General features: G+C 38.9%; 7 protein-coding genes across 9 annotated transcripts in view; 4 read left to right on the top strand and 3 right to left on the bottom strand.

Moving 5' to 3' along the window:
• The window catches only part of rab3ab (RAB3A, member RAS oncogene family, b), a 21,654-nt gene extending 10,663 nt beyond the window's left edge, over positions 1 to 10,991 (top strand). The window contains exons 2-5 of the mRNA XM_039812058.1: positions 1,409 to 1,633; positions 5,266 to 5,384; positions 6,195 to 6,319; positions 7,538 to 10,991. Of these exons, the coding sequence (XP_039667992.1) occupies positions 1,409 to 1,633; positions 5,266 to 5,384; positions 6,195 to 6,319; positions 7,538 to 7,728 (660 nt within the window). The 3' untranslated portion in view covers positions 7,729 to 10,991. The remainder of the gene's footprint in view (positions 1 to 1,408; positions 1,634 to 5,265; positions 5,385 to 6,194; positions 6,320 to 7,537) is intronic.
• Positions 10,992 to 12,932: 1,941 nt separating this feature from the next.
• Positions 12,933 to 15,049, bottom strand: LOC120566177 (transcription factor jun-D-like). Its single transcript, XM_039812466.1, has one exon. It carries the CDS (start codon positions 14,838 to 14,840, stop codon positions 14,022 to 14,024), a length of 819 nt encoding a protein of 272 aa, XP_039668400.1. The 5' UTR covers positions 14,841 to 15,049; the 3' UTR covers positions 12,933 to 14,021.
• A 12,745-nt stretch (positions 15,050 to 27,794) lies between these two features.
• Positions 27,795 to 97,808, top strand: LOC120565484 (E3 ubiquitin-protein ligase rnf213-alpha-like). Its single transcript, XM_039811308.1, is given in 68 exon segments — positions 27,795 to 27,876; positions 28,432 to 28,538; positions 28,944 to 29,059; positions 30,184 to 31,320; positions 32,531 to 32,727; positions 32,960 to 33,109; positions 33,371 to 33,567; positions 34,250 to 34,521; positions 34,620 to 34,876; positions 35,443 to 35,649; positions 36,945 to 37,125; positions 37,702 to 37,757; positions 37,881 to 38,040; positions 38,453 to 38,587; positions 38,795 to 38,893; positions 39,008 to 39,130; positions 40,032 to 40,221; positions 40,459 to 40,632; positions 45,581 to 45,733; positions 47,233 to 47,579; positions 47,581 to 47,769; positions 48,199 to 48,358; positions 49,128 to 49,345; positions 50,879 to 51,016; positions 51,283 to 51,438; positions 51,570 to 52,836; positions 53,257 to 53,441; positions 53,593 to 53,748; positions 54,123 to 57,683; positions 58,163 to 58,296; positions 59,253 to 59,348; positions 59,461 to 59,582; positions 62,049 to 62,162; positions 62,250 to 62,299; positions 63,891 to 64,041; positions 64,167 to 64,302; positions 64,556 to 64,741; positions 66,975 to 67,099; positions 67,238 to 67,398; positions 70,357 to 70,560; positions 71,649 to 71,836; positions 74,819 to 74,939; positions 75,142 to 75,242; positions 75,352 to 75,561; positions 75,769 to 75,914; positions 76,204 to 76,306; positions 76,516 to 76,630; positions 77,451 to 77,658; positions 77,740 to 77,930; positions 79,227 to 79,349; positions 79,832 to 79,942; positions 80,267 to 80,509; positions 80,781 to 80,868; positions 81,083 to 81,117; positions 81,237 to 81,340; positions 81,876 to 82,029; positions 82,275 to 82,449; positions 82,960 to 83,048; positions 83,369 to 83,620; positions 86,329 to 86,458; positions 87,109 to 87,186; positions 87,675 to 87,855; positions 88,738 to 88,942; positions 89,380 to 89,457; positions 90,126 to 90,323; positions 90,869 to 90,958; positions 91,153 to 91,331; positions 96,614 to 97,808. Coding segments are annotated over 67 exon segments (15,813 nt in total). The 5' UTR covers positions 27,795 to 27,876; positions 28,432 to 28,438; the 3' UTR covers positions 96,771 to 97,808.
• Positions 97,809 to 102,916: 5,108 nt separating this feature from the next.
• On the bottom strand, positions 102,917 to 106,181 carry lsm4 (LSM4 homolog, U6 small nuclear RNA and mRNA degradation associated). The gene is made up of 5 exons (XM_039812446.1): positions 106,034 to 106,181; positions 105,281 to 105,322; positions 104,637 to 104,735; positions 103,958 to 104,141; positions 102,917 to 103,747 (listed from the first exon to the last, which is right to left on the bottom strand). The coding sequence occupies exons 1-5, from the start codon at positions 106,034 to 106,036 to the stop codon at positions 103,617 to 103,619; spliced, it is 459 nt and encodes a 152-aa protein (XP_039668380.1). The 5' UTR covers positions 106,037 to 106,181; the 3' UTR covers positions 102,917 to 103,616.
• A 536-nt stretch (positions 106,182 to 106,717) lies between these two features.
• On the top strand, positions 106,718 to 113,777 carry LOC120565918 (pyroglutamyl-peptidase 1-like). Of its 2 annotated transcripts, XM_039812036.1 has the most exons (6): positions 106,718 to 106,892; positions 107,556 to 107,628; positions 108,772 to 108,824; positions 110,075 to 110,191; positions 110,688 to 110,920; positions 111,463 to 113,777. In XM_039812036.1, the coding sequence occupies exons 1-6, from the start codon at positions 106,749 to 106,751 to the stop codon at positions 111,656 to 111,658; spliced, it is 816 nt and encodes a 271-aa protein (XP_039667970.1). In that variant the 5' UTR covers positions 106,718 to 106,748; the 3' UTR covers positions 111,659 to 113,777. The 2 variants fall into 2 exon arrangements, with proteins under 2 accessions (XP_039667970.1, XP_039667971.1); XM_039812037.1 differs by lacking the exon at positions 107,556 to 107,628 and having other exon boundaries at positions 106,749 to 106,892.
• Positions 113,778 to 114,283: 506 nt separating this feature from the next.
• Positions 114,284 to 135,097, top strand: LOC120565516 (regulator of nonsense transcripts 1). Of its 2 annotated transcripts, none has more exons than XM_039811368.1 (24): positions 114,284 to 114,684; positions 115,055 to 115,197; positions 116,020 to 116,109; positions 116,515 to 116,682; positions 117,592 to 117,772; positions 118,019 to 118,180; positions 118,578 to 118,662; positions 118,941 to 119,039; positions 119,216 to 119,324; positions 119,819 to 119,978; positions 120,365 to 120,483; positions 120,612 to 120,776; positions 121,708 to 121,822; positions 122,153 to 122,296; positions 123,153 to 123,366; positions 123,509 to 123,626; positions 126,423 to 126,579; positions 126,759 to 126,901; positions 127,267 to 127,441; positions 127,552 to 127,630; positions 127,788 to 127,949; positions 130,349 to 130,569; positions 130,819 to 130,941; positions 132,227 to 135,097. In XM_039811368.1, exons 1-23 carry the CDS (start codon positions 114,514 to 114,516, stop codon positions 130,936 to 130,938), a joined length of 3,300 nt encoding a protein of 1,099 aa, XP_039667302.1. In that variant the 5' UTR covers positions 114,284 to 114,513; the 3' UTR covers positions 130,939 to 130,941; positions 132,227 to 135,097. The 2 variants fall into 2 exon arrangements, with proteins under 2 accessions (XP_039667302.1, XP_039667301.1); XM_039811367.1 differs by having other exon boundaries at positions 118,578 to 118,665.
• A 5-nt stretch (positions 135,098 to 135,102) lies between these two features.
• ddx49 (DEAD (Asp-Glu-Ala-Asp) box polypeptide 49) lies at positions 135,103 to 142,030 on the bottom strand. Its single transcript, XM_039811369.1, has 13 exons — positions 141,753 to 142,030; positions 141,048 to 141,171; positions 140,057 to 140,142; positions 139,780 to 139,901; positions 139,513 to 139,700; positions 138,697 to 138,837; positions 138,222 to 138,297; positions 137,726 to 137,802; positions 137,513 to 137,610; positions 137,280 to 137,354; positions 135,817 to 135,905; positions 135,479 to 135,550; positions 135,103 to 135,394 (listed from the first exon to the last, which is right to left on the bottom strand). Exons 1-13 carry the CDS (start codon positions 141,865 to 141,867, stop codon positions 135,218 to 135,220), a joined length of 1,440 nt encoding a protein of 479 aa, XP_039667303.1. The 5' UTR covers positions 141,868 to 142,030; the 3' UTR covers positions 135,103 to 135,217.
• Positions 142,031 to 144,179: the final 2,149 nt, after the last annotated feature.

Genomic DNA, 144,179 nt, shown 5'->3' with positions numbered 1-144,179 from the left:
CAGTGTGTTGCTTTGATTAATTACCATGAAGCAAATGTGCAATGTCTAAGCCTGAGTAGTTAATCACCATCATCTGTTACGCAGAGTCTCAGAGATGCTGACAGAATCTCGTCTTTTGTCTAAACACTCATTAAATGTATGACATTTTTCTCTATATGAAAAATCCCCTCTGCTGTTCTTTTAAGGGTTTCTTGGGTTTAATTGTATTAAAGCCCTAGAGATCTGTCCATGCCTACATCAGAAAGTGCAGATGTGCCTGGATGAAGGAGCACTCTGCTGCATATGTCTGGCCCCAGTTTGTGGGTCCATTTTCCATCACCAAGCAAGTCAAACTATCCATCACATATCTGCATCTAATTCAGCAAGCGTCTCCTATCATCTTGCCTATCATTTTCTCAACTAATAGATTAATCATTTTGTCTATATCATTTTATGGAAAATCTTCGTTTCCCACAATTTCCCACAGCACCCTGTATTCAATATGTATTCGACCAACAGTCCAGAACCCAGATACAGTATATTCAGTTTACTATCATTTATGGCACAGAGAAGAGCAGATGTTTTGGAGAAGCCCAAGACAAATTTCTTCTAAGGTGGACAATAAAGTCTAATCTAACTCCAATCTAAATGAAGCAGCAAATCTGCTGAAAGCTGAAATCTTTTGTAATTTTTGCTTGAAAAATAATTACAAAACGATTAATTAATGATCAAACTTGTTGATTAATCAAGGCTAATCAACTAAATTTTTTGGGAGGAAAATGACACTGTGCATGCAGACTTGTCATGGGAGGCCTTGATCATCACTTAAATGCACATACTGTAGCCATTCTGGTTAGTTAACGTAGTAGTAGTTAAGTTAAATTATGTAGCACAATTTTGTAGAAATGCATTTCATTTGTGTTTTATATAAGTGATTTACATGGAGATTAAACATTACAATAATCATGTATAAGCAAATGTTTTTTGTATTTTTGTTGGCAAGGTGCACATTACGCACAGCTAAAACATTGTTATGCTCACCTTAAACAGGATTAAACACATTGAACGGCATTATACACAACTTTGACTGCACTAAATTCAACCCACTAAATGGGATGAATTACATGAAAGTCCCTTTTTTTGCTTTCTTGGCAGCAAACTCAGCAGTAAGATCTGTGTAATTCATCTTGGATGCAACATCCTGTTCATGTTAATTTTTTAGTCTGTTATACCTGGGACCTCTACCTAGGAAGGAATAATACTTTTTTTTTTTAACTGGATGGAAATTAGCTTCGAACTATGTTGGGTTAAAAGAAAAAACCTGCATTGTGAGGCCCATAAGTGGCATGAGTCCCTGTGCAGCTACAATTAGAGGTCACGGCGGCCATTTGATTAAAGTTTTGTGTGTCACCTTTGTCTCTGTCCACAGATGGCCTCAGCAACAGCGACATATGGGCAGAAGGAGTCTTCGGACCAAAACTTTGACTATATGTTCAAGATCCTCATCATTGGCAACAGCAGTGTGGGCAAAACCTCCTTTTTGTTCCGCTACGCCGACGACTCCTTCACACCAGCCTTTGTCAGTACAGTGGGCATCGACTTCAAGGTGAAGACCATCTACAGGAATGACAAGAGGATCAAATTACAGATCTGGGTAAGATATCTGGACATGTGTTGAGTTTCCTGGAGGGAAGTAAATCAAACTAAGATCCATAATTTCTTGTATGTATCCGGTGAATTGAAGGTGAATGAGTGAGTGCCATTAATTGTTTTTTTTCACTGTCACAAGCTTGTTGGCCAAACTTTCTTCACTTACCAAACCCGCTTATCAAACCATCACCTGCAGCTGGTCAACAGTGTCCCATGACTAGCTGCATTTTTACATATGACCATTGAGCCACGTTTCCAACATTTTTCCTGTGCTTCCAACATGTTCCAGGTGCATTTGTCTGCATTTCTAATATGAATCAGTTTGAGAATAGATTTGCTGAAGTTGTTTTCTGCAGTGTTATAGCTGCACAGTCAGAGCCTATACAGACACAAAGTGACTTATTTAGTCCTCAGGCATCAGTATGCTTCAACTGAAGTGCATGTTGGATGGTTGAATGTCTGAAACTCCCTCTACCTCACACATTTACACAACTGTCTCTTTTCATGTGAACAACCAAGTGCAACACTATGAATGACTTCCAGGAAGGATTGTATGGCATTATAGAGCAGCTATAAAAACATTTGCATTTGGTAGTCGGACGACGTGTTGTACAAATTAGTCTGATTCGAGACTGATTCCACATCTGAAGGTTGTTTCAAAAAAGCAGGATTGGAAGGTGAGCTCATCTATTGTGAGAAAGATCTATTGTGATGTTCCTTTTTTCTCCTAACCTAAATGTTACGTTTTTTAATGATGTCTAATAATACAGCAAATAACATTTCATAAGATATTTCATAACATGTTCAACAGAGCAGCAGGATCTGTGAAACACTGCCCTGTAGTGCAGTTTTTATCATGCAAACTATCCTCAGATCGCAGTAAACACACAAATCTGTACGCCGCCCGTACTCTGCAGCCTGCTCATCCAGCTGACCCTTGGAGGACTAGAATACAATAGAATACAATAGAAGTAATGACACAGTTTGTAACATTGATGTGCCTTCAGGAAAAAACAGGGCAGTGTTTTTTGCATCAGAAATGTGTTGTCTCTTAAGGGTTAAGCAGTAAACGCAATCAAAGAGCGGCGTAAAGACAGGTTCTCTGAGGAACTGGTGTACATCATAACATAATTTATGACAGAGCTGTGATGGTGAGCAGAGCAGTGTGTGTGTGTGTGTGTGTGTGTGTTTGTGTGTGTGTGTGTGTGTGTGTGTGTGTGTGTGTGTTATGTGTGTAGAGCTGTCTCTGTTGTCAGCCTTTGCCAGGTCTTGCCTCTGGTAAGGGAGACAGAATCGGCCAATCAGAGCACGAGAAATAGATGACTGGGTGCTGCTCTCCCCTCCCCCACTACAACACACATCTCACCCTAGTAGATATCCCCTCCCTTTCCTACACACACACACACACACACACACACACACACACACACACACACACACACACACACACACACACACACACACATATTACCCCCACATCTCTCAGCAATTATCTCAGCTGAGAATCAATTCAAGTAAATATTTAAACGGTTTGAGTCATGAGCTCAGATGTCTACCTACAGTATATATAGATACACTGTATACTTAGGTTGTCTTGTTTTAGACAACGTGGGTCCACGTAGTGGCCGATTTACCATGTTTTCCTTGTAGTCTGCAATGTATCTTTGTTTTGACTCGTGTTCTATTAAATAAAATTAATTTACCCACGAGTCCAGGAGGCAGGGACAACAGGGAAAACATTGAATTTGGGTTTATCTGAAGAGTTAAGATCACACAACATCACGGCAGGTGATCCTTATCCAAAGTCTCAGCCCGATTAGTCATTATTGACTTAATGTTCGCTCATCTAAAATTTTCACAGCTTTATCTTTGTATCAGGGCTCGTGGTGAACTCAGAGTACTCCAACGTGTTCATTATGTAACACCACTCAGTGCTACCTACACTGACATTTTAGGTATAGAGCTTGATGCTCTCATCCTGAGCAGCCGGCAGCACATAGAGTGGATGAGCAGCACATAAACTGCGGAACATAATAACCAACAGTATGGAAATGTCAGAGCTGCAGCTCTCTAACAATACATATATACAAATCTTGTGCCTTGAGAATGATTGTGTGTGATTACACATCAATGAGTACAAGAAAAGAAAAGCTAAAAAGTGTATCTGTGTACAGTATGTTATTTTTGTGTGTTCTTGTGTGCACACTTCTAAGGACTGGATGGTTTGTCGGAGACTGCACGCTGCAGTCCATGTTACTGTATGTGTGCATTGTTTAGATGCTTCAACGTAACTAATCTAATTCCCTAGAGAGATATTTTTGATAACAGTACGTAGAACCTAGGTATTCGCTGTATATGTGGTGTGATGTGCCTATGATAGTAATTGTAAATTAATTCAATTAATCATTTATAACACACTATAATGTAGTTGTAAGCAGTGTGTAAATAATATAATAGCTGCCTCCTTCCAGTAGAGCCAGTGATTGGTTTCTTTTTTTGCTCTGTTTATCTCCACACTGACAGCAGAGTGATGCCGTTGGACCAGAAGCTGCTCGGTTGGGTATCAGAAACACACCAGGCTTTAATTCCCTGAGCATTCATTAGGAATTAGGACTGACATTTAATCTCACCTGGGTTGTGGCCAAGCAGAGAGAGAAAGAGAGAGAGCAAGGGAAGAGGAGACAGGATCTCTGTTTGGCAAAGCTCGCAAGCAAAAATAAAGACAATAGGAGGAGATGATGAAGATTATAAAAACCACAAAAGGCCTTTTAATACGCTGGCTGTACTGGTGCACATGGAAACAATGTGTCAGTCTGACATGTTAAATGTTTAGGCTTTCTTTAGGCTCAAGTAATTGTGAAACCACATCAGAGAACCCAAGTCGTTCGTGTGGGGGCATCTGCAGGTCTTAAACATTTGAATCATTCTAAAATAAGTAACTGAATCCACTCTCGAATCTGCAAAATACCTGCTCTGATAAAAACACTTTAACATCACGCTATTTTGTTTGTCATTTCCTGTTGTCATGGGATTCTTTTGTTTTGTTTTTGTGTCAGGATGATACATCTTTAATGCAGGATACAAGATCGGTGTACATGACTCTACCTACTAAGGAGTAGTGAGCCGTAAACCAATCAAGGATTGTGTCTTTAAAAACAAGATCGCGTAGTATGAAAAAGGATTAGACAACTCCTGAATTTGACTTGAATTTCTGCACCCTGCAAATTCTACATGATTTATCATTTTACCAGCCAAATTCATTAAGTTAAACAATGAGTAAATGGTGTCACCTGTTGTGGCTGTGGTTATACCCTCAGTGAGGAATATGATTTTTGTAAGTTTTTAGTTTTTTCTTGGTGCTCGTTTTGTCTTTTTGTTGTCTTTAAATTTAGAAACAAAACCTGAGGTTTTGACTAATAGAATAAGTTGTAATATTGTTAGTGTTGGCAGAGTGTTTGCAGGCCTTGTGCCAAAATCTCTGTCATGTGAGAAATAAGGAAAAGGTACCAAATAGACAGTTTGAAGACATAAAGGTTTATCCTCAACCGAATCTGTCAGAAGTCACTGTGAAATAGATTCTGTGACATTTTAAGAAATAGTCAACTAACTGCAGCTGTTTTTGTTGTTTTTATCCAGGATACAGCGGGTCAGGAGCGTTACCGCACCATCACCACTGCCTACTACCGAGGAGCCATGGGCTTCATCCTCATGTATGACATCACTAACGAGGAGTCCTTTAACGCCGTCCAGGACTGGTACGTGATGAGAGTGTAAACTGACACCATGGAGCTTTACCTGTGAGAGGGAGCGCTGTGTGGAGGATGGATCAAGTGGTAGATAACCAGTCTGGAAATAGATGTAGCCTACTGTAAAGTTACTGATGATGGATGCACACAGCATTCGGTTCAAGTTTCTGTATGTATTAGTTTTGTCTCCTGCCTGGGTTTTGGCTCTGTGTGTTATTTCATTTGTCCTTATAGAAAAAGTCCAGAGTTTATAAAGTTGAACCTTGATTACATTTAGACATATACTCTACTACACTAGGTCAACATCTAGCGTTTATTTTCACTGCTATCTCATTGTTTTCATCATACTGGACACAGCTCTTCCTTTCCATCTACATCCATCTCCATCTACTTCAAGTTTAAGAGGAAAGTGAAACTGCATTTTCACCAATGAGATCTGGTGCTATGGCTGAGCAGGAACACGCAGGAGGAGAGGATGAAGGTGTTACAGATGGGGTTCTTTGTGCAATATTTTAACAAAAACTCTTTTTTTGAGACCATATCTGGTAATTGTGACAAAATAGTCAGGCAGTGAGGTCAAATTATCTTGCTGTCCAATTCTGATTTTAGATGTGAAATAATAGTCACATCTAGGTTTCATTTATCAGGATGGGATTTCGTAACTGTGCTCAATCACTTGGTTTAAAGCTTTTTTACTGGATACACTGATTTAGAAAACGTGTGAGAGGAATAATTAAGACTTCAGGCTACATTCAGCCTGCAGTGTGATCACAGTCTTTCAGAGTTTCCTCTCTGACTGCTGGGTGTGTTGGCTTCCAGGTCGACTCAGATTAAAACGTACTCGTGGGACAACGCCCAGGTGCTGCTGGTAGGGAACAAGTGTGACATGGAGGACGAGCGAGTGGTGGGCGGAGATAGAGGCCGACAGCTGTCTGATCACCTCGGTGAGTTCATGGTGTACACGCACGCACGCACACACACACACACACACACACACACACACACACACACACACACACACACACACACACACAAATACACACTTTGTACGACTCTTTGTTACTGTATGTACACTGACCTGAAGTGAATAGATGGACAGGCAGAAGGTTGGTATGGTATTTGTTAGGGGTGGTACGGTTCACAAAACCCACGGTTCGGTTCGTATCACGGTTTTAGGGTCACAGTTTTCGGTTCTGTACGGTTCTTGTTATTTTTTCTTTTAATCTTCAACACTCCAGAATATACTTCAGCATATGATATATATAGCTAAAATTAGCATATTGAATGCATGTTGCATAAAACATGCACACAGTGGCAGTTCTATATATTGTTTTATTTCATCATCATTTGAAATCCAAAATGTTCCCACACACCAGACTATAAACGACGCTGGCGCATCCTACAGCTCTGGGCAGCCTCTCTCCCACCTGACATTTCTGCACGTGACGTGACCTGCAGCGGCACCCCACTCCACTTGAGGAGCGGTCGGCTCGGTGTCTCTCAAAAGCTGACGAAAATCTTTTAAACTGACCTTTGTCGATCTGAAATGAAGACAGATTCAGCAACTGCATGGCCTATTTCTCGCTTAAAATGTTTTCAGAAACACGTTTCGGTGAACTATTTTAGTACAATATGAGATCGTACTCTGAACGAGCCGCCATGACAGTCTGTTTTGAAATTAGGGACCAGCCAGACCCATGTGACGCTATCGTCCAATCAGCTGCCATGGGTTGCGTTTGTCACGCCCATCCCGCTCGTCATTTCCAGTTAGTGTTTTAACATAAGTGTATAAAGTGGGCACTACGGCAGTAAGAGGTTAGTGCAGCTTAACAGTGTACTGACGAACCGTGCGGTACACACATGCTCCGAACCGAGACTAGCGAACCGAGCGGTTCGGGTGTTTTTTCATGAACCGTACCATCCCTAGTATGTGTTAAACTATGCAGATGCACAGATGACCACGTCCACATTAGTCTATATCCACGACATTCCACTTCCCGCATTACTCTGTTGCCGCTGGAAACTCTTTTCGGCCGGATGTCCGTTACCTTCCGCTTTCTTTGTGTTGGAGTTTTAAACTCCGGTCAATTTATTCTGGCAAAGCTAGAATACATCCCCATTAAACCTCTCTGACCGTCTTTCACACCCTGTTTCCTCTCCAGGTTTTGAGTTCTTCGAGGCCAGCGCCAAGGACAACATCAATGTGAAGCAGACCTTTGAGCGCCTGGTCGACGTCATCTGTGAAAAGATGTCCGAGAGCCTGGACGCCGGAGATCCCGCCGTCACAGGGGCCAAACAGGGACCCCAGCTGACAGAGCAGCCTGCTCCTCCTCACCAGGACTGTGCATGTTAAAGCTGACTACTTCCCCTAAACCTTTTTCCTCTCCCTTTCCTCCTTGTCCTCCTTCAGCTGGACCCTTGAACCTCGGGTCAAATACTCCCAACACCCTTTTCACTCACTTTCCTGCTTCTTTCTGTAACCTAGTAAGGATCATTGGCTGAGGGGCTCAAGAACCAGGTTAAAAAGTGTCTGATATGCTCTGAGATGCTAGTAGGCCAGTGCTAGAGGCATGGTTGCTCCTCATAAAATAGCTAAAAGGTGATTTTTTTTATCAGTGCGGGTGTTTATCTGATACCAAAGCAAGTTTAATCAAAATACAGTGTTTCAGACTCTTTGCAAACCAGGTTCTTGAAGGTTCCCGACCCATCTTTCATAGTCTTGCTGTTCCTCATTGTGGTTTTACAAGAAGGATTTGACGGCATCCGTCCTCAGAGTGCCATTTAAATCCTTCCAATGTTTACGGTACATTGTTTCATGTCTTGAAAAGATTTCAGCCTTGGATGAGGTGACGGAGAAAGCCGTGGTGGAGTTGATGATGATGCAGCTGAAATCTGCTCCATACTGATGTGTTCATTTCTTTTATGATTCTGAATGCACACAGAATCAAACATACATGTACCGGTATCTGTGCTTCATTTGTTGGCTCACCTGGTATCTACACATGGATATTGCAGGTATAAACAAGTGTTTTGTTTTCATTATTCATCTGAGCCTTTTCATTTGGCCTTTTTTATGTTTTTGTATTCTGGAGCCCCATTTATTCTTTCAACACTGGGTGAGGAAAATATGAACAAGATAGAGCTACGTAAAAAATAGCAAAAAATTTAGAGACACGTTTTATTTAATTATTTAATTTCTTTTAATGTACATATAAATGTTGTGCAATATATATATATATAATATCTACAGGTATGCATTTCTTGAAATGAATTTAAAAAGGTATAAAGTTCTATGAGGATAGTATCAAATATAAGAGGTCTATGTTGTTGGGTTTGTTTGGATGATGTGTGGAATTGTTTGCACCCTCGGCAGCTCCTCCGTGAGTCGTTTCATTTCCCTGTCGGTTTTGTCTCATGCTGCCTTCCAGGGACGTCAGAAATTCAAACTTCCTGCTTAGAAAAATACAGTGGAATGACCCTTTGATTCTGAATTACCAATCAGAAAATTACTAATATGTTGGTCATTCTCCAAACCACATTTCCAGCACTGCTACTAATAAAGGGAAGCATTTTAAAATGTCTCTTATATAAGAAGAAGGCGCTTGCTGGAGAAACTTTTTGCTGCATCATAAATCCTTTAAGCCAGACAGCAACTGCAGTACAGCTGACATCAAGTAATAAATAAAATAAAGATGTGAGCTTTCAGAAGGCTCAAAACTTTATTTTATTTTACTCCTGATGAGCAATAACATTGATGCTTTTTGTCCCAACAGCCTCAACATGTTATTGTTCCTGCTGTCACTAACAGAAAATATAAAGATGTAAGAATATCTGCAATAGCATTTTGTGTAACACAGTTGAGCAGTTGTGCTTGCTAACAATGCTACGCGTTGATATTCCAGTATTTTATATCAGGCAGAGACAATCCTGCTGGGGATACAAAGCATTGAGGATGGAATTATGTGATTATTACAGCAGACCATTTATGACTCAGACTCAAATTCAGCAAACTTAGTTTTCATCTTCCTGATAGCTGTTTGGATAGTCACAGCTACTTTATCAAATTCCCTGTAACAATAATCATTCAAACATTTCATCGTTCTCTAAAATATGATGGAATGGGTTTGGAGGATGCAAACAGTGTTGTTTTGTTAGATATTTGTATGGTATTTTGCCTTTATCTAATAGTTTGACCCATAGAGGGAGTGAACGGAAACATCAGGAGAGAATAGGATGACATGTGTGACATACAGCCAACACTGTGACATAAGCATCTTCTTCTGAATCAGTATTACAGTCTATTTTGTGTCTTCAGGAGAAGTACATACAGCACTGTTTAACAAGCATCAAACAGCTGGAGGCTGATATGTTCACAGACCAGGTAGCTGCTGAGTTTCTACCACTAGTTTTGAATCAATGCAGGAATTACATATTTTGTTCTGACGTTTTCTTGGCTCCAACCACTCCACATTTCTGCTAACAGCTGTTTTTACAGTATGTCCATTACAGGGTGTGCATTACTACACCAAACACTCAGAACATGTTTGTACCCTTGTTTTAATACAGTTTCCACAGTTAAAACTGGTTTGCCGGGTATTCACTCTTTTCACTTCACCAAAGATTGCTGTAGAAGCAGCTCACTGTTTTTGCTGTAGGATGCCATAATGAGCAGTGTGACCAAATTACAAACTGTAATAAAACAAATGCTGCTTGGAGTACTGAAGGGAATTTTGGTAATTTAGAAATCATATGCCAGGCTTGCTGGTGGGCAATGCATACCTTTTGAATGCTGTTGTTTCCAGTAAAAACAGAGATGAAAAGGATGGATTGAGAGGGCAAAGCACTACACAAATCATTGTGGTGGTCAACTTCATCAACTTCATAAAGAAAGTGATTTTGACTATGTGATTGAAGCAAATATAATTCAGAAAAGCATTTATTTTGAGAGTAATTGTTGTGTTAATTAACTGTCAGCATACCAACCTGAAATCACAGATGTGCCACTGACTTTCAAAGTTTGAGAAAATGAGGCCCCAGTCAAAGTGCCCCACCAAAGTATTGATTATTATAAGGGAGTGATGATTACGACAAACCTGGGAGACAATTTTGATCCTGCATACATTTAACTTCTTACTGGTTGTGACTGTTTCTTTTCCGGTAAAATCCAAACTTTTCAACTGTTCTCCTTTCTAATGCGTCTTCCTCTCTATATAAACCAGATCTGTAAATACGGTTCTTTGAGTCATATGTGTGGATTGTGTTGTATCGACTAATGCTTGCAACAAAGAAAAAAAGACAGTAAAAACCTAAAAAACAAACAAAAAAAACAGCCATGTTGTACTGTATCTGCATTCATTACTAGGCTTGCTTGTGAATGAATGTGTTACTCTGTTACATAAGCAATACACATTACAGTATCTACACAAAAAAATGCCATCAAGCTTGGTAGAAGTTGCCGACTTTAGATCTTCTACTAGCACGAAGAAACATACTTTAAATGGTCTTGTACTGCCTCTTCACATCCTCCTCAGTTTGGGCCATGAAGGTGAGAGAATATGCTGTGGATGTTTTTATCTGTACTTTGTGGTAAAACAATAAAAAAGTTACTAACAATTAGTTGATTCTTGTTTTTGAAGATTTACAATATTTTGTACCTTTTGTTGGTGAGATGGATACTCTTACCTGCTACTTCTAATGAACTTAAGATCACAAAATGAACTGATATCAGATATGCATACTAACTGAAAAAACTTGTGCTGTGTCATAAATATTGTTTTAACCCCAGAAAGTAGGGTTGAGATTCAGATATTCTTTTGACTAATCACATTTTTTGGTGTCATGAAAGCTCTGTCTTCCAGCAGTAAAATTGTCATGTTGATCGTCCCAACTGCCTCAAGATGTCAATGTTCCACTTTTTGCTGTCAGATGATGTAGAAATAAACTGTACAGCAACAAGCTCTTCAGAGTGGTTGCTTATGAAGGGAAAATGCAGGCAGATATGTAATCGGCCAGTAAGTGTACAAAATATTTGTGCACGGTGATCCTATCGTCAAGAAGACTAACCAGGTGAATGCATGCGAAAACTATGATCCAAAGTAGCTCCTTTGTTACATTAGATTTTCCAAACAAATAAACATCATATCAGCAAAGGATATAATATCACGAGTGACAGGGCCAGGCATAAAGGGAGACAATAGTGTGCTATTAGTTTCTGCTTTTGCTGTTAGCTAAGCTGTGTTTTGTCAAAATCCCATCTATTCCTGCCTCAGAGTGACTGACGGCATGCGACCTTCCTACCTTCGAGGTCAACATGCCCAAAGCAACATTTGTGTTTCTATATTTCAACTCAGCTGAAACATTAAATGTTTTTTTCTCTCTGTTACATGGCTTTTTAAATTATACACAGTTATTGTCTGTGAGGGAGGCCTCCATTCCCCCATTAGGGCTATACTGTATATGCCTTTCGGCCAAAGTCAAAAACGATATGCACTATATATATTATAATACGTATTATTCAATTCACAAAAACCATACCTTACAATAATCGAAAATAGCTTTATGAAAATTACATTTTGCAGGTTTTGCAGTTCTAATTTTCTTGAACTGTGGTCAGACAAGAGCCTCTTCCTTATCATACTGTAGGTGGACGACACTGACTGGCTAACATCAAAAGGCTACACAGTGTTTACTGAAAAGGCTGATATAATTAGTATTTTGGTCTAACCCTGATTTAAAGGACTCCTAGATGTGGATAATAAATAACATAATTTGATAACATAATGTTGTAAGGAACCCCATCTAATCAGATTTATTCTGCCTTGCTGAGGAGTCATATACACAAAATAAATCAGCCATACAGTATCCATATTCACATTATTATGGGCTGACATCTGTTCAATGGCATGTGAAATCAATCTTATCCTCTTCAAGATCCTTCAATACGTCAGAACTATCCCAACATATTCACTAAAATGTCATTTTAACCAATTCCTCAATTAACCAGCAGAGGGAGAAAGACACCATGGTGATGATGTGATGCAGATGTCCACACACACACTTCCAGAATCCATTCTATTACACAACACTGACTTCACTAATTCAGTCTCCATTAGAGGAGCAGCTGTAAATGTACTCCTTATCAAAATAATGTACATTAAGTGATCCAGGAAAAAGAATCACTATTATTTATAATGATATAGTGTTGACTTTTAGTTCAGTTATAGTTTTAATTTTCTGTTGGCACTGCCAAATAACCCAAACATAATTTCTTACTGTCTTTATATTTAATATACTTAATAAAAATAATTTTCCATGTTATTCTTTGGACTAGAAAACTGATTCTTCAGTCAACCCAGTTAGTTGAATACCTGTATGAAACTGAACATAGTTTTAAAATGAATGATTATAGTAGGCTATGTCTTGATTTTGACCAACTTCTTTGGAGAAACACATAAGGGTCGCACCCGACCTCCACTAACAGCTCCTTCACTGTTGCACACACTGACTTAGACCTATGATTTTCACAACATGCATGTAAATATGAGAATTTTGTCAAAATGGAGGAAACAGCGTTTATTGCCGAGCAGCATTTAATTCAGAACAAAGCAGCATACAGCCAAACAACTGTAGGCTTGAGTTGGCAGCAACAGTCAGTGCAACAAAAAGGTTACGCCTCTTCACATTAAAATAAGAACACAATGAAATAGGGACACAGTAGAGTAAAAAATAGATAAAACATGTGTTTGTAAAGAGTAAAGATTATAAACACTGATGAATTGCACCCTTTGACAACCAGCTGTGGGCAACATTCGAGTATGTAAACATCATGCAAATTGTTTCTTACATAAATAAATGGTAAATAGTCTAGGCTAGGTCATCTTTTACATATTAAATGTGGGTGTATGTGCATTTTTTCTTACAGCCACTTCCTAATATATTAATGGTATCTGTGTCATAAATATTATATTAATATTAGGCTACGTTTGTAGAAATATTGTAAATCTGTTTGGTCCATGTTTGAAACTTTATATAGACACTGCAAGTCTATAAACATTTTTACAGGGAAAAAAACCAATTTTTTGCTTTCTGTCATTAAAGTTGAGCACATAGAACCAATAAGTGCCTCTTTCTCTCATCAGGAAAGCCCAAAGCCAAAGTCCATTAAAAGAAACAGCCTTGTTCATCAGTAAAATATACGAGGTAGAACAGGATTTCAAACATCGACCATATTAAAAGGCAAACGCTCTTCATTTCGGCATAAATCAAAAAAAAAAAAAAAAAACATTTAAAATCCCTTGATTAATAGGACTATATTTGTGCTCTCCATTGGGTGGAGGCGAATGTGGATCCTGGAAATTACTTTACGAATTAAAATGTCTAATTTGTTGACCGATTACAACTGAAGAGTCTCATTATCACACTTTATCTCGAATTGTGTTCTACCCTATTGTTTACATCTTGCCGATGCTCAAATCAATCAACCAATTATTAATAGGCCTACATTTGGCCTATAGGCCTATGGCCTGCATTATTTCCACTGGGAACAGCACACATCTGGGCTACGCTACATACAGAAAAACCAACATTAAGAAAGTCCATGAAGCTTATATGCTGGTCAGTAGCCCAAATGCAGGTCTGTCCTTCCGACTAGTGCACCTGCACTTCGTGTGGCAGAAGCTGGCAGCCGCTGTTGACATGGTTGAGGACTCTCTGTTTCAGCTGGGCCACTTGATCCCTTAGCAGGCTAGCCGTTGAGGCCAGATCGGTGTTGTGGCTTTTCAGCGATTTGACCTTGTCCTCCAGCCTCGAGATCCGCTCCAGTTTGCGCATCCGACACTTGGAGGCTGCAATCCGGTTCCTGAGCCTCTTCCTCTCGGCTTTCATGTGCTCCTGTGAGTCGTTGTCGATGGGAGACAGCGGCGGGCTCTCCCTGAAGCTCTGAACGTCGGGGACCGTCTGAGGCTCCTCCTTCGGCGGCTGGACCCGAGACAGCTCCGGCGGGGCTGTCCCCAAAAGATGCGAAGGAGGAGGCGGGAAAGGGACTGTGTCCGTGGAGTAGTTGACAGTGGTTTCCATTGGCCCGATACCGTAACTGTTCAAGTTCGTATACACCGGCAGATCCGGCTGGATGGCGACCGGGGCGATGTTAGTGCCCAGATCCAGGCTGCTGTTCGTCTGCCCGGCTCCGTTCAGCTGGTTCTGCTTGTGCAAGTCCTCCAACGCCTTCACAAAGCCCTCAGCGAACTCCTGCTCGTCCGTTATCGTCTTCGGGTAGAGGAACTGGGGGCTTGTCGGTGTCGTAGTAACCATACCGTTGGACTGGATGATAAGCCTCTCCAGCTCCGGGGATGCCAGTTTGAGCAGCCCCAGGTCCGGAGAGCTGAGGATGCTCTCGGCGTCGCGGAGATGAGATTTGAGGTCTGCCTCGTCCGCCAGGCTCGAGTTAATAATATCCTTCTTCATCATTATTTCCGTGGATAATAAAACGACAAGTCCTAACGTTACTGCTCGACACTCCCTCACAGTGGTGCCTTACCCATAACCTCACAGAAATAAACAGCAGTAGTGTAAAATATCTCTTTAATTGATATGTCTAATAGCCTACTAATAGCCTACTTTACTGAAACCGTTGCCAGACGTATGTTCTCGAGCAGGATCTGAGTAGGCTACTGCACCCCCGCGCGCACCGCCTCGAGCTTTTCTAGGCTGGCACGTTCCATTATGTCACATCGGCGCGCGCGCATTGGCCAAAAAGTACGTTTTCCAGTATTTTATTTCAATAATTGGAGGAACCAAGCAGAGAGGAGGAGACACGAGGAAATTCACACTCTTCACTGCATTCTGGATACAGACGTTTCAACTGTATTAGGTCCACTTATATAGTTTTATAGGTTACAGTCTATGCTTCTTAAATAAGCTGGAACAGTGGTCGTTTGATCAGTCTTTCTGAAAACATTATGTTTGCATATAATTTAGGCTATGGTATCTTGTTATTATGGTAATTCCTGGGAATAAAGTTTATCTCGAGAGCAGGTCAATCTGACGAATGTGGTCACTTACCAATTTAGCTTTTATTCTGCTTTTGTAGCTGCAACTTTAGAAACGCAAAACACTATCAGGAAGATATATATAGGCTCACCCACAAAGGTGTTTTCTCCCATTACAGCTATAGATCTCTTTTCAGGTTGAAGAGGGGATGAGCTATGCTGGTAATTAGCAGACCTTAGCTCATAAAAGAGTCACTTAATGTGTAATATTTTAAGTTAAATATTTACCTTGAAAATCAACAAATATGAATGTTTGTTATGACTCAATGTGTTAAAGTTACTGTCAGATGACACAATCTGGTGTTTAACAGAGAATACAATATTCAATCATGCTCAGTTAGGGTGTAGGCTAATTATATTTCTCTATATTTATATTAACAACTGAGCATCTTTTGAGGAAGCCTATGAGACGTGCTTAAAAGTCCTGGGGGAGATGTAGGCTAAATGGACCTGCGTTAAGATCTTTTAATGACTGAGTTATTCGTATTCTTAATAGATGATCGTTGACACCAGTTCTATTGCCATGAAGAGGAGAGAAAACATATGATAATTGCTTAACTGCCAGATAAAATGAAAATATCAGCTTGCATAATTCTGGACATGGACAGTTGTTGATGTCTCCTCAAAAAAGGCTGCTCACTTCTGTTTTAGGGCCTCAGCCAAGACACTTGTATTCCTGCACAACACAATTTGGAGAAGTTGAATCTGAAACTGCTCTGATTTCAACACTTGTTCTGGTCAGTTTACAGTTTCAAGTTGTTTTTGAGTTGGATCTGCGTGCAGCCCGCATCCTAGTCACATGATAATTTCAGTTAAGAGTTTCCATTTTCCATCATAGATTTTCCAATTTCACTTTCCACTTTTTGAATGTATATCAAGTTGGCATTACATTTAGTAATTGCATTTTGTTTTTTAACATTTAATGTCCTGAATATCAAGAAGAGTTTAAAGAATATTACCACTTCATTTTCAGTGGATTTCTTTAAAAATGAAAATGAGGTGGAAATCTTAAGTGCAAGTTTGGTGAGCACTAGTGGAAGCTCTGTTTGTGCAAGGTTAGTACATTTTGTCAGGATTATTCAGACTATGCCCTGCCACATTCAAAAGGCAAATTTTGTTTCACCTTGTAATCTTACTATGTTTGCTAACTCCTATGAGTTTACAATACTTTTATACACTACCTGTCTATACCTTCTGTGTGTATACCTTATGTTTATATCTGATGTTCATACATGATTGTATTAACCACTTACACTCAACTACTTTGGTTGTAATGTTTTCAATGTTTTTTCAATGTTTTCATTAATGAATGTATGTGCTTTGTGTTTTTTGTATTTCTATTTTTATTTATTTTGTCACTCCTTTGTTGTTATGTAGTGATTGTGATATCCTAAATGTTTGGACCCCCTCCACAAGATGATACATTTAAAGGAGTTTTATCTTAATAAGTTTAAACACTTGTTTAAAATCATTATGTACAAAGAATAAATTAACTGAATGGTTCCTTTAATATGACAAGTCTTAGTTTGGTTTCCCATCTTTTAATGATTTTGGTTTGTTCATAAATACAGAGATGGGACCAAATTGTTTCTTTCATTAGCAAACAGTGCTCTGGCTTGTAAAGGGTTACACAGAGGAGGTATGTGCGTCACAGGTAGGCCCAGTTTATCACTGCAAAGCTTTGTGTGGGTGGATCACATGATGGACCCTGTGATGTCAGATCTCTCAAAACTGTGGCGGAAATGGAGGTGGGGGGTATTTTTGTTCTAAAAGCTGAGAATTAGTGTGTGTGGGGGGGTATTTTTGTCTAAAAGCTGAGAATTAGTGTTGAGAGAGTGAAAGAGTGGGGGTGCTGAGCCTGCAGTCAAGAAAAAAGGCAGGCAGTAGCTGGTAAAGGATGTAGCACACACACACATCACAATAAGGCACGAAAGCAGTGAATTTAGTCTTATGATTGTTGAAACACACAGAGCAGAAGATTTTGTTGCAGGAGTATTTTGAGTATCAGCATCAGGGACATTTTAATTGACTTTAACCATGGAAAAATAACAGGTGAACATAAGACAACACCTTCCGTGAAAAATGAGTAATGACAGAGAAACATTTTGAAATTTAGATATAGATTTTTCTTTTGCGTGTGCATGGCGAAATTTAAATTCAAAATGTAAAAATCTAATTTAGATTTCATGCTTGTGAATGCACATTTTGTTGAAGTCGAACGTAATAATAGAAATGAGCATTCATCTTCTTCTGTCAGAAAGAAACTTTAAAGCTTACTTTCACCTTAATTTCCATGAAGTTCTTGTGAACTTGAGGTTTCTAAACTAAAAAAGTGTTGTGTGGTGTCGCTGCCAGCTGGTTTGGCAATGAACATGCGTTGAACATGGATGTAATTTGATATTGTAAAAGCTTGCAAGGCATTCTTTCAAAGTAGTTGATAAAAGATAAATGCCAGGCCAACAATGATACAGTGCCTAAATGGCAGGTATGTGACGTTGTGTGTGCATGTGTGCTCAAAAATAAAACACATCAAATAAAACCTTATCTTAGATCTCATTTCCATTTGCAGCACTTATCTTTCATACATGATTATCGTGGGTTTATAGGAATATATTGCTCTTTCTGCAGATGTGGTGATGTGATCTTTGGTGGTAATGTTGATGAGGAATGACACGTTATTATATGTATTTGTAGAACAAGATTAAGCCTTAAAGTCATCAACATGCTGCAACCAGTAACCTCCCCCTACACCGACATCAAAATCAGAACTTTTTTTGTAACTTTTAGGAACTGTCATATGACGTTCACCTTCACTTCTCACTCGACTGGCCAGGTGTGTGGTGGAAAAACTTAGGTTTTATTGCACTCAAGCTCTCCATTTTCTTTCTTCACACAACTATGTGTTACTTTTCATGTTTACAACTCAGTGCAACACTATGAATGCCTTCCAGGAAAGACTGAAAGAACCTATATCTTGCCTCTATGACGACCAGCTTTTTAACCCTAATTTCAAGTGTGTCTGTTTGGAACAGCTAATACACAAAACAGACTTAACCTTCAGTCACCATAAATATGTAAAAATAAAGATCAGATCATGAAATACCTAAAACGTTAAAATGTAAAAGGGTTCTGTGGTTCAATGTGTACATATGGAGGAAGGACTGTGCTGTGTCCTCAGAGCATGGACTTTTTGCTACTCCTCCTTTCTTTAAAGGGACGAGAATGGGATTTGGGTTAAAGATATTTTTAGGATTCAATAATCTGAGGGATACTTTGAGATTAAGATTTGGGTTTTTTTGTTCAGCACCATATGTTCAGTAGTAATTAAAGTAAAGAACAAGCGTAGGTACAACATGTATTTGTCCCACTAACGTGCTCCACTGGGCCTGCTGACGTAGTTTCAAAGTGTAGGAAGTTCCACATTCATGGAGGACGTAGGAACCCCATGCACAATGTGAGCGTGTGAGTGTATCAGTGCGTGCATACTGTTGGTTTTAACAAAACCCATCTGTGCCCACACACACACATACACACACACACACACACACACACACACACACACACACACACACACACACACACACACACACACACAACCACACACACACACACACACACACACACACACACACACTGACAGTTTCACACACTTAACCACAAAACCTCACCAGGCCTACACCATTTCATGGTTAAACATAAGCTGTTGTAGAAAAACAAGACAAAAGCATACAATATTTGATAATTTTTTTCCAGAACATGTTACTATACCGTATACACATGGAAAAAACTGAAACATCATATTAGAACCATACATACATATTAGGACTTAATAACACGTTTACACTAAGTTTTTATTTTATGTATGTACACTGTAAATAATTGCTGTTAATTTACAGAAGGATTATAATAGTTTTAACCTGTTATTGTTAAACAGCGCTTTATTGTTGATACAAAAGAGAATCTGTTAAATAACGTTCTATTGACAGTTTTTTTTACATAATTATAATGTATTCATAAAATACAGCCTTTTACTGCTAGTCAACCGTCCAAAGTATTTAAGTAAACAGTATCATGCAGTATTTTTTGCATTTTGGTAAGAGCAACTTTAACTGCACATGTGAAGCTGGATTTGTTCTTTTCTTCATCCATCACCATCTTACTAATTATTTGGTGAGTAGCAATTTAATTTAATTCATAAATCAATGCAAAGTCTATCAGTGATGTTTCCAGTTTGTTTGCATACTGAATACATATGTGCATGTCATAATAGACGGATTCAGCAGGTAGCTAGAATTTCAGAGCTGATTGCCTAATCAGACAACACAAGGAGGTCATTTTTTATTTTTAGATTTCTATGTTAATGTGTGGACACATATATTTTAACTATGGCTAATTTGGCTGTCTGAGGGGTTAGTTTAGGGCTTGGGATACATTTTCTTTTGTATTTTTATGCGCCACATTCATTGTGATAAGAGGAAATAAGGGGAATGCTGATTTTGTATTTGAGAAGTTGCAATCTATTTTGGAACTCGGATCTTTCTCTGTCTGTCTCACATGCAGTCCGAAGGCTACCGATGCTGGATTGAGAGAACATGGTGTCTTCCAGTGGGCCATCAGTCATCCACTAACCCACTCCCTTGCCATCTTCCAATACTTGGACTTCTGTACTTTTTTGCATTTTGAGAGAGAAGTCTCTGTCAATTGTTTAACATACAATTGTTCTACATGTGAAGTTTCCAACTTTATATCAAAATAAAAAGTCAAGTGCAATAAAAAGCTCTCACATTGTAATTACTGTATATGATTGAAAAATCAGTAATAGCTCTGTTCCTCACTCACAAAATGTTGTCATGGTTTGCGTTATGTGCTTGTAGCCAGCTTTGGACAGAGAATTTGGGCAGAGTAACAACCAGTAAAGTCTTTTATAGCCTTTTTCTTAACAAAAGTTTCTTTAATTGTATGTTGTGTGACTAATTATATGTGTATAATCTGCTAAATCAGTATTAATTTAGGTTAAAATAGGTTTATTAGGCCAAAAAATAAAAACAAATATTGAGATCAATCAACTGTAAGATACTGTAAAAAAAAAGAAAAAAGCAGCTATAATGTAGTTTTAACTTTAGTTAACTGTAGAATACTGTGAAAGTAATAAAAAAACAGTTCCCACTGTATTTTGCATTAACAGTATAAAACCGTAAATTTTAGTGACAGTAAGAGAATGTTAATTTTACAGTAACATAATGACAACCCTGCTTCCAGTTCTTTACTGTTTGTTTACAGGAATATTCTTTACAGTGATCAGTTTCCTTGCTTATTTAAAAGGTTTAACATGGTACTGAGAGTGTGTACAGTGCTACAGTCTGCTTAACTGTTATTGTTTGTAACATGAAATTATTATTTTTTTGTATTTATTATTTTGCAGCTGCAGCAAACTTAGTTCCACAGAATTAATGGTATTTAATCGTATTGTCCAAGTAGAAAATAAGAGTGATAGACCGAAGTGTTGAGCAATATGCTTCATTAACCTCAAATGGAGGTTTCTATCCATTTTCCATCTAGAGTGTGAAACAGAAAAATGTAAATTACATTTTGTGGAAAGATTTTGTAACTGTCTCATGCCATTGCACACTTGATGCTGATTTAATTTTTTATAATAATTGACAGGTACAGGTTAAGCCTTTAGATATATAAATATATACAGTATGTCCAGAATGTATTAAACCTCTGCAGTGAGAGGACAACAGGTTGATCTGTCACATCCGATCAGTGGCTCAGTGGACACTCCCACTCCCACCACACAACCAAAAAAGTGGGTTAGAATATCCGTCCTGATTCTTTGTGTGTTTTCCTGCTCTTCTCCATGCCGGTGTGGATTGCAGCTGGGTGCCCATGTTTCCTCTCACAGTCCAAAGACATGCAAGTCCCTTGATTTGGTATAAGCTCAAAGCATCAATTTCCTGCAATATAACAATGTGCCCCAGAGATCGACCTCTGACCACTATTACGGTCGGTCAATTCTTTAAAAAAGCTATTAACCTTTCAGCAATGGGCAAAGTTAATGTTTTTATATTATATGTTTTATGTGTTATCATGTGTTTCTTTATAAATATTTTTTACAATTGTTTTCTTGTTTTACCATCTGTAAAAAAAAAGAAAGCTGAAATGGACCTTTGAATGTCCCCTTTTTCTTCCCTTATGTGCCTGGATAATTTTTTCTTAGAAAGATGTTCTAGGGATTAATGCTGTGGGCCTGTAAAGCCCACTAAGGTATTTTGTGATATTAAAACTAAATTTGAGTTTGACTACTTTAAACTGAAGCATTACTGTAGACGACTCATAAACAATAAGGCTAAAGACTTTGAATTGTTTGTTTTGCCCAACTAGTTCAAAACCATAGTTCTAACATTTGTTCAATTTATAATTATATAAAACAGAAAAGCAGCAAATTTCAGAAGTTGGAACCAAAAAATATTTGACATTTTTGCTTGATAAATGAATAATAAAAAAACAAAAAATATGCTTATCAAAAATTTCGCTGCTATTTTAGAACGTGTACGTGAACTGCTGCTGCTGCTGCTGCAGTGCACTAGCTAGTTGTGGTTTCCGAAAAAGGCCATTTAATTTTACAGGTATTTATTGTTTTTACTTAGCACTTATAATAGTTTCTAACTAGCTTGCTAACTACCTAACTGTAGCCCTTAAAGTAGGTAACGTTAGCTAGCTAGCTATAGCTACGTGATCCAGGCTAACATGAAATGGGTAATAATAAATATGCTTTATGTCTGTCTGTTTGAACTAGGAAATGCTAACAGTTAGAATACTGACCAGCAAATGCAACTGTGGACATAAATGGATGAAAAGAAAGGAGAAGAGAGAAGGAGACAGACGATTATTTGTAGATTATTTAGCCTATAATATATACATCATAAAATATTCTGTAGACACTCAAAATCATGTTATTAATATCTTTCTCAGTGTAAATTATACTGTAAACTGCAGTCTGCGTTTCCTGTTGTCACGGGGTGAATAGCCTACAGGCAAACTAATACATCAAGGGGCATCCAGGTTCAGGCAGGTAACAATTTACAGAATCCAAAGTTTCAGGTAACAGACAACAGGGGTAAGTGAGCAGAGGCTGGAGACAGGGACAGAGAAAACAAGCCAGGCAAAACAACCAACAGTCTTCTATCCTTATGACATCTTCCACATCCAGACAACAGGTGCTATTACTATTATATAATAAATTAACCTTTCCATTTATGATGCCCTAGCACAACCCATTTATTTGAAAGTAGGCCTACTGTTCACAAAAGCTTGACTAGCCATTTCATTAGGTAGCCTGGGTGTGCCCTTCCTAGTGGTAAATACCTCTACCTGCCTTTTTAGCATGGCCTCCCTGCCTTTTTAGCAATACTACTACACGAAAACAATTGAACATTAAACAGTCGTTGTCAACATTAGCTTAGTTGTAGAATTTCCCTTTACCATGTTTTGCAGGAAATTACATCAATAACATCACCATGTTAATGTTAATGGGAAAATAAGAAACTAAAAGTGAAATGTGATATGATGGAGCTGAGCTCTTGCTTTGTTGCCACATTAGTACGCATTAGATAACACAGTGAATTTTGGTCCACCTAAGAAAGAATGCAAAACGTTAGCACACTTATTCTATTGCAAACACCCAGTGTCCAATGTGTTGACTCGTACAATTCACTTTATTTTTTACATCCAGCACATTCCTGATTTGTGGTAGTGTGCGGTAGCTTTGTAAATGCTTATTAGTTCACTTGGCTTTCTTTTTTCCTTGCCTCACTATAATAGTTCTGCCTCCAAAAATGACAAAATAGTTCAAACAGTAAACATAATTTCCTAGTTTCAAAATGACCTGTCAGAAACCTGTGAGAAATGTCATGCTGACTTCCTTCACTGTTATCTGTCCCTGACACAACAGGCAAGTCCTCACCTTTAGTGCACTCTAGCAAAACACAGAAACTCTACCTGCTGTGGGGCTATTGCTCCTTGGGTGGCTGTGACCTCTGACCTCTGATCTCCCTGTGGAAGGCGAGTATGTGTATAGAAAATCACTTTAGTGACAAATACAGTATCACAGATAAAACAGTGCAGATACTAAAACAAGATTATGTAAAACCTTCATTAGTGCTGTCATCTCAATTTAAGGAATACAAATATGCCTTCTGTTAGATGAATGGAGAGGGAGAGAGAGAGATGCAGAGTGTGGGGGCAGAGATGTTTTTCCAGGCATGCTGGGATAGATGCGGTTCCATAAATATGTTGGGCAGCTTGGTATACTATGTGCCCAGTGGTAAAAATAGGCCTTCTTCCTGAGGGAAGTGATGACGTGTGCAGCCTGCCTGTATCCTCATCCACAAGTCGGCTTCATCCTCATACTGAAAGAGGCAGAGAAACAAAGTGTGGGGGAACATCAGTAATCACTATGGCAACACATGCAGAGTGACGCAGGTAAAAGCAATAGAAAGAAAAAGAGGTAGTGATTGGCTGGCACCTGCTATATGCCTAGTGTGTCTGTGGAACAGATGTGTGGATGGTAAAGAAGAGGAGTACTCAATATCCCAGCACTGAGATTAGCCCCCACATCCCCCACCACACACACACACACACACACACACACACACACACACACGCTCCTTGAGCACTGACTTCAGAGGCAGTGGAAAATGGTTCCTCTCACAAATGCCATCTTAGATATTATGCATGCCTGCATTTTGGGAGGAAGTATTCCACACATTCCCTCCACATGAACTCAACGCATCCCACTGTTTCATTTCAGTGCCATTAAAATAGACATTTTGGCAATTCAGCTGCTTTTGCAAAGCCTTAGTTTTGAATTAAATTCAATTTCAAAGGTTGCTCTGCGCCGTAGTGTTCTTATTTACTGCGGTTTTTCTTTCAGTTCTGTTCTATCTCTCCCAGTTAGAACAGTCGCCCCCCCCTCCCCAAAAAAAAAAAATGAACCGTACATATCCAGGATAGGTTTTTAAAGATACCTGACAACACATTCAAACTACATATTGGATTAAGTTTTTTTCATCTTGTCATTGTTGGTGCACAGTGAAAATGTCATCCTGCAATCTGGTATTGTAAATACAAATCCAGGATCAAGTTGGATGGAAAAAATCGATAGAGCATAGTATTATGATATTTTCCGTGGCAATACTGTATCGATACACGGATTCAAGTATCGATCTTTTATTATATAAATTGAACATGAAACATAAATATAAAAAGCTGGTAGTAGAGCATGAGATGCAAACAATAGAGACCCGCTCATCAAAACACTGTGCTGTAGAGCTAACTGTTCCACAGGGTATCTTTAAAGGAACATGCTGACTTATTGAGACTTTAGCTTATTCACCGTATCTCCCAGAGTTAGATAAGTCCATGCATACCCTTCTCATCTCTGTGCGCGGTGTAACTCTGTCTGACACACCCACCGCTAGCCTAGCTTAGCACAGATCCTGGAGGTAACCGGCTCCATCTAGCCTACTGCTCCCAATAAGTGACAAAATAACGCCTCGCAGTACCTGAGAAGCCCTGTGGTGAGGAGCAGAGAGTAACAACGGTGCTTTTCAGGTGTTGCGCTAATCACTCCGCCCAAGTAGCAGTGCTTTGCCTTCTGTGGAGAATAGTTCCCAGTATGTATACGGTTAGAAGATGGCTGTGTCTCATGTGACCTTGTTATTTGTACACGCTGTGACTATAGAGAGCCGAAGTCCCGCCCTTCTACTTCCGGCCAATGGGACCTATCTTTCAAAAAAGTATGAACTAGAGTCAATGGAGAGATAATAATTACTTTTTGATCCCGTTTGAATTGAGCCATGGATTACAAATATGATGTTCGTCAATTTAAAACATTATTTTTCAACCGAAGAAAGTCTCAGTTTAGTGTTAAACTGTTGAAGTATAAGACTGTGAAAATACGTAATTAGAAAGACTACACACTTCATGGATGACGTCTGGCTGAAGCTACGATGTCTCTGTGTATCGTACCAGGGATGTAATGTTACTCAAATGAACAGAGGGTCTTGCTTGTTCTTTTGCTTATCTGCTGAGAACACTTGACTGGATAAAACACAGCAGTTAAGATAACGTTACATGTGTTGTGGACAGGAGCTAAGCTAGCTAGCTAGCGAGCAAGCCGAGCACCAAGCTAGGTGAGGTAGGTTGTGTGAGACGGGAGCTGTAGTCCACTGAGCGGTTTCACACAAAACTAAGTGGTACTATGACAAACCTACGGCTAACTGAGACTTTCTTCGGTTGAAAAGTTATCTTTTAAATAGACGAACATCATATTTGTAATCCATGGCTCAATTCAAACAGGATCAAAAAATGATTTGCTTCTCCCCGTTCACTACCGTTCATATTTATTTTACAATGAAGCCTCATCTAGGCCAAAGGTAGTGTGTTGTAAAACAACAGTAAATAAATTCCAGTTTGACATGAGATGAAACTTTGATCCGAGCTGGGAAAGTGGCTCAATAAAGGAAGCCTCACATGCCATTTATGTACTAATTAAACTATAAAGTAATTGATTTAAATTAATCAATATTGCCACCTAGTGGTTACTAATGAGGATGTGTGTGTGTATTAGAGCTGTATCTGAAAGTTGTACGTAGAAGATATAGTTATATAATTTTTTAATACTTCCTAAAAATACTACTACTGATATAATAATAACCACTTAGTGCATCATACATTATATGTTTTTTGTGACCTTGATTGCACTTTATGCTTTTTCTTCTTTGTAAAGGTGGACAATATTAACTAATGATTGCATGAATTATATTAAAAAGGTGCCAGTGACCTACAGTATAGGGCTGCAACAATTATTCAATCAAAAGAAAAATATTCAGCAATTATTTTGATAATTATTTAAGGAATAAGGTCCTAAGACCAGACATGTATAAAGTACTAGAGACCCAGACTTGAGTAAAAGTACAAGTTGAAGTGCTCTTTAAGCACAACACTTAAGTGGAAGTACTAAAGTATTTAACATTTTTTTGTATTTTATTTTCAAGTAGTTTATTTTAAAATGTAGGTACTACTCAAGTACTGAAAGTAAAAGTACAAGTATTGTGTTATGTAGTTATTAAAGAAAGCAGTCAACAGTTTGAATATCAAATTGTTTATAGGCTATTATTTAAATTCTGTTTGTATAGTTCTTTAAAAATAAAAAGGAAACTTGTTTTTGGGAAAATAAAATTACTCTGGGCTTAGTTTTCCTAGTAACCAAAAGGCTCAGGATGCTGCACATGTTGGTATAATATGAAAATGGCTGGTGGATTTAAGACAAAAATAATGTATTGAATGAATCAAATTTGAACATATGTGTCAGTAGCTTGTTGATTTTGACATGGTTAGTTAATTTCCTATCCTGGCCTGGGACACACATTCATACGGTTTGATAAAGTAGCTACTTATTGGACTTTAACTTATCATTGCACTTAACGAGCGTAGCTGTCCTCAGTTTAGGTCATCCTTTAGGCTACATCTCATCTCCGGTTTTTCCTGTATCCACCGTGTGTGTGTGTGTGTGTGTGTGTGTCAGTCGCGGGGGGAACTGAGCAACAGTCCCATCCGCTGCAGAGAGCCAACAGGATTGAAACAGAAGCAGCTTTCAGCGACTTTAGAGTGAAATCGTTACAGCGTACATTAATGTTGAAATGTATACAGGTTGGCAGGACGGTCTGAATGTTTTGGACGGTCTTTCGCTGTATGTTTTGTTGGTAAATGTGAGATTTTGGAGTCACACACGTCTCGTCTTCATATCAGAAACAAGGAAATTAATTTGCCGAGTCCGTGTGTTATGTCATCCCGTTCTCACTCCCGCTTGATCAGTGGCTCTCAGAGTCACATACTGATACAAAGTCTGGCACATGGGACTCACGAGAAACTCCGGTTATTGGTCAAAACTGCGAGTCGCACCAAATTCACGGTGATTGGTTGTAACGAGTATCGATGCAGCACATAAAAAATGTATCGGAGTAAAAGTATTAAACTCATCGAAAAATATTTGCTGAAGTAAAAGTGGAAGTAGGAGAAAAAAATAACACTCCAGTAGAGTACAGATCTACTGCCTTTTAGAAGTAGCCTACAGTAGTGAAGTAGTTCTACTTCGTTACTATACATCTCTGCCTAAGACTAATACCTAGTTCCAGTTTCTCCATTGTAAAGATTTGCCATTATATGAAAGTACATGTCAGACAAAACAAGCAATTCAAGAAAAAGAGTTTCACTTTGGATTCTCAGACATTGGGATATTGCTCAGTAAGTGGCAGAAAAAGCCTAAGCAGCCACACCTCTTACTGTAAATCAAAAACGAAAGTAAATGCATGACCCGCAGTAAGCTATATAATGTCTGTTATCAGCTCAGATTTTCAGTGTCAACCATGTAAGGAAGAAGAGGATACAAGGTAGGTTATCTGAACAAATTAATCCATTGTACTGACCCAAGAACAATCCATTAAATTACGATGATAGAATATTCAAGTACTGTGTTTGAAATAGTAAATCCGAGGTTAGTCATACTGACAGCTATTTTTATTTTATTTCTCTTTGTATTACATATTAAGCTATAAATTGTCTTTACTAATTCGTTATAAGATTAGGCTTAACTGTATACTTCCATTTAGAATTTTAAGAGTGTTAGAGATTGTGTTGCACTGTTCTAGTTTAAAGGAAGTGGAAAAAGGAAGTGAGACAAAATGAGTTATGGCTACTACACACACAACCCAGGAAGACCTAAATCCTTTAGTAGTTTTATATTGGGCTAAATTACCATTAAGTTATAGAAACCTGTTACATTGGTCTCCATTCATACCAATATTGGCTTTTATTTTGGGAAATAATTAGATTCAATTGGTAAAATACTTAACTGAACTGAAAGAAGCATGAATTCTTCTTGCTTCTAATGCCAAAAACTAAATCAACATGTTTTCGGTAAATCTTAATGTTGTCATTTTGAACAGGTAAATAATGTTTTGCACTAATTGTGGAAATCAAGTGGAAAGTTCATTCCAATTCTGTCCTCACTGTGGCTTCAAGTTGTGTGTCTTGACCCCAAATGTGACCCAAGGTAAGCTTACTAGCACACTGTTTTTGTGTGCATTTTTATTGTTTTTGTTTTGTTTGTTATATATTGACTTAGTTAAAAAAAGTTGTCTCATGTCCAAGCATGAACAATGCTGGGCCTGTAACCAGAATAAGAATGAGAATTAACAGTACTCGACACCTAATAGTCATCTGTAACAAACTGTGGTTGTTTTTATTTGTAGCCAATAACAATGTTTTTGTGTTTGACACAGACTTTAATAAAGTATGATTTGTCTATATGGTAGTTAAAAGTCCAGTTTGATTACCTTAAAGCTGAACTTTGTAATGTATCATTCTATATGGAGGTGTGCCTAAAAGACTGAAACTGACACATTTACTACGGTTAGATATATCTAATTAATATGTCACATCACATTATGTTACCTAGATGTGGCCACGTCAACATATCAACCCTCAGTCACTGCTGAGAAGAACCAAAAGGAGGATCAAGACCAGGTTCCAAAAGGTGTTAAAGAAGAACAAGAAAATACTACACAGATAAAGGTGAAAAGGCTAAGTAACAGTTGTTTTGTCATAGCTTTCTTGCTCATCAAAAATGTATTAAGCCATGAATTCCCTGACACAATCAACCTTTATTTCCTTTTGCTTAGACTATAACATTGTTCTGTTTGCTAGTTTACAGCAACATTTGTAGGGCAGTAAACAAGCTCATCAACATGGGGAACAGGTTTCTGCTATGGCAGGAATGTGTTTATACAGTAATCACATGGAACGCACCTTTCAATATGATGCAGTCTAGTACAACACCACATATCAACTACAATCTCAGTCACAAAAACTATAGCACACCTTTCTGAGGTATGTATTGTAATCATACATTTTGCAAAGGTGTGTGGCCCTGCTACTAAGCAGGACCACAAAAGGGCCAGTCAGCATAGTGAACCACTGGTGTGAAGTTAACAGTTTAACAATTTTTTAGACAGTGTTTTAACTTCGCATTTTCACATAGTTATGGAAATATGGCATTGCTTTTGTATTTTTATTAATATTTTTTAACATGTTTTTTCCTGACATGGATGTTTTCCATTTTATAGTGCTTGTATCATGGTGTTTTTTTAAGATTCCGGCAGTTTCACTGTATTTTCTTTCTTTTGCTTGACTGGGCCATTATATCGGTTTGTAATGGCTTATTCTACAGGAGTACATAGAATATCACAAAAACATTTTTATGTCATCATGTTACTAAAATAATAATAATAAATTGAATTTATATAGCGCTTTTCACAAACTCAAAGTCGCTTTGATTACTAAAGGGTTTGCTTGGCTCCACAACATTATACAATAACGTTAATATGAAGGAGAATGCATGAAACATTTACAGAATCTAAACTATTTTTATTGTGCAAATTGAAAATTAGTAAAATAAACTTAAATCAACTGAATACACGTACAAACAACTTTAACATTGTTTGCCTTTCAAAACAAAATAGTTGTAAGATAGTTGTATGAACACTACCTTGGCCACAGGTAAGTTAGGTTGTTGTAAAAAAGTGGCTTGGCTTCACACATTAACCACTCGACTTATGAGGTAACTTCTGCCTCCAGAGGAAAAAGTTTATTAATCTAAAACTGATATCTGCTAAGCTAACTATTGAGATTCTTTTCAGGGGCAATCGGCTAGTGATGACTCAGAGGCAGCCAGAGATGGGGCTACACCACAGCGCCCATCAAATGACAAAACCAGCCCAGCCCCACTGGAAAAAGGAGCCACACCCTCATGCCCTAACCAGACAGTTTCAGTTAATGAATCATTGACTACCAAGAACACACATGTCACAGAGACTTGTAATGGGAAAGAGAGGCTTTCTGTGGCAGCTCATGAAAGTAATTCTCAATCATTCAGTAATGCAGCCCCTGGATCAAACCTGTCTGTTTCCACGGCACTGCACTCTCCTACCCCTGCCAGTGACAAAAAATCCCTGTTAGGTATTAGTAGAGAATACAGCCCTGAAGCAGTGCCGACTGCTGCTGGGCTGTTGTCTAATCCTGCATCATCTCTAACATCAACAAAAGAAATTGACTCCACTGCACCTGAATCGCCTGGGCAAACACCTCAAGAATGGGATTCGGTGGAAAAGCAGTCTGCCTCTAACAATGATATAGACAAGACAATCTCTAATGAAAGACAAAATCTCTTTGGGAGGCCAGATGATAAAGCTACCTATTTAGACTCTTTTCAGGGGAAGCCGGCTAGTGATGACTCTGAGCCAGCCAGAAATGGCGTGACAACACAGGACCCATCAGATTACACTGCCAGCTCAGCCCCACTGGAACAAGGAACCACACTCTCATTCCCCAACCAGACAGAGCAACAAACAGAGGCCCCATCAGATATTAATACAGAGGACAGCCATACACCAGTGCAAATTACTGCTGACAAAAAAAGTGGCATTCATTCTGGGCTATCGTCTAACTCTGCATCATCTCCAACACCAACTAAAGAAACAGGCTCCACTGCACCTGTATCATCTGAGCAAACATCTCAAGCATTGGATTCAGTGGCAAAGCAGCCTCTCAATGAACAAGATAAGGATAAGACAATCTCTCTTGAGACAGAAAATCTCTCTGGGAAACCAGATGATAATAAAAAGCACACCAACACTGAACAGCATACATTCACTAAACAAAATGACAAGAAAGAAGACCAAGCAGCCATAGATGAGAGAGAAGCCCCAAATGCAAGACAACCAGAGTATTCTCATGATCCATGTCCAGTTACTGAAGAAACCAGCCAAAACACTGAGGTAGTTATCAGTCAAATGCATAGAGTTTAACCTTCAAACTGACTTATAACCTGAACATTCTTTCAATCATTGTTTTCTTAATTTTCTACAAAAATACTTAATGATAATAATGGTAGTAATAACATTTAAAATTTCATATTGACACTGATTGAGTAATGATTTTCATTAGTCTGACATAACCATAGTGTTTTGGCAACAATCATGCATACAGGTTACTATAACTGTGCATTATTAATCAACTGTCTATTTACCAACCATGTGCAGCTTTAAAGCTACAGTTCGTAACATTTATAAAAAATAACTTTTTGTCACTATATCCTGACAGTACTGCATGAATCAGATAATCTGTAAACAAATCACACTCCTCTGCCTCTTTCTGGTGCTCCTAATGGCATAAGGAAAACAACCAATCAGAGCCAAGGAGTCTGTAATGCAGTGACTGCTTGTGAACGCCGATCAAACTATCAAACTAGGCAGCGCTGTTCAAATATGAATCAAGATTTTGTTAATGCATTGCCTATCTCTCGCATCATATGTTTTCAGAAACATATTTTAGTGTATTGTTTATCTGTGAAATGAAAAATTTTGCTATGGACGGTCGGCCAGTGGGCGGTGCTTGAATTTTGGCTTGAACAGTACACTAATATCTGAAATTTCTGAAATTCTGAAAACATTTGAGTCTAGAAATAGGCAATAACATAATCTTGATTCACATCACAAACAGTCATTGACACTGTATTAGAGACTCCTTGGCTCTTATTGGTTGTTTATCCACGGGTGCGGTGGGAACATGGCTAAGTCTTTGGAAGTGAAAGCATGGAAGTACACAGGCATATAGCCGCTGCTTACTAACAAAAAAAGGGAGGTAAAAGTTAACTTCATATTTTCTTTATAAAATCAACAATACAATATCACAATATTCTGTATAATCTTTCTTACTGTCAGGATATAGTGACAGTTTCAGCAAATATGACAAAAAGCCTTTAAAGTGGGTAATATTTCTGTGTCCAACACAATTTAAAATAACACAAAAAAATTGTAGAATTGAGATATGATAAGTCTACATTATGGAGGTGATTCTTTATGTCTGGCAATCAGATTCCTAGAGTATAGGACTTCAGGAAGTTGATGTTTTTGCTATATGTTGTACAATAGATTTGGTAATATCTTGATCATTTATTTACTCTTCAACCTTTTATTTTTCTCACAGGCTGTTGACACCAAATCAAATAAGAAAACAAACACATGCCTTGCAGAGAGACAGGAACAGCAGCCAAGCAACGGAACAGTCAATGTCTCCAGGTCACCAATAACCTCCTGCTCTCTTGGTCAGAGTGATGAGAAGGCGGGTCTTCTAGTGGCAGTAAATATCTCAGGAACATCCCCTGAACACCAGGCACAACAAACGTAAGTTTTGGGTTATAGGAAGTAGGTAAGTATTAATAGGTATTCATGTGATGTTCTGAACAAAGCATCTTAAATTAAAAAAAAAATGTAATCTAATCACTGTTGTTTAGTCTGGTATTTCATAATATTTTTAAACCAGTAATGCTATCTGCTACAAAATATTGTATTGTTGATTTTATAAAGAAAATATGAAGTTACTGTAACTTGTATCTACTTGTTTCTCTTTTTTTAGTTTACCAAGCAGCGGATCTATGCATGTGTACTTCCATGCTGTCACTTCGAAAGACTTTCATTTGGATCCAGAAAAGGATAAGATTTTCTTAATGTCTGGAAAATTGTTTGGAGATTGGGATAAAAATGGCCAGCAAATGTCCTTCTCTAGGTGTGGCTTCTTTATCTCCGCTATCTATTTTGCACCGTCGCTGCATCCGGGGCTTAGCACCGCCCGTGGGATTTCATCCCCCTTAACCAGAATGTTAACTTGTGCAGCCAGACCATACTTTACTATGCTGTGTCAGCTTTTAATTTTCTTCACCAATTAGAGACATAGTGACTATTATATAGTGGAATATTTGCTTTGAAATTATGGGTTTGTCACATATTTGCCTGTCCCATCACTAATAATAATTTCTGTGTTTCACAGGCATCTAGGGGACAAGAGATATCTTGTTGAAGGGCGAGTTATGATTCCCAAGAACATAATTCATGAGAGCATACCCTACAAATACAGAATTTGGAAGCACAATGAAAAGGCCATTTTTGAGGCCATCTACCAGAAAGATGGAAATCAATATGTGAACAGGTGCCTGACAATCAAAGAAGATTTTCTAACATTTGAAGGTAATCTGCATTTACTTCCCTAGGCTCAATAGCAACTTATATTTGTGTTTACAGACAAGAGCTTAACTGATAAACCAGCTGGGAAGATATTTGCCATTATTAGCTTTTTGTACACATAATGATATTGGTATTGGTTTTGACTCATAATTAACAAGAAGTTGCAGTATACACATGCCTCAAACAGTTAGAAACAATGTTTTCATAGATTGTCCACCAGAGAACACTGGTAAGTTTGTTTTAGGACAACTTATGCCTAGATCTAGGACAGCTGCTGACCTCCAAAGAATAATAGAAACATATTATCTTTTGCTTTTGGTGTCCCTGCCAGCATTTGCAAAAAAAATTGGAACCAAGACACACTTGTGAGTCACTGATGGTGAAGCACGAATAAAGCACCTGGTGCCTATTAGCTGATGCAAGTGACTTAAGTACTCTGCCTGAACAAATGCAAAGCTCCATTTCTCCTTACAGTATATGGTTTAGCATACCATTTTGAAGCCTCTTGTTGATTTGTTAATCTGTACTCAGATATGCACACAGTTCTCTTAGCAGAGTCTTAAGTGTGTGATTGTTTTAAATGGTCCAACAAATTCAATTAAGGAGAAAGCAAAATAGAAACATGCAAAGAAGCACAAAGTTTCACAATTCATTTTGTTGGAATTCATTCTGTTGGACATTCAAGGGGAGTGGCACCAGTATGATGATATGATCCATCCTAAGCTGAAGAAGAGTGCCTGGCCTTGGAGTTCTTCAACCAAAGACATCGTAATAAAAGGCAGAGACCTAGCTGGCAGGGTGATGCTGAGTAACATATTTGACCTTCTTACAACTTGGAATGAACCAAATGTGGACAACTTCTTTTCACTGCTACGACAGTTTGTATATACATACAGCTCTCCTGTACTTCATGATGGCAAGGAAAGGCAATGGGGATTACCATATGATATTAAACAGGTAAATGTTGAGGGTTTTATTCTAGAAGAGCACATGGTCCACACAATACATGTACATATTAGACCTTGGTTGTTACCTTCTTCCTTTACTTTTTTTAGGTGGAAATCCTGCTTAAACTTGTTCTGGAGGAAAACATCAATCACAAGCCCAGAATGCAGCAAGAAACAACAAAATGCCTCTTACCTTTTCATGCAGGAGTTGTTAGTTTGCTCATTTACAACAAGTATCTGAAAAACGGCATGACAGATCGAGAACTATCTAGTCTTTGTGATATTCTTTGCCTGCCTAAGAAGCCACAACACCATTTCTCCTCTTTCTGGGAAGACTTTGTAAGCCCTTTAGCAGATAAAAAGAGGTAACTAATGTGTGATTAAATTGGCATAAAATAACAATAATTACCAATAAAATATATATTCATAATGACAAACATAATTCAGAAATAAATAATAGAAAAGGAGACAACAAAAAACTATTAAAAGCTAAATGTTTTCAAACACCATCAGATTTAAATTTAATTGAAGACAATAGTGGTTCTCAGTTATAAAGAAGTACTTGGTCACAAACAATACTTTACATTGAAACTAACAAATGATACAGGAATAGAAGCCAAGGAATTCAGACAAACAATAACAGCACAAAGCTACCTGACAGGCCCATCTAGTCACCACACATTGCACCTGTCATGTTCACACTCACAATACATATTTTTTCTTCTTGCTGAATGTTGCATCCAATATGACTCTAAAATTCAGATCTGAACATCTTTGACCTCATCTTCCAACAATTACAGAGTAGCAACTAAACCTAAGGATGTTTATTATGATATAATTTGAAAAACAACATCATCGGTTTTCAAATATTTAAAACTTTTTACCCACTGTAAATATAATGAAACTAAACACTGACTTTTCACTGCTGTAGTGTTGCAGATGCTGTTGAGATGTTTTGCAACAAGGCGAGACAACACAATATTGACAAGTGGGTCTTGGTCATCCCTCTGATTCACCTACTAAGAGGAGAAAGCAAACCTTTTGAGCCAGTTCCACCTGTCTTGAATCCACAGTTTGACTCCTGGACAGTCTTGAGGGGGAGCAAAGGAACACATTTCAACAGAGGCGATTATGCTAGGTATGTAAATGTTTTTCTCCTGCAAATACTTTAGCACACGCACAGAACTTTTTGACTCTTTGGTCACACTTTATTTTATTCACCATAATTACAGTAGACACCATACACCCCTGATGCTGCCTCCTGACCATTTGTATGGAAAACATGACCCTTTCATGATAGGGCAGTTTTGATCTTCTGTCTCTCAGCTAAAATCCCTCAGACTAATGTAACTACAATCTTCAATGTAAAATATGTATTTCTCACAAAGTAACATTAGTAATGTTACAAACAGTACAGCATAGAGGTGAATATTGTTACAGTTTCTGAAATAAATCACAAATAATACAAATACATGAATATCTGTGAGTTGTCACAGCATTACAGAATTAATAAAAGCAGACATCTGCATTCCCTCTGGATGAAATGTTCACAGTAGAAATAAAATACAGTGCAAGCTATCTAGGCTAGCCAGGTACCATTACTGTTTGCTTAGTACCCAGCAAGGCAAGTTTCCAAACAGGCTAATTACTGAAATAAGTCTTTACCATTAATACCGAGGCACAAATGAATACGCTTACCATCGACTAAACATTACAAAGTCATGAAATACAGAGAATCTAGTTATTGTGCTGCATGAACGTTATAGCAGTAGTATTACTTACCATCAGCGATTGCTGCACAGAAAAACAGGATGAGTGGAAACCACATTAACTCACGTGAAATTTCTAAATAACAGTCTAAGAACATAATGTTGTAAATTCTTCATAGTTAATAATTAGTCTCTAAGTATAGCATATTTTACAGCATGACATGCAGTTTCCAATTACAGCATAATTTAGGAATATGGTGTCCAATTAGGGTATAACTGTTTACTGTCTAATAAAGACCACATTATATATATTTTGGTCTAATTTCACACAAAGTATGGTGTATTACATCTTATTAGTGTACCCTAAAATAAAGTTAAACCGAAACTTTTAGAATATTTAGAACAGAAACTATTTTGCTTATCACTTTAATACCCAGAAATTCCAAACCAGGGGCGTTTTATCCTCGTTTTTTCCATAATACCAAACTCTATAATATATATTGCAAGGCAACCAGCAGAGACCCAACAAAATCAGTGCTCCGGGTCAAGAAATAGGCATTTGTAGTTATATTTTTGACGACATCGTGTCTTTGTTGGTTTTTTAGAAAAAATGTTTTTAGGACACCCCAGGGGTAAGGAGGGGGGCCCTTACCCTCGGGGTGTCCTACATTTTTTTTTTACCCTCATCACATAGTCACCATTATCAACTCTGACTTTAATTTAGGATCATGAAAGACCATGCGTACCTGGTGGACATTGATCGTCTTCTTGTGTACACTTGGATGCCTCTGCTGCATGTGGATGATCTAAGAAGCTTCATATCATGTGTGCAAGTGGAGCTTCTAGACATTCTTCATTGCATACAGTTCAGTGTCAAATCTGGAATAACTCACTCAAACTGCATGGTATGTATCCACAAAAGTTACTATAATACTATATATTTTTTTATAACAACCCATCAAATGAAAATTATCACAGCTCCTATTGGCTTCACTGAATTAATTAAGCTCATAGTTAGCTGTCTGGCCTGCATTTTTACTGCTTTGGTTTAATCTCATTGCTTTGTTTTTGGCGTGCAGCCTACTGTACACTACAGTAGCTGCTCAACACCAAACTTCAGACAAACGTGGAACGTGGAGCATTTAGTTCCACTACTTTTAAAAAGACAAATATTTCCCCTTGAGGACTTGGTAGATACCCCAAAATAGAGCTAAATGCAAAGGTTAATATTCATCAGGTGTCAGAAACATGATTCCAGATGAATGATAATGTTGCTCTGTAACTGCTTGATGTGTAAATAAGCAAATATGCTACATCAACCTGAACGGTAATAATATATCAGTGTTGTGTTCACAACCTGTTTCTGCTGCCTCCAAGTTGCCATAACAAATCAGTTTTTGCAGATTTATATAAAAGCTACCACTTGCTTGAATTACTTTATCACTGTCTTCAAATTCTGTGTTCTGTTAACTGATTTACAGGCTTTGGAAAATTTGGCATCTCATCTCATCGACAGAGAAAGCCATCGCAACAAACGGTAAAATAAAAACCTTTTTCTATCACTGTAATACAGTATATCTGTAGTAATGACTATGGATTTCAGTATCTATATTGCTAGCAATTTTTATGCACAACAATAATTAAAAAAATTTTCCCACAGCTTTGATGACAAATATGGAGAGTGTTGCCTGAAAACTGCAGTAAGGCTTCTCTATTCTATCTGCCGCCACACAACAGATCCAGGCCTCAGTGATGTTCCTATTTACTTCCTTGATCTGGTCTGTCTGATTGCCAAGGCATACGACCACACAGATTCCCAGGTGAGACTCAACTGTCAATCTGTTGGACATGCCACACTTTTATGTCTCCATACCAAGCCATAGTCTTGCCTTGAAATGCCTGGAGCAGTTTACAGCAACAGCTTTATTCTTTTATTTTTCTATCTTGTATAGAGTAAAAGATTCAACTCAATGTGGAATATTAAATCTTGTGAATAAGTTAATTATTGTTTTTCCTCTATCAAACATTTGACCTGTTTTTGACACTCGTGTTCCATGTGTTTGAAAAAAGTCTTATTTTTTTGTTTCTCATAAAGCAAGATACACAGCAAAGCAAAAAAAATAACCCAGACTAGCTAAGTTTGTATGCTTAAATGCAAGCAGAGTTTTTGTATTAGGCAGAATAAAATGAAAACATATAGATATCCATAGTAACTTCTAACTGCTATTCCAGGCAAGAGAGAGAATTCATGAAGAGTCAATCGGGGAGACATTAGAAACAATGAGGGAATGGCGGAGAAATACCTTCAGAAACAAATTGCTTAATGACTGGGATCGTACGCAGTTTTCTGTACCCCATGAAATTAAGGTAAGCAGAAATATGTGATAATGTATATTTTGTTCTCTATTATGGTTTTACATTTAAATAGTATAAAGGCTGCCATGTATACCTGTGTGGATATGATGGGAATAGTAATATAAAAAACTTTTTTCAGTGCGATAGAAATTTGATGTTTTACAGTACTTATAATACTATAAGTATTAATAACTATAATCCATATTTCTCTCTTTCTAGGTATGGGACAAGTTACTCTCACTATCCTTCAGTCATAAGGAACATACTTTATTCTGGAGAACCACCTTCATGGAGGATTTTGAAGGAAAACTAAAACGAGTAAGACTGGATTTGTGTTTGTGTTTACATTCTTACAGATCTTGGATTCTGGTATTTACATGCTTTACTTGTTCAATTGAGAAACAAAGCTGAAGATGTGTGCTTGTGTGCTAGGAACACTCAGTGGATCAAATTGGAATATACTCTAACAAGATGGAAGAACTGAGCAAGACAAGTCCATTGTTATGCAGCACGATGGAGAAATGTGCATTGGAGGCAGTTGCGGCTATTTGTCAGGTATGATTTGAATAAGTGGTGAATAAGCAGTTCATCAATGCTTTGTTTGATATAATATAATGTAAATGTAATGTATTTATAAACATTTGTAACTTGTATGAAGCAGCAAGGATGGTGTAAACCAGGGGTCACCAACCTTTTCTAAACTGAGAGCTACTTCATGGGTATTGAGTCATACGAAGGGCTACCAGTTTGATACACTCTTCTGAAATAACAAATGTGCTCAGTTTGCCTTTAGTTATATATAATGATTAATGATACTCATACTATGTGAAGACACTGATCATGTTAATGATTTCTCACAATAATGATCAACAATGACTTAACAAGGTGGGAAACAGATAATATCAATATTCAATTTTCATTTTTAGAACAGGCCTGAGGGCTACTCATGTGGTCCTTGGGGGCTACCTGGTGCCTGCGGGCACTGTGTTGGTGACCCCTGGTGTAAAATTCTTTAACAGCTTATAACTACTATTAAACAGTGTAATTATAAATACCTGTAATAAACGACTCCCACAGACACTTAATCTTATAGAGGAAGAAAAAAATATGGTCTCACACACTGCTCTTGCAGTTAAAACATAAATTAAAATTAAAAAAATTTAAATCCCCCTCTTTCTCTCCTATTTTCTATATCTCTCCAGATGTTCTAAATAAAGGGAAAAGCCATAAAACAAACAAAAAAACAATAAAATTAGTACATCCCTTTTTTTCTTTGAGATTTTTAGCTTTTCTCCAATGCACCTGCATGACAAATCCTGGTTGTGCATGCTTTTTTCTCAATCTTCTTACCAAAACATGCAAGGACAACCAGTTTCACTGGCTTAAATTTACCAGTGTGTGATGCCACTTGGAGTACGAAATGATTGAATTTTTTCCTGTAATTTATTTCTTTTAGGATCACTCTGGCAGAGCTGTTTCAGCTCTATTTAAGAAACATGATATCACAAAGTTTGGGAAGCTGATGTCTGTTGTTGTGCTGAAAACATGGCCCACAGATGTGAATGGAGATTACACTGAGGGCGAGGACTTGATATTTGAGTACCTTGTAAATTGGCCCATGGCCAAAACTCTTTTCCAAATGACAGGTAAATGCCTAAATGTAACATGATGTTAAGATAATGACTTGGAGTCTGCTCTTTACTAATGTCTAGCATATGGTGGTCACTCTCTTGCATAAATTGTGTGCGAGAAAGAAAATAGTAATGCCTAATTTATAAAGAAAAAGTAAAGGCTGACTTGCATTGTGTTGTTAATTATTGTCTCATAGCAAAATGTTTTTGTAATTAAATGTTGTAGTTTATGTTTGCATGCTTGTTTTACAGGTGTAGGCAGTAATCTGATCAACAACTTGTCAGATGAAGTGCAAATCAGGATGACATTGGCGAGTTCAGCCTTCAAATCTGTGTCAGAGAAGTTCCTAAGTGGAGAGATCCGAATGAATACTTTAAACCAAATCCTCCAGAAAGAACATGAATTTCTTGACTTGCTGAAGATAGGTAAGTAGGATCTGTCTTTTTCTGCTTAAATTCCTCTTCTTTTGTCTTCTCTTTCTTCTCCTGTTTGCTTTTACTTCTACTTTTTACTCCAAGTTGTACATGTGTACACCCCTTGGCTTTCATGGAGGATATATTTATTCATAATCCAAATTGAAAGTCCAAAGAGAAAACGAAGCAAGATCAAATTAAAAATATTATTATTTTACTACGCTACTAAGAAAAATCATGCCATAATTAAATTTAAAAAAGAAACTGAAAAAGCAAAGTTGAAATGTAAAATGATAATTTAAAATGCAAAGCTTAAATATAAATGCTTAAACTGAAATCTTTGAAATCTTTAATTGAATGACAGAAACATCAAATATGAAACTCAAAATGTGAAATGGAAAAGCTTAAATAGAAATACTTAAATTAAAATCTCAAATAGAAAAAAATCTTTGCACTTAATAATTTTCAATTTGAAGTTTTATCTTTTGAATTTTACATTTGGTAATTGCCTTTTGACATTTTAAGATTCACCTTTTCTATTTCTATTTAACATTAAGGCTTTTCATTTTGAAGTGACACTTGTCAATTCAAATGAGGAGGCGTCGTGCAATGGCTGGTGGGAGGGATGAGAGACAAGTGTCACTTCAAAATGAAAAGCCTTAATGTTAAATAGAAATAGCAATGGTGAAACTTAAAATGTCAAAAGGCAATTACCAAATATAAAATTCAAAAGATAAAACTTCAAATTGAAAAGTGCAAATTAAGTGCAAATGCTAAAATAAAATATATTTTTTTTCTATTTGAGATTTTAATTTAAGTATTTCTATTTAAGCTTTTCCATTTCACATTTTGAGTTTCATATTTGATGTTTCTGTCATTCAATAAAATATTTCAAAGATTTCAGTTTAAGCATTTATATTTAAGCTTTGCATTTTAAATTATCATTTTACATTTCAACTTTTGCTTTTTCAGTTTCCTTTTTCTTTTGTGAATTTAATTATGGCATGATTTTTCCTAATAGCGTAGTAAAATAATAATATTTTTAATTTGATCTCGCTTCATTTTCTCTTTGGACTTTCAATTTGGATTATGAATAAATATATCCTCCATGTTGACTAAGCCTGAGATTGTATTGGAAATTCAAATTTCAGAACACATTTATCCCAAAATGTTTATATGCTTATGAATTTCTAGGCTGTGGGAGGTATACTATGCAGCAGTCCTGACCATAAAGTTTGGTTGTTTGTTTGTTTGTTTGTTTTATTTGGATCCCCATTAGCTTCAGCATAAACTAAAAGCTATTCTGAGGTCCTACAATCTGTCGTGTGGCAATACAATTTACGACATCACATTACACACCATACACACAGACATTACTTTACATTACACAACATTTGAAAATACAAATCATATTAAAATTTTACAGTTAATGCAATTAATCAAAAATAAAAGACATTATTCTACTCTGAATAAATCTATTTTAAGAGATAAGATAAAACAAACAGCCCTATAACAGACTCTCTCCAAATTGGTATTAGATATTGAAATTTCTTTTTTACTTGCATTTTTTGAAATATGTTAGGTCCATATGTGTTTGTGTTATGTTGTGAATGTGAAAATGAACTGCTACCTCCTTTGTCAGATCTAGCCACTGAAAAGAAATAAGCATCAGGCCAGTTACAAAAGCTGGTCAGTCTGACATCCAGAGCTGTATAGTAACGAAGTAGAACTACTTAAGTACTAAAAAGCTGTATCTGTACTCTACTGGAGCATTATTTTTTTCTTCTACTTCCACTTTTACTTGAGTACATATTTTCGATGAATGAAATACTTTTACTCCGATAAATTTTTTATGTGCTGCATCGTTACTCGTTACTGTTGTGAATTCCTCACGCTACGGAGACTGTGTAGGTTACAGTGTGTGTAGTTACGGCTACGTTAGTTACGGCTACGATAATTACGTAAAAAATCCCAGAGATCGCGTCGTGTTTCTTTTCATTAAGGTTGCCTGTTCAGAAGTTAGAGACGATGTAAGTTTGTACTCTTTCTATTTAGCTGTTGTTTCAGTAGATTAAGCTATTCCTGAGTTGTTTCAGTCTGCAATGAGTAGGCTACTGAATGTTAACCGTTTGACCCAGTGATGTGAAGCTGCTAGTTTATCTGTATTTTGCTAGCTTGCTAACTTTCCACTACATCACACATTTTATTTCAGTATTTGTTAATAAGTGATTAATAACCCACTGTTTTAGCAGATAATAGTAGTATCAAGCTCACAAACATATAGACCCACAATACACAACTCAGGTACGTAATTGCAAATGTTTATTGCAAAAAGTCAGTATAAACTCACAGGCAAAAGTGTCCAAAAGTGGCAGGCAAAGGGAAAATCCAAACACAGGCAGAAGTCAAAACCAAGGAATAAACAATCAGATAACGGACTCAGAACACTAGGAAATAACGCTCGAAGGCTGTACACAGGGGAAGCAGACGATCTCGCACTGGGGTAAGGGGAAGACCGAACTTAAATACACTAAACAGAAAAGACAATGAGACACAGGTGCAAAACATTAGGGCGGGGATACACAATTGCTAACAGCAGGAAGTAAACAGACAACACAAGAAACAACAGGGAACCTTCACAATAAAACAGGAATTGTGTACATACTCTGAAACAAATATGAATCCTAACAAAACAAAAACTTGACACAGGAGCGGAACGTGACAAGTAGTTATAACAGTAACATAACATTTCAGAAACTTCCTTCATATATCCAGCAATACAGCTTGTAAGCCTGTAATGCACCGTCTTAATACCAAGTAAAAAGTTCAACTCCAACAATATGATATTCAAAATTTGACTGCTTTCTTTAATAACTACATAACACAATATTTGTACTTTTAGTATTTGAGTAATACATTTTAAAATAAACTACTTGCAATACTTAAGTACAAAAAATGTTGAATACTTTAGTACTTCTACCTAAGTGTTGTGCTTAAAGAGCACTTCAACTTCTACTCAAGTCACTTTTTTGATAGAGCACTTGTACTTTTACTAAAGTATGAGTCTCTAGTACTTTATACGCCTCTGCTGACATCATATTGCCTGAGCTCATTACTATTCATCAGCTCGCCCAGTTGGGCTGGGTAAAGGATTCTGACAGCCAGGCTCTCATTGGCTAGCTGTTAGCCAATCAGATTCAAACAGCTTAGCTTGTTGAATATTAATGAGAACTGGCAGAAATCAAGCTGAGTCTTCCTGTAGGCTTTCTATACCACACTAGAATGGCTTGAAACAATGTAACCAAGGCATTCTTTCCACAAAAAATGTTACAGAGTCCATGGTAGAACTTCTGACATTACCACAAAGTAATGAAATATGTGTGGCAGGGCACCTTTAATAACAAGGTGTTGCCCATTATAGTTACCAGTTTCTGAACATGTTTGTCCCAACACAATCTATTGTCAATCATCACTCCCAAACGTTTAGCCTCTTCTCCTTGCTCTACAGAAGTTTGCTCTACACTGAGTTCAAGTTTCGGTTTGGAACATAAAGAAAAATGAGTTCCAACCGCTAAACTGGTAGTTTTAGATATATTGAGATTGTTTGTTACTACTGATCCAGTCCACCACTGACTGTAACTATCTCTCTAGTTTTGTATTTAGAGCACCAATATCAGTTCCTGATAAATATATTGTGGAATCATCAGCAAACATTGAAATGCTTGCTTTATCTAAAACAGATGGTAGATCATTGGTAAAGATTGTGTAGAGGAGCGGCCCAAGACAACTTCCTTGAGGCATGCCATGTTCCATAAGCCTTACCTTTGAAAATCTTCCATTAAAGTAAACTAATTGTCTTCTGTCAGTCAAATAACTTTTCGGTAAACATTCCATTTTTTTAACAGTAAGTCATGATCAGTTACATCAAATTCTGCAGTAGAATCAATCATTACAACACCTATTATTTCCCTCTCCTCCATATCCTTGAACCAGTCATCAACCATCTGAGTAAGGGCTGTGGCTGTTGAGTGTTTTACTCTGTATGCATGCTGAAAATCTGTAATTAAATCATTATTTAAAAAATAAGACTGAATCTGTTCATAAACAATTCTTTCATTTATTTTACCGAGAATTGGTAATAAACTTATTGGTCTACTGTTTGATCCAGAGAAAGGCATTTTCTTATTTTTAGGTATTGGCACAACTTTACTTTTTTTCCATGCTTGCAAACATATATTTTCCATAAAACACATATTAATTATATGAGCAATATTAGGTGCAATGACTGAAACTATTGGCTTAAGCAATTTATATCCGACATAGTCAATACGAGGTGTTTTGTTTTTACAATTCATCAAAAGTACTTCTTGAAAGCAGGTAATAATGATTAAAAACTCCCTACAATGACAGACTAACTGCTTTAAACCATGCGTGTCTGCACAACCCCCAGATTGGGAACTATTGCTTCTTAATCCTGCTCCTGGTAAATTTCTGACCACTCCCACAGTTTATGTACTGCTCCTGCCTGTTCTCGTGTGTGTCAGGCCCCGCCCGCACAGCAAACATTAGATTGACAGTCAATAGATTGACCATTGATTTTGTGTCTTCTCCCCTCCCACAGGAAAACTAGTTATTTTACTGTGTAGTGTTAATAAATATATGCATAACTGTCAGTAATAAGTAGCAAAATTACATTTTAGTGCATAATTACATTAATAAAAGTGCAATAATTACAGATATTCTAGTGCATTAAGGGCAATGTGTCATTGTATTAATTTTTTTTATTTAACTTATTTTAAAACGTGTTGGCTGTGGTTTGTTTTCCTCAGGTTGTTTTATTTTGTTTCGTTTCCCTGTATTTTAACACACTGTAACAGATTTCATGTTAGTCCCTGTTGATTGGATTGATTGTATTGAACTTCACAGTTGTAAGTCTACTTTTGTGTTTATGTTCCTCTAGATGGGCTTTGCGATGATCGTCGTTGTAAAGATGACAGAAAAATGAGAACATTACTGAGACAAAGAAAAGAGGAAGCAGAAGCTGTCCATAGTGACAAGGAGCTGGTCAGGTGTCTTTTACAAATCTGCCAAGAACTTCCACAACATGTCAAAGGTAAGAAGCGCTGGCACACAGCAAAAATATTGTTTAAAGTTTCAGTTAAGTCAAGTTAAGTTATGCATGTTTGTAATCCAAAAGGGGTTTGGTTGAAAAAGGTCAATGAGTGCGAACCCCAGTGCCGGGGCCTGTTCTTGGACGCTCACACCTCCCGCCAGATCAGCAAAGTTTTTGTTTGCTGTCGTTACACAGATTAAACCCAGCGCTGGCTGAATTTGAGTTTCTATAGCCATTAACTGAAGGTCCATCTCTGGAGTTGCCGTCTGTTCTCCTCCCAGTGAAGTAGTCTCCTAACGGCTTGACGCAGGGGGACCGAAGGGTGTGCTAGCTTGCTAGCTCTTGTTGCATTTGTGTTCTGATAAACAGAGAAAGTGAGAGTGGGAAAAGGAGGGGCTGAGCTAATCAATGGGTTGCCCTCAGCTCTACTATGGAATAAGATTTTAAATAGTAAAAAAACTAAAAATCAATATGAATCAATGTATGGGAAATACTGCGCATGCATTTTTTGTGACATAACAGCTTGAGACATTTTTTTCTTATCAAAAAATGTATATATCCGAACCTACCCAATAAACGAATAGTCAAATATCCGGGTCCAGACCTATTAATGATTTTTTACCGTTACCGTGGTGCTAAAAAGACCAAGGCCAGTTCTAAGCTGATGCCACAGCCATGTTATGTTGTTGCTGATTTGGACTAGAGAGATGTATTTTGCTGATGCAGGAAGAATCAAAGGATCTAGGGAAACCCATAGCTTAACTAGGCAAAGCAATAATGAACATGTCAAAAGATACCAGCTAATTCACGTCAGGTCGAGTTGTTCATATTGAACTTTGTGTTAAAGCACAAGGTGTGTTTTCTTTCGGTATTCGGTATTGGTTCTGGTGCTTGTGGGCCTTCTATCATTTTTGTTGTTTATTAGCCATGAAAATGATTGGTTTGCTTGTTTTGATTTTTATTATAGTTTTTGTGGATTAGGAATACAGATGCATACAATTGACTTGTTATTGCTTCTCATGCAGGTGGGCAATTTACATGCATGTTAGCATATGTTTGTGATGTGAACATGTGAGGCAATGTGAGGCGACATGAGGTGATGCATCAGTCAGTTTTGTCAGTGCTTTGCTCTTTGAGGTTAGAAGAAAATTGTTTGTTTCTCAACAGCGGTGTGGAAACATTGACCAAAGCTACCAATAGACTCACCTCACTTGACAGTAAGGTGGTTCTTTGAGCCACATGGCACTTTTTATCCTGTAAAATAGAATCATACTGTACAGGTGCCCAACTCCAGGTCTGTGGTTCCTTTGCAGGGTCTGCTGGCCCTTATTTTCTATTCTGTGATTCAGTTGATCTGACAGGGCTTTATTATCAAGTTGTTACTCCTTTCCATTGAAAGGGTTCAGATCTTGGATTATGATATTGAGGATTTAGGACTGAAAGGACATTTGAAAGACCTGTATATCATACATTCTTAATAATATATTTTGAATTCACAGTTGACTTCAAGGGGTTGGACAAAAAACTTCATCAGAACATTGAGATGATGAATTTGAATACATTTATGAAGGTTCACACTCTTGATGAACAGACCTCTCCTACAATTGGACAAGTCACTTATTTCAACCTTTGTGATATCACCCGTCAAATGGCTACAGAATTGCATGCCATTAAAGACAGCGCACTCTTTAAAATGTGCTGGATGAACCAAGTGGAAGAGCTGTCAAGAGACCAACCTAATACAGATGACACTGAACATCTCGATGGAAATGAAGAAATCTACACTCTTGAATAAAAAGGAAAAAAAAAAAAATTAAAAAAAAAAAATAAAAAAAACTTACAGATGAAGATTTGTAGACATCATGTGCAGAACAAATCCATCTGATGACGGAAAATGGATCAGAGGAAGGATTCAGCAAATTCGACAGTACCATGAGCTTCATCTTGCAATGGAATCAGCCAAAATCATCATGGATATCAGGAACACAATATGTCCAGAAGGAGACTTCAAAGTACTGGAGAAATTGCTGCAAATGGTACATTTTTCAACAATTTAAAGTCCGGAAGTCATTAAAAAATGTCTTTTAAATAAACACCAGACCTACTAATATGGCTTCATTCATAAAGGAGAATCTGTTAGGGATACTTTTGGTGGATATAGAAGAATATGTAGTTGTATTCAGCTGTGGAAAATGTATTTTCCAGATGCACATGATTATAGACATATTAGAGTATATTTCTGTCAATAAGTAATTAGCTTTTCCATTGTACACATTTATTGGTGTGTAGACATGGACATTTAAATAATTAACTTTATTTTACATTCACCCACTGTCCTAGATCATTTAGATTAGTTTGAGAAAATGAACTTCCTGTAGTTATAAACTTGTATGTCAAATAGCACTCTAAACTGGAATCAGAAATCATACACTCAACAATTTGATACTGTGAATTTATTTTTTCAGAGTCAAGCTGACTTCAAGAAAAACAGCCTGAATTACATAGATGACACTTTCATGAAGACCAAAAAGATCCTGATGGACATTACAAATGATCGTAGGGAGTGTCTTCAGAAACTCAGTCAGAGCCAAGAGTTTGTCCTGTGGGTTAAAGAAGCACTCGAAGGTACAGTAGATACCATTTTTTGTTACTAAGGGCCCTATCTTGCACCCGGCGCAGCGCAAAGCCCGACGCAAGTGTCTTTGCTAGTTTAAGACAGACGCAGTTGTCAATTTCCCGTCCAGCGCTCGTGTCGTTTAAATAGCAAATGCACCTGCGCCCATCTGTGCGCCCATGTGCGTGCTGGTCTTACAGGAAGGTGTGTTCAGGTGCATCTTGGCGTATTGCTATCTTGAGGCAGCGGAAAGTGATCGCGCCATTGACCAACAAAACCTGGACTGAAGTCAATAACGCAGCATTTCATTGTTATTTTAACAGCGCATTAGTAAAATGCGCCTAGGCTCGTGCACAGCATGCGCACACTATGCGGATACTAGAATTATGATATGATCTTCTAGCGCGCTTTCACTTCACGCACAAGCAGATCAGTTTCTTCTCCTAAAATATCTCCTTACTGCTTAGCAAATAATAGCAATGTGCCAAGGTACAAACGCGCATGGCTTTTAAAGGGAATGGGAGATGACACTCTGATTGTTTTTTTGCATGTTACACCCAAAACACATCTAAGATTAATGAAGACACTAAGTACAACCCTTTTGAAACATGTGCCTGGTGCACGGACCCTTTTTTCTGCCGTTAAACTAGCAAAAGTGGATTTGTACACACCGTAAACGCACCTGTGCTAGGCGCTTCACGCCGTGCGCTTAGATTGTTAAAATAGGGCCCCAAGTGTTAAACACATTTTGCATCTGCTTAAGGAAATTTGTAATTGCAGATATCAATGAGTTGAAAGTTTTTGTTGACCTGGCGTCCATCTCTGCTGGAGAAAATGACCTGGATGTGGATCGAGTGGCCTGTTTTCATGATGCTGTCCTTGGTTACTCTTCAATATTGTATGGACTGAAGCAGGACTCTGATTTTGAGGCCTTCAAAGAGTCTTTGTCAAAATTGTGGAAGGCACTTGAAAATGACAGAAATATACCAACAAAGCTGGTGAGATTCCATCCTTTATGTTACCACCATTCTCTAACTAATTTCAATATTATAACTAAGTTTTCATATTGTCTAAACAAATTATTTGAAAGTGAAAATGAAAATTAATCAATTAGCTATATCCAATGTGACTCAGTACATGCACAGCTACGGAAAGATTGGTAGGTTAAAGGCCCAAACGCATTGAATGCGATAATTGACGCGCCTCATTTGACGCGACTCAACTGATGCTTCTATGGCACACTGCAGGCATCAGATTTGAAGCGCAAATACCAAAGAACCAGCAGTATTTTAGAAAAGGTCGCTATTTAGGCAAATGTTTTGTATGTTACAGATACCCCTATCAGTGGGGGCATTAGTCTTGACGTACAGGGTTGTAAAACTGTGTCAACCCTGGAGTCACTTTTCAACACGAAACAGATGATTGATTGATTTTTATTTTTGCAGTGACAGCGAAGGTCACTAAAACATTATACATATGTAGTTATAGTGCTTGATCTTCATCCTCCACCGCATTAATCGCTCATTATTTTAACTCATTTATTAACGTCATCACAATTATTAGCCTATTGGGCTTTTTAAAGAAACTTTCACACTCAGTTGCTGTGACAGTTTGCGGTGGTGTTGGCGCAACGAATTATGAGCGTGATTCACATGATCATTAGTCTTTGCTCTCGTGCTACTGTAAAAAATATATGAATATAAGGCAGTTTGTAGAGCGAATCTCCACCACTATTGCGCCGCTCTCACGCCTGGTGTGGACAGTTTCACTTATTAACAATGAACACCGACGTCAGTCAGTCAGTGAGACAGCGAGGAGAGAGAGAGAGAAACGGACGTGTAGTGAGAGTGCACAGCAGTTTTGGGCCGTAAGGGGCCTGAATATACATGAATTAATAAAAATGTTGATTTGGATCACATCATTTCATACATTACAGTAACTCCAAACATGTAGTGGGCTGCAGAAAAAAAGCTTTGGTCGCGCTGGGTCCTCACTTTAATGCTCCAAAATCAAAACAAGGTCGGAGTAGACGCGTCAAAGCAGTTTGACGCACGTCAAAACGCTTTTGGTGCGTGTACGGTCATTTAAAACAATGGGTGTACTTCACACGCGTCAGACGCTTTCAGTGCGTTTGAGCCTTTACACTTGGGACCTGTAGGATCAGTGTGGTGCATGCTATAATGGACTCCATTGTTAAGTAGTTTCTAGCAGTGTGTCCTCTCTTCAGCAATTAGGTTGGCCAGTACAATTTTGTCTTAACCAATAGGAATGATGGTCAAATTAAATATAAAATAAACCCTAAAAAATAAATACATCTTTAATTAGTGCATCTCCACAATACTTTTGAAAAGGTTATCATCTGAGGGGAGCTATCTATCTATCTAGTTGCATGCAAGTCCTATTTTATCAAATTCCATAAAATAAATACATGGCTAATATTTTAATAACCATTTATAGAATTTTTTTTATTATTTTAGTTTAATTTAGAATTACATATGGAAATATTCTTTTTTGTGTGTGTTTGATTTCAGCGGGATACAGCACGTCATCTGGAATGGTTAAAGACTGTAAAGGAAAGCCATGGATCTGTTGAATTTTCATCCCTGTCCCTGGCTACATCCATCAATGAGAAAGGGGTATACACCATCAAGGCCCAAAACCAGAAAAAAGTATGCTGCTAGTATAATGGACTACATGACATTAATGCTTACATTTACAGGACTATTTGGAAAAAATAAATAACATGACTGATAATTTTTACGTAATGAATACTTACTGCTCAGATAATTACCTTTTGTGTATATTTTTTTACAGACACATACACATTTTAACAGTTGTAATGTATATATGAACCATGACAATTAGCTCTAGTGCAATGTCATGCAAAATAAACACACTAATCTAGTCCATATCATATTGGTGTTTCCCTTTATAGCTCACTTTAGAGACTTCCCTGATGCTGCAAATTCAGGACGGACATGAGAAAAACATGGCATGCACCTATGATGACCTGAAAGAGTTGCAGAATAAGCTTATGCTCATGTCTGGAAGAGGGGAACAAAAACAGAGTGAAGTGGAACACTTTGTTGAGGTGTTATATATTTTTGTGATAAGATATTTGCTTTTCTGTAAATTAATGGAATGTTTAAAATAATTGATGTATATTTTTTTCACATTATAACTGTGTTCACTGTAATCTCACTTTATCTTCTTCATATTTAGGTGTTTGACAATGTCCAAAGACTTGCCAAAGCCTTTGTAGACCTTTATTCTGCAGGGAACCCACTCTTCAGGTGTTGGGAAGCTAAGATTAATTGCAAAACTCAGAGTGACCCATGTATCATTATGGAAATCAACTTCTGCAAGACCCTGCATCAAATCCAAGTATGTGGAAGTCTAGTTGAACAACTAACAGCACTGTCCAAGAAGATGGAGGTGTTTCTTGATGACTGGCAAAACTTCATGGACAAACAGAGATCGGATTACTACTACTTAAACTACTTCACAGCAGAACAAATATTCTACCTGTGCAGTGTTGTGACTCCGTCAAATGTGAATGCAAAAATAGAGGACAAAGCTTTGATGATGCTCTCTTTTATCACACCAAACTGCACAACATCAGATGTCTGGAGCACATGGGGAAGGTTTCACAACCATTTTGAGCCTGGAAAAAGGATGAATGAAGATACTCACTTTCAAAGTCACTTTCTTCACCAGGAAGACAGCAATATGTCTTTCGACAATGTAAGTCATTTTACAGCCGATAATCCAGCAGACCAGACTGTTGATTTGAAAGAAATGGAAGAGTTGTGGAATGGCTACATGAAGAATGAGGGGATATTTTTCCATGACCTTTTGGACATAAGGAGTTTAGGGGGTCTGTTGAAAATGATGACTATCACAGAAAACCAAAGTGAAAATGAATGGGAAGAACCAGTGCTATCAGAGTTAAGAGACAGTTCACTCAGAAGGATTCTCCCAAAAGGCCTCTTCTCAAACCAACCTAATCTCATAATTTGCTCACACGATGAGGTCCTGACTTCAAGTATCTGCTTGTACATGACCAGTGAGTATGAGCCACTGCCAAGTTATGATGAGGTTCTCTTGTGTACCCCTGCAACATCTTATGAGCAAGTAGAGCTTTTCCTGAGGAGATGTCTCACACCAGGTGACATTGGCCAGAAGATTTACACAATGCTTTGGGCAGACCAACTAACCTATGATGTTAGCTGTGCAATGGAGAAGTGTTTTCAAAAACTGCCTTCCCTACATGATTACACTCTAGTGATCTTTTGCAGCTCTGACAGGGAGCACACTTACATTCCTACTGCATTCAGTCAGTTCAAAAGAGACTTTGTCCCACAAGAGCCATTGGAAAGGATTCAGAAGTACTTATCTAGGCATTACACGGTCCCCTCCAATCACAAGCACGCTGTGTTCAAAGGTGGCCATTCTGTTGGCATTGTTGCTTCCCAACGTGCAGGAGTAGGTGAGTCCTACATGTACAGTAGTTTTTCTTCTCATATCACTAATTTACTCTCTGTGCCAGTGTTATGTAAGGGAATTATGTAGATAGATCATCAACAAAACCAAGCAAAGAAATAATGCCTTATCTTGTGCATTATACAATACATATTGAGAATCTGAACATGAGAGAGATCACCCATGGGGATATTTTTTGGTGTGCCCCTTAAAAAATGGGTTATGTATGAGTAAGTTTATCCTTTGACTGAAACCTGCTATATGGTGTTTATTATAGAAAACAAGGTGCAGAATCAAACTGATCAGGTTTTGTTTTCTGGGAATAATATTTCTTCCTAGACATACATCTGTAACATATTCCACTCAATTATTATTGATGACATGATTTCAGTCAGCCAAATGATATATGGTTATTCCACCATTTTAGGGAAGTCATTGTATGTCCAAAGATTGTACGAAAAGCTGGAGGGAAGTGTTGCTCAAGAAACTGCATTTAAGAAGTGCATCCGACTAACTGAACATGAGGTTGATGACCACAAGGTTCTCCAGTCATTGTATAACGCACCAAAACAAACAGATGTCAAGGTGTTTCACTTTGATGTCACATCATCGGTAAGCAATATTTATATTACCATGATAATGAAACTGTTATATGTTAAAACATAATTTTAACAGTGTGGTTCTCAGAGAATCCTTAAGATGGTCAAATTGTAATGTATCCAATAACAGGACATTTTCTAATTATGCAAATGTTTATATCCAGGTACAAAAAGGCTTGAATGAATTCCTATTCAAGCTTTTCTTCTTGCGGTACCTGATGGATTCAGATGGACTGATGTGGCGCTGCAGCCACAAACACTTGTACATCATCGAGTTACTGGAAACCACAAATCATCAGGCCAGATATGCGCCTGGATCTGTAAGTTGAGATCTACTGTTTGTGCATTGTTCATCTTATGAAATCATGCCACACTATTCTCTTGGTTTCCTTTCATTATTGTTCAGTGACATTTTTTGATAACAGATTCTCAAATAACTAAAGTTGTCCTGTGTGCTACGCAATGTAGATACATACAATCACATCCTGTCAGAATCCTAGCATGTTGTTTCAGTTGACTGCAGGACAAGGATGATTGTCTAGATAGGGTACAGAGGTAATTGCAGTAACTGAAATTAGTAGTTAGGAGAGTTAGTTATATCATTTTAGGGACATTTTCTGAGGATCTTTGAATGCAAGGATAGGCTTGATTGATTGATTATAAACTTGAATATATTTATTTGTCTATTTTTTAGGGTCGAAAGGAAAACTTTGCATTCTTGGATGTTTTCCCGAAGGTGTTTTGTCGTCCACCAAAGGAGGTTATGGCTTTAGAAATGAGGAGAGAGGAAAACACTGACATGGAGAGTGATGACCCCCTAATGGATGACGAATGTTTCAGGAGTGAAGCTTATCAAAGACCATACCAGTACCTCGCACGTTTTTACAACAATAACAATCTTGACAACTTCACTTACATGGGCATTGAAGGGACTCACGCAAAATGTCTTCAGATACTCTTAATCTACTGTGGCATAATAGATCCATCATGGGCAGAGCTACGTAACTTTGTCTGGTTTCTTAATCTTCAGTTGAAAGACTGTGAGAATTCAGACTTCTGCAAATTTGAGTTTGTTGGAGACACTCTTCAAGGGTTTAAAAACTTTGTGGTTGAGTTCATGATCTTGATGTCCAAAGACTTTGCAACCCCATCACTATGCATCACTGACCAGAGCCCAGGGAGACAACAAATTGACATCAGTGGGCTTAATGAAAGAGACTTAGCTCCATTCCTCATTAGAAAAAGGTGGGAGTCTGAGCCACATCCATACATCTTTTTTAATGATGACCACATGTCCATGACTTTTATTGGGTTTCACCTGGAGCTCAATGACCAGAATGGGGTTGATGCCATAAATCCCTTGACAGGAGAAGTGATAAAGAGAAACATCATGACTCGTGAGCTGTACACTGGCTTAAGACTTCAGAGAGTCCCTTTCAATAGGGACTTTGAACAGCTTCCTCGAGCTGACAAGATTGAGCATTTGTGCAGTGTGCTTGGCATCAAGTGGCCAACAGATCCTGATGAGACATACGAACTGACCACAGATAATATTCTCAAAATGATGGCAATTCATATGAGATTTAGGTGTGGCATCCCAGTCATCATAATGGGTGAAACAGGATGTGGTAAGACGAGGCTCATAAAATTTATGTGTGAATTGAGAAGGTGTGGAGCAGCAGCAGAAAACATGAAACTGGTCAAGGTTCATGGAGGAACAACATCAGAAATGATATATGAAAAAGTGAGGGAAGCAGAAACTATTGCAAAGACCAATAAAGAGAATCATGAATTTGACTCAGTTCTCTTCTTTGATGAGGCAAACACCACAGAAGCCATCAGCAGCATCAAGGAGATAATTTGTGATAACTCTGTTCAGGGACAACAACTCAGCTCTCAGTCAGGACTACAGATTGTTGCTGCATGCAATCCTTACAGGAAGCATACAGACAAGATGATTGAAAGGCTAGAGGCTTCTGGATTGGGCTACCGGGTCAGAGCTGAGGAGACTGACGACAGACTTGGCTCCATCCCTCTTCGCCAGCTTGTGTATCGTGTTCATGCGTTACCCCCCAGCATGATTCCTCTTGTTTGGGACTTTGGGCAGCTCAATGACTCAACAGAGGAAATGTACATCGAACAAATAGTGCAAAGACAGGCTAAGGCCAACTTGATTGAGAAGCATTATATTCAAACTATAACTCAGGTGTTGTCGTCATCACAAAAGTTCATGAGGGAGAAGAAAGATGAATGCAGCTTTGTAAGTTTGAGGGATGTTGAACGTTGCATGCACGTGTTTGTGTGGTTCCACAAAAATCACCCCACTTTTGTTTTGGAACTGAAAGAATTCCTTAAAGAGGCATATCTGAGGGGAAAAGAATCATTTTCACCTGCTAGTAACAGAGTAATCTGGTCACTGATGATGGCCACTGGAGTGTGCTATCAGTCCTGCTTGGAGGACAAAAGGCAATATCAGAAAACTATCAGCCAGTTGCTTCCTGGTGAATACAACATACAGAGAGAAATCCAACTTATGCAGGACCTCCTACTCAATGGTGTACCCATGGGTAAGACAATAGCCAGAAATGAGGCTTTGAAAGAAAACTTCTTCATGATGGTGATTTGTGTTGAGCTAAGAATTCCCTTGTTTATTGTTGGGAAACCAGGGAGCTCCAAATCACTGTCCAAAACCCTAATTGCAGATGCAATGCAGGGCCCTGCATCACATTCTGAACTCTACAAGAGGCTGAAGCAGATACATCTGGTGTCTTTCCAGTGCAGCCCTCATTCAACCCCTGAAGGAATCATCAACACATTCAAACAGTGTGCCCGCTTTCAGGAAAGCAAAAACTTGGATGAATACATCTCAGTAGTTGTTCTTGACGAGATTGGATTGGCTGAAGATTCCCCTAAAATGCCACTGAAAACACTGCATCCATTACTGGAAGAGGGCTGTGTCGATGATGAGCCACAACCTTATAAAAGGGTTGGGTTCATTGGAATTTCCAACTGGGCACTTGATCCTGCCAAAATGAATCGTGGAATATTTGTGTCTCGTGGAGATCCAGACCAGGAGGAGCTTTGCAAAAGCGCTCAAGGGATATGCTCGTCTGAAGAAAGAGTTCTTAAAAAGATCAAACACCTTTTTAACCCTTTGGCAAAAGCATATATGAGAGTATGCAAAAAAGCCAGGGGTTTTTTTGGTCTGCGGGATTTCTACAGTCTGATAAAGATGATATTTTCAATTACTAAAATCAGTAATGAGAGTCCCACCACAGATCAAATCACTGAAGCAATCCTGAGAAACTTCAGCGGAAAAGATAACATGGATGTGATGAGCATATTCAGCGAAGAACTCAAAGATGACTTTGCCAAGGCCAGCGTCACCGCCATTGATTTGGTCGAGAAAAGCATCTTTCCACCTTGCCAAGTGGAAGAAAGTCGTTACCTTTTGATCCTCACAACAAACTATGCAGCTCTTCAGATTCTCCAACAGATATTCTTCTATCACAAAGTCCATCCAGAGATCATCTTTGGGTCTAGTTTCCCAAAAGATCAGGAGTACACGCAGATTTGTAGGAACATCAACCGTGTCAAGGTTTGCATGGAGACCGGACAGACAGTTGTGCTTCTGAACCTTCAGAATCTGTACGAAAGTCTGTATGATGCTCTCAACCAATACTACGTGACCCTAGGGGGTCAAAAGTATGTTGATCTTGGATTAGGAACACATCGTGTAAAATGCAGGGTTCACAAAAACTTCAGGCTCATTGTCATTGAAGAGAAAGAGGTGGTCTACGAGCAGTTTCCAATCCCACTGATCAACAGATTGGAGAAACACTACCTTGACATCAACATTGTTCTTAAAAATGAGCAGAAGGACATTGCCAAACAACTACAGAAGTGGGTCGATGATTTTCTCTCCTTGAGGTGTCAACCCTCGGAAAAGCGATACGATCCAAGTGATATCTTCATCGGCTACCACTCAGACACATGCTCCTCTGTGCTCCTGCAAGTAACAGAGAATCAAAGTCTTGAAACAGATGCTCAGACCATTCTGAAAAAAGCCAAAGACATTCTGCTCAACTGTGCCACTCCAGACTCCGTTGTCCGTTTGGACAAATCCAGACTGCCTGATGAGGAAAGAGAACATTTAATGAAAAAATATGTTCAGGAGGAGATGCACAGTTCATTGGGAGACTACATTGTCTATCACACACAGCAGTTGGAACAGTCCCATTTCATCTTCACTGAGGTAAATCTCTTTTTTACTACTCTTTCAAATGTTACAGAAAACATCCACCCCAAAACGTTGTAGCAAAGTAAAAAGCTATTGGTAATATATCTTGCATTTCTGGTCCATTTACATCATTTTCATTCTCAGTTTAACTACCCTCAACACACACTCAAAATTTCAATGTAGCTTTAGATTGTTTTAAGCTTAACTATAAATATCCTCATGTGAAGTGCAAGTAGAAAAATAAAGTTATTTCAGGTTTTACAGCACAGCATAGTTCCTGTTTCATATTGGTAAAAGGTTGTTGAAATTTCAACATGTATTACAGTAGAGCTTTAGAAACAGCTGACCCCCTAACTTGTGGTATGCATAGTAAATCACAGATTAATGTCATGTAACAGTGTTGAGTACTGTATACGTATGTGTTTGTGTTTCGGTTGTAAGTAGCGAGTTTAACGTGTTATTGTTTTATAACTTTTGTTGCGTTTTTTTTAGAGGTCAACAATTCATTTTCCAGGCTACTGACTGCAGCAGACACTCAACAACTGCAGAATGTGATAAAGCTTGACGATATCAAGCTGCTATCACTGCAACAGTTTGACACAGAGTACTCTTTCCTCAAGAAGATCAGGTGTGTAAATACAATAAAGAGCATGTCACATCTGCTTAGGTGCTCATTTTAGTCTCACTAAAGTGAGTGGTATACTCGCCATTCCCGACCTGTCGCGCGACAGTGTGACATTATGGGAGCACCTTAACTATTTATACTTGCGCGTGGTGGTTGCGACACTAGTTGCAGTCTTCTCCTGAACAGAGGTGTTGCAACTGAGAAAAGGCTACCGACTTTGCTATTTCTACGGACTAGGAGAGAAAGAAAAAGTTAAACAATGGCAGAACTGGCAGCAGCCTTGACGTCAATGTCAACAGTGGCTAAGATGATATTGGAGTCAATGGATGAAGAAGAACAGCTGATTTTGAGCCTGCTTGCAAAGAAACGAAGAAAAAGAAGGTGGAATGTTCATCTTTTGAATAACGCCAGACATAAATATGGTGAGTTCAATATCCTCGTGAAACAAATGAGGATGATAGATGAAGAGAAGCACTTTGAATACTTCAGAATGTCTGCACAACGATTCGATGACTACTTCGTCGGATCAAGCCTTTCATTCACAGAACTCATCTTTACCCAGTAAGTTTACAAAAGAGACTTGCCGTCATTCTAGTCCTGACTCCTGGCATCCGGTACCAGTCAGAATGCAGTTGCTATTGACGCACTTGCTCGGAAAGCTTGCCCTCGAACTCGTCCGTGCTTCCTGTTTCCGCTTTGTCGTGTGCCGCTGAAAGAAATAGAGTGGTGTAAGACCTCTGGTCGCGCACTTTAAATCCTGGCGCGCCAGCGAGATCTACGTCATTTTGACATCACATTGACGCACGTCAAATCGGGAACGGCGACTGTAAAGAGGCCTTAAAGAACAGGCTTTTCCCACACCCTTGTGCTTATTTTGTTGAGTAGATATATGGGCCTGCAAATGACAAGTGATCACTCTGTCTATTCAAATGTAATTCATGCCTATGTCCTGGTATTAGGGAATTTCTTGGCTCAACACTTGCAGACAAAGTGCTGATTATCCAAACAGACTATGTTGAAGACTCCCACAGGAGGAATATTCTTTCCTCAGCCAAGTGAGTCTGAAGATCATCACATATTACTTTTTTGTAGATCTTTGTCTAATATATTTGCTCACATTTGTTTACTTTTTTTCTTCTACTTATGCTTATTACATGGATTTCTCAGGTATTCATGCATCAACGAAATAAACAAGTGGGCTACTACTGACAACACAAAGACATTTGTGTACTTTGTCACCAAACTTCCTCGAATCGAGGGCGGGACCTCCTATAATGGCTTTCAAGGCGGTTAGTCCTGCTGTTACACACGCACACGCAAAATGAGTAGCAAATTGGTCTGTGTCATGTCAGCAACTCATTAGTGTCATAATATGTTTAATTAGCATAACATCAACAACAAAACCAAAAACGATAGTAATGGTATTAGAGTGCTGCAGGAATGAGTTCTACAACCCGGAAATGAGTTATCATTTTTGCACTTCCAGTTTATTGGTCTTGAAGTCAATGGGTTTTTTGAGTTGTTTTTTTTGTTGGCTAGAAGCCTGAAATAATGTATGTTGTTAACACAAGCTTAAGATATGTTCAAGCTTTGTTCTAGGACATAAAGTACATCAGTAAATACTCTAAGAGCTTTTAAGCTTGTACGTGTCTTAAAAAATGTGGTTGCTAACAAGTGGCTAAATGAGACTACAGAGGTAGTCTGGGACATTAAAGGTGCAATATGTAATACTGACAGCTAGCGTTTAAAATGGTTACTGCAGTCCTAGTCTATATCCATGATGTTCCACTTCTGGGATAGCTCCAGTGCTGCTGGAAATTCCGCCACATGCCTGTCTTTTCGTCAGATGTCGGTTTCCTTCCGCTTTCCTTGTGTAGTAGGATTTTTAAACTTCAATCCAGACTGCTGGCTAAACTATCTGTCCAATCTGAGTAAATTCTCGCATGATTAACACAACTTTTGAATGTATACTTTGCATCTAAAGTTCCCGAGGCTATTTTCCAGCGACACCGTGGCTCCGTGCGGAGCTTAGCGCCGCCCATGATGATTGTGATTCGTTTAAAGAAATACCAATAAACCAGAGCACATTTTTCTCCCATCGCGGAATGCTGTGTGGACTAGCCAGACCCTCCCCCACAGCGCTGTGAAGGGAGGTCTGGCACAGCGAGACTACTGCAGTCCTAGTCTATATCCATGGCGTTCCACTTCTGGGATTGCTCCGTTGGCACCAGAAATTCCGCCAGATGTCACTCTTTTTGGCCGGACGTCCGTTACCTTACACTTTCTTTGTGTTGGAATTTTAAACTCCGGTCGAGGACTATGGTTGACTGCTCTTCAGAGCTCTGCAGGGTAAATCCAGACAGCTAGCCAGACTATCTGTCCAATCTGAGTTTTCTGTTGCACGGCTAAAACAACTTTTCACCAAAACAAGTTCCTTCCCAAGGCTATTTTGCAGCGGCACCCTGGCTCTGTCCGGTGCTCAGCCGTGATTGGTTTAAAATACTCATTTTATGCTTTTTGGCTTTTTCCATACATACATTTCATGTATTGTTATATATGTTTTTTGTGCATGTAATATGTGTACAAAGTGAAAAAGCCCAAAGTCCACCCAAAAAGGAGTTACTATCTCTCACAAAATACAGTGTTCACGAACTGCTCGAAACATCTCTACTGTAGGCCAGCCTTTACTTCCGTGACAAACGCGCATCATTTTGCTTCACTTTGTAACAGATGTTGTTCGCCTAGCTGTTTGTGTGGCACGCCCTCAAACCAAGCTAGTTAGGGTAGAGAACTGAAGCGGAGGCCTGCCATCAATTCAATCATTTTTATTTATAGTATAAAATCATAACGACTTATCTCAAGACACTTAACAGATAGAGTGGGTCTACATATTGGAACTTTAAACATCAGCTTACTGGTGATGATGTTGAAGTCATGCAACAGTGGTGTATTTTGTTTAGCCTTTTTATTTCTGGCGATTTCATTTACGCTTAAAAAAATCATAGAAGTGGCTCATTTGTGAAGATTATCTTGCTGAATAAAAATGTGTAAGTATCATGAACTTTTGTGTGTCACAGAGCACTTTTTCTGCAATAATCCAAAATCCAATGGAAAAATCCCATTGGCTTTTTGTTGAGGAAACCAGGCCGTTGCTAACTTCCGGGTTGGCATACAAAAATACATCATTCCTGCAACACTATATAGCCTCTTTCATACACAAAAATGCAGTGCAAAGTATTACACATTAAGAGTAATAAAAATGGGGCCTTTTAAAGGGGCTGTACTGGAAATACTGAAAATACAGCAGGCTGGGATGCCACACAGCTTTCACAGACCAATCCCTAATACATGAAATATCTAAGTTTTTTCATAGTCACTGCACTAACATGCATAATGCTGCCAGACCGGCTATCAAAACAAAGAACAGAGAAGCTCAGATTATGACACACTGCTCAGGACACCATACTTAACATGGTGCTATATTAGTTTGCTGAATATGGATATACAGCCCCTTTTAAAACTTATATTGTGTCTTTATTATAGGAATACTTCACCCGTAAAATTACCATTTGTATATCAATTACTCAAAGTGTTGTGAAGAAAAGAGTTGTGTTGTTGTTAAGTGCCTCAATGATAAACAGAGAATCCCAAAACAAAGTAAATACTTAGTATGTAACTTGGTGAGTAATTGATACCAATGGTTCTTTTAAGGGTGAAGTAATCATTTTATTTCTGACTGTTTACTCCTTTTTCAGGTCCATGGAGGTCTGTTCACATTGATGATCTCAGAAGATCAACAGAGTTTGTGTCTGATGTTCATTCCTTGAAAAAGCTGTGTATAAGTGAACTTTTTGAAGATCCACCTGAAGGTACCTCATTTAAAATCTTATTTTTCTAAATAATGTTATATATTTTAAGTAAATATATAAATTCACCTATAATTCTTTATTTTCAAGCCATGGAGACAGAAGACCGCACTGGTGTGCCACAGAATGATGACTCCAATGTAAGTGTATTTACCACTTTATAATTATAAACCTGGACAATCCTGATTACCAATCAGGCAACATAACCAATATACAATTTACTAATCTCTGATTCATGGTTGACTATAAACAAAATGTAGAGTTTACTACCACATTTTTCTTTTACTTTAGTTATCTACTTGTGTATTATTTTTAATTGGTGATGCAAGATATACCCAGCATAACAAGTAATTTAACAGAGCTAGTCAGCTACAGTAAGGGAATCAAACATAGGGCCAAGGGACCGTTCGGTATTTATGGAATGGACCACCGGAGGAAAATAGGGGAGCGTCATGTCTTTTTATTCTTTATTGAGGGTAGGGTCATCCAACATTTTTCAGTCCGGGGGGTCACCCAACTTTTGTATTCATGAAACAGCAAAATTTCAAAGTGGCTTGTTTGGTGCATATGTTTCCATGTATCCCTCAGTCTCTGCACTCATTCGCTAGCAGATTGGTCTGACCCATGAATTTGCTGTGGGGCAGGGGGAGAACTGCTCCCCTGGTGGCTGAAACAGATAATTGCATTGTTTAAAAAAAAAGTATTCCCTGGCTGACGATGGGAGCCAATTGCACCTGCAAAAAAACGAAAATGAATGTTGTTAGTCTGGACATTTTACCGTGCCAAGGTTGCAATAAAGGTTAAATGCCACATTTGATGACAGCTTACTAATTGATTGCGGGTTTTGTGTAGATTTGGACTTTTATACATTTCCACTTTGTTTAAACAGCGAAGTGGAGGAAGCCTAGTGACGAGTCCATAGCAACCAGTTTGTGTGTTGAATTTTACCCAGAGTGCCTTGCTGAATGGTCCCAATATTTTATTGTTTTATTTCATGTGAATACTAGATTACTTGATGAGTAACTTAGTATTTGAAGTAATGCAGTAATGCAGGAAGTGTGCATTTAGTTTCCATGCTTATTGTGTTTCCAAAACAATGTTAGTGAGTAAATCTACTGAAATGGCCACCACACCATAACAGAGGAGTGTGATGCGTCAGATGAGAATTCAGAGGTTTAGTCAGTATGTCATGGCTGTAAAAATAGCAATGGGAATCTGAATATCTTTGCCAATTGCAAATCAGTACAGAAAATATTGATAAATTTAACATTTGAATCATACATACGTTTGTTCAAAATAGTTTTGGAGGGTTGTAGCAACTTTTATATTGGTGAGGGGAGGCTCATGTCTTTTTTGGCTAAAGGTAACAAAACTCCTCCGGTCGGGTGGCCCCTTAAATAAATAACGAGCAGTCCCCAAAGAGTGATATAGAAGATATACAGTGCAGGAATGTGAACAGTAATTTAACTCAGTACCAAACCAGGAATGGCTTTCAATTAAATTTTAAAATATTCTGAATTCTGGAAGTCGTTGTGAGGAGGCACACTGACTCAGTCTTGGAAATGGGAAGCATGTAGTCACAGAGTATTTTTTATCATTTGGCATAGAAATTGTGGCTTCACCATGATTTCACAATTTCACCTCTGCACTGTTTTGGATGATTCCCTTTTAGGACATTTTCCTTTTTCAGATCCTTGGCTGCTGTTGTTAATTTGTTTTGTTTTTTTGCAGGTTTTGGAAGATTTGTTTGATACAACAGATCTGACGAGGAGCTGTGTGCAGAGTGCAGTGAGCATGCTCAGAGATGCAGCAGACAATGGAGAACTCAGCACTGAGAGAGTTGAGAACCTGCTCACACTACTGGATGGAAGTCAGACACATGGTTAGAAAATGAGTCATTCTGGGTCATCTTTTCATATCAGGCCATTGTTATACACATCTACTCTGTGTGCAGTGGAAATGCATCACACTGAAAAAAAGTTTATGTAAATAAATTTTGTTTTTAAGGTCTGTTTGCAAGCATTGTGCGACAGCGTCTGCACTCGCTGTTAAAGGACTATGAAGCCAACATTCCCAATCCAAAAAGCTGGGTTCTAACAGAGGCGTCTAATTTCAACGCTCTTCAAGAGGGAGGAACGTTCCTGTAGGTCTCTCCTTTACATCCCTTACCTTAGCAGTCTATGTGACCATTTTCTTTGCTATATTTGCAAACAATCTTTCTATGTAATTTATTCATCACTTATTTCAAAACTGCTTGTGATGTAAAATGCACTACTGCAAACTTCAGCTGTTTATCACTGCCAGTTTATCACTTTCTCAACTATAATTTTTCAATAGAAATGCAAATGTCAGCATGATTTTAAGAAAGTCATATATATATTTTTTTTTCTTCACAGACACACACTGTGGAGGAAAATCCAAGCAGTTGTCACTCCACTTCTAGCCAACTTGGTCTCAGTCATTGACCGAGATTGCAATTTGGACCTCCTGCTGAATGAGTGTGATGACATCACAAACCTTTGGCTTGAGATATTTGGGAGCAAAGAGATGCTCCATGTACCTTATGTAAGGGTGGAAAGCGAGTGAGTATCTTTTGGTTGTTTTATCATGGTATCTATTAAGCACAATGCATCCATTTGAGATTGATTTACATCTTTGGTCTGAACGCTCAGGGTAATGTTGACAACATACTACCATGATGTTGCTTTAGTCGGTTTAGTTTGTTGTACATGTACTATAGTTAAAAAAAAAGAAGCATTTTGACTTGTAACTAGGGCTGGGTATCATTTAAGAAATTACGATACCAGTACCAATACTGTACATTTAAAGTGATGACGATCAGTGTTGGTTTAAAAAAGTAATTAGTTACAGTTACAGATTACTTCTCCCAAAAAGTAACTGAGTTAGTAACAAATTTACCATATTGTAAAAGTAATTAGTTACTCATCAAAGTAAGTGTGACGTTATTTTTTATGTAACGCTATTACGTTCTATAACATCTTTAACGTCAAATATGTTTATATTAAATGATTGAGGAATAAAAACACTATACAGTATTTTAGAACATTTGGTATTTATTTGAACTCAATAGATTGCAGCCTGCCATATGATATGCATAGAAATAAAAACATATAAAAAAAATTAAATAAAAGTCTTTTAACCTGGGCATAGCGTGCATGTTACATAAATATTCAATGCCTTTAATTTCAATGAGCGAGAAGTAGTGCCTGTACTTCCAGTTCGAGAACGCTACCTTTGAATTTCCCTGGCTCGTCGCCATTGTCGCTGTCTTGTGTTTAGTGGTAGTCAGAGCGTGCGGTGAGACAGGGTGAGCAGGGCATCCGCCCACCCAGCCAATCATCATCGCATCTGCAACGGTGTCATCATCCCCACCCCCTGCTCTTTCCAGGCAGCTGGTGTGTAGCCAAAGCCTGACACCTCGCGCTTCATTCAACCAAATTGTAGTAAGGCACCACTTTAAATTCTCAGTAACGATAACGGCGTGGCAACAATGGGAAAAGTAATTAATTAGATTACTCCGTTAGTGAAAAAATAAAACCGTTAGTAACGCTGTTATACTTAAACGCCGTTACTCCTAACACTGATGACGATACCAATAGAGTACCGTGTTTATTACCTTTTTTTCTACTTCGTTCACTACCCATCATGTGTATGGAAGCATTCAATTGCGTAAAATGCTACCACCCCTTCTCCCCATCCAAATGATACAATAATAAATGATACACAAATACAATACATGCTGAACTGCCAGCTCCGTCAAATACCCCATGCTGGACTTTACCACACCACAGACTGTATGCAGGGACTGAAGTTAACTTTTTTGGCCACCAGCCACCGTGGCAGGTGGATTTCACACAGGCTTTATACCACCAATGTTTGAAATACAGGAAATGCACATGCATCGTTCTTGAACTTGTTAAGAATACACATTTAAGTACTGTCAAGTTATAAACGAAATAAATATAATTAATGACTCTTATCAAACATATTTTTTATCTTTTTATTTAATTATTTCCCCTGTCAGAGACAGTTATCATATACTGACTGCTCAACTGAGTCCACAAAAAAGGAGCAGACACACTCCTCTTCCTCCACCTCTTTCTCTGAGCCATACACAAGACCGTCACAGCATTACATTTGTTCTGTACTGCTGTCGTAAATCAGCACCTCACGAACCTTGCAGTTGTCGCAAACTGTCCACTTGGTACTTAAACGTCTTCTTTTACTTTTCTTTGAATCATCCTCATCTTTTTGTTGGTTGCTTGTTTCAGCCGGCCTCTTCACCTTAGTAATGCACTACCACACTTGGTTGAAATGTGAAGGAACAACAATGGCAAAAAACAACAACTCAATTCTCAATGGCTGCCAAGGTGGCAGGTAGATTGACAGTTTTACCCTCCAATGGCAAAATTCATCCACATTTGGCGCGTGGTCGGGTGTTAATTTCAGGCCCTGACTGTATGGATTATAGCTGCTACGGTAATGGCCCAATGACGTCACATTAAATCGAAGAATATTAGCTGTGATTAGCTGCGAGCAAAAGTATACAAATAGTCTTTTGTCTTAGATCTGCGTACAAAAGGGATCAAATGCAGGTATTGCTTGATTGAAGAAGTTTTGACACTACTTGGTACTGGGTTATTTCGGTAGATACCTTACAGGGATCGAGTACCGAATACCCAAATTCAAGTGAATTACAACACCAGCTAGAAACTATTTTGGCTAGAACATAAATAATGTGATTCCTCTGTCTTGCAAAATGACATTCATACCATTTGCCTCCTGCCTCTCCAGCTCTACTGTCTTAATGGTACAAAGCCATAGCACAGGTGGCAACACCATGCGCTGTAACATGCCCTTCAGTTGGTGGATCAAAGACTTCCTGGATGGGCTCATGATGCAAACATCCAGACACGAAAGTAAATATACTGTAGAAGTAACATATCCAAATGCCTTCTGTCCTTGAATTGTGCTGTATATTTACAGTAAAGCACAAGCTTTGTAACTGAAATATTGAATCCTTACTTATCAGTGGCATTCTCAACTTTTCTTTGCAGCACATTCACCTGGTCATTTCCAAGAGTTGTTCTTGAACACTCCACTTGGCAGTTACATGGCTAAAAATGTGGATGAAAAAATGAAGAAAGAATTTTTTGAAAGGTACCTGCAGGATTTTGTTTCCATGACCATGAAAGGGACATCAGATGAAGAATTGCAGGTAAGGGTGAATAAAGTGCTCAATGAATGCATCCATTAGCTGCAATACCACTACTGTCACTTCCTCAAAACATTTTACTGTATATATTGTATTTGATATTGATTCAACAATTCAATCCAGTGCGGTCAAATACAGCAATCAAATTTAAGATTCCACTGCTCCAAACCCCAGTGCAATTATGGTTTTATCGAATTTGTGGTCGCAATCTGCGTGTATTTAGCTTCTGATTTACTTTATTGATTTTCCATGAAAAACAAACAGAAAAGGAAAACACACAGTACAAATACATAACAACATACCTACAAATTAGTGACCGGACAAACAAACATATGAAATACAAGGGTGGGAGGAGGTGTGGGATTACATTTTTCAATATCCAACAAGCATGTAGCTGGATCTAAGGGTACATTTATGTTTAGGACTTTGGAAAGTGTGTCTCTGACTCCATCCCAAAGGGCAGTAACTTCTGGACAGGACCATAAAGAGTGCACAATGGTACCCACCACCCTGCAACCATGCCAGCGTTATCCAGATAAGGTTGAACTTGGATCCATTTTTTTAGTCTTGAGGGGGTGATGCATGCTCTATGCAGTATTTTCAGTTGTATTACTCCAAGTCTTACACATTTGGATATTGCTGCCAAGTGCTTCGAAATTCTGTCCCACTCAAAATTGCTAATCGAGAAGGAAAGGAGTTTGGAAATGGTGTATAGTGTATGTTCTTGCAAAAGTATGTTGTTCAATGGGTTGCTGCCCGCTGAAAAAAAAACCTTCTGTGAATCAACTTAACTACATTCACTGAGAAATCAATCACTCAATCAATACTGTTTTTACACATTATAAAATATGAAATGTAAAGTGTTAATGTGCAAATAGTGCAATAAAAAAGAGAAATGATTGTCTATGCTGAGATGATTTTAGAAAGTGCCCTGGAACGGCAGTCAAACCCGTAACATACTACTCATGAACTCATACCAGATCGTTGTACTCCCAGTTACAGTTTTGACGTCACACACACATAAACAACTATGGCGACCCCTGTTGATGTTGTACATACGCCGGTGATTAACAGTGAGAAATAGAAAAAAATATACATAAATAGGCAACGTAAAGTAATTCCACACATTGTAATCAAAACAATACACATACGATTGTGTACTACTACAGGTTATGTTTTATTAAATGAAGCCCAAAATATGTTGCAGACTAGAAATCGCTAGTATGAGCTAGTGCTAGCTCACGTCAACGGTAGGTAGCCGCTAGCAAAGCCGGTCTACGGAAAGCCATTCCACTCCCTATTCAGCCCCATTGTACTGGATTTTGGTTGCAGTTCCAACACAGTTCCACTGGGGGTGATCGCGGTCCAGTGCAAAATGAATGGGACTCTATGGAGCTAGACGGCTAAATTTGTCTCTTTCGCCTGATTGTCGTTGAGAAACCTCAGATTTGATTGTAGTTTTTGCAAGTTCAACATGGGTTATAGGTCGAAAGTTGAATGAACGAGTACTTATGTCCTTTTGATTTCTTACAGGGTGAGTCGTTGTAGCCCATAACACGCTAGCATTCTGCTAATGAATGCTGATTGGTCAGTGAAGGAGTGATTACGATCGGAGATCCCGCTTGACGGCATCCGAAGCAGAGCCTGAATATCAGAGTGAATATTTCGGTGTGGTCTTTAAAACATTAGCAAACCTCTTTCTAGCACATGTATTGACAGGGAGAGCCGAACCTGTTAGCTGTGTTGTCGATGCCTCGAGAGAACAAAGGAAGCGACTCAGAGCTTGCCGTAAAGCAGTATCTCTGGCCGTATATGTGTATGACGTCATTGACATTTTAAAAGGCTTTTTAGAACAAAAAAGTGACTTTAAAAAAATCTAACACACAGCAGTGTGTATTTTTTTAGCCTCCCCTTTCGAATGCAACATTCAAATTACTAGAAAAAAAAATTATATCCTGAGGTTTTGAGGGGTATAGCTCCATAGAGCCCCATTCATTCTGCACTGGCCTGTGAGCGCCCCCTATATGGAACTCTGGTGGAACTGCAACCAGTTCAGAAGCCGGAAGTGGCACTTCTTGATATATTAGAAGTTCTTTGCCGCTAGCTAATGCTAACGCTAGCTAGAAGGGTTTGTCGTGACTTTGCCTGGAACACTACCAAGTCGTGACTTGAAGTCGTAACTTACGGGCTAAAAATTGTGTCTGGAACGCAGCATTGGCTTGTAGCGCTAGTAGTTGGGCAGAGGGTAAATCGATATTTCTACACCACTAACAAGGCTCAAAATAGCACCACACTTCAACGGTAGCATAATGAGGGTCCCTACATGTAAACCAAAGCATTGAGAACTTTGTAAGTGTACAGATAGTTTAGCACCGCTCGTCGTTAGCTAATCACCGGTTTGCGGGAGCTTGTTTCAAGCTACAAACACATTCGATTAGCATGAAAACATATCCCAGAGAACATTCGACTCAGTACACATATGTTATTAACCCCTAGGTTAATTTTGCGCCGGAATTGTCCTTTAACGTCTGCTTTTCAGAGGCAGAACATTTTTCCCCTTAAAACTGATCGAAGCAAATTGCATGGTGAAATACAAATAAACCTCTGTCAACATGTCTTCAATTATTGGTGTGGACCTCCCCTAAATGCATATGCAATTAGGAGAGAGGTGACACTTGCAACCACTCACACAAATGCCACGCAATCTGTGACTCTAACCTGGTGCTTGTTTTAAAAAATATAGCACTTTGCATTTGTGGTTTGATGCTACACTAAGGAAATTTAACTACATTTGTGCATAAACAAGCATTACTTTTTCTACACTTGGGTGTATTGGAGAAATTAGTTTGGCAAACCTTTCTAATGCTTCACTCAATCTTATGTGAATGTGTATCCTCTTTCACATTGCTGTAGTTAAAACAAATACTGTATTATTAATCTCCTTATTCATTTACTCCTCAGCTCTTGTGTCAGGCCCTGGCCAGCTGTGTTGATGAAGTACGGACACGAAAAAGAGATAAAGATGAGCTTTCTCTTCCTCACGTCCACATTGCCTATCATTTCTACCAAAGTCGTCTTCAGAACCTCTCACGGATGATATCTCTTCAGCCTGATGTTGTTTCTCCTTTGCGAAGAAACAACCACCTTAGACGTAGTCCAGAGATGGTAAATGTAAAAAAAAAAAATCTAATTGGCAGTTTCATACATCAGTGTTTCCCGTTCTTTTAAAAATAACACCAAACATCCATTCCAGTCTGTGGTCAGTTCACATCTCTGTAAAAATAAGGACAGTTTCCTACTATCTGATAAAGTCAGTTGAACAGGTGAAGATCACATTGCCGGTAGCCTAATGGTTACAAACAGGCTCAATGATCAAAACAGTAACATGCTGCAGATTCAATGTTTTTAGCTGAGGTAGACAGAGAGTATTCAATTAAAACAGATCAGTGATGCTGTTTTTCCCTCATTGTTTTCTGTGAAGTTAGCTGAATTGAATGTAGCCCGGGTGTGTTTTTATGTGAACTGATTAAGTTGGGCTCTGTTTAAAAATAGCATCATTGCAATGTTTTTACTTAGGAGGCAATTTGGCCTTGTGTGCTCTGATGAGTTTGGCATGCAGTTATCACACCAGTCATTATTTAGTTTTAAAGAAAACTCAACTCCTGGCTGTTTTGGTAGAAGTAAATAACGAGAGTGACAGGTGAACTAGCCGTAAAAGTGAGTTTGCTTCAAGTGCTGTGTAGTGGATAGAGACTTTATTAAAGTAGTAGTGTTAAATTCAAATTTGAGAATGGAATCTTAGGGTTCCCTCACCTGCCAAATCCCACTTTAAGGCATTTAATGCTTTCATTTGTCAATGAATAATTTCAAGACTAATTCATGCATTATACTACAACTGTACACCCCCAAAAAGTAAATCATGCAAAGTATGTTGTCACAGAGATAAAAAATGATTGTCTGATATGGTGGTCTGCTGGGTACAGAACACTAAAATATATGGTAAAATGTAGATTTGCTTCCAAAATTCACTAGAGTTGTAAGAATGCCACAGAAATGTATTAATAAAAAAATCCCAGACCAGAGAGGACCTTCAGTAAATGCTTTTTGTACCCAAAAATCTAATATTAACAACCCTTTAATTCTGTCATATTTGAAAGGCTTTTATTAAGATGTTTTTTACATTATTGGGCTTTTTTTCACAGGAGCTTTTCAAAATTACTGAATCATTTCCAAACTGTTTTGCTGTCCTGTAGGTTTTGGATGTCCATGCAGCTAAGGCATGTGTTGAATGCCTGGAGTCTGCTAATTTCGATACTGATGCCCTATGCCAGCAATGGCTGAAGCAGGTGAAGAGGCTTCAAGCCTCTTTGGAGTTGATTTGCTCTCAACATAACACCAAACAATATGGAGAGCGGTGCAAAGAAAGACTCCATGATGTCAGGTAAGATACTGATGCACTGAAATGTGGTCATGAATGTTGTCTGGATGCTCTTGTTCCCTCCCACAGTCTGGTCACAAGCAGATTCAGTTATTTGGGAATTTTAAATTTCCCAAATGTGTGAAAGGTTTTTTGCAGAGGTGGGACTAAGTCACACATGCAAGTCACAAGCAAGTCTCAAGTCTTAACCTTCAAATCTCAAGTCACTGTGGTGAGAATCAAGCAAGTCAAGTCAAGTCCCTGCTATAAGTTCAGCAACTCACAAGTCATAAAAAATTCTGATGATCTACCCCAGTTTCCATATTTAAATCAGTTTAAAAAGACATCTGTGATGTGTGATACAAGAAAGAAAAGTTTTTTTTCATAAGAGTCACTATTCCAAAATGTTTGTCTCCAGTGTGTGTGGCTTTCAGCGTTGGGCTTGCTTGCAGTGTCCTCCTCCGCTTCTTCAAACAATTCCTCAAATTAATCTCCTCAGTGCTCCTACCGCACTAGGCTATATCAGATCAACCAACACGCCCCCTCATATGTGCACTTCATACTGACCCTGCCTACTTCCTGAAAAACCCATCAGCTATCCAATCAAAAGGCACTAAATTAATATCAACAAACTGCTAATCAAGCAACACTTCCAGTGACTGATGCCAGCAGGCCCGGCCCCAGAACGCAAGTTGAAATGACACGGCGGCTGGGTGAGTCATTCAACACAGCACAACCCCTCTTAGGTAGGAGAGGAGACAATACAATTAATATTACCGGCTAGGCTAGCCTTTAGTAGCTCTGTGTCTTTGTTATACAAGCCAGGTTAGCTAGCTTTAACAAGACACATTTACGTACCTATCTTTGTGGGTTTTGTAAGGATGGATAAAGTTAGATGTGGTGGTCGTGTCCTGAATTTTTGAGCTGCAGACCTTGCTCACTGCTGTTGTCTTCTTACTACGGTCATCGACTACATAATATCAATAATCCTTGAATCCAGCCGGAGGTTGCTAGGGGCAGGGGAGGGCTCAGCCCACCCAAACTTGTGCCTTGCCCACCCAATCAAAAGTTAAGAAAATGTGTTCAGCCAATGAAGCAGAGCTGTCCGTCACTTGGTGTCCACTCTCTCTGTAAAAATAAAGATGACTGAACAGTCCATCGGCTGGTCTTCAGTGGCAATTTTCCTTAATCATTCAACATTGGGCCAACTGCTCAATATCTTCAAAAAAGCAAATAGTACTTTGTATTACATTAATAAAAAGGGAAGTCCTTTTGAGTAATCTGTCTCAAGTCTCAAGTCTTTAATACCAAGTCGAGTCGTTTATCAAGCAAGTCTCAAATCCTCAAATTTGCGACTTGAGTCTGAGTCAAGTCAAGTCGTGCGACTCCAGTCCCCCAGCTCTGGTTTTATATCTCTTTATCAGTGTTGGGCAAGTTACTTCCCAAATGTAATTCATTATAGATTAGTAGTTACTGTCATATGAGAGTAATTAGCCTAGTTATATTACATAGTGTATGTGAATTGTAATGCTTTACACTACTTTTGCGTTACTTTTGAGTTACTTTCGCCAAAATAACCGTGGAAGTATGACTTGGCAGATAACGTTAATTTGTGATTTTCACCACTGGATCAACAAATTCTCATCTTTATCCAGTTTAATACATCATAATTTATTCATTCATATTATTTCGTATTTGTAATCAGAATCTGCAGTAAGTAACTAAAAGTTATAGAATAAATAGGCCTAGTGAAGTAAAATGTATACTTGACTCTGAATTTTAGTGGAGTAGAAGTATAAAGTAAGAGAAAATGGAAATACTCAATTAAAGTATCTTACAATTGTACTGAAGTACAATATAGTTACTTGCAACCGGCGATAAAATGTAATGCTAATATTTACGTGTAGCAAGTGTTACAAAATGAACACACAGCTACTAAAGATTAATCCAGCTCGTAACGTTAATCCCCCTTTCCCACTTTCCCATACGTGTTGTTAATGTGTAAACAAGACTAAACTTGCCTGGATAAGTGTTTGTCTTTCCTACTTCTCGAGGGGTTTGTGCTGTGTAAACTGAATCTGCATGGTTTTCTTGTCTGAAGATGGCTGCTGCCTCGGTGATCACTCTGGTGCTTCGGGCCTGTGTCAGCCCCGCTCTTCCTTATTGTTCTAATTCAGGTTTTAAAAGGTGTATTTACAATAGTTTGTGTTGTTTTTAAAGTGCTTTATAAATAAAGGTGGATTGGATTGGATTGGATTGTGGAAAAACAAGAATGTCTTTCAACGTGTTTGTCTGCAGTAAGGTTCTGAGTAGTTAGCTTGAGTTTGTTTCCGCTGCCTCCAGCTGGAAGCAATCTCCTCAAATCACTTTGGACACTCCTGCAAATCTGGGTTATATCAGCATCACACAAACACCCCCCCTCATGTCACGTGTCAGTATTTTCACTATCAGCTCATTACTCAAAAGACACTAAACTGATATCTTAACACAAGCCTAAACATTAATTCCTGACATGTTTATATGTATCAAATTCCAGCAACAGGAAATAACTTGGCTCTTTTACTCTGATCTTTTTCCTTTGGTGCCGAAATGTTTTGCGTTGTTGGTGAATTCTTAAAGAATGAACACCACTTAATTTCAGGTATAATGCATTGTAACTCGCATTACTAAGATTGAAACGTGTATAATATTACCGAAATTATATTAGTAATGCAGGAACAGGCAGAATGGAAAAGCAGGACTTAGAAAGACTTTGTGACAGCATTTGTAGTGGATGCGGCCCACCACACCTAAAATAAAGATTTTTATGAAATACAATATTTAACTTATTAAGCTTCAGGCAAATCTAGCAGTGGTGCTCTTTCTCATTGCAAAGGCCATGTATTTCTGCTTACCAATTTCCTGGAAAAACCCAGCACTGATATAAAATACTGCCTTGGAGGATGGTAAATCTGCATATATTTCTACAACACACTAACTGTGATTATGGTCTGTAATATATTATAGTAATGGCTGGAAGCGCATCTACATCCTTTCATTGTTTGTGGATCACATGCTGCTGGGTTTCCATAATGACGAGAATCAGCTCAGAACACTGGTCCTGAATCACACTAAAACCTTAAGCAAGGTGAGTAGATGTTTAACAGACATAATCATGGCCTTCATCCAATGTGACCCAGGTTCATTTTTTAACCCATTTAATTTTGGTGTCTCATAATGGTGTTTATGCTGTTATATTTTACATAACATCAGCCAACTAAAAAAAAGTGAACAATTACCATTATGGCTTTTGTTTTATTTATGTCCACTGTTTCTCACCTATTTCAAAGGTTCTGGAGGGAAACTCTGATGTAAAATCAATGAAGGCTTTTCAAGCTGTGATTGAAGTACTGAAATCCTGTAAGCAGGGGGCAAGTGATCAGATGTTTCGGTAAGGGCTTGTTAATTTGACAGTTCAGTTATTTTAAATGAAATAGTGAAGAATGTTCTTTCGCTGCACTTCAGTGAATCTGGTTGACCTTGGTTTTATTTTCACCAAGGTTTGGACTTCAGTGTGGAGTGTGTATGAGGGAGCCTCAAGACCCTGTAGAGCTGCCATGCCATCACATCTACTGCTCAACATGCATCAAGGAGAGCCTTGATGCAAGGAGAGCCTTGATGGAGAGCCTTGATGCAGGACAGACTTCCTGTCCCAATTGCAGGCAGCAGTTACCAAATGACTTTCAACCACATGTCTCTGAAGATATCAGGTGAGTTTTTATATATATATATATTTCATGTACCATTTAACACCTGTAAAAAGGTGAAACTCTGAAAGTCCCCTGACAGAGTTTGATATTTGGGGAATCAGTAGACTTAGCTTAGCCACATTTGGAGATTTTCTTATAAACACAAATAGAACTTCCTCACCTTGACTTTTCATTTTTATGTTGCATTTGATTTTTGTGACTCTGCAGTGTTTCTATCAAGAAAAATGCAGAATTTAGGCAGCGTTGCAATGGTTTCTTCATTGATCTGCTCTCCACTGTGTGCTTCAAGGACAACACACCACCAGAAACACGTGTCATCACCCACCTGTTGTCCTACCTGATGGTTGAGACAGGTACCACTTGAATAGCTCAAAGAAACATCATGTATCATATATACTGCATGTGTCCTCTTTATTTTCTTCTTTTCTAATGAACCTTGATTTTTCTGATACTATTTGACAGCTTTGACCATTTTGTACAGTACATACAGTACATTCCTATTATGGGGTACCTTTAAATACAATTTTGTTTTTGTTTTTTGACACTAATTATTTATCTTTCTTTATATTTTATCTTTATTTCTTTTATCCCTTCAATTTTAATATGTTACTAATATTTACTCTTAATCATATTTCAAACTAGAACATAAACAGATTCACACCAAAGATCTGTCGCCTTTTGACGAGTCACTCGATAAAAACCCAGTCGTGCGATCTGTGATCCTCAAACTGCTTCTGAAGTTCAGGTAAACTAAATGCTGTCAAAACTACACATCTGAATGTAAATGATGCTGTCTGTTAGATATAAATGGCAGCTCTGTCAGCAACAGTACAAAAGAGTTTCACAGCATTGCTGCTTTAATGACATTGAAGGATTCATTTAATCTACTCTTCAGCACATTTTGAAGCTCTTCTGCATCGTATCAAGTGTATGATGAACCTAACTGTGTTTCAGCTTTGATGAAGTCCAGGAATATTTGCAGCAGCATTTGTCATCTGTTGAAGAAAGCATATTTGTGGATGAAGGTGATAAAGCAGAGCTTTATGCCTTGTACATCAACTGCTTAGAGGTAAAACCCCTTTTAAACAAATATATAACAGTACTGTTTTATTATGTTGAATAGTGTAGAAATGTACCAGATAGATACAGTAGAACGAAGAGTTCACACTCTATATGATCTCCCAAAACCAAATTATTTTTCAGGACATTAGACAGCCAAATTATTACTATTTTCTTTTTACAGAGTGTTTGAGTGTAGGTGTAAATGTTTGTTTTTTTTGTTTCTTTTGATGCATTTAAGAATAAAATGTATTGATATATTGATTGCTCTCATCATGGGTTTGCAGTTAGATGTTAAAGGTGCAATATGTAATACTGACAGCTAGTGTTTAAAATAGTTACTGCAATACAAATTCAAAATACTAGAGAGAGACATCTCCCCCGCCGGCAACAATCGCTAAACACACTGCAAACTCACGGTCCTCTCTTCCCAATTTACAGCCCTTAATATCCTTAATATCTGAAGATGCATTGGGGTCAGTTTGGGATTTATTACAAATATGACCTTTAAAAGGTCACTTGGGATTTGCATGATATGTGCAAAAGCATGCAAAAGTTTTGATGTAAGCTTTGAAAGTGAAAGGTTCTGTTTTGTCAGTGGGGCAGATACTTTTGCTAGAGAGCCGGATTTGGCCCACAGGCTGCTATTTGTCTACCACTGCCCTACAGTATCTGAATGTGAAAGGACACAAACTTCCATGAGACCGGGCTGGAAAGGAAGGGTTCAGGAGGAGTTTGGATGGCAGCTGTATCACAAACTGTTGTTTCAGTTTCTGCTTATTGCTGACACGAATCAGTTGAAATGACAGTTTAACATCTTTTCTTTGCAGGACTCCATGTGGGAGAAAATGCCTCAAGAATCTGACACGGCTGAAGAGCTGAAGCCATTTTACAATGATGAAACACAATTCCTGCACAACCTTTTGGCTGATGGTACTTCTGTTTCAGCAACAGTGTCTATTCAACATCTGCAGCACATCGCACGATTGCGCCTGTCCCTCACCATGGCTGCCCAGCTTATCAGTGACAATCTGTCTGGTAAGAGATAACTTCACTACTGTTGACAGTTTGCATTGGTTAGCAGTAACAAAAAATAAGAGTTTATTGTTGCTGTTGCAGGCAACAATGTCCCAGATGGAGCAGAAGATTTCCTGAACATGGTGATTAAGTTCTGTGAGGACAGTGGAAATGATTGGTACCGCGTTTATCTGATTCGCAAACTGAGCGAATGGGAGGGTGTTGAATCCGTCCAGACGCTGGTGAAACAACCACAGTTCAGCTGGCTTTTCCCTACAGAGATCCATCAGCAGGTACCACCCTTCAAAAAAAAAAATATGTAAACATCTCACAATCATTACATGATGCATACTGTCTATGGATGCAGCTAGTAGGGCCAATCATCAGCAAGGCACTATTATTTGATATTATTTGCAGGTTGTTACTATAGACAGTATATAAGTTGTTACTTAAACACAGAGCTGTATAGTAGCGAAGTAGAACTACTTCACTACTCTACTTAAGTACTAAAAAGGCTGTATCTGTACTCTACTGGAGTATTATTTTTTTCTCCTTCCACTTTTATTTGAGTACATATTTTCGATGAATGAAATACTTTTACTCTGATAGATTTTTTATGTGCTGCATCGTTACTCGTTACTGTTGTGAATTCCTCACACTACGGAGACTGTGTAGGTTACAGTGTGTGTAGTTATGGCTACGTTAGCTACGTACGCTAACTACGTATTTACGTAAGAAATCCCAGAGATCGCGTCGTGTTTCTTTTCATTACGGTTGCCCGTTCAGAAGTCAGAGACGATGTAAGTTTGTACTTTTTCTATTTAGCTATTGTTGCAGCAGATTAAGCTAGTCCTGAGTTGTTTCAGTCTGCAATGAGTCCTGAATGTTAACCGTTTGATACTGTGATGTGAAGCTGCTAGTTTATCTGTATTTTGCTAGCTTGCTAACTGTCCTGTACAACACACATGTTACTAGCTAGTATGTGATACGTTTTTTGGGGGCTTTAATCGTTACTGTGCTTAGAGGATGTTCATTTTACTTGCACAGTGGGATAATTGTACATTTTATTTCAGTATTTGTTAATATTTGTTATTTTTAATATAATATATTTAATATTTGTTAATTCCTTTGGCTACAGCCTTGGCTAAACATTTGACATAATATAATCAATATGATATTCAAACTTTTGACTGCATTCTTTAATAACTAAGTAACACAATACTTGTACTTTTACTTTCAGTACTTGAGTAGTACTTTTTAAAATAAACTACTTGCAATACTTAAGTACAAAAAATGTTGAATACTTTAGTACTTCTACTTAAGTGTGGTGCTTAAAGAGCACTTCTACTTCTACTCAAGTCACTTTTTTGATAGAGCACTTGTACTTTTACTCAAGTATGGGTCTCTAGTACTTTATACACCTCTGCTTAAACATGGAAACAAACCAGAGTTAAATGTATTCCAGTTATTAGACTATTTTGGGACCAGGGAGCCAACAGGACATCTCATATCTATTTAATATCCATATATTTGGATATATTACATTATTATTGTTTTTACTCCTCTAACTCATTTTATGGTGTGACCAGAATGAAGATGGAGGCCAGATGGACCAGTATATTGCCTATGGAGAGGAATACAAGGCAGTAAGGGATGCAGTTGCCAAGGCAGTAGTGGACGGTGATATCGAGCAGATAGAAGATGTCTGCGAGGTATTTAAATTTAATTTACCAAACTCTTTGCTGCTACAAGCAATACTTTTGACCCATTCCTACATGTTACATTGTTTTGACACAAGGGACAGAATATCTTTTTTTTTCAACCAGCAGTCTGTATGGGTAGTGTATGAGAAAGCTGTTTCTTTTCAGTTATACAATGTATATAATACATAACATGTCAATGAGTTTGAATCTTTTAGCCTTTTTACTACAAATCAAATCTACTTTACATCCCAGGTAATCATTTTTATCAATCAAACACTGCTGCTGTATATTAGGAAATTTACTTTACTACCTGGAATGAAGAAAATATAGATTTAAAAGTCTAAAACTATGCAGTTAAAGGGCTAAAACTTGAAAACACATTGACATGATGATCTATTTCATTACCATAGTTGTTACTGGGACCAAATACCCATTCAGTCTGAAAAGTAGCTGCTCACTCATTAATTATTGTTTGTTTTACATTGATTTAGAAATGCACTGCGCCGCCAAGAAATCGAACAATGTTCATCCTCCTGGCGCTTTTCCGAGAGGTTACTACTCTGTACAGATCTGCAAATACAAGCATTCATCCAACCCCTGAGGTACGTAGAGGGATAAGATACACCATTGTAGAAACTGAATAATATATTAAACATCTTAAGCTGAGAGTTAAACATCGGGTAATATCATTCAGAAAATAGGATTAGATTATTCATTTACAAATTGAAAATGTGACTATGAGTAAAGAACAATCAGGGGATCAATTAATCCCTCATGAAAGGTACTGCCTCATTTGCTACTTAAAGCATGTCAACCATTGTTGTTTGCGGCCTGTAAGGTAATTTAAACCCTGATGTTGAGTGAAAATTGTTCAATATTGATATAAAAAAATTGCCACTGTATGTCTTCTTATATCTTCCCTATAGCGATGCCAAGCATTTGGAGAGCTCATCCAGGGCTCAAGGTATTTACATCAAAGAGAAGTAAGGGATTTTGCCTCAGCCTTGGTTCACAACAGGTTGGGAGCCCTGGCCATGTACCCTGGTCATACTATTGTGGACAACAATATCTTCGAGCTGATCACGCATCTGGCAGCTGTGCTGCTCACTGGGACTCATGACCTGGTGATGCCACTCAAGCAACTTGGTCTGTCTCCTGAAAATATGCAGGTAAACGTGTGTCATATTGGACTTTTTAGATCTTTGCAACTCTCCTTGGTGTTACACGACAGAAGGCTGTCAATTTTACAACTTTATGGTGCCTTGCATAATCTAGTGCTAGGGATGTTTTTAAAGTCAAGCGGACAGATTGAAGAATAACAGAACAGTTGTGAGGAAAAGCTCATTAACGTACTCATAGCTTTAATAAAAACTGATGATTATTTTCATGTTAGTTTCATGAGAACTTTTGAACATTTTAAATTTTTTTTTTACCTAACAGGCGGCATTTATACCCACAATGCCTGATGACATGTTAGCTGTTGCCCAAGCAGCCATACAACAAGACTATGGGCAGCTCACTTGGTATGGTAAGTATCATTCATTCATAAATAAACCATCATTTTTATTTCATTTTTCATTTTTGCAGCTTAGTTTTCTCAAATAATTATCTTGAATAAACAATTTTCTTTAACCGATGTCTGAATTTGCGTCATCATATCAAATGCTAAAGAAGTCACATAAACTGTCTCAATAACCCAGGTGATTTAAGATTATTTTTATTGGTTGATTGTTTTTTCACAGTGTGTCCAAATAATCATCCATGCTTTGTTGATGAGGTAAGCAATTTGTTTGCAGTACCAGTTAATTTATTTGCACAGTGTTTACAGACATGAAGTTATAAATACATAGAGTAGATAAGAACTGATCTGATCTGATCTGCTGTGTTCCTCTGCAGTGCGGCCGGCCCATGCAGCGAGGCCGATGTCTGGAGTGTGGTGAGGAGGTTGGAGGAGACAATCATTTGCCCTTGCAGGGATTCAGACCAATTCAGCTTCAGCAGTGAGTATCATTAAACAGGATTTTGGATGGGACATAATATAGCGAGGGATCATTCTTATACTTATTAAGTATAGATAGTTTGTCGGTGGAAAAAAACAATGCCACAAAGACACAGTTTCGGTTTTGCTGTATAGTTTTTAAAGCATTAGCAAATATTTTAAATTTAAATAGATTTTTTTGGTGAACACAAGATAAATGACCAGGTTCAGTATTTTTATATTTATGGTGTTTAAATAGAAATAAAATCTAGTGTATTTCCAGCTTCCCATATTAATGGCGATTTATGGGAACTACATTTCCAATGTCACATGATTACTCCAGACTCCAACATTCTACTGACTTGGCTATTAGGAAAACTGTTTCATATTAAACAAAATCAAATTATCATTATTGTGAGACTAGAAAGACTAGGATGATAATTTGTGACTCCTTTTTTTAAACTGATTTTAAATGTAGTTGTAATATATATCTGGTACGGTTACATTTATACAACTCACCTGAACTACTTACTTAATGATATTGTAATCTGTTTTAGGGATAACACAAGGCCTGGCCACATCCTAGGAGACCCTGACCGGAGAAACAACCCAGATGCCCTGGACACCAAAAACATGTCTCTGAGTCCCTTCACTCTGGTCCGGCTGGTTACACATTTGGCCATGTTCCTGGGAGCCTCAGAGAAGTCCCAGGTGAGCAGATGAAGACTTGCTCTCAAAATTAGATATCAACTCCTAAGTGTTGCACTTTCTGAGCTGTAGGTAACTTTGTTGGATTGTAAGTGCCAACAATATTTCAGAGTTGACATTGTGTGTAGTTGGTGTATCAAATGATTCTATCCAGATACTAATCTGTCTGCAAAATACATATAAAGAACTATTAATTGTGGCTGTTCTTTTGAATCTATGACATTGTCCCCCAATCTCTATATCTTTAGTTTGTCCAGCACATCATCCAGCCACCTGTGGAGGATGTTTGTTTGTTTCTCAGTCTACACATAATAAAGGATCTGAATCAGCTGTCACAGACACTGGGAAGAGGAGTGGACGACACTGTTACAACTGTCCACTTGGTGCTCAGATCCCTTCAAGAGCTATTGCAGGCCAGTCCCTGTAAGTCAGTCACCAACTGTAATAATTGTTTGTTAGTTGCACAATAATTCAGGACACTTTACAGATAGAGTAGGTCTAGACTCCACTCTAATTTCTAGAGAACAAACAATACCTCCAATAGCAATTGCACCTAGTGCTGTGTGCTATAAACTGTTGTCGATAAAGCTAAAGTGTCTGCACGTTATGTCAGTCATATAATATTCATTCTTGCCAATTCACCATCTGGGGCATTTTTGCTTGTTCAGTTCCAGGATTATTGTCCTCCTGTCAATATGTAAATATTTTGTCAAGCACATTGAAAAAATATTGATTCTGTCTCCTAAACTAAAAGACGGACACACAACGATTTTGGACGATTTTTCTAAATCTGTAGGATAGGCATAGAAACCTGTATTTGTATAAAGGATCTTACCATTTCTGAATGTTTGTTTATTTTTACATACATACATACATACATACATGCATAACAGTACATTTTATAAAAAAACCTTCTGTTTGACTTTCTTTTAGCTGGTATTGATCCTTACCTAACAACCAAAGCATCCAGAAACACGTGGGAGACTACTGTGGCTGCAGATATTATGGCACCTCTGTTGAAGGTAACACCTTTTACCTTTTTACATTTTTCCTTTTTTTTGTGACGATGAAGCTTTTATGATATTTGAAAATGGGCAGTTTGACTGATAGTTACAATGTATGGCCATATACTCAGTTATCAATGTTAATATCAGAATACTTTTATTATAAGCTAATTTTATTATAATTATTGAATTATGTATATTTTAATAAATGCTTCTCTTTATATTCTCATATGTATTGCAGATGGATACTGATATTTTTATGGTTTCTTTTGCACAATACAATTTTTTCCATTGCTGCATTAAACTCTCCTACTACTACCAATATTTTGTGCCTATAGGATCTTGATCAACTCCTACAAGAAGCAAAGGGCAGCATCAGGACTGACTCCCGTGTATCCTCCAACTTCATCATGAGGACGACCTTCGGTGATGATTGTAGCTTCCTGACGTCGCTGCCGCAGGGCTCTCCGATCCACAGCTCAGCGGTGTGGAGCTGCAGGGAGAGGTTCTCATTGCTCAGCCTCACACACATTGTGGAGCAGTATGACCAAAAGGAGGAGCTGCCTCTTCTCTGGAGGTTTCTGCAGAAGGTGAATGTCTGTGAGATGTAAAGCTTTGTGACTAAATTACCTTAAATTCATCAGTTTGGTCAAGAGCAAGAAGTCTTGACAACAACTAGCCAGATGGTTATGAAATTTGTTGTAGATATTCTTTTTTTAGTAACTGCACTTTCAGAGAATGAACTTTTTGCATTTTGGACAGCTTTAGACTGGTTCACCGGCTACTGGTGTCATTTGCCAAAAAGTGGTCAGCAGGCTCAGCTGAGCTCCCTCCCTCCCTTGCCCGTAGGGTTGGGTAACGACCAAATTACGTTGGTAGCCTACTAACGATGACCGATTCATGTTAAATCAAACGGTGCCTGGGAGAACTGCCAGCATATCTGTCCTAACTGTTGACAGAGAGCGGGGCTCCGCTCTGACACATACACACACATATGCAGAGGTGCAGATGGAGCGAAGCTCAACACCTTGGCAGTTTGTTTAAAGTGGACCTATTATATAGCATTTTCAGATTCATACTTGTATTTTGTGATTCTACTAGAACATGTTTACATGCTTTAATGTTCAAAAAACACTTTATTTTTCATCATACTGCCTATGGCTGCTGATCCTGTATTCACTCTCTGTATTATTGCGCTTTTCCATTGCATGGTACCTGCTCGACTCGCCTCGACTCTACTCGCCTTTTTTGGTTTTCCATTACGAAAAAAAGTACCTGGTACCTGCTAACAGATACTTTTTTTTAGTACCTCCTCAGTCGAGGTTCCAAGCGAGCTGAGGCGAGCCGAAACGGTGACGTGAAAACCTGCAGGCTACAGATTGGTCGGAAAGAATCGTCACTGATCTCTGCATTGCTAGCGACAGACGGCATTTTTAAATTGCTTAGCCAGCTGTGTTTTTTTGCTGCCGGAGGCTCCACGCAGAGCTTTCTCCGTAGCATACAAGTGGCCTGATGTTTATACTTGTGCGCTGGTGTGTGCATGTGTGATGTGTGTGTGTCGAGTCGCCTTATGTGTGTGTGGGGAGCTGGTGAGCGAGGGAGAAGAGAGTGACGGCGATTATCTCCGCAGCGAGTAGCGACTCTAGAGTCATATATATGTGAGAGAAACAAAGTGTCTCCCCTGTTCTTTCTGACCACGGTGGGAAATCTGGAGCAGTAAACGTTAACTATCTCTTTGATATCATGTTGTTTACGGAGACGGAGAACCAGGAAATGAGTCAGGGATATGTCAATGGGAAAAGCAAGCAACTAAGCCACGCCCACAGCAGTCGCTATGACGACCAGCCATGCTGAGGCGGTACTAAAATCTGCAATGGAAAACGGACGCACAGCGCATCGAGGCGAGTAGAGTCGAGGCGAGTCGAGTAGGTACCATGTAATGGAAAAACGCCATTAGAAAGTCTGATGGAGCGCCTGTCTCTTTAAGAAGCACAGTCTGCTCTGATTGGCCAGCGCATGTTCGCGAGTCTCCTGATTCTTGAAATTGGGGAGAAATGACCAACATTGGCCGCCAAGATTACAGCTATCTAGCGTTACCACACAGCTATACTGTAGTTAGCAGTGGACACTAATACAATATAGCAGCACTTTCTACCATCAAAAATCGAAATAAAGGCTTTTAAACCAAATACTGCATAACCCGGAAATGTTTCAGGAATAATGTGACCCAGAATTGGGGAGAATTAACATCGGCAGGCATACAAGATTACATCTTTTACTGCCATAAGCAGGACAATGTTGACACCGCAGTAGCTTAAAAAAACACTACTAACAGTAGTTGCTGCCTGGAGCAGATAACCAATCATAGATGGCCGGCTTGGAGTTGCGTAACACCTAGCCGAGAGTAGAAAAAACTGTTAAAATTTGGAAATGTGAACGTTTTAGCTCATGGAGATTTCTCTGAAATACGTTTACCTCATTATTTGAAGCTCTGGCCATGTTTAACATAAAAAATCCGATATTATAACTAATAATAATATATAATTATAAAATTATATGAGAGAAAATAGGGAAAAGCATAATAGTTCCATTTTAAGTCAAAGTGAGTCACGGCAATGCCAGTAAAGTGGTTGCAAGTGTGGTTACACTTTTCAAAACTCCACACAGATAGCGTTTTCTGCAATATAATATAATTACGAGCTGAAAGCGGCCACAGCCCAGTTACACTTCCTTTGAGACAGGCAGGCACAACAGTGCTCTCTATGCCCTGGTGACTGACTGACAGGCTGGAGGTTGTAGGGAAAGGCAACTTTATTTCTATAGCAAATTTCAGCAACATGCAATTCAAAGTAGTTTACATAAAACATCTAAGAGCAATTAAAAAGAGATAGGAAATAAAAAAGGCTAAAATAGAATAAGATACAAATACAAGAATAAAAGTTCCAGTGTAAGAAATCAATAATTATCTGATTTGCCTTTATTTTATTATCTGTGTAATTGAAATGTTTGAGTAAGAGAGCGAGAGGAAGTAGTGCACAATACATTTATATTTATTTAATTATCTGTGTAATTAAAATGTTTGAGTGAAAAAAAATTCCTTATTGTCCCAGTAACCTTTCAAAAAAGAAATCAGAATAAAAACCTCTATAGTCAATAAAATGAAAAATTATTTTCATTCGTTTTGATCAGCAATATTATAAGTGGGCCAGAGATATATTATGGTCATTTATCTTAATGATATATATGTTGCATATGGTTATGAGCATACGTATGATGAATGTGTGTCTTTCTTTTTCAGGAGAGAGAATTTCGGCAGATTAAGCTCCTTCCAGAAATCCTAATCCTGCAGAAACGCTTGGTGAGAAAGTTCCAGAACGCAACTGACCAGATAGTGGGCTCCATCGGAGAGTTCATTGAGAAACAAATAGGTACAGCTGTGAAATCTTTGAGCAATAACTAGACCTAAACCTGGTTTGTTCTCAAAGTGTTAGCATTTAATTATATCGATGATGATTCATTTAGGTGATTGCTCTGGTTCCACCGGATGTCCCTCATTTTGTCTTTGTGTTGGCATTTTAAACTGCGGCCTATTTTTGATGACTATGGTTAACTGCTCCTCAGATCACTGCAGGGTAAATCGAGACAGCTAGCTAGACTATCTGTCCAATCTGAGTTTTCTGTTGCACGACTAAAACAACCTTTGAACGTACACGGTCCACCAAAACAAGTTCCTTCCTGAGGCTATTTTGCAGAGACACTGTCATTGTGTCTGGCGCTTAGCGCCGCCGGAGACGATTGTGATGCCAATCCACCAGAACATGTTTTTCTCCCATCCCAGAATGCTTTGTGAACTAGCCAGAACCTCCTCCACAGCGCTGTAAAGGAAAGTCTGGCAATGCGAGACAAACATTTAATTGACTAAAATCTGACTGACTGACTGACTGACTGACTCTTAAATTATAGGGAGGCATGGGTTATGGGACAGACAACAACAGATGTCTGACATTTTATATTTCTTTCCTTGTTCCATTTTTTGTCATAGGAACTATGTAAATATTTTTAACATTTCTTCTTTCAGAAATGAGGAAGTGGTATGAGAAACACATTGACATCTTCCTACAAACATGGAATCTGCTCAGAGTGTCTCTAACCAGCAGTAAGTAAACACCCATCCTTCCTTTGTCTTCTTAAAAAATGTATTGATAGAGACAGTCGCAATAACAACTTTCCTAGTCCTCTCCTTTATTTATATATAAATTAGGTTGAGTTTAGTTTAAATGTATCTTAATAATGGATTTGTAACTAGAGCAAAGCAATTATGCAATTGTTTCACATATCCACTAAACACTTTAACACAAGTTATGTTGTTTACATTTACACTGTAATCGGAGTACAGCTACTGTAACTCCATTATTAGAGCTTAGAATTGTTAGTGTTGTGATTCTGCCCACACTCTACAAACGTCACTGGTTTCAAAGTGATGTCTTTGGAAAAGAGCTGTAATGGCTAAACGTGGTAAAAAAAGAAAAGAAAAGTTGTTTCTTTGGTGCAACAGTGATTGAATAAAATATCACAATGAATACATGCTAACATATTGTTGTATTGGACATAATGTTTTATGTATATGTCCTTTCCAACTTACAGGTGAGTTGAAGATTCCAGATGAATTTTGCAGCGAGGATTTGGACCTGAACAGTGACCTGCAGTACCTCCTGCCCCGGCGGCAGGGTCCAGGCCTGTGTGCCACAGGGCTGGTCAGCTACTTGGTGACGCTACACAATGAGCTGGTGAACGCTGTGGATAGCCACACCGGAGAGGACAGCAGGTACAAAACATACATGGAGCTACAAAAACAAATTTGTTGACCAACAACGAGCTGGGGAGAATGTTTCAGTTTAACCCTTCGAACTCTGCAATAATGGTCCGTCAGTGCCTAAATTGGCATTTTTGCTTATTGTGATGTCATTTCTTGGAGTATCTTCAAATGCTTCATATCCCTAAAATCAGTAAAACCTAAATTAAAAAAGTATGTGTCAATAAAAACTAAATAATTAATAAAAATATTGAAATTGTAAACAAATACAAACATCGGATATCGGTTTTCAACAAATTTTACTAAATAAACACACAAAAAAATATAGATCCAAAAGAGTTCTAGATTTAGAAACATTAACAAATATTTCTTAACACTTCATAAGTATCATAGGATCATGTAAACAACAATCTCCCACGTCCACCGGCGGGAGGTCCGTTGTCTAAGGGTCCATGATGCAAAATGCTTTTTTCAGCAATGCTTTTACCGTAAAGGTAAGGTTCACAATTTTGTGTCTAAAACCAAAATGAACATTGAAAGAGCTTTTTGTTGCTGTAATAATTCCTGTTGATACTTGGCATTACACTAACCCTTTCTAATGCACTTTCAATGTAAGTGATGGGGGACAAAAGTCACAGACCACAGTCGTTGTTTAGTGTAAGTAGTATGACAGATCCTAGGCTTATGCCTATCCTTGAAAAAGGCCTAATGCGAATTTGGTAAAAGCATAATGCACATGCAGACTTTTCAACCACTGTAGTGAACAGGCTAAACATGCAAACACACACCGTTGCTGTATTCCAAAAATCTTACTTTTAAACAAAAAATGTGGAATAACAAAAGCTTATGCATTTTTGGTTAAAAACTAAAAAGTTTGCTTTGTGATGTCTGCAGCACTTACAAGGTGAGTGTGGCAGAGCTAACGGAACAGCATGTGATCCACTATGAGCTGGAGAAGGACCTGCTTCCTCTGGTTTTATCCAACTGCCAGTACAGCTTGGAACATGGCCATGAGACGATATCACAATATGACCTACCCAGGATCCAGCAGCAGATCCTCACCCGTTTCCTACAGGGAAAACCCCTCATCACACGCACAGTGAGTCCACACAGCCTGGTTTGGTTAAAGAAAAATGACAAGACATTAAATGGACTCACACAAGCTTAACCAGCCCTTTACAGTCTATTGTTGCCTGGATTCTGCACCCCCGTGGCAAGAAACCTCCATTATGCCTTGCACTACATGTAGCGATACCAGTCCTCTTAAAACAGTGGCTACAGCCAACTAAAACCATATGGAACAGACACATTTTGTTTGACTTGGTTTGTTTTGGGCTGACATATCGTTTTGTACTAGCAAACCAGATGATTTTCATTGTGTTAGTTAACAACACAGTAAGACATTTTCACCAAGCAAATTGTAACATCGTATTTGACTTTTATTTGTCAGTATTTTATCTGCTCTGATGTCTTACTTATTTAACAGTAATATTTCCGTGTTTTACTAAACTCACTTTCTTTTATGCTTTATTTTAGGGAATTCCCACTCTGGTCAACACACAAGAGAGGGACTATGAAACCATTTTCAAAGCTGTTAAAGGAAAAGTGCAACAGGTAAATGAATGATGACATATTACATTATACAATTAGATTTCATCTTACATCTACCTAGTCATAACACAAATATACTCTATATTACATGCATTTAAGGAAAGACATTTACTAGGGTTGCAACAAAAGATAGTTTTCATTAACAATTAATTCTTTTGGTAAAAATTTTGGTAATTTTCTTGTCTGTAAAGCATCAGAAAATAGTGAAAATGTCTATCACAAGTTACCACAACCCAAGGTTCCTTAAATGTCTTGTTTGAGTCCAAAACCCACAGTTATTCAATTTACAATTATATAAAACAGAAGGGCAACAATTGTGGCTGATTCATTTTATTCAGGATTGTACTCTACAAGGTTACTTGTAGAGTACAGAGTTGTTATATTGACAGATTTATTATCTAATGCTCATTAATCAACATTAAACAAACTATTATATTCTTTTAAATGGCTTCTTGTTGTATTTAAAACAGTACAAATCATTGAGTTCACCTTATTACATTGTGGGTTAACATTTTGTTTAACGATTATTGGTATCTCATCCAGAAGGTAATCCATACATAGATAGTTTGACTCTCAATTTTAACTATGACATTTGACAGTTGTAATGTACATATTAATGCACAACACACATTATGGCTTCAGGCTTTATTCATACTTTGTTGTTCCTTCAGGACACTCTGTCCTCTTTGACCCGGAACGCCTTGTCCAGAGAGCTGGACTCCTACAGCGAGGTGTGTGAGGCACTCAAGATCGCAGAGCTGCTCCTGGGTTTCCTGTCAATGACCGGGGGTGATCCCATGATGTCGCTGGTCACCTACCTCCAGGACATCCTGAAGATGGCCGACCACATCGATCGTCACATATTGCAGGTTAATGCATGTGCAGCCTCTTTGTTTGTTGTATGTGTTAAGGTTAAAGCTAAAGGACAGCTATGTCAGCAAAACCTGCTTCAGTGTTCATGCAGGCACCCAGTTATTGTTTTAAGATTGTGAAGCTATACTTTCATACATCATAACTACTTTCCGGTCGTGAGTAAAGTAATTAATTACCACCACAATAGTTGGACAAAACAACTCTGAAAACAAGCTTAATACATCACTACACTGTCTTACAGTAAATGTTATGTAGTTCCCAATCTATACAAAATAGGGACATTTTAAACTAATTTATATTACGAATATTAATTAATTAATTACCATTAATTAAATTATGTCAGGCATCAAAAAAACACAAGTGAAATAAGTTAATCTACAAAAATAACGCTTCCTAATAATAAATCCCATCTTAATTATATCCTCTAAACCCCAAAACTAAAGAAAAACTGTAGGTATAAGTTAATACTTTTTTAAATCCCTGTTGTGTGCTTTCAGACTGTATGGAACAGACTCTTTACTCTGCTGTGTTGTTTCCTTAGGCTCTGGGCAGATGCAAGCTCAGACACTGTGTTTCTTTGTGGCAACTCCTCTCCTCCCTCAAATCTGAAAGCATGCTGTGTCTCAAGAGGGTAAGCTGTTTAAACAAGTAGAATCACAACAATAGAAAATAAACAAAAACAGGCATTAGGATCATGACTTATGCTTTTATGACCAATTGTTTATTATTTTGGATAATTTCAGTGTATACTTCAACAAAACATTTTACACATAATATACAGTGTTTAACACATAAAATTCCTCACTCCATGTTTCTATAAAAAAGGAGCCCTTTTCGGGGTATCCAGCTGAGTACCTGATACCGCTGACAGAGGAAGACAAGACTGAGCTAAAAGGGTTCGTGTCCAGGGGAAACATGGACCAATGGCTGCTTGAGATGCACGAGTTCCTCCTGTTGAGTCTGGGCCGTCCGAGGGCCACCGACGTCTACAAACCCTCCTGGAGGTAAACCTGTTAAACAAAATATTTCCTTGTTAATGCAGTTGTTCCCCACAGTAGAATTGAATAGAGATGTGGATTACCCCCTAAACCTCACTGTCAATACAAACTCATACTGTGTAGCTAAACTTGTTCAAACTCACTTATTATCTTATTGGAGATCCCAAAGCTCTCTGCCAGGCTACATTTTGTGCAGAAGACATCTAAAATATCTCTTTATTTTTTGGAATGATGCAGCATAAAAACATGGATGTGTTTAGTTTTTGTCACATACTATGTGACAAATAACATACTTGGAATGATGCAGCATTAAAAAACATGGATGTGTTTAAGTTTTTATTTTTCACATACTATATATATGTGTATATATATACTGTGTATGTGTATATATACTGTGTATGTATATATACACTCACCTAAAGGATTATTAGGAACACTTGTTAAATTTCACGTTAATGAAATTATCTAATCAATCAATCACATGGCAGCTGCTTCAATGCATTTAGGGGTGTGGTCCAGGTCTAGACAATCTCCTGAAATCCAAACTGAATGTCAGAATGGAAAAGAAAGGTGATTTAAGCAACTTTAAGCGTGGCATGGTTGTTGGTGCCAGACGGCCTGGTCTGAGTATTTCCCAATCTGCTCAGTTACTGGGATTTTCACCCACAACCATTTCTAGGGTTTACAAAGAATGGTCTGAAAAAGTAAAAACATCCAGTATGCTGCAGTCCTGTGGGGCAAAAATGCCTTGTTGATGCTAGAGGTCAGAGGAGAATGGGCCGACTGATTCAAGCTGATAGAAGATCAACTTTGACTCAAATAACCACTCGTTACAACCGAGGTATGCAGCAACGCATTTATGAAGCCACAACACGAACAACCTTGAGGCGGATGGGCTACACTAGCAGAAGACCCCACCGGGTACCACTCATCTCCACTAAAAATAGGAAAATGAGGCTACAATTTGCATGAGCTCACCAAAATTGGACAGTTGAAGACTGGAAAAATGTTGCCTGGTCTAATAAGTCTCGATTTCTGTAGAGACATTCAGATGGTAGAGTCAGAATTTGGCATAAACAGAATGAAAACATGGATCAGTCATGCCTTGTTACCACTGGGCAGGCTGTTGGTGTAATGGTGTGGGGGATCCCTTTCGCCTTCAGAACTGCCTTAATTCTTTGTGTCATTGATTCAACAAGGTGCTGGAAGCATTCTTTAGAAATGTTGGCCTAAATTGATAGGATAGGGTCAAACACGGTATTAGTATGGTGTTCCTAATAATCCTTTAGGTGAATATATATATATATATATATATATATATATATATATGGCATCAAAACGTGTTATATTTTAGATTCCTCATAGTAGCCACCCTTTGCTTTTTTTGATAGCGCTGCAAACCCTTGGTGTTCTCTCAATGAGCTTCATGAGGTAGTCACCTGAAATGGTTTTCACTTCACAGGTGTGCTTTGTCAGGGTTAATTAGTGGAACTTTTTCCCTTATTAATAAAAAAGCAAAGGGTGGCTACTTTGAAGAATCTAAAATATAAGACATGTTTTCAGTTATTTCACACTTTTTTGTTAAGTACATAATTCCATATGTGTTCATTCATAGTTTTTGATTCCTTCAGTGAGAATCTACAATGTCAATAGTCATGAAAATAAAAAGGAAACGCATTGAAGGAGGTGTGTCCAAACTTTTGGCCTGTACTATCTATATCTATATCTATATATATATATATATATATATATATATATATATATATATACAATGAAAACATCTACAACGAAGATATGTGCAATATGTTGAGCTCATAGGACTTGATGTTACAATCCCTTTGAATAATTGGCACATTCTTGGTATCTTGAGTGTTGGGTAGGGGTAATCAGCTTGTTGTAATCCTGTCCTTGGACTCCTATCCCTTTCAGCAGCCTGGTTGTTGATGTAGCTACAAAACCTCTGCAACCGACCTCTATTTGGAGCAGCTAGGTTCGCCAGCCCTGTTGTACTGCCTCTACTGCTATGTTTGAATACTTCAGCCTTATGCGTTCAAACGCTTCTCCAACTGCAGCCTCCCATGGCACAGTTAGCTCCACGAAGTACAGGGACTTCTGCAAGGTTGACCACAAGATCAGATCCAGCCTGAGACTAGTTGTAATGATCTCTGGTGGAAAGATGAGCTTCTGATCTAGATCAACCTGCATTTTCCAGGCCCGAGCAGTGTCCAGCAGGGTTGGTTCCAATCTTGCAGCTGGTTTCACTGGAAGTTATCCTGCGCTTACAAAGTCAGTGATGTTTGAGAGTCCAGGGATGGGGGAAGGGAGGGCATTGGTGGTAGCTCTCCTTCCTTCCAATGTAATCGCTAGTGATGGTCAAATGAAGCTTCGCGAACCACTGTCTTTATTTTCTGAGCTCACTAGATGGTGCTCTCTGTTCAAAGAAAAAGGTTAAAGGAATGGCAATTAAGTGTGTTTTCAACCCTTTGTTGAACAGAGAGCGCCATCTAGTGAGCTCAGAAAATAAAGACACTGGTTCAGAAGCTTCATTTGACCATCACTAGTAATCGCCAGTTGTCGCAGGACCTGGTTGTGCCTCCATATGTAGCAATCTTGGGAAAGGCTGGTTTTACAGCCGGTGAGGATGTGCCTTAACGTTGCTGGGGTTTGGCACAGAGGACATGATGGATCTTCTCCAAACCATTGGTTTAGGTTCATGGGTGTGGGACGAACGTCGTAAGTGGCTCTGATGGTGAAATTCAGTCTGCCGCCTTCCCTGTCCCCTTCCAGGTAAGTTTCTAATGCTCCAGGTTTTCCCAGCTGGTCCATTGTTCCCTTTTGGACTGTGAGACTGCCTTTATGCATCTTTCTGCCTCCTCTTGCTGCCGGACCTCTGCTACCACCAGCCTTCTTCTCTGGGTGGATGTGGCCTTGTGCCATATGGGCCGACTTGTCCCGAGTCCAACACCCCCTCTCCCTGATGCACCTGTCTTACAATGTCTCCATGCCTGACAGCAGATTTTGCTTGCTGCACAGCCTCACACAGGGTCCATTTCCTAAGCATCCCGAGAACCCTGGTATGCCAGCTTTCTGTACCGACGTGTCAATAAAGTTGTTCCGTTTCAGGTAGGTTGTCTTCCTTTGAGCAACAATGCTAAAGAAGATCTTCCCTTCAACATTCAGGAGATTGATTTGCCGGAATTGGTCGATGTTCGAGGCATCCTTTTCCTTGGGAATTAACACTCCTCCTGCTCTTTGCCATGTTTTGGGATGGTTTGCTTCTTCCATACTACCTTAATTTGCCTCCACTGGAACCATAAGACGTCTGGAGCATTTGTATATAGCCGGTATGGAACTCTATTTGGTCCTGGAGCTGAAGCTGCCCTTGCCTTCCTCACAGCTGTTTCAACCTCGCTCCATTTTGGATGGTTGTCATCCAACTGGTGTTCTGGGTGAGGAATGGGTGGCATGTCTCTGGTTGTCTAAGTGCATTGTTTTAAGGTGGTCATGCAGTTCCCTCTTTTCCCTCTTTCCCCTCTCTTCTGGTAAAAGCAAGTTCTTCTCTTTCTTCTTGTGTCTGTGTTCTAAGGTTTTCTGCTCTTCGCAGTCTTCCCAGGCGGCCCTTTAGGTCTGCTTGCAGAAGGTTAATTCCCACTTTCTCCTCTAGTTTGGATTTCTTCCACTGTTTCCTCAAGAGCATTCTTTGATAAGGCGCTTGATTTCCTCCTGCCTTCTGGATTTCGGAGGGGCTGTTGTCTTCTTCTTCCCTGGCTCGTTCGTCCAGCTGTGTCCTGCCACTGAGCTTCACTGAACTGACTTGACCTTTCTCTCAGGAGATAATGATCAATGCAAGGTCCTGGCCTCTCCTTCTTCAAGCATTTAATCCGCCCTTGATGTATTTTAAGGCCTCTGATGGACGCTACCTTAGACCAGCCGCAGCTACATACTCTGAGCTCTTGTCCCGCAGCTGCTGTTGTAGGTGCCATGCCAATTATCTGATTTGTCGCCGTGTTCATGCCAGGGTCAGGTACCGTGTTGTCAGTTGATGAGTCATCTTCCGCCCCCGCTCTCGCAGACTCATGGCCGTTTATATACTAGACGCATCCAAGGTGGCGCGTGACATTGTGACGTCAAATTTACGTAATATCCGGCCGGCGCGTCCGATTTTATGGCGCGCGAGCCGAGGTCGTGCACGGCTCTTTTTTTTTTTCAGCGGCGTGCGACAAAGCGGAAACTGAGGCCTGAATGAGTTTGCCGACAACCGGATGCCAGGACTCTCAGAGTGACTGCAAGTCTCTCTGGTAAACTTACTGGGTTAAGATGAGTTCGTTTATGGTGAATGAAAGGCGTGATCCGACGAAGCAGCTCACTGAATCAAATCGAAGCATTGACGGCAATGCTGCTGCCAGTTCTGCCGTTATTTACCTTTTTCTTCTTCTTCTAGTCTGTAGAAAGAGCAACGGCGGTAGCATTTGCTCATTAGCGCCACCGCTGTTCAGGAGAAGACTGAAACTAGTGTCGCGACCACCAGCGCAGGTATAAATAGTCACGGCGATCTCATGACGTCACATTTGTATGCGCCAGCTGCGCTGCGTCCAGTATATAACACGCTTCAGGGGGTGTTGTTTTTGTTTTAGTTTTTGTAGCCATGAGGGTTGACTCCTATTCACCTAATAAAGCGACGGAGCCTTCCGTCATGGATAGCTAGTCCATGACAGCCCCATTGGGGTCTTTTCCTCCTGTCAGCTGTCTTTCATAGCCGTCACATGGTCTTTCCCTAGTTGTCAGCTGCACTTTCACAGCAGTCACTGGATTTCTTCAGCAAATATTAAATATGGTGCAGATGAGAAGAGATGCAGGGTATTAGTGGAGGTAATTGTCAATAACATCAGATGTGTAGTCTGTCAGGAGCTTTGGCAGTGTCCTCATTCAGGATTTGGATGGCCTAAGGGAACTAGCTTCTCTTTAGCCTCTCCCTTCTGGCCCTATGACTGTGGTAGCGCTTCCTTGACCACCACAGTTCAAAGAGGCCATTGTTCAGATAGTTTGAATCCTAAACATCATATTTACCATATGTGTTTCAGCAACAATAAAGTGCTGACCCTCCCCCCCCATGTCTCCGTTGGCTCTTGTCAATCACAACCCTGGCCAATCGACAGTAAATGTACAGTTATGAAAAACATTAAAGAATGCAGGAAATTAGGAAAAACTACCACGACACTAGCATTGAAGTTTCATGTTGTTTATGTAATTGGCATAATTTTCAGACCACAACTTTTCCTTCTTCTCAGTGTGAAAGAGACGGTGTGTGCCTATATGGACCGTAAAGGAGTGGAGGTGCCTCTTTACGTGGAGGAAAAGTTTCCTGAAAATCTGCTGCTGTCCCAGATTGTGGAGACTTGGAAATGCGCCACCACAGCCAAACATGACTGGATGATGGAGGGATAAACTGGATGACTTTGGAGTGATTTGAGTTTATCAGGTTAATTGCTGATCATAGATTCTCAAAACCAAAAAAGTTAGATTTTACTTTATCTTTTATTTGTTTCTTTTTTGTATCGATCATTCTGTGGTAATTATGTATGAAAGACCTTAAAAAATACCTTAAGGCTCTTAAAAACAATAAAGTATACCAAACCTGATTGTACTAGAGTAAATGCTGCCTGACAGTTTTAGTGTTATCTTCAGCCAGCTGCTCATTTAATGCTTTTTGTCACTATATTAGAAATAATTAAAAGAATCAACATCAAAGCCTCATTTGAAGACAATGTCAGGATCTACTCAGGAAAATATACTATGTAACTGCTTTATATTATCTGTTTCAGGATTGCTTTTTTTTCATTTTTGCGCTAAAATCTATTTCACTACTGACCACCAGAATCTGATAATTAGGGTAATGGGTCTATATGGTGATATAATAAACTAGTACAGAAAAAATATTATACTTTACATTTTATTTTTCATACACATTTAAGAACATGTAGCTGACGGTTATGGAGTTGATTGGAGGGTTTGTTTGATATTTTTGATTTATCTGATTTATGTTTAATTGTTCAGTCTAGTCATGTTTGAGGTTATAGACTCTAGAAAATTATGATTGTGGTGTGTGACGTCACTTATTGACGAGAGTGACGACAGGGATGTTTGAAAGCCTGAATATGGGAATATGTACTCTTTACTGATATTTTCCAGTTTTAGAAAATCTAAATCAGGTAATGGAAAACAAAACACCTTCAAAGTATTTGTCTTAACATTGTATTAATGAAACAACTATTTTTAAAATGTCAAAAATAATGTGTTACAAGGTTCCAGATACCAAAGTGATGTCCAATATCTGCTTACATACAGATTTTATGTAAAACTGGGAAAAGCAAGTCATCTTTTACAGTTGTACATCTGCAAGCAGTAAATATTTATATTTTCTAAATGATTATTAAATTTGGAAATTATTACATTTGTGTATCAATAAATCAATATGTAGCCTGAGATCTCAATCAGAACAGTTTTTCAAAACATATCTGTTAAGTTTTCCATAATTGTCTTTTTATTCTGTTATAAATGAGACCGTAATCGGTCAGATCAGAATTTGGTAATCAAGTTAAACCTTTTATCAGGCTTACATGTAAATGTGTTTTTTAAAAACTTCAAAGACAATGTGTAAGATTAATGCTACCAAAAAAGGATTAGCTCAGTTGTGGTCCCATTCAAGATATAACTTGTTTATGTGAACAAAGACTGGCGTGACTGCAAATTTCCATGGGGTTTTAACTTTTGTCTTGATTATACAGCATATCGTCCACATAGACCATTTTTTTGCAAACAACAGCACATTCACACTTATAAGTTTGTGTATTAGTGAGTCTTATATATTTATGTTATGAAGAGCAGCAGCTGTGCCTCTAAAAAAAAATCAAGTTATTGATATCTCATTCAGTTCTTAAACACTGTCAGTCTGTGCTACCTGTTGTCACAGGGGTGAATACAGGCAAACAAATTTGGGGCAAGAAAGGAAATCCAAAGTAGAGGTTCAGGTAGATAAGAACTTACAAAATCCAAGGTTTCAAGTGAAAGACAACAGGTATAAGAAAGCTAGAACACAAATGAAAGAAGCACATGGCAACATTGCCAAACACTCAAGTAGTGTGTGGGAATGGACCAGTTATAAACTGCAGGGCTGATGAGGGAAAGTGGAAACAGGTGAGTGTAGGCGGTGGAAGTCAGGTAACTGCAGGGCTGATGATGAAAGTGGGGACAGGTGTGTAGGTGGTACGGGCTGTCAGGTGGACTGGCGAGAGTCTGAGGGCATCTAGTGGATAGTTCGAGGATGGCAGGTCTGGAGAGTGAGAGGAGAGTACATGGCCTGGGGAAAGTGAGCAGAGGCTGGAGACAGGGACGGGGAAAACAAAACAACCGGACTACAAAACAACTAGAAAGTCCTCATGACACCTGTCCAGAGGCTCTCCAGATTATGGTTAACGGATTTGTCTGGAGTATATGCACCACCTTCAGTTGCCACATTAGGCCATATTAGACACAGGGAATTTTGGTCCACCTTGGAAAGAAAGCAAAACCTCAGCACACATATTCTATTGCAAACACCCAGTGTCCAATGTGTTGACTTTTTCACTTCACTTTATTTTTTACATCCAGCACATTCCTGATTTGTGATACTATGTGGTAGCTGTGTACATTCTTGTTAGTCAACTTGGCTTTATTTTTTTCCTTGCCTCACTATAATAGTTCTGCCTCCAAAAATTACAACATAGCTCTAATAGTAAACACAATTTCCTGGGTTCAAAATTAAGCCAGGAAATTGAAACCTGTGAGAAATGTCATGCTGAATTCCTTCACTGTTATCTGTCCCTGGCACAACAGGCAAGTCCTCACCTTTAGTGCACTCTAGCAAAACACAGAAACTCTACCAGCTGTGGGGCTAGTGCTCCTTGGGTGGCTGTGACCACTGACCTCTGACCTCCCTGTGGAGGGTGAATATGAACCTCCCTTTAGTGACAAATACAGTATCACAGATAAAACAGTGTAGATACTTAAACACGATTATTTAAAACCATTAGTGCTGTCATCTCAATTCAAGGAATGAAAATAAGCCTTGGAAGGAACAGCATTTCTGTTAGATGAATGGAGAGGGAGAGAGAGAGATGCAGAGTGTGGGGGTAGAGATGTTTTTCTAGGCATGCTGGGATAGATGCAGTTCCATAAATATGTTGGGCAGCTTGGTATACTATGTGCCCAGTGGTAAAAATAGGCCTTCTTCCTGAGGGAAGTGATGACGTGTGCAGCCTGCCTGCACCATCAGCCACAAGTCGGATTCAAAGAGGCAGAGAAACAAAGTGTGGGGGGAGCATCAGTAATCACCATGGCAACACATGCAGAGTGACGCAGGTAAAAGGAATAGAAAAAAAAAGAGGTAGTGATTGGCTGGCGCCTGCAATAGTGTGCCTGTGGAAGAGATGTGTGGGTGGTAAAGAAGAGGAGGACTCAATAGCCCGTCACTGTGATTAGCCCGAACACCCCCAACACACACACACACACACACACACACACACACACACACACACACACACACACACACACACAGTCCAAGCCTGTTAGCACGGTCAACAATTCAGCCTAGCAATGAGATGATATGATTTAGCACGCTCCTTGAGCACTGACTTCAGAGGCAGTGGAAAATAGTCTTTCCTCCCTCACAAATGCCATCTTGGATATTATGCATGCCTGCATTTTGGGAGGAAATATTCCACACATTCCCCCCACATGAACTCAACACATCCCACTAACCTTAACCCATCCCACTCATTTCAGTGCCATAAATGTAAAATAGACATTCTGGCAATTCACCTGCTTTTGCAAAGCCTTAGTTTTGAATTTAATTAAACTTCAAACGTTGTTCTGCTCCCTAGTCTTCTTCTTTACTGCAGTTTTCTTCCAGTTGTCGTGTTGTATCTCTCCCAGTCACCTTTTACAGCCATTCTTCTTTTTGTTTTGTTTTATTTTATAAAAAGAGGAATTTTAAATGTGTCTCCCAAATTAACTGTACATATCCAGAATGGGTTTTTAAAGAAATTAGACAAGACATTCAAATTACATCTTGGCTGAAGTTTTTTCATCTTGTCATTGTTGGCACACAGTGAAAATGTCATCCTGCGATCTAAATACAAATCCAGTATTTACAGGATCTGATAAGTTAGATGGCATAGACACCTTGGACTGGTAAAGCTTCTGGTGAACATTTACTCCTTGTCTACAATGCATTTTGTAGCTAAAGCTGGTAGTAGAGCATGAGATGCAAAAAATACAGACCCGCTCATCAAAACACTGTGCTATAGAGCTACCTGTTGAAAATCGTCATAGGGTATCTTTAAGACAAGACAGATGACTGAAAAAGATGGCTGCCTGAAAGGTGTCTAGTGTGGACTGTGTCCCCATGGACAGTGTCTCCATCCATGATAAAGTTGCTGCTTTATTACACTGTGTTTACAACACTCCAATGCACAGATGGATGTAATAACATTAAGGATTTTAGAACTTAATGGTAAACTTGGACAACTAGACATCACAATCTGTACACATGTTGGAACCTAAATGCAGACAACAGAGGCAGAATTGGATTTGAAAAAAACATTCTTTACTCCTACAAGTGTCAAGCAAAAGGTCGGCAACAGATCAATCCGAACAAGCCACAGTACCAAGAATCAGAATCAGAATCAGAATCAGCTTTATTGGCCAGGTTTGTGCAAACAAACAAGGAATTTGACTCTGGTTAATCTTTGCTCTCAAAGTACAACACTCACTTAACATAAAAGAATAAAAAACAGAATAAAAAACAGAAGGACAGGCAAGTGGTCATTGGTGCTGAGACGGGCAGACAAGGCAGAGTAATGGTTGGAACACTATGCTGATAAGCGACTAGGGCTTCACTATAAATCATTTTTTTATTGTCATTGCGATTATCAACTTGCGCAATTAACACATCATGAAAGACTGTGTCACATAACAAAAAACACAAAGTTTTTTTTTTGAGTATCAGTAGAAAACTATGGAATTCCATTGTATTCAATATTAAATAAATAAATAATCAGGCTACATAAATAAGTAAATATTCTATAAAATACATCCTGAAATAAATGAAGGCAATACATATAATATATATTAATATAAATTAATGTAATATAAAAATATAAATAAGTCAATGTAGTTTAATAAATAAATAAATGGGTTTTACATTTATTTATTTTAGGGGACTTTATACATTTATATTTACATTTATGTATATATTTATTGCCTCATTTGTTTATTTTAGGATGTATTTCATAGGCATATTTATTTATTTCTGTAAAATTCATCTATTTAATATAATAGCATTCTATAGTAACAACACTTTAAAATGTAAGAGAATATTTAAATGTGTCTGTTTATTGCAAGTAGTATCTTTATCACGATATTCAACAATGTTATCGCATATCTTCCTCATATCGTGCTTCTCCATGAGTGACAAAGACAAACTGGCAAGGGACAGGTACTGACTGAGGACTAATACTGGGCTGCATTGAGGGAATGGCTTTTGTGGCAGAGGCAGGAAAGTTCTCTAGGGACAGCTGCTGGACAGTTAGGAAATTGCAGGGTCTGAAAAGACGAAATATTTAATGCATGGAGATGACATTTCAGTAACTTCTGGAACTGGAGGCAGAGAATTAAGGAGTATGAATCAGCAGCAGCCATGAAAAAATCATACATGTGTCCCAAAAGGACCTCTGATTCAATTCTGTTTGGTCACACATTAGTGGGCCACCAGCCTCATGTCATAAGTGAGAAACAGATAAAGATGAGGGCGTACTTTGGCTTTGGCTATGGAAAGGAGTCCTACCTGTTTTATCAGCAGGCCTGGCAGCTTTAGGGCACACATAAATGCTCACACACATACACATACCTCTCTCTCCCCTGCACCCGTGTGTTTTGTATTTTTCTCACTTGCTACGCTGTTATTTTTAGAATTTAATGTTTATGCAGTAATATAAATTTACTCCAAATGTACTGCAAGTATGCATACTTAATTGTAAATACCAACTGTCTAAAATCTTAACATAATTGTCTTTTTTATTCTGTGATAAATGAGACTGTAATCAATCAGATTGGGATTTGGTAATCTAGTTCAACATTTCATCAGGTTTACGTTAAAGACAATTTGTAAGATTAATGTTACCAAAAAATTGCTGTCTTGGTCCCATTCAAGACATGAACTTGTTTATGTGAACAAATAACTGGCGTGACTGCCAGACCTTTTTTATTCATTACAGTTCTGATTTTTTGTTATGGACTTTAAAACCCACCATTAGCTAAACCTGAATATAAATCAAGAATTATAATCTCTATATAATTTAAAGAACACACTTATCCAAGGGAAGTGAAAAAGCGTAGCAGTAAAATATTGCAACAGCAGGTAAGAACACTGTTCGAAATAAATACGACCGCTTTAACAAAAGTTGTTTTATTCTCATGTTCTAATGTAAATAAATTACAACATCGTCTTTTGTTACAAAAATAAAATGAAACAACCAACATGACACACATTGGACTTATCCATTTCAGACTTAAGAATATGAGAATCTTTTTTTTTTCTGGAAATCCTAATGATCATAATGTGTCATCTTACAAATGCTTTAACAAAAGTGTAAATTTTCAGGGACTGATTTCTTGTCCCGACTGCCAGTCTACTGGTCTACCTGCCATGATCGGACCATACGGCGCAGCAGACAAACCACAGAACATCACAAACAACACAAAAATAAAGAGCAAGTTAAAAAAAATATTCATGCAACAGAAGTTGGGGCTAGGTAGTTTCTTTACCATGAAGACTACACCTGAGGAGACCAAATGACAAAAATAATAACTAAAACTAAAAAACCTCATCCCAGTGTACCAACTGACAAGAAACTGTTCTTGGATAATACAATGTGATTTATGATACAAAATGTTCTTGCAAAGTTGTGATGACATATTATGATGAATGATTCTAAAGAAGGAGTCTGTCAGCTCTGACTGATACACTGGTACATGGTCATACTAAAAAAAGTGTTAATACCAACTTACAGATGCTAAAAAACAAAATTCAGTGCAAAAGCACAGCTTCTCTTAACGTCTCCCGGTGTGATTTCTGCAATGGTCTGTCCTGACAAAACATCACAGCAGAAGGAAACACCAGAGAGTCAATTTTATCTTCATGTATTGAAGGAGAAATTACTCTGATTGACAGGATGTGTTGTTGAAGGTGTAATGTTAGTGCTGGTTCTTCATTCCCTGTGGTTTGCCCGGTTTCTTATCCTGCTGCTGCAGCTGCTGCTGCTGCTGCTGCTGCTGCTGGCCCCGACCAGGACCAGTCATTCCTCTGCCACGACCGCCAAACAGACCTACAGAGAGAGAAATACGAGAGCAAGATAAATATAAAGAGAAATGGTCCGTTCATTTTTATTATTATATTATTATTATTATCACTTGCCATATTACCCTCTTACAAGTGTTTTGGGCAAAACCTATGATGCTCCTGAGAGTGTGCGGACTAGCAGAGAAATTTGGAAACAACCAAAAACTGTCTAATCATCAGAAGTGTTTCCACTCACCGCGGCCGGCTCCTCCTCCTCTTCCTTTGCCCTGCTGTTTGTTCTGCTGGGTGCCTCCACGTCCACGGCCCTTCGACACCACCTCCTCCTTCACCATATCGATGATCTCGTCGGGGATTCGCAGGTATTTGATGGTGCTTCCTCTGATGTAGCACTCAGGCATCCTCCAGAACTTATCTCCATCCTGTTAGAATGGAGTGAGGGTGTCAGTGCATGCTAAACATAATGTCACTTTTTGTGAACAAACAGGTTGTTGTGTAAAAAAACATTTAAAAAAAAAAAAAAAAAAAAAAAAAAAGGGGCTCAACAAACTTCAGTTTGTAGAAGATCTTTAGGCTAGGTTGTATTGTCTTCTATTGTACTGTTTTGATGGGAGTGATTGTCATTTTTTGTTGTCTGTTTTCCTTTCTTATATCCCAAATTATTTGTGTAATAAAAAATAATAATGTGTACATGGGAGTGTTTGGTAAAGCGTCTGTGGTTATTGGTCTGTAACATTTTCAGAGCGATGTAGCTAATCTACAGCAGACTCTGCAGACAACACCGACCTACAGCCTAATCTACTGAACATGTAAACACTGGACCACAGAGATGTCTACTTTTACCTACATAATAGTAAGAAGCACTATATCTACAGTTTAATTAACAGCAGAGATGTGAGACCAGAGTTCAGCTTTACCCTCGAGGTGCAGATGACTTCTCTCAGGTTGATGTTCATCCAGTTGTCACAGCTGACCAGGTGACCATTGTACGTCTCTCCGTTCTTCAGCTCCACCAGCTGAGGAGAGAGAGGACACAAAAAACAGCATGCTGCTTTAGAGTCTTGACGACACAACGCAAGGGTGGATGACATGACAGAGGCTAGAGCAAGTTTTCTCCAAAAAAACAAAACACAGCAATTATAGGCTACACAGATTTCAATTTACAATAAACAACAGCAAAAACAAACTGAACTTCATCCAATTAAATTTGGAAGTTCAGAAGGTAGTTAAGATTGGAGGTAGTTTTAAAATCATGTTGAACTAATTGAACCTGGAAATAAAACAGCCAGAGCTGAAGCAGCAACAGCAGTCTATAGAACATGATGCAGGATAATAGGAAAAATGTTTTACATAAAATCTGATACTTCTTTAATTCTGCTTTCCGTCTGTAAGCAATTTTTCGCTGATCACTTTCTGATCCAATACCTTGAAATACACTTTACTTATAATGATGAACAGTTTATAGGCTAAATATTAATCAATTCATGCATTTATAATCAACAGTAAAATATGTTAAGTTGTTGCCCCATCAAGAGTGCTAAGTGCTTCAGTGTCTCCTCACCATAGGATGGTTCTGGGCAGTCTTCAGCAGAGATAGTGGAAGCTGCAAAATGACAGAAAAACAGATCACACGTAGGAATTCCCCTGTCATCAACATTATTTAGTTAAACAACAGAGCAAAGTACTGCAACAGTCAAAAACGTAAAAATAGAATCGAAATATTACAATAAAAATACACTATAACAAATATGTACAATATAACTGTTTTAAGGGTGTATGGTTTTGTGCAGGGGGGGCAAAATATGAATCTGGATTTGCAAAAGTTCACAGTAAAAGTGAACGTTACATTGGATAACCCAAAATTCGTCCTGCAGTATGCCAAAGCAAAAGCTGTTATTTGCAGCTTTTAATGGTTAACTTACGTTTAATATGTATTTTCAAAAAGTTCAGAAAAGGTTTCTGTTTATCCTACACTATGTAGCTTTGCGCTACTTTATAATACTTGCCGTACTTTCCGCTTTGCAAAGAAAAGTTAAATGTTAAGTTAAATAAGCGTAAATCACCAGCACGATATTAAGGTCTTCTATAGTTGCATATAAAGTCGGCACGCAAAAAAACACCAAAAAAACCACTGTGTGTCAATTGTGTTTAAGGTAGCTAACATTACAGTAACGTTAGCTACCTTAATTTAGCATTATGTCATCCAGCGCTACAGTGCTACAGTTAGCGGTAAGTAACCGTTAGCAGGCGTGCTACAGAACATTTAAAAGACAACTCTTAACGTTTTATCTGAACACCACAGCTAAATACTTACCATTGTGATAGAATAGCTTTATGATTTTATGTCTCACTTGCTGTCTTGGCCCTTCACTGACACGATTTTGCCACCTAGCTAGTAGATACTGTTCTTCTTCGTCTTCTTCTAATGAGTTTCCGGCGTTGTGGTGTGTAATCATGGCTGTATTATAAGACGCTGCCCTCTACAGTCAAGAACAGCCACAGTGGAACGCTAACAAGTTGTGATATTTCACCTATTTTTTACAGTCTATGTATTTCATAAAATAAAAATCGTTTGTGGTCATTATTATCATGAGTATGATATTATTATAGTTATTTACTGTCACTTTAATGTGTTTTCCAGAAAAATAATAAACCATTAATGATCTAATATTTTATATTTTGTAGGATTCGTAGAGTGATTGTAAATTAAAAACATTTTCTAAATACTTTATTTTTTGTCCATATGTCATTTAGTGTGTAGTGTAGTTTGTTAGATTTAGTTATTTATTTGCCTATTTCCATTTTTTTTGCACACCTTTTTATATATTTGTTGACTACCTATAATTCATTTTTTTCTAAATTATTATTGACAAAATGATTATACACAAAATAAACAGCACATAGGCCTACAGATCAAAAATAGCAGTGAAACAAAAACATATAACGAACGCCCCCATTGAATAGTCAGCGTATCATTTCTGACGCATCACGTCACGTCTCACGCAGCCTGCAGTAGGACTGTTTTATAAATGTGTCTGTCTGGCAGACGGAGCCGACAGCTCTCCACGGTCCTACTACGGCTACTGGTCCATAAAAAGAACAAAAAAAAGGCAGCAGATTCTCTGCAACAGGACGGGAGATGGATAACAGTAAACGGACTGTGGTCGTTACAGGTTTGTCTTCTTTTTCCAGCCATTGTTGATTGTTGTCGTCTTTGTCGGCCGACTGAACATCAGGGTGAAGTGGAGGAAAAGTTGTGGAGATGACAGCTGCTAACGTTAATGGCGTCAGGCTGTTACTGCTTCACTCCGCTGCATTTGTAGACAGTTTAAAGAATCAGTTCTGCTTACAGTTGTAATAATAACAACGTGACAGTGGTATTCAGTTATGTGTTATATTTTATATAATTAGCGCTACTGACAAAGCTAGGTGAAATTATGTTTTTGATTTTGTTTCCTGTCTTCAGCCAAAGGCCACATCAAACAAAATAGGGGTAAACATGTACCGCTGAGCATGAAGAATAAATAGCCAATATAACAATTCAGTAGAAATGTAATGTTGGTATAATCTCTTCAGATCCTCCAAATGTGTAATTCTTTGCGAAACACTTCAATAAAATAGAATTGTGGCCGTCATTCATAGATACATACAATAATAAAATCACAGGTTTTATCAAACAATAGTTTATGGTTGTTGTTATTATCATGATATCAAAGCTATGGCATATCTAAGGGAGGTATTTTGTAGTGATAGTGAAACATGTTCAGCGTTTTTGACAAAGAACGAGTGCCTGAGTGTTTCTTCTTCATGGCTTTGTTTTGTGAGTTTCTCAACAGTTGGACTTGTTCTCAACATCAGGCCTCTGTCCAGACATGGTGTCATTGCAGAGCTATTACAAAGTGGTTAAAAGTAAATAACATTATAACAAATAACCAACTAATGATTGTGTTCCAGTATTTATGTATATGTTTTTGTATGGAAGCTCATGCATTTTATTTGTGATTCAATCACATTGCTTTATTACAATATAAAAGTCTGGCCTAGAACTGATGTTTCCTGCTGCGTCCTACCAATTGGTCATAGATCCTGCTTTGCATGTTTCATTTTAGGAAACACATTTTGCATCACTATTAACTAAATAAGAAAAATCCCAAGTAATGATTACAGTGATATGAATATATCCTTGAATATTGATATATTACTTAGGGTTGTTTTCCCCAAAACAAGACTTAATGCAACTTCACTTCCAGACACGTAGATATAATATTTTCTAAATGTACAAACTACAGTCTTGAACATTGAATCAGTGGAGGATAAAAGAAGCAATGACTTTTCAGACACAAAGGGGCGCAGAAGCTCGCAGTCCCAGCTGATACAAGATGTGTCATCGCCTGGGAACATCACCTTCACAATAGCGAGCCGGCTGGCAGCTGCTGGCCCCTCGCTCTGCTCCTTTTCAGCAGCCTGTCAGACAGACTGATCCCCCCCCCTCCCCCAACCCCCAGGGACCCACTGACCCTTGGTAGGGTGGTGGAAGAGGATCAGTTATAGATCCCTACATAAACAAGCCTGAGTGAATATCCATAGTCTGCTGCTGCAATTATATAGGTCATATGGATCCCTATCACTAAAAGTGATTAATTTTAATTAGAAAATTTAAGAAAAGCAGCATGCTGCAGCACTGTAGACTTTTTTTTTTTAAATCAAAGTGTTTGTTTTCTGAAAATGTAGTATTTTGGAAGTATTATGTCTGTATACTGTTGACAGTTTATATTGCAATTTAATCCCATTACAATTTTTTTGACAGTATCTAGCAGTCTTTCCATAAAACATTTAAAATTATCTTTATTCAAATCTTACACTACATACAATATCTACCGGTACATAATAAGTGTATATCCACAGCGCTGTGGATATACACTATCTGCTTCTCTTGAATTAAATCTATTTGCTTAGTTTTTTTTTTTTTTTTTTTTTTAGTTTAAACAGAATCCATAATTGTTTACATAATGTAAATGCAGTACAGCAACCAAAATAACATGTGTTTTGCAGGTTTTGGGCCATTTGGAGAGCATGCAGTCAATGCCAGCTGGGTAGCAGTACAGGTGTGTTTTACCTGTCTTTTCCAGTTTTAATGCACACATATTTAACGTGGTGATTTATGTATCCTTTTTTAAATCTAGTAAAACTAGACTAAACAAGTACTTAAGCCTGTCCAACATGCTTTATATTCATTTTGGAAAGAAACATTGCCATTGATCACCTCTTAAATATGACACACCAACTTAATAAAGCTCATCATGTTTTAAGCCAAGACTTGACAGTCTGCATAAATAGTCTTCATGTTGAGTTGTTAGTAAATGTGATAAAATAAGAGCAGGTGTGACTTTTCCAAAATGAATTTCTCGGGTTGAGCCAGTTTTTGTTGCGGTTACATGATGCTCTGATAGTTACCGGCCGGCTTCTCACCGTGCAGCAGCAACGTGTCAGAGGCTCTCTGTGTCCTGCTGGGGAAACTGCATGTGGGGGATGATGGTGGTTGTCAGGGTGTCTAGACGGACTTGATAAGGATATTAAAGGCAAACAAAAGGCCGCTTTGTGGCGGGGTCACCGACGTGGTCAAACAAGCCTCTTTTTAATACAAGTGGGGGTCAGTGTCCAGGGCTACTTGTCCTGAGATTGGGGGAGGTGTCGGTCCACAGGCTGTGAATTTGACACAGATTTATCTTCCTTTATAATATGTATGATTTGCATTTTTTATTTCTTGCTTTTATCATACTATTTAGACTGTTGAGTATTGCAGTTATGTTTTTTTCATAATACACCTTTTTTAAGTTAAGTGTAAAATAATGTTATCTGAAAAGGACAAGGCAAGTGAGAGACATCTGTTCCCTAAGAAAACGCAAAAGGACTGACCTTTTCCTGTTTGATTTTTAAAATTTGCCAAAAGTTAAATAACATTTCACAGAAACATTTGGCCATAGATTATTATCATTGGTTCTGAATAGTTTTTTTTTTATTTATTTATTATTATTATTATTAATAACCAGAAAGTTTTTTTTATAATAATTTGCCTTGGTATTTTTGTGCGTACGTACGTGTGTAAGTACCGCAAAAGTCAAGAATCGTACATCTAAAATAGAAATTAACAATAAAAAAATCTGAGCACTTTGACTTTTTGTTTGTCAAGTTTATCTACTACAGTTTCATAACTTATATATATCTAAACTCAAGGGTCCACCTTCTAGCTTTACTCATTGTCACCTTCATCACTGTAGGATGCTTGAGATAAAACATATCTATATTAAAATGCAAAAAAGTATTTTAGCTTTTATGTTTTTGTTTGTCCTGATAGGAACTGAAGAAGCTCGGACTGGGAGGTGAAGTAGACTTGCATGTATCCGAGGTTCCTGTAGAGTACCAGACAGTCCAGAGTTTGGTTCCTTCATTATGGAAGAAGTATCATCCACTGGTAAGAGGAGAACATGGTGTGACCTCTCCACTTTATTCAACTTTTGACAGAGCAATACAACAACTCATGTCTGCCTTAGTTCCAGGTTAGGTCTGATTGCATTGCCATAGGTTTCAGGTGTTGTGTAAAGGCAAGTTATAAGTGGATCTGCCCGGCCCTGAGAACAATTAGATAATAATAAATATGTGCAACACATGTTAAAGTACATACAATTATCAAATTATGCAACAAATTACTGTCTTGAGTGTGGCTTTTACCCAAGCTCTATAAGGAATTGATACCTGGGTTTTATAGGGGTCCATATTGGCTCTGGTTCCTTGGGTTTAGATCTGTGTCTTGTGTTAAATATAAGTGGATTTCTGCTACTTTTTAGACACCTTGGGTCCAAACAAGCAGAGAAGTCAAAGAGAGCTGCCACTGATATAATGTTTTACTTTGGAGCAGTAATATTTCATGAATTCTGACTTGTGTTTTTATTGTTTCCTTTGTTTGACAGTTGGTAGTTCATGTTGGAGTCTCAGGTATGGCCACCACCGTCACGTTGGAGAAGTGTGGCAGAAATCACGGCTACAAGGGCCTGGACAACAGCAGCTTCTGTCCTGATTCGCAGTGTTGCATTGTGGGAGGCCCGGACTGTATCAACTCAGTTATTGACATGGAATCAGTCTGTAAGAGAGTGACGGCCTCTGGTCTGGGAGTAGCTGTGTCTGTCTCTAAAGATGCTGGAAGGTAATGATTTACTTTATATTTTACATTTTGAATCAACCTTTTGATTTTCCGCTCACTTCTAGATCACATGCTACAACTCTTGAGGGATAGGGCATTAAAACACATGTATATCACTTTGTTAAACACACAAGTCAGCTGTACACATTATATACTATCTGCATTGTGAGGTGTATTTAGTTTGACAATTTGCATTCAGTTTGACAGTAAAACAAGTAAAACGGTGTGCAACAAAGTGTACAAAGTTTGGAGTAAAGGTAGGATGTACTATTGCTTAAAGGGACAGTTTGGATTTTCTAAAGTGGGGTTGTATGAAGTACTTAACCATAGTCAGTGTATTACCTACAGTAGATGGCGGTCGGCACGCCCCCAGTTAGGCGAAGCAGGCAGGAGGACAGGCATGGAAGCTAAGCAATGTACTGCTGTAGACGGGGGCAGCAGCAAAACAAATTTTAGCCACCTGAAAGAATCCCATCTTAGAAAATCTATGGTGTAGGTATGTAGAGACTTAGAGTCATTTGATGCTCTGCTGTCTTCCCTAACAGGTATCTATGTGACTTCACCTATTACACGTCTCTGTACCTGAGCCATGGTCGCTCTGCCTTCGTACATGTGCCTCCTCTTGGAAAGCCTTACAGCGGGGAAGACCTGGGCCGTGCACTGCAGGCCATCATCCAGGAGATGCTGGAGCTTCTAGACCAGGCCGAAGAGAAAATCCACTGCCAGCAGCACTTCCACTAAGTGACCTCCAGATGCCAACCAGCCTCTCCGGCCCTCTCGACACAAGAGGAATTGCACTTAACCACAAGTAGCCAAACTTCTACAAAATGAAAACTTAAGCGTATCCCATGTTTCCAGCGTTTGTTTGTCTTAGGTTTTTGATTCATGTTTTTCTAATCCTGACTCAGTTATGTTTTAATGTCTCCCGATGGTGAGAAGATAAAATGGGAGTCTCAAGCCTAACTGTGCGGTTTCACACTTGATGTTGAATTGTTTCTTGAGTCCTTTTTCTTTATAAGAAGTTGTAATTTTGCCTTCTTTTACAAAGGTTATTTAAATAAGGGAACGGGTTGGTTCCAGCTCATATTCCCCCCCAGTTTTGTCAGCCCAATTCTGACTGAACCCCCACATCCACCCCACTGAGGTCTGGACCCCAGGTTGTGCAATGTTATTCTACAGATCTTTTTAGTCATAGGTTTATCATAAATATATTATGGTTGCACAATTATTTGAGATAATATTGAGCATTGCAATTATTACCACAGACATTTTCAGATTGAATTTAACAGTTTTGTCTGAGGGAGCTGTGTTTTGAAGTTGTGTACTACACAAAATATGGTATACAATCTAATTTGTATATCCATTGATAGTCTTTATAAATAACTGAACAAATAGTAGATCTTGTCGCTCTTCTTCATTTGAACTGTTTAGAATACCTGCCATTTAAACTAATTGTTTAAAAAGTTTGCAATAGTTCAAGACCAAACTTGCAAAATCTCAAGTTTTTCTTTTTTGTGCAGTCTAATTTGTATTCCTTGATAAAAGCTTTCTGTTGTTATCTTCATTAAATTGGATACAGCTTCTTATTTTACCTGAGGATTTGATTGATGAAGTTGGATGCTCAGATCAGTCAGAGTTGGGCCTGAAATTTTATTTCTGTAGCCTTTTTTTATTTTGTTTTTACATCTTTGACTTAATCTGGAATATGGGCAGCAATTTTAGTCATGCTTGCATTTTTATTTTCAGTCACTTTAACTAAAATATGTAGCTTTCCAGACATCCATTATAATCTTTTTTTGCCCCCCAATAATTTATGCATTTCCTTTTATTTTCCTGAGCTTTGGTTTGTTCCGAACTGTTAAATCAACTGCAGCAGATTTCATCACTGTGTTTGTGATAGTGCCTCTCCCAGCTGTAAATGTTTTTTTTAGAATCCTTTTTTTTTATTGGATTGTCTTGTGTGTTCACTGTGTAGACCTGCATTTCCCTGGCTGCTGAGACGCCAGAACAGACCATGACACCCAGCACAGCTTCAGTTGGATCAATTTTAGTAGAATTATGTGTATCCCCAGAAAAAAATAGATGTCCGTTTTAAACTGTCCCAGTTAGTCTTAGCAAACTAACACTGTGCTTAGCGTTGAAGCAGTAGTGGTCTCATGGCCTTTCATTGAGTTTTTAATTAAACGTTTTCTCCTCAGTTAAGCAAGTTGTTGCCAGGGAGTTTGAGTAGATTGCCATTATTTTTAGCAGTGTGTCATTTTAATTGCTATTCAGCACCATGGTTTGTACCACAAAGTAGCATCCTGGAGCACATAACTGAACTTCTTCTCACACCTACATTTTTTTAAACTTAACTCTTAATTGTGTGTGGTTAAAAAATCTCTTATGAACTTGTTGAAATGGAGGGCAGGTTTTGGTTCTGAGTTTGCAGGTGCTGATATTTTAATGTGTGGCTTTGTGAGTGCTGAGAAGTGAAAGGGGTTTGGAGGAGCTGCCGAGACTATGTCTGCTCCCAAAAGTGAAATCCTCAAGTTTAATGTGAGGTGACCTTTGACCCTGTGCCTTTGTTGTTTATGTGTGTTATGAAAAGGCCTTAAAAATACTCAGCGGGTCAGTTAAAATGTATATTACTGATGCTGTCCAGTCAGATGTGTGGCTACCTCAAAAATACTTTTTTATCTTGGTGTGCTCAGTTGTACAATAACATTATGGCTTTATTGTGAGTTTCTCTGTTTAGGGAGAATCCACTGAAAGGTGTCTTCTGCTCCTGACATTAACAAAGCACTTGTTACAATAAATAATATTGGCTTTTAAAAGGAAAGGCATTGAAATAAAGAGAATTAAAGGATTATAAGTAACATCTTTGTGTCTTTTATTGCATCTCTGTTTTTTCCACAGCGTATTAGTTATACCTATTAAAAGCATGTAATTTAATTGCCAACTGTGCTAATATAAGGTTATAAAGGCCTATCAAAGATCACAGATGTTCCAATGAAGCACCACTGTGTCGTAATTTATTTGCCTGACATCTGCACTCCTGGTTTAGCTCCAGCAAAAAAATCTTAGCAATAGCAATATAGTTTTTCACAGTTAATGTTGTATAATGCCAATAAAAAGACCTAATAAAGGTGATCTAGCTGAAGGAGGTAGTAGTGCAACATTGAGGATGCCAACTGCCTTAAAAATATAAATGAGAAGATCAATTATACCTCACATTTCTACTTAAGTACAGTACTTCAGTGAATGCACTTTGGTACTTTCCAACACGGGTGTTTTACATTTGCCTTGCAGAGATCCACAATTCTGCTGTAATACCCGGAAATAAGATCAGAGTGAGCGCTCACTCCCCATTGATGATCGGGCTCTACAGCCTACAGTGTGAACGTCACACGTTGAACGGCGCAGGGAAGTTCGTCACCGTCGCTGTTGGACCTGCTGGAGCTTTCGAGGTTCTGCTCGGTTACATTTTTGTTTTGGTTCAAACGCAGACTTTGAGCGTCGGCCTCTAAACCTGTTTTCGATAAACAAATACCGTGAGGATTTTCATCTTTAGACGAAGACCGGAAACCGCTCAGTAAAGCGAAAGTTGAGTCGAGATGAGTGTGGAGGCGTACGGGCCGAGCTCCCAGACCCTCACCTTCCTGGACACCGAGGAAGCAGAGTTGCTCGGAGCGGACACCCAGGGCTCTGAGTACGACTTCACCGACTTCACCCTTCCCAGCCAGACGCAAACTCAAGGCCAGACGCAGAGCCAACTGGACAGCCAGGTCTGAGGCTTTCAATTTTACAGGAAGGCACAATAAAGCGCGGTTTACTGACGTTAGCTCGGTTAGCTCACCCAGAGCTGCATGCTAGCCCGCTATTATTGGATCTAGCTAGCGTTACCTAGCTTCGTGTTAGCTCGCTGCTAGCTAGCAAGCACGGTAACTCAAATTCTGAAGGAAAGTTAGGTGTTTAAGCACGTTTGTTTTGAACAGTTCGAAGCAAACGAGACACACATGTGTAACTTCAAAAACCAAAGATAAGAGAACTGACAATCTCACAATTAGCTGCCATTTCCGCGCTGTATGCCTCCTAGCCGCTAGCTGCTAATCGTTAGCATTCAGTTTGTTTCTGAAAGCTTGTGTTGTGCCACAGGTAAATGGTCCTGATGAAGGTCTTCACAACGGTGGAGTGGATGACCCCGTGGCCAAACCCAGCCAGCTGTTGGCCGAGCTCAACTTTGAGGAGGATGAAGAAGACACGTACTACACCAAAGACCTGCCTGTGCACGCATGCAGGTAGCTAACGTTACACTGACAGGAGCAACACCATGCAGGATGTCGGTAGATCACTGAGGAAGTCATTACCGTACATTTGGTTTTTTTTCCTTGACGATAACACAATACTATATGTATAGTGCTTATTTTGTGTTTAGCCCCTGATCTTTCACACCACATACAGGGCATACAGAACCCAAAGTGCATCAGTGTTCATTATCCTCACTGTTACAAATTTTCTAAAAAGCACAGCATACTGTCAAAGTTTACAAGTAGTACTCATGTAATACTTGCACATATCACTAATGATACACTAGCACACCAGCCAGCTGCAGTGACAGTTTTCAGATCATTATTAGAAGTAAAATGCTGGCGCCCATTCTATTGAACTTATAAGAAAATGATCCAAAACTTTCATAATTTGCATTCCTGTAAGCATATAAAAAAAACATGATGTTAAGTATGCAATAATATACCTGTGGAAAAGGGTGTTGAGCTTTAGAAGTTATTGAAAAATGGTGTAAAATGTTATTACTGTATTTGTTATTACTGTATTTACAAATAGATTTGTTTTTCAGCATTGGGATAGCTAGTTTAGATGAAAATCCTAAACCGATATAGGTTTTGTATCAGGAATGTTTCCAGGCACGTATTATTTTTGAAGATAACAAACACTCAGGTTTGAGTTTTCGACAAACCGTTGACTCATTGAAAATTAACTGGGAGTGTTTAAGAGTGCTGCATGGTTGAAGAGAGCCCTCGGAATTTCATGTGTCTTTTTGACTAAATACTGCAGTAATTCCCATGCTGTTTTGATACATTGTTGTTGTTGTTGTTTTTTAGCTACTGTGGAATCCACGATCCAGCATGTGTGGTGTACTGCAATACCAGCAAGAAGTGGTTCTGTAATGGGCGTGGCAACACATCTGGCAGGTGTGTAGTCTACTCTTCTTCACCTGATTACCTCACATATAAGCACCAGAACATGAAGCTACTGAGGTAGAACAAAACATGTAAACACCTCACCTAAACTTTATATTATAATAAAAAACCTTATTATTCTACTATTTTCAGCCACATTACAATCATCCAGACTTTTGCCTCACATGGTAAATGTGTGTAAAGAGAGCTGTATAATGTAGTGTCTACAGACCTTTTCATTGCAGTTGCATTAGTAGTCTATTTTGTCTGTCCTGTTTTTGTACTATGGGTCAGTATGTGTTGTTAAGCAAACTATCAATAGTTTTCTGCAGCAATGCTACCAGGACAAATGTCACAGAGATCAAAGTGTTTCTGATTATTTTCTCAACCATTTGACTCCTACTCTCTGACTTCCAGTCACATTGTGAACCACTTGGTGAGAGCCAAATGCAAAGAGGTGACACTGCATAAAGATGGGCCGCTGGGCGAGACGGTGCTCGAGTGTTACAACTGCGGCTGTCGCAACGTCTTTCTCTTGGGCTTCATCCCGGCCAAGGCCGATTCCGTGGTGGTGCTACTCTGCAGGTAAGGGTGGCCTTGTACATAGACCGACTGTACTGTAACAAGTGCCCACAAGACAGAACATACTGGATATGTTTTGTCAAGAGTGTCCTTGAGGTCAGCATTGACAATGATTGACAGTCATTATCAGCTACTCGGAAGCATGAACTATCATGAGCTAAATATACAAATTCCTGCTTTGAAATAGGACGTCTGTTATGAGGTTTGTTCAGGTTTCAGACCTTATGTTGCATGAGTTGTCATGCATAGTGATGCTTAGGAAACCGATGCAGAGTCCATGAAATGCCTAAATAATCAGCCAGATAGAAAAAATACAGTCAATAAAAGATTATGGCAACAAAAAAACAATCAAAACATTTTTATTCAAACATAAAGCTAGGCCTGCTCCAAAACAGCTGTAAGGTAAATCTTCTCAATTAAAATTAGATGAAACATTACAAAATACCAAAATATAATTAAATATATATGTTTTATATAGTATGGTTACATAGACAGTATGGTTATGATATGACTTATAACTGGAACTCGACAGATGTGGATCCTTTAGTCAAAAAGTCAATGAGCAACTTGTCAGTGTTCTCTGGTGTACAAACAACATCTTTGGCATCTTGCTTGCACTGATTAAAATCACATTTATTCAACAACCTGTTCGATTCCCCCAAAATGTGACAGTGTGAGTAATTGGCTATTTAGTCTGGAACTGTTGCACCGACATAGTGCTTCCTGCTCTGTGGAAATTAATTTAATCATTTTTGGGGTCATATGGTCATGCAGCAAGAAGTATTGTGAGAAATCAACTTCAGGCAGTAAGACAAATAGCATTTTTTACATCCTCTGCAATAGTTTTAATTATTCAAAAAAACTATATGTAAGCTAATTTTCTGTCTGTATGAACGTTGTATCTCCATGCAGGCAGCCCTGCGCCAGCCAGAGTAGCCTGAAGGACATCAACTGGGACAGCTCGCAGTGGCAACCACTGATCCAGGATCGCTGCTTTCTGTCCTGGCTGGTGAAAATCCCATCGGAGCAGGAGCAGCTTCGAGCTCGTCAGATCACCGCCCAGCAGATCAACAAGTTGGAGGAGCTCTGGAAGGTATACAGAGGCCTTTTCTTCAGGGTTACATGTTCATAGCAATGTTGTTACCAGAAGATTGTAAACTTTAAGTGACAAGCACAGGCTGAAGTTTTGTAAGTGACAGCTGCTTACAGGGATTGATATCCACCTGTGGCTTACCAGTTCTGCAACTATAGTGCGGAATTTGTGTGTGGAATATGAGTTTGTGATAGCATGTGTGATGTACTTTGATTTGACGGTTGCTTTGACTTTGTTTCCTCCCAGGACAACCCCACTGCTACCTTGGAAGACCTAGAGAAACCTGGAGTGGATGAGGAGCCCCAGCATGTGCTGCTACGCTACGAGGATGCCTACCAGTACCAAAACATCTTTGGCCCTTTGGTCAAACTGGAAGCTGACTACGACAAGAAGCTTAAGGAGTCCCAGGTACCTGAACTGCAGTAGGACACTTTGAAACTCAGAACCGTGTTTTCTTTTTTTGATTTTTTGAATGCCCATGGTTGTTTAGATGCAGGTGACATAAAACATGTTCACAAACCTAGTAATCATTATAAAGTTTCAAATACACATTTAGGATTTTATTTTTATGCTGCAATCACACTGGATGTCTAAAAAGTGATGCACACCACAATGTTCTTCTCCTGCTGCTATGATCCGGACCACATTGAGCATTTTGCTTGAGCTCTATTTTGTAATCTTTTTTTAAATAGCCTCCTACTATAGGGTTACAGAAATAATGCCTGTTGGTGTGATATTATTGTTTTGACCTCTTTAATATGAGTTGCTTTTATATTTATCTATTTTTTTTATTTTCCTTTTGCAGACCCAAGACAATATAACAGTCAGGTGGGACCTGGGGCTGAATAAAAAGCGGATTGCCTATTTCACTCTGCCCAAGACGGATTCAGGTGGTAATTCTCTGAGTTTGATTTCCTCCCAGTGGTTCTGTGGTACAGATAGAGCCCCTCCCCATCCCCCTTCAGTCCTGAGAATTGCACGCAACCTCCCCCAACCCTGCATCTTTTGGTAGCATGTGTGCTTGGTTTTGTCCTTGCCTCTGTTTTTGTTGTGTTTTTTTTGTGCGCACATGGTACTGTATCCTTTGATGTATGAACATGGCCCATGCTCCTTAGTGTATTTTTGAGCATAGAAGGGTGTCTAACTTGTGTCCTTGTATCAATCCCAGATATGCGGCTGATGCAAGGTGACGAGATCTGCTTGCGGTACAAGGGAGACCTGGCCCCGCTGTGGAAAGGCATTGGTCATGTCATCAAAGTCCCTGACAGTATCTTTTACACTGGTAGCAGTTGCATGTGTATCATCCGTTGCATTACAGTGTCTTCAAGTTGGGCTCAGTACTGGGCACTTAGCCCAGATAGCAGTGAATGTATAGTCTTAACTATAAAACTAGACTGGTATAGACAACATAATGTTTTCTTCCTTAACAGCCTGTGTTTAAAGACTATGGGGATGAAATTGCTATTGAGTTGCGGAGCAGTGTTGGAGCACCTGTTGAAATCCCCCATAACTTCCAGGTGGACTTTGTTTGGAAGTCCACGTCCTTTGACAGGTAGGTTGAAATTTAGGGGTGTGCAAAAAAATCGATTCACATTCGTATCGCGATTCGAGCTCCACCGATTCCAAAATTCCAAAAATCAATTCATATTTTTATTTTTAATTGTATGTCTACTGCAATCACATGGGAAACAACTACATTTACATACTGTGAATCGTTTTTTTTATTAATTTTTTTTATCGAGAATCGTTTTTGAATAGAAAATCGTTATTGAATCGTGACATTTTCTGAATCGTGCACCCCTACTGAAATTGCATACCCCCAATGTGATGGAAACATTAAATTTTGCTGCTCTTAATTCAACATATTATTCCACATTGCAGAATGTGCTTTTTTCTCTTTAAGAAACATTATTTGCATTGTTTACAGGAGGTACTTTTATGTAAGTCTGGCATGTCTGTCATTTGTAAAGTAAAGATGTCAGTGAAATTCAGGACAGAGGTTCACTGATGAATAAGTGAAAATGGCTCACATTTGTGTTGCTGCAGGATGCAGAGCGCCCTGAAGACGTTTGCAGTGGACGAAACCTCCGTGTCTGGTTACATTTACCACAAACTGCTGGGCCACGAGGTAGAGGATGTCACCATCAAGTGCCAGCTGCCAAAGCGCTTCACTGCCCAGGGCCTGCCCGACCTCAATCACTCACAGGTCAGACTTCTATAAACACTCCTTGTGATTCCTCCTATTATTTTGTCATTTTATTTTCTTATGTCTTCAAGACATGACAGCAGGAAAAAGTATGAGTTGAATTGTCCCGTTTTCTGTGATTTATCATGTACATCAATACAGTTCAACTGTTTTAAATAAATTTGAAAAACAAATGAAGAGAGTGGTTTAGTAGATCAACCCTTTAATTACATGAGGAAAGCATTTTATCTGTTTTGGCTTAAATGTGGGATTTGGATCTCATCTCACCATATTATTCCAAGTAGATTCAGTGAAGTGTGTTCTAAGAAGATGTCTGTATTTGCAACCGTTCACCTGGGTTAAATCCTCTCTTCTTTTATTTTTTTTTTGGTTACTTGTATGTTCAGGTGTATGCTGTGAAGACGGTGCTGCAGAGGCCTCTCAGTCTGATCCAGGGTCCTCCTGGCACTGGGAAGACTGTCACTTCTGCCACCATCGTCTACCACCTGTCCCGACAAGGCAACGGGTAAAAACTATCTTACATTACTTAAATACTTAAAAGAATCTTTAGTTTTATAATTTTTGTTATTCCAGCAACTGTGTTTTACACTACTGTTCCTGTCCTAATGCTCTATGCGGTGTGTATGTTTGCAGACCAGTTCTGGTGTGTGCTCCCAGCAACATTGCCGTGGATCAGTTGACTGAGAAAATTGACAAGACCGGACTGAAGGTTGTCAGGCTTTGTGCCAAAAGCCGTGAGGCCATCGAGTCACCAGTGTCCTTCTTGGCTCTGCACAACCAGATCAGCAACATGGACAGGTCAGTGGCATGTAGGGGAATTGACTCTGGACTCAAAAGTTATTTATACTTGATTGCTGCTTTGTACAAACGCTCATGTCATAGCTAGTCGGCAAAGCACCACCATCATTGTTTTTGTTTTTGTGCACCTCCATATTCATCCTGCTCTGTCACATTGACCTCAAATGTCACCATGTTCTCTTACTCATACTTAACTCTTGTCAGCATTCCTGGTACTTTCACTTTATATTGTGTAATTGATACCTGGAGGACAGGTCCATAGGAGAAGGAAATCTGAGGTCAGGCGTGACAAATGTCTGTCAACAAGGACACCCAACTCTTTTAAAATGGGTGATTGACTGGTGATTTCCACAACTGACAATATTGATCTCTTTAGATCAGAAGTTTTCAGCCTGCTAGGTGTGCCTCAACAGGGGGACATGGGTGAGGAGGAGGAGGGGCATGGAGGGAGAGACATGAGGCAAATATACTGTATTGCTTAAGGTGAAAGGGACAGGTGCATACCAGAGTTCTAAAAGCAATAGAAAGGTATTTATGGTAGTTTGGCCTGCTCACCAATAGTCAGCAGCTGTGATGATTGTGTCACAGCTTAGTTCACGTTTGCTGCAATTTGTGTCAAAATTTGGATTCCTAATTCATACACTACACACATGTTTAGTCCATCCAATTGTGAATAAACAACCTTAAAACTGCTTAAAATCATACAAAAAGATGCTTGTTATAACTCAAGAACTTGTCTGAGAAAAAACTTTTCACACACACACTGAAATAATAAAGCTCAAGTTAATTAATTAGCTCACAGCTAATTAACTGACCCTATGGCAACATTATCCATCCTGTTTACATCCCCCAAAGCCCCCCCTCAAATCACAGATTGGTAGTGTACAATGGCGTTTTCTGTAGTCACCCTGATGTATCTTTGATTCCCTAGTATGCCGGAGCTTCAGAAACTACAGCAGCTGAAGGATGAGACCGGTGAGCTGTCGTCTGCTGATGAGAAACGCTACAGGGCTTTGAAACGCACAGCTGAGAGGGAGCTGCTCATGGTGAGAGGGGAGCTTCAAAGTGTTAAACCAAAATAGCTCAAGGCTGAAACTCGGCTTACAAAGAGGCCTGCTACAGCTTTTCAGGCACTGCTAATGCAACATGTTTCTGCCAAACAATTAAAAACTAATTCTGACTGTTCTAATTATCATGTATGTTCAAGTGGTCAGTACACACCTGTTAGTATTTTCAATATAGAAACAATTCCACCTGACCGGATGATCATTTTTCATCTTAATCATAGTAGAAGGCCCCCTGTGTTTCACAACTGTATCCTGGCTCCCTCTTCTGTTTGGGGATTGTAAATTGTCTTCCTCTGTGAATGCGTCCAGAATGCTGACGTTATCTGTTGTACCTGCGTCGGGGCTGGAGATCCTCGTTTGGCCAAGATGCAGTTTCGCTCCATCCTGATTGATGAGAGCACCCAAGCCACAGAGCCAGAGTGCATGGTGCCCGTGGTTCTTGGAGCCAAGCAGGTAAACATGCACTTACCCTGCTAAACAACAACCTATCTCCATCCCTACAGCTCGCGATGCAATTTTTAAACAGCCTAGGGTGTGACACTAGTTAACATACAGGCCTACTGTTATCTAGTAATGTTATCTGGCTTAAACACGGTTAAAATGCTGACAGCTAAACGGTGTAAAGTGTGACTGTATTTCACTGGAAGGGATTCCAACACCGGGACTACAGCAGTCTGCAGGAGACTAGCAGCACTTTCAGACAGCATGGACACTGTGGATCAACAGTATTGGGACTTTGGTGTTGCGTTGGGGTCTGGCTCCCTAAGATTGTGTTGCGTTCAGTGTTGTTGTAATATACACTTTCAGCCATCTAGTGTCTTTTTATCGTTTAACAGCAAACGACTGAAAAAAGTTATTGTTATTACATTTTAAATGAATCATTTAAATTGAGCCATGTGGCCTTAACTATAAACAAGCCTTTCTTAAAAAATTGTATGTAGTTTTTGTTGTTTAAGATAAAATACTATTTCAGTTGCACTTATGATAGAGGACACATCTGCTGTTTTGCACAGTTTATATAAATAAAGGAATATTTTTTTATTTCACACTGTTGAAAAAAATCGTGAAAAAATGTTATTGTGGACTTAAAATCGTGAATTGGATCGTGAGTTGAGTGTAGCATCCCTAGTCAGCATTCACTATAACTTTCAATCAACATGTCAAGTAAATTATGTGGCTAACAATATACAATATATATGTTGAGTTAAGCAAAATGATTTGCCCTGAACATCTAGAAACTAGAACTTCTTATTATGCTGTTATATTAATCCAATTGTCACACTTGTGTGACTCATCTTCCTCTTCCCAGCTCATTCTGGTGGGTGATCACTGCCAGCTGGGTCCTGTGGTGATGTGTAAGAAAGCAGCTAAAGCAGGTCTGTCCCAATCCCTGTTTGAACGCTTGGTGGTTCTGGGGATACGGCCAATTCGCCTGCAGGTTCAGTACCGCATGCACCCGGCTCTCAGCGCCTTCCCCTCCAACATCTTCTATGAGGGCTCCCTGCAGAATGGTGTCACTGCAGGTTGGTCAAGATTTAGCAGTTCATTATCTAGTTTGATGGAGGAGCAAATTAAATGCCGCTGTGGCTGGTACATTAGCAGGTAAAATGACCAAAAACTTTATTCAGGACTAAAATTGTAACAAAATCTTAATGTTCTCCTCAGCTGACCGCATCAAGAAAGGTTTTGACTTCCAGTGGCCACAGCCGGACAAGCCCATGTTCTTCTACGTGACTCAGGGTCAGGAGGAGATTGCCAGCTCTGGAACCTCCTACCTTAACAGGTGACATCACACATTTTCTTGGTTTAATTTGCATAATTTACCTCAAAACTCTGAAAATGTACAATACAAAGTGAATTGTACACAGTTGTTGGGGGCAAGGGAAAGGGCTAGCTGAAACCAAACACTAGGGGGTGCTCTCATCAGCCTTCACATCAAAACCAGTATGGCAGGCTGAAATAGTTGCTTAGTGTACCTTACTGGTGGAGAAAGTCCTCCCCTTGTCAATCATAATCAAAAGGAATGCTAGACTAAAATAATCAACTTAGTTTCATAAATTGACCTTGTTGAAGGGAGGGCTGTGCTTCCAGAGAAGCAAGATTAAACTGGTGCAGTTGTGTTTTTTTTCTTTACTAGCATTTTCTTCTTAAACCATGAAAGTTTGCAGGGTGTGCAAAGTTGAGGCACCATAGACGAGTGTGCCTCTCTCCCTAATAGGACGATCTGATATGTATCTAGATACATGGGCTACGATATGGTTCAGGGACGGTACATTTTAATATGAAACGATTCAGTGCGATTTGATTTTATGTTGAAATGATTTGGTGCAAACGATTCAATCTGATAGATACAGTTAATATTTGTTTAATTTACACACATTCATTTCACATTATACATTAAAATAAGCCAATTCTATAAAAGAAGCATTGCCTACCTTCAAATAATTGAGAATAGCAAAGCTAGGACATGCTAATAGTATACACTGTAACTTCAATTTAATTAGCTAGCCACTTAAAACCAAATCACATCAGCTCTATTTTTAATGAAACTGCCTCCTTGCTACTGTAATCTTAGACAGTAACTCAAACATAGGTCCACTTTACACTTCATTGTGAACACTCCACTAATAATCATATATAGTATTACTTGGGTATACATGTGAGCACAATAATACTGTTGTAAGCGTTAGCATGCGGTTAGAGGACTTTTATGCTAATGTTACTGAACATCTTAGAACATATAAATGTCAATATAAACTAGGGCTGTCAAACAATTATTATTATTTTATCGTGATTAATCACTGAATTTCTATAGTTAATCGCGATTAATCGCATGTTTTATCACATGATTAAAATTCTATTATTTTGCATTTCAGAACTGTTTTTAAGTACATATTAACAATGGAAAGCAATTATTACCGGTGTATCTTGATTGGAAATCTAATGAATGCAAAGAAAGTTACTTTATGAACTTGACTTTAAGATTTGTATTAGTTTATTTATTTACTGTAAACAAAAGAAGAAAAAAGAAGGGTACTAAACAACAGTCAGGAACTTGTTTATTGTCAAAATTAAAGATTTAATAATAATGTAATAACTATAACAATAACTTATTTCACCAGTAAATTGCTGTTGAACGACAAAAACAACCACCAGATGGGAAAATGGTATTTTACAATTACTGTGAATGAACCACGAAGCTACCTGTTTTAAGTGAACGCACCGTCTGCAGAGCAGACTGTTACGTCCTGGTGTTCGAGTCCTCTACAGTGAAATACAGTCACGCTTTACACTGTTTTGACGTTAGCTGTCAGCATTTTAACCATGTTTAATCCCGCTGCTAGCTAAAGATAGGCTAACGTTACCTGCTGTCAGGTGTAGTATAAAGTCAGGCACCGAAATGAAGTACCGAAATGTTCGTTCTTATTCGGTCTCGTTACTAACGTTTAGGTCGGCACGTTTCGGTACCCAACCCTACTTACCAGAGTCAATGTAGTGTGCAGTAACTTCTAAATAATTATTTATTACTCGTGATCACTGACGTCCAGTGATCACTGGTTGATAAGACAGGTTTCAATAACAGGTCGGTGAGTAGCACTCCAAAATAGTGCTTTGCCTGAGCCCACTAGCATCAACCTGAGTCACGTGAACTGTACTATGCTTAGCTCGTAGGTGGTACCTCAAGCTTGTCCTGCTTCGGTGATATTTTAATTCGGCTTTACACAATGTGCCTATGGCTTTCGACTTGTCTACGAGCCGTCTGGGAGTTTTGGAAAATAAAAAGCGCCGTTCAGAATTGTGTTGCTGCAGCCTGCAGCAGTAGGATGTGTTAGGAAGTATGGCAGCTTGATGATAAGTAAAGGTGCGGCAAAGGGTCAAAATAGTAGGCACGACGTGAAGCCGAATGAAGTGAAAATAAATGGCGGCATGCAATTAATGCGATATAACTAAATAAATAAATAACGCGTTATGCTCGGCCCTTAATCGCAACGCAGTTAATGCTGACAGCCCTAATATAAACTTAACACACCAAAATATCTATCTATTCGCATGTTTATGAACACACACATGGATGGATGACTCACAGACCGCAGCTAGTACAATTTGTAATATCCACGATGTATTCCTCTCAGCCACTTTCACCGCTAACTCCAAAAACAAAACCTAGTCTAGTCGGCATGTTTTTTCTGCATACCCAAAACAAAGTCACTGATTGGCTGATCCCTGCCATCACACAAATGGCGAGACTTTTGTTGCAATCACATATAAACACACACCCGTCTCTTTCAACAGCATTGTGCACACCGCGGCAGCTTCGTTGAATTGACAGCAAAGCTTCCGTCAACCGATTTGTAACGTTAGAACCCGGCCAATCTTGGTCCATTTAAACCAGTGCAGGGGTCCGTGTATCGATATAGCTGTATCTGTGATAATACAACCAGATACCGATTTGTATCAGTGAATCTTTACACCCCTAATAGACATTTTAAAGCTACCATTAGTCTACTCCAATTAACTTTAGATGTAATTTTCCTAGGACTGAGCAGTGCAGTATTAAACTGATGCTGATGTTTTAAAGGACTGAGGCTTCCAACGTAGAGAAGATCACCACCAGGCTGCTGAAGGCTGGAGCCAAACCTGACCAGATCGGCATCATCACCCCGTACGAGGGACAGCGCTCCTACCTAGTCCAGTACATGCAGTTTAGTGGCTCCCTGCACACCAAACTCTATCAGGTAGCACACACATCTGAGTAACCTCCTGGTTAAAGATGTATCTTAACTTTATCCTTTGTATTTCACTTAGCTGAGAATACATTCAAATTTATTGTAAACTTGAATTATGATAAGTGTGGTTCCTCTGTTTTTACTATTCAATCTCCCCCTCATCCTCCTCTTGTTCTGTGCTATTATAGCAAGTGGAAATAGCCAGCGTGGACGCCTTCCAGGGCAGAGAGAAGGACTTCATCATCCTGTCTTGTGTTCGTGCCAATGAGCACCAGGGCATTGGCTTCCTGAATGACCCACGTCGTCTCAACGTAGCGCTGACCAGAGCCAAGTAAAAACCTTCACCGTGGATAATTATGGCACAGCACACATCCAGCTCATTCGTTTATGATGAGCTATTTAGATTTCCCATGAAGCTAATTAACAATCCAGCAAATCAGATGCTATTGACAGCCAGACTGTGAAAAATTCAGCTTGGTGACTTTGTAACAAACTTGACAATTTAGATTAGACATGTCTATTATTTGTATGTAGGTGTGTATAGTAGAAATAATCAGACCCCTAGAATTTCTATACACAAGAACTTGTGCCAGGACAATTTAAAGAATGTTATCGAGAAATATTTCTACACAGTTTTGTTCAATAAAAAATTTCTATCCCATTCCTGAGCAGCTTTTGTGTGTGTTGTGAATGTAGGTATGGTGTGATTATCGTGGGAAACCCCAAGGCCCTCTCCAAGCAGCCGCTGTGGAACAACCTGCTGAACAACTACAAGGAGCAAAAAGTCCTCGTGGAGGGACCCCTCAATAACCTGAGGGAGAGCCTCATGCAGTTCAGCAAGCCACGCAAACTGGTCAACACCATCAACCCTGTGAGTAAACCAACTCCTGTAGGGTTCATTAGTGAAAATAATTGTTAGTTTCAGCCCTTTATTATTAATTATGCAACTGTATGAAATAGCGATTTTCTGGTGTTTTCCAGGGGGGACGTTTTATGAGCAATGCAATGTACGATGCCCGTGAGGCCCTCATCCCTGGCTCCGCCTATGACCGCAGCAGTGGTATTTATTTAATATATATTTAGTATCTTGTGGTATGACTCAAGATCATAATAAATGACAAACCTTTACAGCATAACAGTCCAGCAAAACTAGGCTTTCTTGGTAAAAGGTTTTCTTAAAAAAACTGACGTGTCTTGTTCTGCGTGCTTTCTTTCAGCCGGACGTCCGTCCAACATGTACTTTCAAACTCACGACCAGATTGGGATGATTGGGGCAGGCCCCGGTCACATGGCTATGAATATTCCCATACCCTTCAACTTGGTGATGCCACCACTGCCTCCGCCCAGTTACCTGGGTCAGACCAACGGCCCTGCTGCAGGTACAGTACAGCACTAAGACGGTCCACTGAACCTTTAGATAATCTGAAAATGAGCACATTTTAGTCCACAAACAAAAAGAAAGACAATACAAGCATAGCAGAACTTGACACAGCACAGAAGCCAAACTAACAGAATACATACATAATAAATCATTTTAGTATGTATATATATTGACCATCCATTGTTTTAGCTGCCTAGTAAAAGACTTACAGTGCCTTGCGAAAGTATTCGGCCCCCTTGAACTTTTCGACCTTTTGCCACATTTTAGGCCTCAAACATAAAGATATAAAACTGTAATTTTTTGTGAAGAATCAACAACAAGTGGGACACAATCATGAAGTGGAACGAAATTTATTGGATATTTCAAACCTTTTAAACAAATAAAAAACTGAAATATTGGGCGTGCAAAATTATTCAGCCCCCTTAAGTTAATACTTTGTAGCGCCACCTTTTGCTGCGATTACAGCTGTAAGTCGCTTGGGGTATGTCTCTATCAGTTTTGCACATCGAGAGACTGACATTTTTGCCCATTCCTCCTTGCAAAACAGCTCGAGCTCAGTGAGGTTGGATGGAGAGCGTTTGTGAACAGCAGTTTTCAGTTCTTTCCACAGATTCTCGATTGGATTCAGGTCTGGACTTTGACTTGGCCATTCTAACACCTGGATATGTTTATTTGTGAACCATTCCATTGTAGATTTTGCTTTATGTTTTGGATCATTGTCTTGTTGGAAGACAAATCTCCGTCCCAGTCTCAGGTCTTTTGCAGACTCCATCAGGTTTTCTTCCAGAATGGTCCTGTATTTGGCTCAAATCCATCTTCCCATCAATTTTAACCATCTTCCCTGTCCCTGCTGAAGGAAAAGCAGGCCCAAACCATGATGCTGCCACCACCATGTTTGACAGTGGGGATGGTGTGTTCAGGGTGATGAGCTGTGTTGCTTTTTTACGCCAAACATAACGTTTTGCATTGTTGCCAAAAAAGTTCGATTTTGGTTTCATCTGACCACAGCACCTTCTTCCACATGTTTGGTGTGTCTCCCAGGTGGCTTTTGGCAACTTTAAAACGACACTTTTTATGGATATCTTTAAGAAATGGCTTTCTTCTTGCCACTCTTCCATAAAGGCCAGATTTGTGCAGTATAACGACTGATTGTTGTCCTATGGACAGAGTCTCCCGTCTCAGCTGTAGATCTCTGCAGTTCATCCAGAGTGATCATGGGCCTCTTGGCTGCATCTCTGATCAGTCTTCTCATTGTATGAGCTGAAAGTTTAGAGGGACGGGTGCGCCGTCTAGATTTGTAGTGGTCTGATACTCCTTCCATTTCAATATTATCGCTTGCACAGTGCTCCTTGGGATGTTTAAAGCTTGGGAAATCTTTTTGTATCCAAATCCGGCTTTAAACTTCTCCACAACAGTATCTCGGACCTGCCTGGTGTGTTCCTTGTTCTTCATGATGCTCTTCCGCTTTACACGGACCTCTGAGACTATCACAGGAACACGTGCATTTATACGGGAGACTTGATTACACACAGCTGGATTCTATTTATCATCATTAGTCATTTAGGTCAACATTGGATCATTCAGAGATCCTCACTGAACTTCTGGAGGAGTTTGCTGCACTGAAAGTAAAGGGGCTGAATAATTTTGCGCGCCCACTTTTTCAGTTTTTTATTTGTTAAAAAAGTTTGAAATAGCCAATGAATTTCGTTCCACTTCATAATTGGGACCCACTTGTTGTTGATTCTTCACAAAAAATTACAGTTTTATATCTTTATGTTTGAGGCCTGAAATGTGGCAAAAGGTCGAAACGTTCAAGGGGGCCGAATACTTTCGCAAGGCACTGTATGTGTTTTCTATTATGGATGTCCCCAGATTTCATGATGTTTGTAAATGTTATTTGTTTATTGTAAAGCATCAATAGTAGCTGACACACAGTGGAATGAGCTGTCATAAGGACACAGATTAACACTTTTCCTCAGATGGCAAAGGTTAACAAAAAATAGGCTATAAATAGTGCAAACAGTAATTCAAAATGTAGCCTACTCACCACAATGAAACACCATAATGAAAGTGCAAAAATATGTGTCAGTTACTCACTGTTGCTAGAGCTGACAATCCACAAGTTTCAGGGACCAAATCACACCCTGTCTTTATTGTCAAACAGCAATAGTCCCAGTATATCCCAAGCCTCACTTACTGTGGTTCCTCTCGACCTTCTAGTATAAAAAACATATTATCACCACTTACGCCGGGAAGACACCGCACGCGTAAGCGGAGCTGTTTTCATTTTGGTGCGCATGTTATTCAATCTGTCCGGCTACGCCACAAACAAAAGCGTATCGGTTACTCTTCTCCTGATCTCTTTTTGTCTGATTTATTTATTTTTTTTATATCAAGGTCGTGGAGCTATGAAGGGTAAGCCTGGGCGTGGCGGTCGGCAGAGGATCCGTGGATCGGCACACCAGGGTGCCAGTCAGGGTAACGGACCAAACAGCCAGGTCAGCCAGGATGGGGCCTCCCAACCCTTCTCCCAGGGGCCGCTGACACAAGGCTACATCTCCATGAGCCAGCCCTCTCAGATGAGCCAGCCTGGCCTCTCCCAGCCAGAGCTGTCCCAGGTAACGCATCACTGTCACTTAGTGAAAGAAGAATTATTATTTAAGATGATCAATATTAAGTGTTATGGTTTAGTTGAACTACTGGTCACATTTTTCGTTATCTGAATTTAGCAAATCCAGTAAAAATATGACAGGAATAATAGAAATATATTAGATCAAATATATATAGGTTTGCATAAGAAGATATTTAGATAAAGGCTGATGTGTGAAATGTGTCTGCAATGATGTTTCTGTTCTGCTGTTCTCCAGGACAGCTACCTGGGCGATGAGTTCAAGTCCCAAATCGATGTGGCTCTGTCCCAGGACTCGACTTACCAGGGTGAACGTGCATACCAACATGGTGGGGTGACTGGACTGTCACAATTCTAAAGTGTAAGTACATAGACATAACCTTAAAACAGTCTTTGTAGTAACAGCATAGCACATTTAAGGTTTGGGAAGTTATCATGTTTCCTTACTGAAAAGAATGTGTCTGTGTTCTCCTACTCTGCTCTATAGAAATTAAATTGACTGTTGATGATTTTCAGATCATTAGGCTCACGGTCTTTGATTCACATTCATATCGCGATTCAAGCTCTACAGATTCAAAAACGATTCATAGAATTCCAAAAATTGATTCTTTTTTTGTTTTGTAATGGCGTGTATACTATTGTCCTGAAATGAGTTTAGCTCGCCATTCCCATAGATGACGCTGCGTCAAATTCACACTGATGCCTGGGCACTCTTGTCATAATCAAAAGAAGTAGTTTAGTCAGCGCAAACAACGGCACACCTCACAGAATTATTCAACCTGCTCCATCCTCATTGAAGGCGAGAGTTTGGGCACATATCGGCTTTTATAACCTCAAGGGAAAGACGGAACTTGATAGGAATCATGCAGTATTTTGGAAACGCCACAAACTTGAGAACTCGCATGGTACGCAATCACCCAGAGATTAACATTAAAGACGTGGACAAACGACAACCAAAAGTACCTAACATGCCAGTCAACCAACGCACTCTCTTTCAATGCTCTAAACTCCCACTGAACTCTGAACGAAAAGCTCTTTTTATTTAAGTTTTATTTTATACTTGAATTAAATGTATTTGAAAGCTGGCCAAAGCTTGGCACTTTGCAGTTTTTAGTTGCAAAAGTTTTTATTTTTGTATGAAGACACATCAAGTAATGTCTGAAAGAAAGAAACGCAAGACACACAAGAGGCACATGTAACAACATCAAACTACATTTAATTTGTTTCTTTTAAATTGTAGGTCTACTGCAATCACATGGGAAAAGTAACTACATTTACATACTGAGAATCGTTTTTTTAATCGAGAATTGTTTTTTAATCAAATCGATTTTGAATCAAATCTTGAGCCTACAAATCGATATTGAATTGTGACATTTTCTGAATGACCCCCTAGTCTTTGATGAATGTGACTGTCAATTAGTGATATTGAATTAGTGTATTTTAAGTTTCAGGAAGGTTTAGTTAGAGCAATTTAGCAGATTATAAGGATATTTAGTACTGTATTAATGTCTTATTTTCTTTCACTGGAGACAGAAATAATTCTGACTCCAGTCTCTGCCAAAGCCAGTATTGCTCATCTCGTTTTTTTTTTTAAATCATCTTTATGTAATGGACAAAAGGCTATACACCTGTTTTGTGTCTTGCAGGTCACTTGAAGAAGGGAGCTAGGCTTGAGCTGAGCTTAGTTCATCAGCTTTTTAATCTGGGAAATAATACAAACATAAAATGGATACCTGTTTTCCTCTGCTACAACCGAAGCACCACCAAGTGAAAGCGACGGGATAGCGAAACGAAACCAATGACCAGGGAGAGAAATAAGAGGGTAGAAGACGGAAGAGGGCACGAACAGACGGGCATGGAGATGGCAAGAGAGGCCGAGTGAACAAGCGAGAGGCAGGGACCGATGCCCGTCCAAAGTGAAGGAGGGAAGTCGAGAAGATGGCGGCGTGTGGTCGAGCTGCTGAGGGAAACGGAGGGGAGATCTCAACGGTCTCTCGTGGGAATCCAAATGAGGCTCAACTCCCAACAAAATAATCCAGCCAGCCCCTTCAAACCACAGCCTCCAGGAAACGAAGGAAAGCTATCTTAACTTCAGATGGGGATCGAAAGCTTTCCAGCTGAATTTGAAGAACTTGTTCTCCAAACTTGCAGGGCGCATGATTACAGAAAGCCATCGAACAGGAAACACAAAATCCCAATGCTAAAAGTCGGTTGGTTTCTCAACCTGTATTTCTTAAATTTGGTTTATCATGGGAGGAGAGCGGCACCATCAATCTTCTAGTGGGCCCAAAAACCTCAGCAGCCTCTGAAGGAAGCAGCAGTCAACACTCTCGGAGAGGAATTAAAAAACACGGTTTCTGTGCTTGAGTCTGAGAATAAAGAGCCTTGAATTGAAATACCTTTCGCCTTGAGAAACACTGGCTCTTTCACAAGGTCTTTTACAGGGTGGTTTCGACCACGTCAGTGGTGGCGCAGCACGGGGATTTCAGACATGACGATATCCCACCGATATCGCGATCATCATGGGACAGTTTTTCCTTCTCTGAAGTACCTTTCTTATCACAGAGCACAAAATTGCAAAAAAGTCATTGAAACTATCAAACACGACCAGCATTGAATATTCAACTCAGTCATTTGATGTTTCAGCGAAGGCTTTTCCTTATTTAAATCTTTTGAAAGCAGGGGTTGTTGATGTCCTGCTGTGCTTCATGACCAGATGTCTCTTTGAAAACACTCAGTGTACGCTTAGATTGGCAAATGCTTGAATGCTTTGCATTGATCGATTCCTCAGGGGATTGTGGACTGTCCACACTCATCACACAAATCCCTGTTTGAGGAGAAAAAAAACCAAATGAGGAGGGAAGAAGGATGATGGTAGTCAAGGCTTACAGGCGGTCGTGGCAATCAATCCACCACAGGTAAGGAGTAGAAAAGGAAGGTGGCTGAGGAAGAGAAGGTTTTGAGTTTCCACATCTGGAAAATGAGTTTAGGTCATTGGCGGGGTTAGAAATGTTAAGGGAAACGTGGCTTTAGGACTGTTCAGTCCCACTAGATGACCCCAAATTAGATGTACTTGTAAACCTAGTGTCCTTTCACGCAGCATTTAGATTTTGTGAATAATTTTCACATGACAAGCAATATAGCCAGGCTGATTGCCATATTGCCCAGCCACACAAATCTAAATATAATCGCGTGGAGAATTAAGTCCATCACAAAGGAAATGCGCGTAGAATCTCAACAAAACCCTATAATTTTAAAATCAACATAATCTGAAAGATCTTTGGTTCCTGTGGATGAAATTATTTTTTAAACTTTACTAAACCCCAGGTACACACAGTGGAAATGCCATCAGCACTGATTTGATGACAAGGCGATTTAATGGAAAGTGAATGAGAAGCCTGAATCAGTGCCTATAACCAATCACCATCGGATAAACCGCTGCAGCACAAGCATGAATGTAGTTCAAATCAAACTACCAGCATTAAAAAATACCTTCCAGACATCAGAGGGCTCATAAAACCTACAGAAAAAATGACTTGTATTTTATTTTTTTAATAAAAATCAGGCCAGGTAAAGATGAGGTCAGTGAGTTTGGTAGTTGGGTTGTTTCTCAAAGAATGGGCGGATGAAAAAGAAAGCCACCTTCCTTCTCTGTGGAGTAAAATAAAACGAAGGCTGGTAGAATTTATTTTTCCTTCTGTGGACTTTTGATTTGTGCAAAGCTGTTTTGCCTGCATTATGTATTCCTTGTAGAGTTCCTCTCGAGATTTATGTGGATCCTAAATCCTCTTCCTGGAGAACTGTGTGAACCTGAACCTTGAGTTGATCCAAACTTTGCTTTGTCAGAGGATTCGCTGCTTTGTGTGTCATGTTTTGTTCAGCTGGGTGTTATTTAGCCATTTTGTGTAGTTTTACTAAAATCTGTTTTTTGTAGCAACTTGCTGACAACAGTAATGAGGCGGACGCCGTTTCCTTTCATTAGTTTTGTATCTCCTCCTCAAACTCTCCGAGGAATTGTAGTTTTTTAACTCTTCCAGGAAAGACGCTTTCTGAACACAGTAAGAATGTACTCCACTGCTGTTTCTCACCTGCTTCTTATTTCAGCAGACAATCATGTTACAAGTAGATGTTGCCATGTTTAATTGACTTAGAAATAATTGTTTTGTTGACATAGTGCAAATCTCTTGTGCAATGAATTAGTTTCACATATCGACCTGTTCCACTGAGATCCTAACATGTTATAGCTTTCAGAACCTGCTGCCGTGATATTATTGCTTTGGTGTTTTCCCATCTTCTGAGCCACAATGAATTGCAACATGTGCAGTCATCATTGAAGTGATTCAGTTGTGAATGAGTTGTAATTTACATTTGCATCCAAAGCCTTGATTCTTTGTCAACAGGCAGAGATTGAGAGCTCAATGTGATGTAAATACCTATCTGAAACATCTTTGCAGTGAAGTTTCATCACAACATGGTGGTTTCTTGTTAAACTGAATCAATAAAGGCTGTCAATTTGAGCAGGTTTGATGGTATGAAATTCAGCACAAGTTCAAATTTATTTGCAGATCGTCACACATAAAATGATTAGATATTGTACAATAACATCTTTAGTGTATATACATGGGTCACAGCAGTTTTCACGCTGTTGCCTGTGCTGCCTTTTTCTTTTTCATCTGTTTTCTCTTTATCAGTTTTTTTTTCAGCTGTCCATGTTTCTGTCTCTGAATGCTCTCCTGGATTTTTTGTTTAAACTTCTTCTTCTGGCTCCTGATCTTCTCCAGCTCGGCTTTTCTCTTAGCCTCGAGGTCTGGATCCTGAAACGGCAGTTTGACAACAAATCAACAACAGCTCAGTTCGCATGTTCAGATTCTCAGAAGCCTAATCATTTAATTACGTACCTTCCCCTCCAAGATCAGCTGTTTCCTTTTGTTGATCTCCTTTTTCTCATCAAAGTCTGTTGACTCAAGTTTCTACAATGCAGAAAGGAGTTTACCATCAAAACATTACAAGTCATTTTAGTGAGAAAATCTGACACAAGTGTCTAGTCTGAAAAATATAAACAGCAGTGACTTACATTATGTTGTCAATCATTAAGTCAAAGAAAGAAAAAGGTTTTAAAGTACTGGTTCTGACAGATCCATCATTAATGTAGTCTCCTGAACACTACAGACTCAAATAAAAAAAAGTTGCTAAACTACTAAGAGGTGACTGATAATGAAGATAAGAGGCGTCATACTATTTCAATCTCCCGTCTGGTCACGTTGACCTGGGTGAGGATCTTCAGGACTTCTTTCTCCTCCACAGGATACTCCTTCAGCTTTGTCTCTAGTAAAACAACAGACCAGTTTGTGTTGAGATACACCGTACTTTAAATACTACACACACATCAGTATTTCCAGCTTCTTGGGTTTTTTGTCAGATGGTTAAGACTAGGACTGTTGAAATGAATTAAGAAAAAAAAATCAATACTATATATAAAAATATATAAATGTTTGCTAACGATAGCTAAGCACCCGCATGTGAAAACGAAATGCTTTTGTAATGTCACGTCTGATGAACGATACGTTAGCGGGAGTGAGAAACAAGGCATTGAGGTCTTAACATCACGGAGTACGTAACGTTAGTACAGGGGGAGTGACAGGCTGCGGCTGGAAATGGGGAAATAGCTCTTTTTTTTTTAAATCGACATAGCTCGTTCTTGTTTCCTATCTGCGGAGCTTAGGAGCTTCATGGAGACAGCTAAAGTTAATGTTAGCTGCCCTACAGCTGTCAGAGTAGCTTCGACTTAATATATTACCTTTATAATAGCTGCTGTATTCTCAGTAATGTGACAACGTGCAAGAAACAGGTTGCTTATACATCACTAAAATAGTAGTGACCGTACCGTTTGGCTTAGTTTTCAATGCCGTTAGCATCGTGGCTAACACTTGTTACTTATCTAGATTATGACAAATCGTTTCGGCTGTGCTTTCTAACATGTTATTGTGCTAACCGAGCACCGTTAGCCTTTACAACAGAGCCGCTTCAAGTAAAAGTATGGCCTCAGCGTGGCTGGTCATCATAGCGACGGCTGGTACCAGGCACTATTTTTCATAATGGAAAACCAAAACAGGCGAGTCGAGCTGGTACCATGTAGTGGGAAAGTAACTACGAAGTTACACACGCCCTTAGGGTAGGATGTCACAGAAATATACTAATTTATGGTAATACAGCAGGTATTCTTTCTGCCACATAGCATCATCTTTTATCAATTGCATGCCATTTTGCAACAACTCAGTGCTGAACCATAACACACAGGGTCTCTGAGGCGTTCCTGTCCTTCCCAGTTTTGTAATACAGGCTAACTATTAAACATGTATATTAAAAGGAGCTACTGGCCATATCGATGCTTTGGAAGTGAACATGTTAACATTGTAGCTCATGATCAGAAAAAGAGAACAAGAAATGAGAGAACAAAGTCACCGTGCTGGTGATCTTCCACTGACACACAACATCTGACATTAGGTTTTTTCTATCCTGTGCGACTGAACACTGGCATAAAACAAGCTTCATTTCAAGTAGAACAGATGTTCACACTGCAGCCACCAGTACAGGTCAGAACAGAGTTTAGCTGAGCTCTGGAAACGCACCTAAAAAGGAAAAGGTTTTTCCTGTGTACTACATTTTAATTCAGTCTTTATGACCAAGTGAGTGACTTACGAATCTGTCCTTCGATAGAGTGGACCAGGTGGATGTCGTACTGCGTCACCAGTGTGATGGACACTCCATTCCTCCCTGCAGAGGAAGGAAACCTTGTCATGTACCAGCTGCATTTATTTCAGAGGTTTTATGATGTAGAGTGAGTCATCGATGGGGGACACATGGATGATGTAATGTTGGTGTTTCTGAACTTATCGTAAGTTAACATTTACTTGAAAGTTGTTAAAGGTTACCTGCTCGTGCGGTTCGTCCGACTCTGTGGATGTAGATCTTGGGAAGGCCGGGGGTGTTGTGGTTGATGACGACCTGGACAGTTGGAATATCCAAACCCCTGTGAACCGAAAAGAACAGGAAGGATGTCAAAACAAGGTGATTTCAGACTGAATCTCTCAGTCTGAAACTGAGGTTTAACAACATGAGGAAGAATTGAATGTGGATGTTCTTACCTGGCCGCCACGTCTGTCGCAACCAGGATTTTGAAGACGCTGGCCTTGAACTTTGCGAGGTTTGCAAATCGTTGTTTCTGGAGAAGATAAAGAGCAGTTGTTCATTCTGAAGGCCCCGTTTAATCTGCTGTAGTCCCTTACACAGACGTTTTTATATATTAACACAATGGCTTTGTGCTCGCTATATACGTTTCTGTCTTTGTCCCTTTAATGACACAAATGTGATTTCCCCCATCCAACACTAGCTTGTCGTGGAGCTCTAGGGACCGGCGATAAAGGGACACAACACCATTGTGTTGGAGGAAGTCTCTGCTCTCGCACAAAAGCAAAGTCAAATTATTTGCATGTGCAAACTTAATTGACCAGTAAAACAGATTCTGATACAGACTCTCTCTGTAAAAAATCCTTCAGCAGGCCTCCGGTACTAAAATTCACTAATGCTACTTTCTCTCTGTGATGGATTAAATTCAAATTTTTTGAGTTGCACTAGTCTCACCTGTTTCATCATGGAGTGCAGGGAGATGGTTGGAAAGTTAAATTCCCGCAGCATCATGGTGAGGACTTGGCAGTCCCTGAGTAAGAAACAACAAATTGTTTTATGTAACATCTATACTTTTTCATATGAACCACATCAAATCAACATGTACATGCACAGAGACTTCTAGCTGCTGATCACACTCAGGTTCAAGTTTCAAAGACATCAAATTTCACCTTATAAGCAAAATTTCTGGTCACCTATTTAAAAAGAAAAGACCAAAATGTATGCTATTGGTAACCTATTTTGTCCCACTATTACACTATTAATCACAACCCGAAACTGCAGTCTCAACAATCATCATGGAGTTGTATCAACAGCACACTGGCGACATTACAAGTTTCATAGCGGCTTTAGAAACCCTTCATCGCATTAGGGTAAGATTGTACTGGCATGTACTATATATGTACATTTTAATTACTTCTGGGCTTCTTACTTGCACGTGTTGGTGAAGATGATGATAGACCAGTCGTCATGCTCGTCAGTAAACGTCTGGATCAAGTGGACCAGGTAGGCGTCCTTTACCTTCTCTGGAGTGAGGATGTACCTCTGGTCCAGCTCCTCCACGGTCCGTGTCCTGTAAACAACATTGTGATCTTTCACTGTTTCCTATCGATTTATATATAGATAGGTTTTCTGTTGCCAGAGAGGTCAGACGTCATAGTACAGAACATCAAATCTGGAGCCGGTATGGATTCAGGCCAGGATTTGTGCAAGATGGATTTGAACGTTATGTTGGATACATTTTCCGTTCCACACAGGACACACCTGCGTGAGTTTGTAGCTGCTTTCTGCGCATATCTGAATCCTAGGCTGCAAACGGTCTGATGATTCATAAATCCAGCAGATGGCTCATTCAACCACACTTAACTCCCTTCACTTGCACGACTCTGCCTCGCATGCAAAAGGCATTTGTGCGAGAGATATGCTTCGGCGATTAGCTGCACCTCAGATCAGATGACAGGCAAACTGATCTTCCAGGCTGGTGCTCCTGTTTTTATAAATAACGAAGATTTCTCGCACAGAATGCATCAATTGCAATGCAGCTTCACCAAATGTGACTCTGAGTGTTTTATGTCGACTTCTTTTTTTTTTTTTTGAATGACCTGAAATATGTAGGCCGATACCTACAAATACACTGAATACACCTCTGCAAATAAAGTTTAAAACAGATCAAAATTACACTTGCAATGTCCTGTGAATTTGCTAAATATTTCTATAAACAGCCCTTAAGTGGCAGCAGGTTACTCACTCGGACTTGCTCTCCCAGAAGAAAGGTTTGTTCATGGCGATGTTCTTCAGCTCGTGCAGGGTTTCAGTGAGCGTGGCGCTGAACAGAAGCGTCTGCCGTTTAGCCGGTAAAGTAGCCAGGATCGTCTCCAGGTCTTTGGTGAAGTCAGTACAGCCCTGCTCCAACAGCCGGTCCGCCTCGTCCAGAATCTGACAAACACACAAAGGCGATGTCACAAACTGTTGAAACCTTGTCCAAGTCTCAGCGTGTGGTCTGTCCTGGACTCACTAGGAACTGGATCTTGCTCATGCTGAAGGTGTCGGAGCTGCGGATGTGATCAGCCAGCCGTCCGGGCGTCGCTACGACTACATGTGGCTGGTTGGACAGCTCCAGGGCCTGGCTCACCATGTCTGTCAGTAACACAGCAGCGACAACATCAGCACAGAGGAGAGGCTCAGACAGAATTCAACAGTAACTGGAAGCCGCGTTTCATTTAAGTTTCTGCAGCCGCAATGCAACACTGGGACTTTAAAAGCCCAGCAGACTCTCAGAATAAAGGAAATACCCATTCCACCGACGATGATGCAGTCTCTCAGACCCAGTGGCTTCCCCAGGACTCGAAACTGCTCTGCAATCTGATAGGCGAGCTCCCTGCATGACATCACATATACAACACCATCAGCTGGATATATGGGAACATATTTCTTACAGTGCTATTAATCTTAAGTATCACTAACACGTTGTCCTGAGCCAAAATGAAAACCATCTGTGTTGAAATCCTGGCTGATAAACTTTAAAGGAAACTCATTATCCTGAATTTGTTACTTTGGAATAAAACTCTTTTCTCAGATGTATACATTATTTAGGATCTGAGGCTTATATGTGTATCTGACATGCAAAGGACTTGGATATTAAAGGTCCCATGGCATGAAAATTTCACTTGAGGTTTTTTAACATTAATATGCATTCCCCCAGCCTGTCTATGGTCCTCCAGTGGCTAGAAATGGTGATAGGTGTAAGCCGAGCCCTGGGTATCCTGCTCTGCCTTTGAGAAAATGAAAGCTCAGATGGGCCGATCTGGAATCTTGCTCCTTATGGAGGTCATAAGGAGCAAGGTTACCTCCTCTTTCTCTGCTTTGCCTGCCCAGAGAAACAGACACAGAAATGGCACATACTAAGGAAAGCTCATTGTGAGATTGTCTCTAGTGGCTGTAATTCTGCACCAAGGCTGAATTTCGGGAAAGAGACTTCAGATACAGTATTAGGGGACCACTAAGGTCTATATAAAAGCATCCAAAGAGCACCATGTCATGGGACCTTTAAGATTGTTCAGTTTAGAGTCATTATGCTTATATTTTGATAAACTGACAACCTCTCCTTTACCACTGATGTTTCAGATCACAAACATGACATGATATTGAACATGGAAATGACACAATCTGACAGGAAGAATAGCCATTCATTAAACAACAAAACGTGTTTTGATGTGGATTTTCACCCCCATAAAAGTGTAGCAGGGTCTTCCAGTTTGCTCTCTGACACTACATAACACTGACCTGGTTGGAGTGAGCACCAAGCAGAAGATGCCATATGGGTCCTCTGACAGTTTCTGCACCACCGGCAACACAAACGCTGCTGTCTTCCCACTTCCGGTCTTAGCACAGCCCATACAATCCCGACCTAGTAGGAAAAACACCTTCATTCACCTGCTCTAAACTCTGGTGAGTAGTACCCTTGTGATGACTTCAAATGATTGTACTTGTAAGCATAACAATACTTTTCTCATCATTGCTGACCATGCCAAACTCCACGAGAAAATGTCGGATCACGTACTCTATCTTTACGTATCTACAAACTCACAGACATGGATCCGATCATAACTTTAAACGTTTACTGATCCATATATTTTTCCGGCAAATTTGGCGGCAGTCAGATGTGGGAAAACATTTTATAGTTGACTACTAATCATAGACTATTAACAGTCTATGCTACTAATGTGTATTTTGAGGTTGAGAATAATGGGAAAACAGTGGCCTTAATTCCTGACTTCTGAATCGTACCTCTCAGTTAAAAACTTATAGTATTTGCTAATTTGGAGTATGTATCTTCTTCCAGGTGTTTACCTTGCCTGATCATCACTGGCCATTAAATTGATGAGCTCTGCATTACCTGTCGCGACTGCTGATTCTGATGTTTACATTGCAGGTAGCTGGCCAGGGTGACATGTTTCTAACCTGAAGATTTAACAAAAGCTGTCTTACCTTCTAGTATGGGCGGCATGCAGTTTTCCTGGACAGGAGTGGGTTTGTTGATCCCCAGCTGTTTACACTGTTTAACCAGCCAGTCTGAGAGACCCAGCGACGAAAAGTCAGTCATTTCTGATTTATCTCGTTCTCTGAGGCTGGATGAGTACTTCTGTGCAATTTATTTTACAAAATAATCACTGAAATACTCAATTTTAACGTAGAGTAAAACATCCTCGTGTCTGTGTTACGTGTCGCTGTATGATTACGTAACCGCACTGTCTTCTTCTCCAAAGTGACGGCAGACTGGAAGTTGCGCAGGCGCGTTGCTGCCCTCTGCTGTTCAAATGTCGGCTTTGGTGTTGTCATCAACACGATCAAACAAGTTTTTTTTGCCCCTGGAGAAATTTAAAATGTTGGTCACATTATTTTGATAGGCTGACCCCACCTTTATCATAAACCAATGAGTTTCCCCCCATACGTTTAACCTCGGTTAGTATTTTAATACGGTCACATACTGAAAGTTGGTAGTAGCCTGTTGTTCTCTTAATACATCCATGGTTGTAGGCCTGTGTTTTCCAGTGGTGGAAGAAATACTCTGATATTTTACTTAAGTAAAAGCACAAATACTGCAGTGTAGAAATACTCTGTTAGAAGTAAAAGTCCTGCATTCAAACTTTACTTTGTGCTTTAATTAAAAGCACAAAAGGATTAGCATCAAAAAGTAAATGTACTCATGCAGAAATGGCCCATTTCAAAATAAGTTTTATTCTTTTATTGAATTATAATTATTATTGAATTATAATTATAACATCACTTTTTAATGCTGCAGTTGGTAAAGGTTGGCCATTTATTATATTTTGTATTACTAATCTAAATCTACAAAGTAACTAGTAAATAAAGTTACTAAATAAATGTAGTGGAGTACAAAATTTCCCTCTGAAATGTAGTGAAGTAGAAGTATAAAGTAGCAGAACATGGAAGTTAAGTACAATACCTCAAACTTGTACTTAGGCTAGGTGCTGTAGTTGAGTAAATGTACTCCTCGCCTCACATTTTTTATCTATAGTTGACCCTTCACTTGGGAGCCCTGCGGCATAAATGAGCTGTTGGCCCCTACCAAAAACCCCACCACCATCTTGTTGTGCATTGTGTATGTATTCCACACATACATAGGCTGATCAGCTGAATATAGGAATATGCAACATGTAAGCACTATGTATAATTAACAGTAGTTTTTGGGGCTCAGGATTACAGGATCTGTGGGGCCCTATTCATTTCAATATTGTAATTAAGTGGTGCATATTCACAAACAAATGTGCAATTATTCAAATGAACACAAACCATTCACTCAGTGGGATAGGGGATTTGCCAGCTTTGCTCATGCAGTTAGTAATCCAGCCTTGTACAGTGTTACATAATCTAATGGGTCACATATACACCTCCACAGTTCTCTAGATCTGATCTGGTTCAGCTTTTCCTACCCTTCAGTGCTGCATGCACCTGTTTCATCTGCTCCTGGCCGTTTGGTCGGTGGACAAAATTAATTGTTGTTATTTGTGATACAGAAAATATAGGAACATGTGGGAGGAAAATAAATGAATGAATGAATTTATTGGCCGTAACCAAAGGGTAGGGTCAGAAGCTTCAGTTTATATCAGCCCCGCCCCCCCTTTATAAATTTAAGATTAACAAACAAATTGTCTAGCAAAAATTTACAAGACAAGAAAGATAAAATAGAAATAGAACATATACACTTATCCAGATAACTTTCAACATACATGCATACATACAGTGTGTTTGCATATGCATGCATATACCCATAAGGGTCAGTATTGATATACAGTACATTGCCACCATAAGGTGAATAATATCCTAAATAATGATGATAACCATAATGATGATAATGATGTTCATCATCATCACCATTATCAACATTCTCACAGAATAATACTACTCAATGTCTATACTTATCTAGTGTCATGTCTTTGAATCCTTTTTTAAATTTGAAGATATTCCTAATATGTTTTAATTCATCTGGTATTGCGTAAACCTACTTTCTCCATGAGACAGAGGAATCAGGTGTCAGGTTGTTCATGTTCATGTTCATAATTTCACTGTGAGTATTCCTTTTCTGCTATGGCCCTAATTTTACCTTGTAAAAGCCCAAACATGTAAGTGATTTTTATTTAGCAACTGGTGGCTGCCTTAATCAGTCTTTACTGGCAGTCTGTGCTTTCCTGCTGACCACACTGACTTGTTCCTCTGACTGACATGAAATAATTAGGCTTAAAGGACCTTCTGATTTTTATGAAGTTGATTTGTATTGCGTTGGTCTGACATTCAAAAGGATTGCACTCACAAGCTTTTTTACCTTTTTAAAATTAAAGTCCAGCCAATGAGATTAATTACAAAACAGCTCCTTTAAAAATGTTAATCATTTAT

This window comes from Perca fluviatilis, chromosome 9, assembly GCF_010015445.1.
Source record: "Perca fluviatilis chromosome 9, GENO_Pfluv_1.0, whole genome shotgun sequence".
Taxonomy (NCBI): Eukaryota; Metazoa; Chordata; class Actinopteri; order Perciformes; family Percidae; genus Perca; species Perca fluviatilis.
Note: the sequence above shows the minus strand (reverse complement) of the source record. Positions and strands in the feature narration are given on the sequence as shown.

Bases quoted from the DNA above. Each gene is read 5' to 3' on its own strand.
- lsm4 (XM_039812446.1), bottom strand. The intron at 104,142-104,636 runs GTAAAGCTGAAC...CCATTCTAACAG, and splicing joins AAGTCATCTGCACCTCGAGG to GATGGAGATAAGTTCTGGAG. The intron at 103,748-103,957 runs GTGAGTGGAAAC...CTCTCTCTGTAG, and splicing joins AGGAGGAGGAGCCGGCCGCG to GTCTGTTTGGCGGTCGTGGC.
- LOC120565516 (XM_039811367.1), top strand. From the start codon at position 114,514: ATGAGTGTGGAGGCGTACGGGCCGAGCTCCCAGACCCTCACCTTCCTG. The intron at 123,627-126,422 runs GTGACATCACAC...GATGTTTTAAAG, and splicing joins GGAACCTCCTACCTTAACAG to GACTGAGGCTTCCAACGTAG. The intron at 126,580-126,758 runs GTAGCACACACA...GTGCTATTATAG, and splicing joins TGCACACCAAACTCTATCAG to CAAGTGGAAATAGCCAGCGT.
- ddx49 (XM_039811369.1), bottom strand. From the start codon at position 141,867: ATGACTGACTTTTCGTCGCTGGGTCTCTCAGACTGGCTGGTTAAACAG. The intron at 140,143-141,047 runs GTCAGTGTTATG...GATGTCATGCAG, and splicing joins TTGGTGCTCACTCCAACCAG to GGAGCTCGCCTATCAGATTG. The intron at 138,838-139,512 runs GTGAGTAACCTG...TGTTGTTTACAG, and splicing joins TTCTGGGAGAGCAAGTCCGA to GACACGGACCGTGGAGGAGC.
- LOC120566177 (XM_039812466.1), bottom strand. From the start codon at position 14,840: ATGATGAAGAAGGATATTATTAACTCGAGCCTGGCGGACGAGGCAGAC.
- LOC120565918 (XM_039812036.1), top strand. From the start codon at position 106,749: ATGTGTCTGTCTGGCAGACGGAGCCGACAGCTCTCCACGGTCCTACTA. The intron at 106,893-107,555 runs GTTTGTCTTCTT...GTTTCTCAACAG, and splicing joins ACGGACTGTGGTCGTTACAG to TTGGACTTGTTCTCAACATC. The intron at 110,921-111,462 runs GTAATGATTTAC...CTTCCCTAACAG, and splicing joins GTCTCTAAAGATGCTGGAAG to GTATCTATGTGACTTCACCT.